This window comes from Puma concolor, chromosome E1 (genome assembly GCF_028749965.1).
Source record: "Puma concolor isolate L17-30 chromosome E1, mPumCon1.1.hap2, whole genome shotgun sequence".
In the NCBI taxonomy this organism is placed as follows: domain Eukaryota; kingdom Metazoa; phylum Chordata; class Mammalia; order Carnivora; family Felidae; genus Puma; species Puma concolor.
Window position 1 is genome coordinate 57,152,354 of NC_141680.1, and position 123,420 is coordinate 57,275,773.

Genomic DNA, 123,420 nt, shown 5'->3' on the forward strand with positions numbered 1-123,420 from the left:
TCTTGCTGATTGCCGAGTAATACTCCATTGTATATATATACCACATCTTTATCCGTTCATCCATCGATGGACATTTGGGCTCTTTCCATACTTTGGCTATTGCTGATAGGGCTGCTATAAACATGGGGGTGCATGCGTCCCTTCCAAACAGCACACCTGTATCCCTTGGATAAATGCCTAGTAGTGCAATGCTGGGTTGTAGGGTAGGTCTATTTTTAGTTTTTTGAGGAACCTCCATACTGTTTTCCAGAGTGGCTGCACCAGCTTGCATTCCCACAGAAATCTGCTTTTTAAACGAACAGTGCAGCACAAGGTTGGAGAAAGTCTAAGAACCAGCCTCACCACTGTTTTTGTAAGATGCTCTCTCCCTACGCGATCGGGGAGTGGAAGGAGATGAGCCTGGGGCCAGAACGTCCCAAATCATGGGCATTCCAGCCAAGGGCTCTCTCGGATGTGTGGTTTAGCATAATCTTTACAGCAATCCCATGGGGCAGGGATGACCACCCCATGTCACAGGTGAGCAAGTTCTGTGCTCTCTGGACAACTCTGCTGCTCTTTCTAGTTCTAAAAGTACAGTTTCATGACAGGAGGTCAAATGCCACACATAAGCCTTCTGTCCCTCACCACGTGACCTTGGGTGGGCTGTGTTCCTATCCTGGCCTCCAGTTTCCACAAGAGGATAATAAAGCCGGCCCCATCATCTCCGGGGGCTTCTACAGGGGCTATCGAGACACAGGTTAATCACAGGGGGCTTAACTTTGTTGTAACTGGGTTTGATTATGACTCTAACCTTCTGTCACCCAAACTCACTCTTCATACTTTTTTGCTTACATTGCAGAATCAAATCCCGCAGTGTTGATTTTAAAAGAAAAGAAAAAAGGAAGGAAACAGGCTCTCGGAGGGATTCCACGACTGGTTTTCATCGCGAGGGACTGCGTCCGACAGCCCGAGCAGGGGGTTGATGCGGCAGGGTGGGTATGAGGCCGGTTGTAAAAGTGAACAAGCCGGGCCACGGTCTGGATGACTGATCGCGAAAACACAGGCCGTTGCATCAGCGGGCTGGAGTACGGCGGTTTATGGCCAGGGCCCACTTTAGCACAACCACAGCTGCTCTTAAGACCCTCAAATGCACCATCAGTGGTTCTGAACTTGGCATAATGACCGAACTCTGCCTTATCATCAGAGGGGAGGAGAAGAACAGTGTGGAAACCAAAGGGGCTGAAATTTCAGCTGCTGCCAGGCGGCCCGGAGCCCCATCACACTCCCAGAATAGCCGGGCTGGGTTCCCGGCAGCCTCCGGCCGCACCGCAGCGGGGCTTCCGGCAAGGGAGACAGAGTCAAGGCCCCAGCAGCGCGGGGCAGATCAGCGGGGACTGGACGCTGCCCAGAAGCCAGCTTGGCTGGAGCGCCATCCGTGGTGAGTGCGGCGTGTGTGACGCTCCCGTGGCACCCTGGCTTTCTCCCTCACCTCCGGGTCCTGGCTCAGGGTGCCCTCAAATCCCAGGCGGGTGGTGGGGGGGATGGAGGGGGTTTGGGGGCTGCGACTGGGTCTTTTGAATGCCATTGAATGAATTGTGTTGGTGGCTGGCGGGGGCTGGTGAAGGGCTGAGTGGCTCCGAAGGCAGGCTGCCCTGTGTGCAGAGGGGATGTGAGTGACTGTAGGGGCCAGCAGCCACCCGGAGAACAGGGTTGGAGAAGGAAGAAAGGCCTCAAGAGAGAGACACGTGGCCCTGCCATAGGCCAGGCAACTGCTCAGCACAGCATTGCCATGAGGCTGGCTTCTGAAGCGAAGGGACTGTCCCGAGAAGAAAGGGTAGCTGAGAAGAGGCTGGCCGTGCGCTCGATGCCAGGTGCTCTGTGGCCAGTGTCCTTCTCCTGTGCAGGCCTGTCCAGATCCTTCATCTATTTATTCCCTCCCAAAGATTTATTGAAGCTCTACTATGGGCAAGGCACCAAGGGAACAGAGATGGGTCAGATACCCATCTTTCCTTCAAAGAGCTTCTACTTGTAAGATGCGTTCATTACTAAGGCAGAAGAGGGAAGAGCCGTATGAGAGGTGACAAAGGCGCTCTGCAGCATGGCCTGGAGACGGGCAATCCAGTGGCGTTCCAACAAATGGGTTTTAATCCAGGGTTTGGCCTCAGTCTTTAAATCTGTAAAATGGGGGTAATGATATCAGCTCTATTGAACTCATCAAGCTGTAAGGATCAAATATAGAGAGAAGACACTTAAAAGTGGTACAGTGTTCTACAGGAGCAAGCAATTACGAGTACTGCGATATCAGACCACCTAGCTTTTCTCTGAACTTCCTGGCCTGGATTCCTGGCCCAGAGGGAGGCGGGGATCTGAGTACATGGTTCACAACAGCGGCAAGGCCAAGGCTAAACCCTGAGCCTGACCTCTCTCTTCAAGAAGGCAGCCTCACTGAGTTGCTGGCCAGTCAATCCAATATTCTGCTGATATTTACTGCCTTTTTGAATTGTGTGTATAAAGCACTATCCTGGAGCTTTGAATGAAATCAGAAGCCATTCCCCATCATGCCTATCGAGGGTTAGAGAGGCAAGATGTTTATGCAGAAGATATAATGAACAACGCAGAGCAGTGCCAGATTAGCAAATTCAAGTTCGATGGGGAGCTCTAGGGGAGCCATGGGGTGGGGTCACCAGCAAAACATTCTGCGAGGAGCACAGGACTTTGAAGGGGGACTGGTTCAGAGAGACCCAGAGGGGGCATCCCGGACAGACAATGGGGGGCAGCCTGAGTAAAGCCACAGGAAGGCAAGTCCGGAGCTGACCGGACTTGGGAGCTGACCTCTCAGGCCGGAGTGGCCATTTCCTATGGGGGAAAGGAAGGGGATGAGGCTGGCGTCTGGGTTGAGTGCAGGTTGCAGAGGCCTTGAATGCCGAGCGAGCAAGTTTAGTCTTTCACTTCAAGGCAGTGGGAACCAGGGAAGGTGTCAGCAGAGTGCCGGGATGAAGGCAGGGAATGTCCCCCAAAGGACAGGGGTTTGCAGGGTGACTGGAGATGTTGGGGAGTGGTAGGAAGGCTGCAAGTGAGGTCACCAGTTTGGGGCCATTTAGCTGCTAGTAGGTGAAGGATATCCTGTCCCTGAAACGTTCTCAGAGGTGGGGGGCGGGAGACCCTTCCTGAAGGTAAGAGGGAGCTAGATGGGGCACTGCGTATACGTTTCTTTTTTGGTTTCGGAAGGGATTAGTGGGCTGAGGGGCCTGAATCCTTGGGCCTTCTGCTTTGACCCTGGTTCCTGGAGATACTGCCTGTTGACAGCTACTGTCCAGACCTGGGCACTCAGAAAATCCAGTTCTCTTCTCCACTGGGAGTTGGTTAGTGGCCACTGAGCCATGGCTGGAAGGGGGGGGGGGGGTGGCGGTTGGCAGAAGCAGATTTGTGGCCAATGTGGATGGGCCTGGCGTCAGGTGACATTCCAGCAGGCTCTGCCCAAAGCCCACTTCCGGGTACAATTCCAGAGGGATCATCCACGGGCAGCCAGTTGTGGTGAATTAGTGTTTAACTTGCCTGCTCCCAGGACCCTGGCTTCCTACTTCTTAAGGTGCTACCTTGGTACCTGGGTCCTTAAAAACAAACAAACAAACAAACAAACAAACAAACAAAAAAACCCAGGGGGCACCTACTATTTCAAGCACCGTTCCTATAAGCCTAAGAGAAAAGGAGACTTGGCCAGACAGAGTAGCCTGGGCAGGAACCAGTTAATATGGAGCCTGGGAGCAAGGAGAAGTCAAACGCACAATCTGTTTATCAGCCAGCTGTGGGGCACCCAGCCGCCTGGCACAAGAATCCAGGTCCCTACCTGTCAGGGATCCAAGAACCCCACCCCCAGCTCAGTGAGAAACTGTTCTCGCTTCACTGGGGCCAGGCCACGAGACCAAGGGCACTCAACCCCCAGGGACGGGGAGGAGGAAATGACCGCCGAAAATGATTCCGCCAGCTGAAGCTGCATCCAGGACTTGTGCTACCCGTGCAAGCGGGTCTCTCTAGGAAGCACAGCTGACCTCTAGCCTCCCCTGACCACCCGGTGCCCCGAGCCAGGACATGGAATGTAGGGCATTGCTGGCCCCGGGGCGGGGGTGGGGGGGAGACGGACTTTTCCAGAAGGCACTGGGGCTTGCCTGCTTCCCAAGGCCTCCGGCTCTGGGCAGGGAAGGTGCACACTGTTTGCAAGGCCCCTGCTGTGAGGGGAAGGTCTGCAGGGAACCACCCTCCAGGGGCTGCGTCTCAACTCTTGCTGCTACTGTCCTGACCTTAAAACAATGGAGCCACCACCACGTGACAGACTCTGGGCCAGACCCTGGGGACCCAAGATGAGTGAGACATGCCTCCCTCTTGTGAAAGGCACAGTCTAGTGGGGGGGGTGGGGAGGGGGCGGGTGGACAACGGTTAACAAGCTTGATGAAGGTACACTAGGGTCATGATACATCAACGATGCATGATGGGCTGTGCGTAAAGGGGCAAGGCCCAAGGTTCTTTCTGGGGAAGGTGAAGAAAGCTTCACAGAGGGAGCCTGGAGCTGAGCTTTGAGGCAGGGTTGATTTTGTAAAAATTTTGGTCACAGGAAGGACAGGATGTTGGAGGAAGAAGGAAAAGCAGAGGTGAAGGCCCAGAGCATAAGGTTATTCTGATAACCGTAAAACAGAATTGAAAGGTCAGAGATGCAGCTTCTAGAAGAGTTTGGGCCCTCTTAGCGGACAGGACTAAGGTTCAGAGGGGGTGCATCAGGAAAGGAGAGGCTGACCTCTGGACACCTGTGAGAGGCAGGCTGTGCGAGGAACATTCTAGATTGGGCTTCATCTGGATGTTACAGCGAGATGTGGGGGAGGGGTTATCATGCCCATGGAGAGGAAAGTGCAGGCAGGGTGCCAGGGAGATATGGTGACTTGCCCAGGTCACACAGCTGGCAGGTGGCAAAGCTGCTTCTGACCCCCGGGCCTTGTCAGTCCCTCAGACAATTGCCGCCATGGATAAAAGTGGTTCTGATGGCCCAGCAGGAACTCAAGCACTGTATTAGGGGAGGCGGGGAGCTAGACACTCCCCCACAATCCATCAATCCCAGATCTCTTTGAACAGCGGGTGGGCAGTATCCACCAGGGATGGCTTCCCAAAGTGTTATTTTTTGGTGAACACCGGGAGTTCATAAAGGCTTAGATGCCTGTGGGTCATTAAACTGGGTGAAGGGCATATGGGGGGTGGGGTGCAGAGGACCCTGTACCTGGAGTCTTGGAAAGCAAAACTTCCCTTCTAGCCAATGCTGGCTGGTCCTGTCCAGAAGCACCCACCCCCGACCACGTGACTCACGGGGTGGGCAGTGACGGCGGTGGGGGCGGTACTCAAGATCTGGACCTCCCATCTAGCCACCCCACATCCAGCTAGGCCCTGCTCAAGGGACTCAAGCCGAGGGCCCCAGGGATCCTAGAGGCTGAAAGGGCCAGGTCATCTGCCCCAAGGGCCTTGCCTTGTTTTGAAGGCAGATCCTGTTCCAGAGTGAGATGGGGTGAAAAGGGACCCAGCAAACCGCTCTCAGAAAACTGCGATACATTTCCACGACTATCCACTGCTCAAGGCTGGCAGGCCTCTTCCCAAACTCCCATCGGGTGGCCAGGCACCCCATACCCCAACCTTACCCCTGCCTGGGCAGGGAATGAGGTGGGGGTAGACTTGCCTCTTGGGAGAAGCCTCCGTCCCGGAAGGAGTTCCAGAAGCTTGAAAGCAAACTGAGATGTTGGGTTGGATCCACAGCTCACCGGCTTCCAGCCCATTTCCCCAGCCCCGCCCCCCGACTCGCGCTCAGAATTGGCTTTTCACATATGCTAATGAGCAACCCTCCCAGCAAACTGATTTGGGCATTAGCTGTCCTGTTAATGAAAGCTACTGGTCAGAGGCCAGAAGAACTTGCTGGGTCACTCTGGGCTCGTCCTCAGACACTGGAGGGTCGGGGAGACGTGGGGCAGGGGTGGAGTCACGGGAGGGAGACACGGAGTAGTGTACAACTGTGCAGCCGAACGCGCTCTTCCTCTTAATATTTAAAAGGAACGGAAACAATTCAGTGATCACCACACTCCCCAGACCTGCAAGCGAGGGCAAGGCACAGGGACGGAGGCAGGTTCTAGAAAACCAGGGCCCCACCGCCAGCCCCGGCCGCTAAGCAAACATTCCCTCCTGGAGTCGGAAAAGCCGGTGCGCGAGGGGAGGGGCAGGCCTGAGGTTTATCGCTCGGGCAGCTCCCGGTGATTCATGGAGTTTGACTCCTGCTGGTCGTAGATTGAGGCACCCAAACAGCCCCAGAGGTACCCCCTCACCTTTCCCCGCGTCCTACCCCCCCACCTGGCCACCGCCGGACACCCGCTGCCTCCCCTCCCCCCCGCTACCCCTCCTCCCGGGCGCTCCAGGCTGTGCAAACACACCCTGCCGCCCGCCCCGCCACCGGCTGGCTCCGACCGCGCGCTGCTGGCGATCCCCCAGGCAACTCGGCGTCACGAGAACAGCACCCCGGAGACCCGGCGCCCTGCCCTCCCTCCGCGTCCCCTGGGCCCTAGCCAGGCCCAACAACCTCTCCCTTCCCGGTGCGCCGCGGCCCCTCCGGGCCTTCCATGCCGGCTAACTAGGCCCCTCTGGGCGCCCGCGGAGCCCGCAGCCCCAGGGGAAGGCGGCCGGAAAATCTCCTCTTGTTTACTGGGCCAGGGACGTCCCAGACTGGCTTCGCTTCCCCATTTCTGCAGTTCCCTTTCTGCTGATTCCTGGGGCCGGAGGGGAAAGGGTGGCAACCCGCCGATCCACCCCGAGGCAGGGAGTGGGGGGTGGGGCGCGGAGAGGGGCGGAGGGTATTTGAACTCGTGGAAAAGTCCCGAGGGGTGGACTCGGAGTCAGGGCCGATGTGTCCCGGAGCGCAGGGACCGCGGGGGCCGGGTTAAACACTGTACCTCGGGGAACACGACCGTGAAGGCTAATTAGGACAAGTCGGAACAGGGAACGGGGACGCGGGGAGGGGAGCGCGCACTCAGAGTTGGACTGAGTCTGGGGCGATCGCAGGAAATCCAGGCGCAGGGGAGTCGGGCCCAGGGCGACGTTTGCTCACTGTCCCGAGTGGACCTGGGCCCGGCCCACGCAGCAGGGACGCTCGCGGTTGGCCCTCCCACGCACATTTGGTGACCCCGGGGCCGGGGAAGGGCCGCGCGTGGAGGAGGCGGACAGTGGGTGTGTGGTGTGTCCACGTGTTCAAGCTCGGGGAGGGGAGGGGGCGCAGAAGGCGTGACAAAGACGGACTTTGTGTCTGAGTGTGCGCCTCGCTCCAGCCGCGAGCAGCGCGCTGTGCCCGGCGCGTGTGCCTCTCGGGCGAGCCAGGACGAAGGTGACGGAGGCTAGGTGAGACGCACCGAGGTGGCCCCCGCGCCTGGCCGTGTGTGCGCGCTGGGACATGCGGGGCGGGAGAGCCCGCCTGCGAGGTGTGCTGGGCTGCCCCCCAAACCGCTTTCCGGACGGAGAGCCGAGCCCGGAAAGTGAGTGCGCGTGAGTGCGCGCGCCCGCGGGCGGGGGCGTGGCAGTAAACAGCAACAACACTCATTCCAGCTCCGCCAGAAACTCGGTGCTCCCTCCTCGGCCGGAAAGTGCGCCTCGCCGGAGCCTGGAGGTGAGTCGGCTGGGGGAGGGCCGGACGGGCTTTGTTGCTGTGCAAACGGATTGCACGTACCTGGAGCGCTGCGGCCGCCCGATAAGCGCTTGAATGGAGGTGATGTCACGGTGATGCCGGCGCCAGCCCACCCTCGCCCGGAGAAAGGAGCCGAGTGCGGGGAGAGGCCAGCGCTAGAAGGAGACACCGAGCGCGGCCAGCTCAGCCCAGGTCCCGGGGAGAGGCAGGCCCTGCGCCCCGAGCCCCGAGCCCCCCGCCCGGGCCCCGCCACCCCAGGCCAGGACTGCGCCTGGCTCCGCGCCCCACGCCGAGTCCCTCTCCCCCCGCCCGCGCCCGGCTTGGCGCCGGAGGTGGCAGAGTCGGGCGGGCGGTGCGTCCCAGGTAAGGACTCCTGCCTTCCCGCTCCGCCCTCCCCTCCGCCGCCTAGGTCGGGCTGGCTGGCGGTGGGTGCGGGCAGAAGCCCGAGGGCGGAGGACCGGGGGCGGAGGACAGCGCCAACTCCGTTCGGTCGCAGAAACTTTCCAAACCGGAGCCGGCTGGGGGACGGGGGTGGGGGGAAGCCCGGCGCTGTCCCGAACCCCACAATCGGTGCCCCCTCCACTCCGGCCGCCTCTCTGCGTGAGTCCACCGTCAGCAGTGACTTATGGGCCGGCGCCCTCTCCGGTGCCCGTGGATGGGGAGGGCAGGTTTCTGTGGCCAGAGGGAGTCGGTGAGAGAGGCTGGGTCCCTGCTCATTCTGTTCCGAAGGCCGGGGGAGCGCCGGTGTAGACCCCAGGAAGCGGGGAGGGAAATTCTCCGAATCTTCCTGTAGGAAGTTTGCAATCAGACCATCAAAGAGCCTCTACTGTCAGCTTGGCTTCTAGATCCCCGCTCCACTCCCCACCCCCATGGCTTTTCCAGGGCCTTTTGCAGCCGCAGGGGTTGGGTAGCGCCCCTCCATCCACCCGCCAACAGTTCTACACCCCGGAGAAGCCAGTCATCTCAAAGGTCGCGATCTTGATCCTAAAGCACAGGGACCAGAATGTGTCACAATAGGGTTTTGTGCTTCTGGAGGTCCCCACCTTGTGTCTTTCTATGTTTGGGGGGGGGGGGGAATGTTGGGAAGTAGGGCACATTCCAGAGTGGCATTCCAGAGCAGACCCTTGGATTGAAGACTTCCACGTTTCAGAATACTCAGGAAATTTTGTCCCAAAGGCCCACTTGATGGGGAGTCAAGGATGAGATTCCCAGAAGCAACCTCCCTCCCCAACCTGGAGACCCCTGGACCTGAGTAAGATGATATGGCCTAAGTACCTAAGTACCGGACTCCAGAAAGGGGGGAGGGGAGTGGGGAGAAGGGAAGGAGGTGGGAGCACTGTAGGTAGGTCCTAGCGTTTCTCCTGCTGGTCTTCTCAGTGCTGGCAGACGGGGAGGGGGAGTTAGGAGGATGTTCTGTAGTATCCCTGGGTGAGCTTAGGTGCCTTTGAGGGGGCTATCAAAGGTCATGGCATCCTTAAATGTAACCACTGGCTGTGTGTCTTTATCTTACTCTGTATCCTTGAGCCTAGGAGATTCAGACCGGGGCAGTGAGAAGCCCATGGTGCCCTCTTCAGGATGGTCTCCCAGGCCCTACGGGTTCTCAGATTCTGATGTGAATGGTAGGGGGTGAGGAAGGGGCTGTTCCAGAAAGGTGAGAGGGCCTGACCGCCTCTGATCAAGCCAGTCAGGGCCAGCTGGGCCTCTGAACCCACCGGTGCCTTGGAGGCCTCTCTGCTTCCCCCTGGAGAGGGAAAGAGGGAGGAAGGGGATTCTGGAACTGGATTGGGCTGACTCAGACCAGAGCTGGGGGCTGAGTAGCTCAGCTGGGGAAAGGCCGATTTCAGAGGTGATTAAAAATATTTGTATGACTGATTCCAGGGAGGTGAAGCAAAAGGGCCCCTTTGTCCAGAAAATAATCTGAGACTGGGCTATGCTACAGCGGTGGTGTAGGAGAAATTCATGGGGCAGAAAGAAGTCCCCCTCCCCCTCCCGTCCTTGGTCCCACTGAGAATCTTGAAGCAAGGAGATGTGACTCCAGAGTGAAGAAGGCAGGGGAGAAATGGGCACCGAGTCTGTTCAGCGAATGTTTTTTAAATGCCTCCTGTGTTCAAGGCACAGCGCCAGGTGTTGCAAGGAGGCTAAGATAAACAGGTCTTGTCCAGTGCCCTCCCAAACCTTCCAGCCTCGTAGGGGAGACATACACACAGAATTTTAACCATCAAGTCTCAGAAGACAGCCGGGAAGTGCAGGGCTCAGGGACCTGGTGGAGGGAGAGTCTCTAGGCAAAGCTGGGTCCATTTCTAAAAAGTCCTTCCCCCTTCTCCACCATCTAAAAGATGGCATGGGTTGACTGGCTAAATCTGCACTCCTGGAGGTCAAAGGACCAGTGCTGAACTCTTTTGAGCTTCCTGCTCTAAATCTGCTGGCTTCCAGGGATCGCTGCCCTAGGCCTGAGTTGCTGTATTCCTATGTCTACCCTCACCCTTGAATTTCCAGGGGAATCAGAGAAATGGATTGTATCAGGGTGGGAATGGTTTGTTTCATCTGGGGCTGGTAAGTTTCAGGGCACCTGGGCAGTTTGGCCCCAGGATGGGGAGGAGGAGAGGAAACAAGTTCCTGTTTCCTTCTTTGGAAGTTCCCACACTGGCAGTGCTGAGAAGCTAGGAGGCTGCTGGATGCCATCAGGGTAAAGGCATGTACTCCAAAAGCAAGATGGACCCAGAAGAATAAGTGACAGAGGGGTTGCAGAGCTAAATGGGACCGGGCTTGGGGTTTTTTTTTGTAATGATATGGCTGTTATCAGATATGAACTTGTAGCGAATTGGTATCCTTTCCCCTCACCTCCAACCAGTCCTTAGATGTTATTTTGGAAACGATCTCCCAGACCTGTCCATTATGGCTTGTTACCTTTGGCCTTGATCTTTCAACAGGGGTGAACGTGTCCTCAACAAATCGATTGCCTGTGCTTTTTGCCGGATTGAAATTGTAAAGCCCAGCCCTGGTTATGCCTCCTTGGTGCAAAAAAACAACCTTCCGTGGCTCCTCATTGCCTTCAGAAAAATGCCCCAAACTCCTTCCCTGTAGCAGTTCTAGTCTGTCGCTAGCCACCTGCAGTCTCCCTTTACAAACTCAGTTCATACCTGAAGTTGATTAAATACTGAATAAAACACTGTTGAAAGATCTTCTCCATTCTGTCTTTTCTGACCCCTCAGTGCAAGGCTTCCTCCTCTGTGCCTTGTGGCACACCTTTTTCTCCCCAGAGGCAAATTCTGTTGTGGGGCACTTATTTTCTCACACCTTATTATGGCTCATATTTTCTCATACCTTATCTCTCATACTGGATTTTAAAAACCATCAAGTCAGGGACTGTATTTGTTCATCTTCGTAGTTTCCAGAGCTTGGGCTTTGTTCCCCTTCCCTCCCCTGGCCCCTCCCCCCTCAGATGCACAGTAAATATTTTCTGATTTGGAATAATCACCTACCTGTTCTAAATGGGGACCCAGCGCAAGGTGCTGGAGGGGGGAGAAGTGCTTGAAGATGTGCAAATACCTGGGGGCCAAATCGGAGTGGCTTTTCTCAGGGCTCACTTCCACATCTCCAACTTTACCACAAGTTCTGGCTGCTTTGCTGTGAGCTCCAAACGCCCAAGATGGGGTTAAATGCTTAGGAACCCATAGCATGTAATCTGCAAATTATATCCCCTGGAGTGGTTCACTGTTCCTCCTTACCCATGAATCCTCTGCTCTTTCTTTCCGGCACTTGTAAATATGGTTTATGCGTTATTGATTTACGATTACACAAAGTCTCCTACAAAAGCTTATTTAAATGTCGATGCAGGGGAAGGCACGGTGCTTTTGCGTTACAAGTTAAGAGAAACTGAGCTCTGTGACCCTGCAGTTTTTTAGGAACGCAGTAAAGATGTTAGTTTATGAAGAGTTAACGATAGGTGGTATCTGGGGGAAGGAAATAGCAAGTTTAACTGAAAAATGAAGTAGCTCAGAAGGTCGAGATATGGACGGTATTTTCTTTTTTTTTTTTTTTTTTTTTAAAATTTTTTTTTTCAACATTTATTTATTTTTGGGACAGAGAGAGACAGAGCATGAACGGGGGAGGGGCAGAGAGAGAGGGAGACACAGAATTGGAAACAGGCTCCAGGCTCTGAGCCATCAGCCCAGAGCCCGACGCGGGGCTCGAACTCACAGAGCGTGAGATCGCGACCTGGCTGAAGTCGGACGCTTAACCGACTGCGCCACCCAGGCGCCCCATGGACGGTATTTTCAAGGGGCTTGTAGGATATGTATTAAAGGACTTGGAAAATAGATGCGCTTTTATTATGTCAATTTCACTTTATCCATGAGTTTCTGTTTTCGCTGATCCAGTAACAATACTCTTCCACTTCTCAATTAAGGAGAGACGACGTTTCTACTGACTGGGATACAGGACTTTTGTTCACCTGTTAGAAATTGGGTAACAGGGTGGGGGGGGGGCACCTGGCTGCTCAGTTGGTTAAGCATCTGACTCTTGGTTTTGGCTCGGGTCATGGTCTCATGGTTCATGGGATCGAACCACGTCGGACTCTGCTGACAGTGCACAGCCGGCTTGGATATTCTCTCTCCTGCTCTCTCTGACCCTTCCCTGCTCGCTCGCCCACTCTCTAAATAAATAAATAAATAAATAAAAGAGAGGTCAGGTTAACCAGGGATGGTGAAAACATACGGGGGTAGGTATCACCACCCCCAAAGGAGGAAGAAAGGAAGTGGGAAGAGGTGGATCATGCCATTCCCCCACGAGTCACTAGCAGTCATCAGTCATTGTCAGCCCAGGAAAGCTTGGTTGCTGTCTTTCTGGAGGGTTCTATAGGACCCCAGAAGTGAGAGAGGAAGAGGCAGGGTTACAACTAGTTACTTGAACATAACGGGTGATATGATGTGCAGTACCTACGTTTCATAGTATTTTTGAACTTGGCTTTTTTTTTTTTTTTAAGTTTATTTATTTTGAGAGAGAGAGGGAGAGAGAGAGAATCCCAAGCAGGCTCAGCGGTGTCAGTGTGGAGTCTGATGCGGGGCTCGATCCCACGGACCGCGAGATCATGACCTGAGCTGAAATCAAGAGTCAGAGGCTTAACTGACCAAGCCACCCAGGCCCTTGAACTTGGCTTTTTAGAACATTTAGATTCTGTGTTCTCCAGGTAAATGTAAAGTCTCTCTTTGGACAGCTCACTGATTGGATGTTTCTTTTTTTTTTTTTTTAAATTTTTTTTTTTTTTCAACGTTTATTTATTTTTGGGACAGAGAGAGACAGAGCATGAACGGGGGAGGGGCAGAGAGAGAGGGAGACACAGAATCGGAAACAGGCTCCAGGCTCTGAGCCATCAGCCCAGAGCCTGACGCGGGGCTCGAACTCCCGGACCGCGAGATCGTGACCTGGCTGAAGTCGGACGCTTAACCGACTGCGCCACCCAGGCGCCCCTGATTGGATGTTTCATTTCTCAAGAACCTGCCACGTTCTTGACCTCCACTTCACACAGGGAACATCAGCTGTTCTTGAGAGCGGGGGTTTCATTTTCTTTGCTGCTTAGCACTTGGTAGAGCCGCTGTTGGGACTGGTCCGATGCGGAGTACGTAGAGTAATCAGTTACCTTCCTGGTATGAATGAAAGATCTCTTTTTTGCCTTCTAGCTACTGCGCCTTAAAGTCTTCCATGATAGATGAGTTCTTGCATTGCCCTTGTCTGGTTCTTGCTTTTAAAATGTTAATGCCTCGGGGCGTCTGGGTGGCGCAGTCGGTTAAGCGTCCGACTTCAGCCAGGTCACGATCTCGCGGTCCGTGAGTTCGAGCCCCGCGTCAGGCTCTGGGCTGATGGCTCAGAGCCTGGAGCCTGTTTCCGATTCTGTGTCTTCCTTTTTCTCTGCGCCTCCCCCGTTCATGCTCTGTCTCTCTCTGTCCCAAAAATAAATAAACGTTGAAAAAAAAAAATTTAAAAAAATAAAAAAATAAAAAAAAATAAAATGTTAATGCCTCATAGGAGGATTTTTGCATGAAGTCATTAAGTCCCTAGCTGAGAAATTCGTTTATTTTATCCTTGACTCCAGCAAGTGAGCTAGACAAAGAAGTTTGGATTCTGAAGAGGAGAGCTTGCCTGAAAAGTGGGCAGATGAAGGGCAGAAAAGGGAGGTGACAGGGAGGAATCCAAGGGAACTGTCTTCTTCATCTTTTCTGGCCGCAGGCTGCACCCTGTCACGGGTGCTCGTTAAGTACGCGTTGCGTGAATGAGTGCGTGGCAGATTGGCCACGGACGTGGGCGTCACAGGGGCAGAGTTGAGGGGCACGGCATCGGGCCTGTTGAACTCTGGGAGTCTCAGGGCAGAGACAAACTGCTAAATGGGTGGTATGCTTGGTTTTGAACTTGCTCACAAACCCTCACACCAGCTACCAGAGCTCAGGGAATATCCGGATGCTGGATAGGCTAAGGGAACAGGGAACCTGAAAATTCAGTGACACTTTCCTCCTTTTCCATGACGAGGGACAGAGATGACAAATGGGCTTCATCTCACTTGCCTCTCTGGTCAGTCGATATGCCTCCCGGGAGTTCCGTGTCAAGAAGGATTCTGAAGCTCAGGGGACAGTCTCGTCATCAGCTTGCACTGGCTGCCCTGGTTCAGGAGAGGGGAAAGCAAGAGACCTGTGTGTCCGAATCTGGCCGGCCTTGGAGGACTGATTTTACCTTTTCTTGCTCTATCTCTAGGGACCCAGCTGGAGCCTGGCCTGGGAGCCAGGATGGCCATCCCCAAAGCCTTGCTGACATGCCTGGGGCTGCCCCTCTTCCTATGCTCAGGGGCCCAGGCCCAGAATCATGTGCCTCCCGGCTGCAGCCCGGACCTCAATCCCCTGTACTACAACCTGTGTGACCGCTCTGGGGCTTGGGGCATTGTCTTGGAGGCAGTGGCTGGGGCGGGCGTCGTTACCACTTTTGTCCTCACCATCATCCTTGTGGCCAGCCTCCCCTTTGTGCAGGACACCAAGAAGCGGAGCCTCCTGGGGACCCAGGTATTCTTTCTGCTGGGGACCCTGGGCCTCTTCGGCCTCGTCTTTGCCTGCGTGGTGAAGCCGGACTTCTCCACCTGTGCCTCTCGCCGGTTCCTCTTTGGAGTTCTGTTCGCCATCTGCTTCTCCTGCCTAGTGGCTCACGTCTTTGCCCTCAACTTCCTGGCCCGGAAGAACCATGGGCCCCGGGGCTGGGTGATCTTCACCGTGGCCGTGCTGCTGACCCTCGTGGAGGTCATCATCAACACCGAGTGGCTGATTATCACGCTGGTCCGGGGCGGTGGCGAGGGCGGCCCTCCGGGCAACGGCAGCGCTGCCTGGACCACGGCCTCCCCGTGTGCCATCGCCAACATGGACTTTGTCATGGCGCTCATCTACGTCATGCTGTTGCTGCTGTGCGCCTTCACGGGGGCCTGGCCAGCCCTGTGTGGCCGCTTCAAGCGCTGGCGCAAGCACGGGGTTTTCGTGCTGCTCACCACGGCCACCTCCATCGCCATCTGGGTGGTGTGGATTGTCATGTACACTTACGGCAACAAGCAGCACAACAGTCCCACCTGGGACGATCCCACGCTGGCCATTGCTCTTGCCGCCAATGCCTGGGCCTTTGTCCTCTTCTACATCATCCCTGAGGTCTCCCAGGTGACCAAGGCCAGCCCAGAGCAAAGCTACCAGGGGGACATGTACCCGACCCGGGGCGTAGGCTACGAGACCATCCTGAAGGAGCAGAAGGGCCAGAGCATGTTTGTGGAGAACAAGGCCTTTTCCATGGACGAGCCAGCCTCAGGTAAGTGGAGGAATCCCCTCCCCACCTGCCCGTCTTTCCTTCTGCACTGTTTGTGGCAGGACACGGGGCTGGTCTCCTGGGCAGAATGGAAGGTTCTCGGGTTTATCTGTAATTTCCTGCCTGAAACTCCCTGAATTCCAGATTTGAAAAGTTTTTTTTTTTTTTTTTTTTTTCCTGTACTCCTGTAGTTCATGAATGTATTTTCACTCTAAAATTGCAAACACCACGGATAAAACTCCCCTCCCCCACCCAGCTGTCTTCCCAGTTCTACTCCATTCTTTCCTGTTCCGTCTTTAGAACGATAACCACTGATCGTGTACCTCCACAGGCCTCAGTTTCCCCACTTGCAAAATGGGGCTGATAATGGTTCCTGTTAAATAGGATTCTTGCGAGGAGTAAATTCATGCATGTGCTCGGCACTAGGAAAGTACTCTAGAAGTATTAGCTATTAGCTGTGTGTATTGCCGTTAATTTACTATTGTTAGTACCCTTCCAGGACTTGTTTTTCTCTTAGGTATACATTCACAGTCTTGGTTTCTGTTAAAAGTCTTCCCAGCTAAGATTTTCTTCTTCTTTTTTTTTTAATCTTTATTTATTTTTGAGAGAGGGAGAGAGAGACAGAGCGTGAGCAGGGGAGGGGCAGAGACAGAGGGAGACACAGAATCTGAAGCAGGCTCCAGGCTCTGAGCTGTCAACACAGAGCCTGATGCGGGTCTCGAACTCACGGACCGCGAGATCATGACCTGAACTGAAGTCGGATGCTCAACTGACTGAGCCACCCAGATGCCCCTCTTCTTTTTTTTTTTAATGTTTATTTATTTTGAGAGAGAGAGAAAGAGAGAGATATCCAGCAGGGGAGGGGCTGAGAGAGAAAGAGAGAGAAACCCAAGCAGACTCCAAGCTGACATCATCGAGCTGGACGCGGGGCTGGAACTCACAAATCGTGAGATCATGACCTGCGCCAAAATCAGGAGTCGGACGCTTAACTGCTTGAGCCACCACCCAGGCACCCCAGGATTCTGTTCATTTTAATAAAAGCTCTGTGCCACGTACCAATCTAAGCAGTACCCGCTATCCAGCTGGCTTGTCCCCAGGCTCCTGTCACGGCTCTTTGTTAATGGGATGGGGCTGTCCTGTTGGAGCCCAGCACTAGGGGTGCCGGCCAGCCATACAGCCTTGGAGGGGTCGGGCTGAGGGGGTTCTGGAATTGGAAGAGGCAGGGGTGGGTGAGGTTTCTGCAGCCTGTGCCAAGCCCCCTCTGGAGTAGCTGGAGAAGCAGGCAGTGGGGGTGGGGTGGGGGATGATTCTCTGGGACCCTTGGCCAGTTGCGTTTCTAGTTTCCCAAGGGAAGAGTATTTCTCTGGCATTTGTTGGTCTAGCCTTTACTGAGCACCTACTGTGTGCCACGAGCCGCGCCTTTCCTGATGAGTCCTGTGGCGTGCGGTCTCGCGTGATTTCTTAGCCAGCTGGCTACAGCCCCTTCACCCGACATGACCAGGAACTGGAGGTACAGAGCCCTGACCCCCAAGCCCAGACTGGGCTGATTAAGATGTTTGGGGGCTTAAGGCTTTAATGCCTGACTGTCAGTCACCAGCTCTGGGGTCTCTGCTAGAGGTGCGAGCCAGAGGCAGGGAATGCTCTAGAATCAGAACTCCCTGCGCCTTTACAAACTGAGATGCCCATAATCTCGATCTGGGGGAAAGGAGTGATCCTTGTCCTGCCTGGCACTTGATCTTTGATCTGCCCACTGGGGTGGCCCCGGGCACAGGTGCACATACCCGAGCAGGACCGATTGAGTGCTTTGCGGGGGAGGGGGATGGGGCAGGGGGCAATTGGGAGGCTGGTGGGGGGGGGGGCGGGGCTTGTGTGCACACTTGGGCAGGACCTTCCCTGCTCACCTCTGCTGCCTGGCCTGGAGGCCCGAGCAGTACTCAGCCTTTGTCCTCTCAAGGCAAACACTTCTGGGGCTGTGAGGGTTTTTCTTTTTCTTTCTTTTTTTTTTTTTTTTTTTTTCTAAATGGAAAAATCAATGGAGCCGGCCCAGCACTTAGGAAGCCAGCCTTGTATAGTTGTGGTCCCTCAGAGCCGCGGGCCATCAGTCTGCAGGAGACAGACAGCCGCCCGCCTCTCCTTGAGGCACAGCCTGCTCTCGGGCCCCAGGGGTTGGTCAGCAGCTTTCCTCCGACACCCTGGGAACCCCAGCAGGGGAGAACAGATCAGGATGCCAGCCGGCCGAGGCCCGGGGAGGTATTCCTGGAACTGAAAATCATTCTGGAAACTTGCCAGCGTGCCACAGGACAGGAGGTACACTCAGTCCTCCTGGTGGGGCTCTGGGCCGTGGGGTCCTGGAGGGTCAGCATCCAGTTCTGCTTTGTGACGACGTGAGGAGTCTCAGGCTGTGGGGTCTCTGCTGTGCCTACCCTAGTGTCTAGCAGCTGGCCTTCAGTGATAGAGGCCAGCGCTGGAGCCTGGCCATCTTGGAAGGCGGCCGAACGAAGGCCCATGTGCCCCTCTTGGCCTCTGGCCCCGCAGGGCGGATGGGGATGTGGAGGTTGCTGACAGGAGCAGTTTTCTTTGCTCAAGTGGGGGGAGGGGGTGGTCCTCACACGGCAGGGAAGCCTGAGGGGAAGGCAGGCAACATCCTGCTTGCCTTGATTCCCGACAGAGGCATGCTGGGCTCTTGAGGGGCCCCCACACCTGCAGCCTTACCTCCAAGCTGGCCAACCCCGGCCAGGCTTCCCCCCTGGGTTCGATGTCATCCCTGGGCAGGTGAGACCCCCCTCTTCCCTCTGTGTGCTCCCCTTGGGGAGCCCTGCCTGAGAGTCCAGCCTCCAAACGGCTCCTGTGTTTCTTTGCAGCTAAGAGACCGGTGTCCCCATACAGCGGGTACAACGGGCAGCTGCTGACCAGTGTGTACCAGCCCACCGAGATGGCCCTGATGCACAAAGGCCCGGTGAGTGGGGTCCCAGGGTCTCTGTGACCCTGCTGGGGTCATGGAGCCCAGCCTGAGCGGGCAGGTGCAGAGGCTGTGTGGCCAGCGCAGGGTGGGGGTGGGGTATGGATGGAGAAGGCTGGCTTCTCCCTCTGATGCATCAGGCTCAGGGAACCAAGCGGGGCCCCTGATGCCCTTTTTCCGGAGTTGTATACACCGCCCTCAGCTTCACCGCAGTGGGACCTGCCCCGTGTCATGGAGCGTCGCACGGTGACTGAGGTCCCTTGCTGCGGAGAATGCAGAATAGACCCTCTTTGAGCTGGTGGAGGTGCCAGCTTTACCCTAAGCAGCTTAGGGAAGGACAGAGGAAGGTCTCAGCCAGGTAGGTAGGTAGGTGTCATTCTTTGGTGCCCCCAAAGGCACAGAGGACCCCAAAGCAGATCCAGGTTAGTATTAACTCCTCAACCACAGCTGTCCCAAGAGGGCCCAGGCTCCCTTCCCCCCACAGGCAGGAGGAGGCAGCTCTCAACCTCACCCCCCCACCCCCCAACAGTGGGTTCTGGAAACCAGATGCTCCATTAGCCAGTGGGGGGTGGGAACAGGAAGACAGGGGTTTAGATTCTCACTCACTCCATATATGTTCCTTCTCCCGGGCTGGCAGTCACTGTGGGGAGAGGTCAGTGACCCGCCTTGGCAGGATGCTGGGAACCGGAAACGAGGGAGGTCAGTGGGGTGGTGTTCTCATCCCGCCCCCCTTCCCTGCCGTGAGCCCCTGGGGTGGGGGGCAGGGTGCAGTGAGCATCTGAAACTTACAGTCCCAGACCCTTCCTACTCCCGAAGCTGAACATGCAGCCGGGCGCTGGGAGGGGCAGGGAGTCTCTGAAGGACACCGAGTCTGCTGGTTACAGCCTCCGAGGCTGTGGAACCCCTCCCTCTCCCCCACCCCTGGATCCTTCCTTCAGCGGATGCCCCAACCTTGCCACCCTTCACTCACCTGTGCACCTGAGTCCTGCTTCCCTGAGTTGGGGGTAGGATCTGGACGGACAGGGATATTTTCTCTGATGTGGTGATTCTCAAAACGTGGTCTCCAGATTCCTCAACCCCCACCCCCCCCACCCCCAGCATTACCATCACCGGGGAACTTGCTATAAATGCAAACTGGATGGGGCTGGTGGTTAGCATCTCTTCAGTGGTATCATCTTGATAACTTGGAATCTGCCACATGGGGAGTACCCGCCCACAGAAATCAGTGGAAGGTTCCCTCCCTCCTCACCCCAGGTAAACATTTACCAGCCCACCACTGGGTTGGATCCTGACTAGGTGTCGGCTGTGGCTTAAACTGCCCAGGTGATTCTGTTGCACACCCAGGTTGGAGAACCACCCATCTAGATGTCCCTGGAGCTAGATGTCCCCCTAGGGCAGCTGGGGGTTGCAAACCAGTGGGAGGAGCACCCAGGGCCCGAACCTGGGTGCAAACGAGTGGAAGGACCAGCCGGGTCTGATGAGACAGAAGGCGGCTTGGGACCCTGAAGCGGCAGGGGTTTCGTGGCGGGTCTTTCTGTAGCGATAAGGCAGGTGGGGCAAGGGGTTCACCTTCCTTCCAGGGTGAGAGCTGGGCCGGGTGCCTCTGGGCCCTTCTCACCCAACAGTTGTCTCCCCCCCCACAGGAATAGGGCCATCACAGCTCTAGCCAGATTCCGGGCAGAGAATTTGGTGTGTGTGTGTGTGTGTGTGTGTGGTTTTTTGTTTTTGTTGTTTTGCTTTTTTGTTCTTCAGTTTATTTTGAGAAAGAAAGAGAGATGTGGGAGGTGCAGAGAGAGGGAGAGAATCCCAAGCAGGCTCTGTGCCAACAGTGCAGAGCCCGATGTGGGCCTTGAACTCACGAATCCAGAGATCCTGAAGATCCTGATCTGAGCTGAAACCCAGAGTCAGATGCTTTCACCGACTGAGCCTCCCAGGCGCCCCGAGAATTTGTGTTTTAAGTCTCCACATCTGACTAGCCGGCCCAGGCTTCAAGATGAGAACCGTGGGCTAACCGAAGGCCGTCCTCGGCCAGGCAGACAGCAGCTGTGAGACTGCCGGGCGGTGTAGTGCCATTTGGAGGCCTCCGGGAAGAGTCTGGGGAGACGGGGCGCCTGGGAGCGTTACCAGGCAGGCAGTTGCACTCAGTATGTGGTTCACCCTCCACTGGGCCCCAGGATTTCCCTAAGGCATTGGGAGCAGGAGGGAGGGGGCTTGAGCAAAGGGTCCTTCGGAGAATAGTGAAGCCCCAGGACCGTCTGAGGTGACAGGCGCCTCCTCTGTGTCTAGAGGCCTGGAGCTCTGCAGGGTGAGGCTTGAGGTCAGAGGCCAGCCCCTCCGCTTCCAGAAGTGGGGACACTGCTGGGGGAGGCGGTGGGGGGAGCAGGGAGGGGGCAGCTGGCAGGCACGGCCCCGCCGGAAGCAGAGTGTTTGTGCGTCCGCCCTGGCGGAACCTGGCTGTGAGACCTCCTGTCCTTCCTTCCAGTCTGAAGGAGCTTACGACGTCATCCTCCCACGAGCCACCGCCAACAGCCAGGTGATGGGCAGTGCCAATTCCACCCTGAGGGCCGAAGACATGTATGCGGCCCAGAGCCACCAGGCAGCCACATCGCCGAAAGACGGCAAGAACTCCCAGGTCTTTAGAAACCCCTACGTGTGGGACTGAGTCGGCGGCCAGAAGGCAGGCAGATTTGGGGAGGGCCCTGCGGGGACCTGGCCCCGGAGAAGAGCCCACTGCTCTCCTACTTCCCTGACCCCTCAGTGGCTCCAGGCGACTGTGCCCCAGAGCCAGGAAAGCCCTCCCTGTCTGTCAGTGTTTGGGCGGGTGCAGGGGGGGTGTCCCAGGGCCCCCCCACTCCCCCCCGACTCCTCGGTGTTTGTGGAGTTGAGAAGCTCACCTTAGCTTCATGCTCCAGCCAGATAGTGTTCTTCTTGGGGGTGGTGGCCAGTCAGTGCCAACACTTTCTGGAATCTTCCAAGAGATTCCTGCAACCTCGAGAGGTTTCTCAGGAGCGTCTGTCCTGGGTCTTGCTCCTCTGTGAGGAGCAAGGGTGCCTAATAAACACATTTTTGCTTTATTAGCCCTTCCTCTGGGAATGTCGTTTCTGACCTGGGCTCTTGGTCACCGAATGGGCCTCCTCCTTTACGGGCTGTGGGTGGTTCCTCTTTCTCCCTCCAAATCCAGTTCGTGTGAAAGCTGCTGCCGATGTTTCCTTCCATGCAAGCAAGTAGCTGACGCCTGTACCCAGGGAAGGAGTCTGCAGCTGAGCCTGGGTAACCCTGTCGCGTGCAATTAGAACGAATTCGGGGCCCAGCTCCTGTGTGGGGTCTAGTCCAGCATCTGGGTTTATCTGAAATCAGGCAGTTTTCCTCCGGGACCCCCTCCACCTGCCATACGTGAGGCCAGAGCAGGGAAGGCAGGGGCCCGCCATCAGGCAGCTCTGTGGGTAAGGTGTGGGTAAGGGAAGCTAGGCCGACTTCAGACCCTCTTCGGGGCAATGGCCGTCAAGGTCCTTTAGGGGACCAGGTGGAGAATCACCGCCCCGTGCCATTAGAGCACACTGTGCACTGGGACTTGTTTACAAAGTGGGTTTCCAAAGGTGGAAAGGGTCGGCCGGTTCTGGTTGGTTTCATCCCTGGGCAGTTATTAACACGTTCACTTGCTCAGTCCTTTACTGTAAACACCGCCTTTCCACATCAGCTAATTTTATTTTTTATTTAAAGAAAAATGGTTTTTAGCGTTTATTCATTTTTGAGAGACAGAGAGAGACAGAGCGCGAGCTGGGGAGGGGGAGAAAGGGAGGGAGACACAGAATCCCAAGCAGGCTCCAGGCTCCGAGCTGTCAGCACAGAGCCCGATGGGGGGCTCGAACCCACGAACCGCGAGATCTTGACCTGAGCCGAAGTCGGACGCTTAACCGACTGAGCCACCCAGGCGCCCCCACATCAGGTCATTTTAAACCTCGTAGCTGTCCAGAAAGATGGACAGGACAGTATTCTGTCCTCTTTGTGGAGTCAGCATCCCAGAATCATGCCATTGTAGGGTTGGACAGGGCCTTAGAGGCAAGTTAGGGGTTTCGCGGGCCTGGGCCCTCTCACAGGTAAACAGACTGAGCCAGAGAGGCCACACAGCCTCTAGAAGTGGCCACCCCAAGACCGGCCAGGTTGTCTTTGAGGCCCATCTTCCTAGGCCTACCCTGGGATGGCCAGTGGGCCCCAGTGGCCGGGGCCTGGATGAGCGCAGTGCTTTGACCCTTGAACACCGGCTCAGGGCTGCCAAACCCGCCCCTCCCAAGCTTGGGAATGTTTCTCCCCAGCTGGTCAGAAGCTATTTTCTGACACCGGTTGCAGGGAAAAAACAAATGTCTCTATTGGAAGGGAGAGAAAGGTTGCCGGAAGAAAAACAAACTTCTCCCAGAGTTTCCCTTCTATGTCAGATTGCACCAGCCCCCCCGGGGCCTCAGACACTTTTTTTAGTAAAAGTCAGTGCTTGGGCCCCGAGCGGTAGGGGGGTCCCCTTTGACTCTTGTTCTTTCTGGTTGCTTTAGGCTCAGTCCCCGCAAAATAAAACAAGATGGTAGAAGCCCTCCTCCCTGAACCACACGCCGTCCTGATGTCCTCAGGCCTCTGTCCAGGCTGGGCAGGGCCCAGCACCTCTCCCGCCCTTGTCATTGGAGCTGGGAGGGACCGGAGGCCACCACCCTGAAGCAGTGGACTGAGTGGGTACCTGTGAAGCCCCGAGGTGTGTGGCTGGGGCCCCAGGGCCAGCCCAGCCTTTCCTGGTCCCCAAGTGACTGAGGCCACAAGGATCTGCAGAACTGCCAGGCCTGCCTCCGTCCCCCGTCAACGCCCTTCCCCCCCCCAGTCACAGCCCGTGTGTCCCCATGCTGTGGTTCTCCAGATGGCCACCCTCAGATGCCCCGTCTTCACGCCCTGGGCCTTCCGGCTGTTTTGGTGTCCAACATCAGCTTGCCCCGCCTGCGCCTGGGTGAATCTCCTCCGTGAGTGTTGGGAGCAGAGCCCTGGTGGAACTTGGCTCCCGTCTTTCTCATCAGGGCCTCCTGCCGCCACCTGGACCGTGGAAGGCCCCTGAGCTGGGACAGAGCTCAGCCCGAGGCCTACGCAGACACGGCTCCTCTTCGCAGCTTGTGGGTGCTGGGTCTCAGCCCCTTTGGTGCTTCCCTCACGTGCCCCTTTACGCCACAGCCCCATGCCTTCCCCACCTGCAACCGACCGGGGTGCATCGAGACACAAGGTGGGGTCTGGGGCCACATTCTCAGGGGCCAGTTGAGAGTCCCAGGCCACGTGGGTTGGGGTCTCAGCTGCTCACAGAACTGGGACTTGGCTGAGGTACAGATCTCTGCTGGCAGTGTTCTCTCCCATGACATGCTCCAGAGGGTCCTGATGGCCACGGAGGGAATGGAGGGGGGGGCATCCTTTAGGACCTGATGACGGTGGCACCGAGGACGGAGATGTGTACAGCTGGAGACTCGTGGGGACAAGGTCTTCTGACTTGGTCCTGCCCCTCAGGCAAGAGTTGCCTCTCGGGGGGCCCAGGGTGAGGGCTAGAACCAGAGCAGGACCCGACCTTGCCCTGTAGTCCTCCCACAGCTCTCCAGCGCCACCCTCCTGCCCCTAAGCAGGCTGTGCCTTTGTTAACTGGAATATTTTTCTGGAGCTAAATTGGGCTAACAGGTCCTGCAGAGAGAGTAGGGCCATAGACTGTGTGTGACAACACGCGCCCCCCCCCCCCATTACCGATCCTTGTACTGGGTTACTTACCTCCATGAATGGAGCATTACGTCCCTCTGATGGAGGGGAAGGGGGAGCTCTGCACCTCAGGCTTCTCTTGATCTAGGTTAGCGGCCCCAAGATCCCTCACAGTGAATAAAGGCACTGTCTTTGCTTTTCAAAGTGATAGTCTCCTGTGAGTCCTGGCCCCGCCAGGCAGTCCCGAAGAGCAGCCTGCGGCGAATGTGGGTTTGTTCGTAGCCTGAGTCCTCCAGGGATCCATGCATAGGCTTGGGAAGATGGGCTCCTGAAAGATACAGGCCACCCTGGCTTAGTTAGGGACACCCAGTGGCCCTGCTCCCTCCAGTCCTTGGCCAAGTGGAGACAATAGGTGTGTTTTTAGGAGAAAGGTGCCTTCCCCCAAGTGGTCCAGCTACATCACAAACGAGTCTGGAATGGAAAAAAACTAGAAGAGTCTAGAACCTGTTGCCGGTGACATCAGACCTTGGTAAATTTCACACCGACCAGCCAGTCAGCTGGAAGCAGAGTAGTTTGGACCCTCACTGCTCAGAATCAGATGACCTCATCCTCTGTGAGGAATTATAACCACAGAAACCCTGTGTGTTTATTGAGATTTTTTTCTGGGATTTCCTAATACATATTTGTAACCTAGTCTCTTTGCCTTCTAGACCAATTGAGGCTGTTTGATTCCAACGAACTTTTTCCTGGCTAGGGATTTATTCTAAGGGAGGAAACTGAGCCTCCCAAAACAGCCAAAATGCATGGCCCCGCCCGCACCCCCACAAGGTCTGGGAATGTAGGGATGGGGCGACAGAGGAGGACAGCCCCTCTCATAGTCCTGCGGCAGCCTGGTATGCTGGAGGCCATCACTGAAATACAAGAGCTCCTGGGAAGGCAGACAGGGCCAGGGGATGATCAGTACCTCCCCTGAGAACCTGCCAAGGGCCGTGCCCGGCACATTGCAGTTTTGGTTCCCTGTAATTGTTTACACCTCACATAAGAGAGCAAGAAACAAACAGGCGAAGTGACTTGCCTGGGGTCATGTCCTCCAACCCGTTCTCACCAAACCTAGCCCTTTTCTCTAGCTCCATGGGGTCTGCAGAGATCAGACTCAAGTTCAAGTGACCAGATTTTGTTTCCGGTCTGCTGGGCCTCCTGGGCCCTCCCGGAAGCTGCAGCCCCCGCCTCACAGCAGCCACATGAATTATTTAGTACCTGCGCCTGGCAGGGTAATGCTCTGACCTCACCCTCACCCTTGGGTTGAGGGCGCGGCTCGGACCTTCCTCTCACTGAAAAAGGGATACTAACGGGTGGAGGCTGGGGTGGTGGACCCCTCTGTGGGGTGCGGGTGAATGAGAGAGGTCCAGGGAAGGAAATGAGGACCAGAAACCAACTGCCCTGTCAGCCGGAAGCAGTTCCGCAAAGAGAGCGTGACCCAAGTATCAGACAGCTATGGGTTTCGGATCCCATTGCTTGCTTAACTAGCTGTGTGACCTTGGGCAGCTCCGTTTGCTCACGGGTAAAACGGAAGTACTAATACCCCGAGTTGGTTTTTAGTGTTCTAGCTCCTCAAGTTCATTCTGTGAAAGTCACAGCCAAGGCAGAGCTTCCAGGAGCTAGCCGTCTAGTGTTTTCTGCTTAGACACAACGGTTTCTAGGCCAGATTTCGCTGAATGCTGTCCTCCAGAGGGTCCACCTTCCCTTTTCTCTGCTGTCCCCCAAAGGTCCCAGGGAGGTTGGGATAGCGGGTTGCTTGGATTGGAGGGGGATGCTAAGGAGACGACAGACCTCCCCCAGCAGCGGTTGTCAATCCAGGTTTTCAGAGGGTCACCTGGGGCCCCGGAAGTCAAGAAACCACGCTGAAGAGGGGGGATTGAACTGCTTTCAGTCCACAGCAAATGTTTACCGAGCTCCAACTCTGGGGACTCACAGCCTAACTCCTCCTTTGCCAAGTCAGACGCGAGGGCTGAAGTGGACGTGGTGGCAGCGGGGTCCCTCCTGGATCCGTACCGGTCGGTCGGCCTTAGGCAGGTGGATCACGCTTCCACCAGCGGCCGCTCCCCGCCCCCCAACACGGCTCCACGCTCCTCAGGTGGGACCTGGTTCTTACTGGCTCCTCTGACTCTGCCTCACTTTCCTCATCTGTAAAATGGACCCCGGGCCTCCAGCTCTGCTTAAGCCGTGGAGGTGAGGCCCCCGGCAGTTTGAGAGGTGACCCCAAAGCACACGCTGTGCTGAGGGCGCGCCCTCGCGTCCTCAAGGTCTGGCGCAGAACTGGGAGCACGCAGGGCTGTTCCTGGAACAGAGATGCGGGGGTCCGAATCCCAGTGGCTTTCCGCTCGGTCCCCAGGCCCCTCCAAGCCACGGCCGGGGGCGCCCGATTCTGACCCGGCCGCCCAGAGCGAGCACGAAGGCTTCAGCATCCGACGGCGCCGGGGGGGCCGGGGGCCCGCGAAGGTTTTAGGGAGCCGTTAGCCGAGCGCTCCCGCCGCGGCCCTGCCCTCCGGGGCTCCAGGCGGAAGGCGCCGGCTCCTGAACGCAGTCGGCCGCCGCCGCCACCGCACCCAACCCACCTGGCGAGCTGGGACGTGGGGGTGGGGACCGACTCGGGGCTCTGACGTCACTCTCGCGGGGGCCGCCCCCAGCCAACCCCAGGCCGCCTCCCGCGCCCCGCCCCGACCTCCCTGCAACCCGATCCCCCTCCGCCGGGACGAGCCGGCCCCGACCGGCTGGCTCCGCTTCCACCGCCAGCGGGGAGTGGGCGGTAGCGTGGCCCCTCCCCAGCCCCGGGGCCTGGCCCAGACCCTCTGCTTCCGCTCAGCCTCCCCTCCCTTGATTGCAGTCCTTTGTGAACTTTTTTCCTGTGCCCTCCCGGTCTTTTCGGCCCCAGACGCAGGCCAATACCTGTCGCGGTCATCCCGGTGTCTCTGGGCCCTGAACGAAGCCGGGGCCCAGGCAAGTAGGTCTTTGTCCCCACGAGGCGGAATCCCTTCCGGGAGGAGCGCTAGGCTCATTACCTTTGCATTGCGGGGTGCGATGGGGCCCCGCGCACTGGGAGCACCATCGCGGCCTCGGGGCTGCCTCCAAAACAGAGTTTCTGAGCCTCAAACCACTGACATTGGGCCCGGATCGTTCTTTGTGGTGGGTGCTGCCCTGTGCATTGTAGGATGCTAGCATCCCTGGCCTCCACCTGCCAGATACTCAGTATCATCACCATCCCCCCAGTTGTGACAACCAAAAATATCCCCAGACATAGCCCAGTGTCACCTGGGGGCACACTGGCTTGGGTTGAGAAACACTCCCCTGGGGTATTACAGTGGCCATGGAACCTGCTGCCCGCAGAGCAGGGGGTCCTGAGCCGGGACTTCTGCCAGCGGGGACTCTGGGACAGCATTCCTGGATCCCCTTCTCCAGAGGGTTTACAGATGCCTGTGGCCAACCTAGGGACTGTGACCGCTGGCCTGACAGCATTTGGGCAGCATGGTGACCAGCCTGCTCCTCTCGCTGTGCAAACACCTTCTGGCCCCTGCCCTGATGTGAGTGCTGGCGGAGACCAGGGACAGAGAAACTCGGTGAACTCGGGTGTTCCTCTGTAGCAGCCGGTAGTTGGGCACCAGAAAGAGACAGGGTGTGTCTGTGTCAGTCAGGCAGCCTCAGGGGTGGAGAGGAGGTGGGGGAGGGGACGCAGTGGGCTGAGGCCACCAATTGAGCCCAGGGGCTGTCAGGTCTGAGGGTTAGGGGAGCATCCTGGTCAGCTGGGGTTCAGATGTGGACTCTTGGGGGCCGACCAGATGTGGCAGGGCTCAGTCTCTCTTTCCACAGGGGAGGCAAAAACCAGGCACTCTCTCTCTCTCTCTCTCTCTCTCTCTCTCTCTCACACACACACACACACACACACACACAAGCATACATGTGCACACACATGGAGGTTGGGGGGCCAGGTAAGGGAGCAGGGTTTTAAAGGACAGAAATAAATCAGTCCCAGCTGGAGAAGATTCGTTCTGTTCCTTAACCAGGGCTGTTTGGGGGTGGTCATCAAGTTGGCCTCAACATCAAGATGTTGGCATCAGATTCCAGCAGCATCTGCCCCCCACCCCCCACGCAAAGTAGAGTTTCCAAAAGAATCCAATCCCATACTTAGAGGGGAAGGTTTTAGCAGTGGCCCCTCCTCATAGATACTCCTATCTACCTGTATTTGCACAAAGAGTCAGGGGAGCCTGGGTGGCTCAGTCGGTTAAGAGTCCGACTCTTGGTTTCAGCTGACAGCGCGGAGCCTGCTTGGGATTCTGTCTCTCTGCCCCTCTCTCTGTCCCTCCCGTGCTCATGCTGTCTCTCAAAATAAATAAATAAACTTTAAAAACAAAACAGAGAGTCACAAGTCCCCATACCAGTGTAAGGTGGAGGGGGTGGGTCACCGGGGCCAGGCTCGTTAAAGGTCAGGAGAACTTTTGACTGTTTTCTTGCTCCCTCCTTCTATCCCTCCCTCCTTCCCCTTCCTCTTTCCTTCTCCATGAAAATAAATTGTGTATTTTTTTAAAAACTGATCTGAGAAAAGAAAAGGAACCTCAAGGTGAGCTCACCTTGTAGCATTCCCCCCTCCCCGGACGGGACCCCACCCACTGGTATTGTCAGTGCTCACCCTTCACAACCGCCAGACCTCAGTGGTCCTTGGCCAGACCTCAGCGGTCCTTGGCCGCACCTCTCACGCCCCGCCCTCCGAGAGAAATAGGCAGCTTTCACCCTGCCTCTGTTTTTTTTTCTTTTTTTTTTCTCCAGAGCATTCTCCCCTTGGGAGGGCTTTTGAGGAGGTTGTAGATGGAGGGCCCGGTAAGGCAGAGTGTGTTCATGGCATGTAGGTGCATGGGACCCCCCCCTCCACGCCCACTCCCCACCCCAACCTTGCTCAGTAGCTGCAGTTCTGAGGACACTGAGTTAGATTTGCAGAGAATACAGACGTGGGAATGACTTCTGACTCATTCATTCGCTCATCAGTCCTTCCTCAATATTTATTAAAGGCTGCTCCCTGCCATCACGCTCATGAACGTCAGGTCCCACCTTGAACTCCGGCACACAATTCTCCCTCCTCCTCAGGGATCCGTGAACCCCACCTCCCGGGGCACTTCAGCCACACGCCTGCCCCGGGGATCTCTGGGAGGGGTGTCCACCCTCTGCGTGAATTCTGCAGCTACTTTACTATCTCATCAGGTGCTGTCTTGTTCTCAGGCTGCGAGGACAAAGCCACACCCTGTGTGTGCAAGTATCTGTGTACCCATGTTGGGAGATGGGGGCTCACGTGGGAGAGGCTGTGTCTCAGATCCCAGGGTGGAGCGGATGAGCATCTCTCCCTTGGTCAGGGTCATGGAAGTTAGGAGGGGGGGTCTGAGTCATCAGAAGTTCCCTTCCCCTTAGGGACCAGTGGGCAGGGAACCTGGTGTATCTGTGTGGGCCATCTAACAAGGCATCACAGACCCAGTGGTTTACACAACAGAAATGTGTTCTGTCCTCTCGGTTCTGGAGTCCGGAGGTCCGAAATCAAGGTGTCAGCAGAGTTGGCTCCTTCCGAGGCCCCCCAAATGAAGGAAGGGTTCATCCCGGCGTCTTTCCTGAGCTTGCAGATGGCCATCTTGTCCCTGTGGCTCTTCACGTTATCTTTCCTCTATGTGTGTCTCCGTGTCCAAATGTCCCCTTTTTATAAGGACACCAGTCATACTGGATTAAGTCCTGCCCTAATGACCTCACTGTGCCTTATTCCTGTAAAGACCCCCATCTCCAAATCAGGTCCCATTCTGAGGTACTAGGACTTCACCATAGGGAACGGGGTTGGGAGGGAATTCGGCCCCTAACAGCCAGGGGTTCTTGGGCGAGGTGGGAAGGGGGTGGGCCTGTCGGCACAGACAGTAACCAAGGCCACTTGAGGAATGCAGAGGGCCCTGGGGAGAGGCCGTGGAGCGTATCATTCACAAACGCAGTCTTGGTTCTCTTGGGCGGATGATGGGGCACCCCCACACGGGGGCTGAGTCTCCCTGGCACCAGGTTGAGATTCTTCCCCACCCCTAGGAAAGCAGATGGCATTAATAAGCAGCGACAACTATCTGTTGTCCATGGGCCAAGAACATTGAGATCCGTGTGCCCCCTTCCCAGATATGGGCTACAGATCTGGGTCAAGGGTGGGCGGGCAAGGAGCAAACGGGGAGAGTGAAGTCCCTCTGTTTAGACAGTGTGCTTTCTTGTCTTTAATGTTTCAATAAAAGCATCTGTCCCCCAGCATCCCAGATGAGGCAACAGAGCTGTGATTGGATGTCACCATGGGCCCACAGTCGTCCCCTAGGGAAGCCATAAAAGCCATGGGCACCTGCCCACCTCAGGGCACAGAGACACCGCTGCCTCAGCCACCCCCAGGAGTGAGCACCACCAGCCCGTCTGGGCCCAAGACCACCTGGGAGGAGGTTGGAGAATCCCGTCTTCCTAGGACACACGAGCCGGAGGTAACACCCAAATGCAGTGTCGTGTTCCCACTGGAGGGCAAGAGGGACAGCTAGTCCTCCTGACTGGTTTCTGGCTCATCGGGGTCCTCAAGGAAGTTCAGCCTTGCAGGGTGGGAGGGAGGTCCCCCACCCCGGCATTCCCGGGTACTGGACGCCAAGGAAATGCCTTTTCCGGTGGCCATCCTGCCTCGGCTGTCCCAACTATGACCAGGGAAGGTTTTCTGACCACCCTTTGGCCGGCCAGGAGCGGGGGACCTGGGGACAGAGTCAGGGCTTCTTGGAAGAATCTTGACACTAATCCTAGAAGTTCTGCGTTTTATCTTTGTTGTTGTTGTTTCTTCCCTGTGTTTTATCTTTCTGAGGGTCATTCCTTTAGGACCTTCCTCCGCGTGCAGATTTTAAATCTTGAAATCCTTAGAGAGGCCTTAACCTCGTCATCTCCGCCTTCTCTCCTGGGCTTTACTTCTCCTTCACTGGGGTCTCCCAGTCCCTCCTCCCAACGCACAGTCAGAGACAGGGGGAACTGCCAGGCTGTAAACCAGGATCCTGCTGGCCACAACCTCATCCGTGACACAAAGGTGGCCTGAGCCATCCCATCCTGTGCTGGAACTATTCTTTTTTTCTTCTTTTAATTTTTAAAAAAAAGTTTAAAAAATTAATTGGTTTTGAAAGAGAGAGAGAGAGAAAGCGCATGTGAGTGGGGGAGGGGCAGAGAGAGAGAGAGGGAGAGTGAGAATCTCAAGCAGGCTCCATGCTGCCAGCCCAGAGCCCAAGGTGGGGGTGGGGGGGAGGGAGCTCAAAGTCAAGAAACTACAAGATCATGACCTGAGCCAAAACCAAGAGTTGGAAGCTGAACTGAGTCATTCAGACACCCCTTCCTTCCTTCCTTCCTTCCTTCCTTCCTTCCTTCCTTCCTTCCTTCCTTCCTTCCTTCCTTCCTTCCTTCTCTCTCTTCCTTCTTCCCTCCCTCCCCTCCCTCCCTCTTTCTTTCTTTCTTTCTTTCTTTCTTTCTTTCTTTCTTTCTTTCTTTCTTTCTTCTTTCTTTCTTTCCTTCTTTCTCTCCTTCTTTAAAAATTTTCCCTGAACTATTTGTAACACAGCTTTGAAAGGATCTGGACTGCCACAACCATTAGATACTTTTCTGTTGCTCACACGATGCTTTAACAAATACTTCTGATGCTCAAGGATGTAGAGGCACAGTGAGTGCAGCAGGGAACTCTTCACCAGGACTCCAAGGCCCTCTTTCTGGATGGGACATGTCCCCGACCTCTTCCGGGAGCCAAGGGAAATCCAGAGGCTGTCTGGGGGAAGCTGTAGGGCTTCCTGTCTCTGTACCCTGCACACGTTCATGCCAGAGAGCTCTTTAAGTCCACTTGCACTGGCTTATGTCATTCAGCAAATATTATGGAGTTGGCTGGGAAGTGCAAGGCACAGTCCTGTCCTGTCCTGTCCTGTCCTAATCTAGCTTAGCCTATCCCCCGCCTCTGAGCACAAGTAGAATCCCAAGCATCCCCAATTCTGCATGGTAGAGCTTCCTAATCTTGTTTGATTGTAGGTATCATCTTGGGCAGCTTGTTGAAATGACAGATTCCCAGTCCCAGCCTTGGAGAATCTGGATGCAGGAGGTCTGAGATGAGCCCCAGAAATCTGTATTCCTAAGTGGGACCCCAGTGGCTGTGACAGTTAATCAAGCCTGGGGCCCTGTGGTGGAAACCCAGATAAGCTATATACTGTCCCCACTCCTTACTCCCCCGAGGGTCCTGTGAAGGCTGCTTGGGAGCGTTGGGACAGCTGGGTGACTGGCCCACAGTGTGGGGAAACTTGCAATCACCTGGTGGGGACTGCCTTGGGGGGCAGGGTGTGTGAGGTAGAAAGGGGAAGAGCCAGATGACCTAAGGTCTGTCGTCCCATGGACTGAGGCTCTCTTTGGGGCCAGGCTGGACATCCTTCTGGAATTTTCAAGGACTCTTCATCCTTCTCCCAGAATTCTTGGAGGACAGAAATCAAACGGGACTGACTGATGTGGGCAGGGTCACAGAGCTGGGATCCAGGACCCCCAGGCCACTTCTCTGCACTGTTTCTTGTGTCTGATAGAAGGGAGAGGAGAGGCCCTTTCCCACCCTGGCCACTGGGATTTTTGCCTTGACTTGAGTATCACTTCTACCTCTTAAGGCAATTCTTTGTTTTCCTGTCTTTTTTTATGTGCTACCCACCAAACTCTGAACTCCCCAGAAAGGAGAATTATCATGGTTTTATCTTCTTGTCCCTATTTTCGGGGGACCAGCGGTTTGCACAATGTAAGTAGTCCTTAAATAGCTGTCAAATAAACCAATAAACTGGGCATAGAGTGCCCTCTGGTGGATTCAGAACCATGGCGGTGTCTCAGATTTTGGCTGGAACAGTCAACCTGAAGGGACATGTCCTAGCCTTCTGTAGAAGAGTGAGGACCAGGAAGGCTGTTCTGTTGGCTTTGGATATTAAGGAAGAGGCACAGGCTGAGGCTCACTTCACTCCCCCCCGCCCCCCTCCCCAACACAGCAGGATGATGGTGATGTGATAAAGCCAGTGTAGACAGCAACCTCAAAACTTTATGGAGCGTGGACACTGGGGAGTAGTGCCATCATTGTCCCCGTCTTACATACAGGTGGACAAGCTGAGGCTCAGAGAGGTTAATAACTCAGCCAAGATCACACAGCTTGTCAGTGGCAGGACTGAGAGTCAAAGTCAGGCCGTGAGACCCAGAGTCCCTGCTCGTCGTCACTGTCGGTCAGCATCCATTTACTTTCAGAGCCAACTCTGTGGGTCTGATCTTGCGGAAGGGTTGGGGCTGGGACACCAGATCCCACAGCCTTGGGGCTTTGTTGTTATGTCAAGTTCCCTTGTGCAAACGCCCTGTCTGTGGAGAGAGTTTTGGTGATCCAGGGGTTAGAGAGTGGCTCCCTGAAATCAAATGCTCAGCTGATTTCTGTGTTACAACTCTGCTCCTGGGTGCGTCCAGGGTTTGTCTTAAACTTCTTGCTCTGTCCTGCAGCATCCCACCTCCCGCACCCTCCCTCTTCCTCAGCGCCTGTGGGCAGTCCCAGGGCTCCGCTCAAATCAACTGAGTCAGAACCTCAAGGTGCACCTGGGTGGGGAAAAGGGGAAGGAGATTGGAAAGGTGGCCCGGGCATGGGTATTTTTTTAAAAAGCTCCCCAGGCGAGTCTGATGTTCATCCACGGTTGAGAACCCCAGCTTTTGCATAAACCAATGCGGTCCGTAGGGCTGGAAAGCTGTCTCAGCATTACACCTCTTTCTGCTTCACTGATGGGCTCCCCAAGCACTGTTTCTTGCACATCCCATCCCCTCCCTGCACAGACAGGCTCATGTACTCGGACCCCTGAAGCCACCCACCGCAAAAGCCAAGCTTCCTATTTTCTGGAGCTGGAAACTCCGCAGCACTGAAGGTCTCATCTTGGGTCTCTTCCTCAACTGTGGCCAAAACACACATTCAGAAGGGAGTTCCTGTCAGCAGGGAGCCTTAGGGTACGTGGGCCTTGACCCCAGAGCTTTACGGTAGAGGGCAGGGAGGTTGATGCATTCCGGCCTCTGCCTTCTCAGTCCCAGAGGTGAGGCTGCTGCCCTCCGCCACCTGCAGCCTCAGCCCTGCCCCTCTTCTATAACCAGCCTACTCAACCTAACAGGCAGCTGGGAAGTCCCAGGTGAGCCTCAGCTGACCGTCTGGTTGGGCATCTGAGCGTCCCCTGGGTCTCACTGGCTGGGAACCAGGCACCCAAGAGACCCCAGAGCCTGAGTTCCAGCATCTGCCAGCTCTCCTGTGCGGCCTGGTCTGAGAGCTGGGCTCCCTGTCTGTTCCCTTCTCCATACTTCTCCCCCTCCTCCCTTCCCCTGTCCCTCCTCCACCACAGAGGGACCCCCCGCTTCTCAGAAGCCCCCACACTTTCTTTCCAAAGGGCTGGAGCCTTCCCCTCGCTCCTGGTCTATTGGCTGAAGGATCTGGAAGGATCAATGCCACACGCCTGGATGTGTGTACGGAAACCTCTCCACTTCCTGGTTTGCAGAGATAGGAACAACGTTACCGTCCAAGAAAGCCGGCAGTTCCGACCACCACCCCTGGGTGGCGATAAGGGCTGCCCGGCCGGTCAGTTCTGAATTTACCTGGGTTCTAGGGAGAGCAACTTCTCTATTGAAGCAGATTGCACTGCCTCTGGCCTGCTGGGACCCGCTGCCTGATTTGTGTTCCCTAGTTCCAGCCACCTTGGGAATTAGGACCAGGACTGTTTGACTTCCCTGGTCCAGCAGCCTGCCTGCTCTAAGGCCAGGTTTGGCCATTGGACCTACTCCAGCCTGTGCTCACTCCCTGCCCCACTACCTCATTCTCTAGGGCCCTCATGTGTCCCCAGGGGCCAACCAGAGATAGAACAGACAGGCAGGGCCAGACTGGGATAGAGCCAAGGTGCAGCCAGTGGTGGGGGGGTGGGGAGGTGGGTGCAGTCAGGAGTGGAAGCATGGAAGGTGTTGGGATTCAGGGTGCAATGGAGCCGGATAGGAATGAGTTGGGCATACCAGAGGCCAGGCCAGGGCAGCGGATCTTGCCTTCAGCACTGCTGACAAGCAGCCCGGCCACTACTCCACGTGGTTCCTTGCTTCCTTGGGAGAGATAGAGACACCCACTCCCTCTTCTGGAAGTTTTTAGCTACTTTGGTACTTGATTCGTTAACAGCCTTCCCTGTTTCCTTTCACTTTACAGGAAGGAGGGAACCAGCTCTTTGAAATGCTAACATCTGATCAGCGCCAGGAAGGATCTGAGGGAGATTGGGGCAGATGAGGGAATAAAAAATCAAGAAGGACATACACAGGTCAAGATGGGGGTGGGGAGGTGGTGGACAGAAGGCCTGTGGGCTCATAGCCACAACGGGCTTTAAATTTGTTTTTTAAAAATTTAGGTGTCATGCTGTAACATTTACTCATTTTATATGTGTGCTTCAATAATTATTAGTAAATTTACAGTTGTACGACCATTACCAGAACCCAATTTTGTTAGAGCATTTCTTCAAACTTAGGATTGACATTATTCCTTTTTTTTTTTAATAGGAAATTTATTGTCAAATTGGTTTCCATACAACACCCAGTGTTCATCCCAACAGGTGCCCTCCTCAATACCCATCACCCACCCACCCCTCCCTCCCAACCCCCATCAACCCTCAGTTTATTCTCAGTTTTTAAGACTCCTCCTGGTTTGCCTCCTTCCCGCTCTATAATTTTTCCCCCTTCCCCTCCCCCATGGTCTTCTGCTAAGTTTCTCAGGATCCACGTAAGAGTGAAAACATATGGTATCTGTCTTTCTCTGTATGGCTTATTTCACTTAGCAGAACACTCTCCAGTTCCATCCACATTGCTATAAAAGGCCAGATTTCATTCTTTCTCATTGCCAAGTAGTATTCCATTGTGTATATAAACCACAATTTCTTTATCCATTCATCAGTTGATGGACATTTAGGCTCTTTCCATAATTGGGCTATTGTTGAAAGTGCTGCTATAAACATTGGAGTACAAGTGCCCCTGTGCATCAGCACTCCTGTATCCCTTGGGTAAATTCCTAGCAGTGCTATTGCTGGGTCATAGGTTAGATCTATTTTAATTTTTTGAGGAACTTCCACACTGTTTTCCAGAGCAGCTGCACCAGTTTGCATTCCCACCAACAGTGCGAGAGGGTTCCCGTTTCTCCACATCCTCTCCAGCATCTATAGTCTCCTGATTTGTTCATTTTAGCCACTCTGACTGGTGTGAGGTGATATCTGAGTGTGGTTTTGATTTGTATTTCCCTGATGAGGAGCGATGTTGAGCATCTTTTCATGTGCCTGTTGGCCATCTGGATAGGATTGACATTATTCCTAAGTGAGTTGGTTCCTTTCAAAAAATTTTTTAAACGGTTATTCATTTTTGAGAGAGAGAGAGAGAGAGAGTATGTGTGAGTAAGAAAGGGGCAGAAAGAGAGGGAGACAGAGAATCCGAGGCAGGCTTCATGCTTTTAGTATGAAGACCCACACGGGGCTTAAACCCACACACCGTGGGATCATGACCTGAGCCGAAGTTGGACACTCAACTGACTGAGCCACCCAGGAGCCCCGAAGTTCTATATGGTCAATTCTTCTTCTTCTTCTTCTTCTTCTTCTTCTTCTTCTTCTTTTTTTGAGAAAGAGAGGGCACAAGTGAGCAAGGAGCAGAGAAACAGAGGGAGAGGGAGAGAAGTGGGGTTCACCTGAAGCGGGGCTCAAGCTAAGTGAGTTGGTTCTTAAAGTCACAGTTTATGGGACATCCCCTGCTGGGAAGGAGAGAAGGTATCTTTCCCATTGCTCTGCACCTGGGTCCCACCGCCAGCCCACACTGTGAGTTAATATTTTTATAAACCTCATAATTGAGGAACAGTTCAATTTCTTGCCGTGTGTGTGTGCGCATGTGTGTGCGCGTGTGCATGTGCGTGTGCTGCATGTCAAAAGCCTAGAATTGTTAAATGTCTAATTTTCTTTAATCCTCTTTTGGACTCTCTTCATTTTGTAATATACTAAGTGACTCAGAAAATGGAAACGGCCAGACCTCTCTGGCTCTCAGGGAGGCACAGAAAACCTGAAAGAAATTAAAAAGAACACACGAGATGCAGGCAAGTTGAGGCAACACATTTGGCTTCACCTCTGCGGACGGGCGGCGCGTGTAACACTCACCTGCTGTGTCAGAACAGGCGTGGCCGTGTCTATAGCTCGCGCTCACCCACGGCAAGGTGCCATGAGCTCTGGGCTGGCCTGAGGTGGCCCTTTGAAACACACACATTCTGCCAGCTTCCAGAAATGCCTGTGGGAAGGCTGCTGTGTGACGGACAGATGAGCTGGGCGGCAGTGGTGGGGTGGGGGGAGTGGAGCGGTCAAGGTGGTTACAGGGGTGTGTGTGCATGTGTTTGAGGAAGCGTCTGACCTTCCTGAGTTGGGGTTATTCCCAGAGTGTCAGACACTCAGATATTCAAGCTCGAGGCCAAATGTGCCCCCTCCCAAGCCAATTTTAGAAATTTCTGAATGGATGGTTTGCAGGTTCATCCCACCCCCCACCCACCCCCTGTCAGTGCAGGGGCAAGAGCCCCCAGAGACTGTTTTAGGTTCGCCTGGTGTCATTCCACATGGAAAGAGGCCTGGGGCTGCTCTTGGGAGAGGAAGGAGGAAGAAGCAGAAGGTGGTGATGGGTAGGGGGGAAGCCGGGGGAGTGAGGACTCAGGGGCCCAACATCCTCTTCCCCATTACACTCCTGGGTCAGCAGTTTGGTGCCCTCCACTGCCTTCTAGAACTCACTCTCCCCCTGCCCCGAGCAGTTACCCACTCGACAGGCGTAGTACGGCCCACAGAGCTTGGGGTTGTTGCACCCACCTCCCAGGTTATCAGCTGTGATTCAGGAGACACACGAGGCCGGTGCTGGGGGAGGCTGCCCCCACCCACCCACCAGCTTTGTGTGTCCCTGGGGGGGTTGGCAGAGGACGGTCACAGAGCCCTGGATGCTGCCCCTGTCTTCCCTGCCCGGTGTGCAGGCTGCTGGCCTCTGCTTGCACCTAGTTTCTGTTGAGCAGTAGTTTAGGGTAAGGGCACAAGTCTTAAGTGCTCAGTTGGATGGATGATCACATGCTCACACCGTTTTAAGCTCTAGCCCTTTCTTCTTCCTGAGGATGGAGTTTGGCAAAAGGACGAGAGGGGCCCTGGTGCCCTGGCCTCCCTGTTATCTGTCCCCAGATCTGGTTTCCCTTCCCTGGGCAACATGGTGGGCACATGAACCTGGGGCTGCGAGGGCCCTGCTTCCATGGAGTCTTACCATGAGAAGGGAGGCATTCAGTGTCACCCCAGCGTGGGTGAGCAAACCCAGAACCAGACTTTGCAGGGGCCGGGGATGCAGGAGGGGGCTCAGAGGGGCCTGGAGGAGGCAGGGATGTCTTCTGAGGGGATGGCTTGACTGCAGCCTGGAACGATGGAGGAGGTCGAAGATGAAGGAATGACCCGTGTCCCCTCCCGCAGCTGCTGATCCCGTCCCTACGACTGGGACTTTGCGGAGCCCCAGGGCTGCCCTCGGGGCAGAGCCAGGAGCAGGCCCCAGGTAGATGCTCCCGCTGAGCTCTGCAAAACCCTAGGTTGCAGGTGCTGACATTCTCTACAGGTCCAGGCACCTTCTCTACAGAGGACCCTCATGGAGCAGGGACTCTGTGGCCAGGAAGCCCTCTGGGGGACAGAGAACACTCTCAGGCCTCTGGCCAGCACTGACACTCCTCTGCTCGCCCACAGTTTCCGCTCAGTCTAGACCACAGCATGCCCGGGGCCAAGCAAGAGAGCGTGTTACAGGCCATGACCAGCTGGTGATGGACCGCGAGCCTGGGACTGTGGAATGCGCTGGAATATAGGTTGGTCAAGCTGCCTGGGACCCTGGAGGGTCCAGCCATGCTGGAGTAGCTTCCCCTGAGATGGGCAGGAGGAGGCTGGGGTGCGGGCAGTCTCGGGGAGTCCAGCGGAGAAACAGTCCGGGCCAGATTGGGCAACCAGATGTTTCCTTTGCTTCATCCTCCTTCCTGGCCGCCCCACCCCCACTGCCTCTCATGCACCGTGGTCTGTTTGCCTCGGGGATCCCGAAGACATTGACCCCCTGGAGACAAAGCACTTGTCCCATAAGTAGGTGCTGGTTTCTTCTCCCCTCTCATTCCAGGCTCGCCCAACTGTCAGCTCCCCTCCTACCACCAGCCAGTCATGTGGCCACTAACTGCTGTGTGGCCCTTGGTGCCCAGCCCCTTGGCCTGTTGGCCACCCTTGAGGGGTACCCACAGTGGGCGAGGTGCTCCCAGAGACCCCCGTGGGCCTTGAGCTCTGGAGACGAAGAGGCAGACTGATGGGAGCCACCGACTGCCCAAGGGAGAGGGCGGCTCTGAGATTGTGCCCCCTTAGAAAGGGAAGTTCTCCCGAATGGCCCCACAGCTAAACCACCCCCAAATCTTTCCTGGGACCCCTACCGTTCATAGGACTCAGTGCGGAGGCTGCTGCCACTGTGTCTGCCCAGAGAGTGTCCGCCCCTGTCCCCGCTGGCCTCCGAGCGCATGTGTCCATGCTGGGAAGAGGCTCCGAAGCTGATGAGAGGTTCTGCAGCTGCAGGACCCTGCCTGGGAAGGTGGGGGCTCAGGCCTGCGGCTCTCAGCCTTGGTCTTCCCCTAAATCATGTCTGCTAGTGGTTATCGGTGGTGGGGAAGGCGTCATTTCCCTCATTTTCTAACATCACGTGGCAATTTTGCATCATTCGTTTCTTCCCTAGCGTTTGCGGACAGGTTGGGGCCAGCGAGGTGGATGTGGCGGGGATCGAGGCCCCTGCCCTTCCTCTTTCAGTAGTCTCGATGTTTCTCTGTGCCCCTCAGAAGAATTACACTCCATAGCTCACAGCCTATTCATGACGCATACATCTCTCTATTGAATCCTATCTTCCTACTGCCTTTCTTTAAAATGTTTTTATGTATTTTTGAGAGAGAGAGAGAGAGAGAGAGAGAGGGAGACAGTGAGTGTCAGTGGGGGAGGGGCAGAGAGAGAGGGAGACACAGAATCCGAAGCAGGTTCCAGGCTCTGAGCTGTCAGCACAGAGCCCGATGCGGGGCTCAAACCCACAAACCATGAGATCATGACCTGAGGTTAATAAGATGCTTCATCAACCGATCCACCCAGGAGACCCCCCCCCCTTTCTTTAGGGTAAAGATGTATTCCCTTGGGAAAAAAACCTGACCTAAGGACATTATTACCTCATTTTTAAGTATTTTTGTAATTATTATGCTGTTCATCCCCACAGATTGGCCGTGATCATTGACATTTTGCAGGAGACACAGATTTTTACCAACGGTTGTACCAGCGCTAAGCAGACAAGCCACGGGAGATCCTGGCCTCCTGCTTCTCAGTCTGGTGCGTCCCCCTCTGAACCTTGACATTCAAGACTGTAGCAGTGTCTTTTGGTGGTTGAATTGGAAAATACGCATTTCTGGAGAAACTTTGTGGTTATTAGACCAAGGCAACCACCAAGTATACCTCTCCTACATTTTCATGTTCAGTTCAAGACCTTGATCTTGAATCCTCATGAGCTTTAGCTAGTCTATGACTGCATTGCCATAGACATTCTTCTGATGCCCACCAAACTCTGTGCTTGGAAGCTTCCAGAGGAGAATGGACAAGTTTCCTTGGTTCCTTGTAGCTTCCCGGGGAAGGTGCTCCTGTGGCCAGAAGGGAGGAGGAAAGTGAAAATCCCCAAAGAAGGGCATTCTTGGGACTCCAGAGATGGCACAGGGCTCCCTGTGGGTGGCACTCAGTGCAGGCTATCGGATGACACGTCACACATTAGGATTGGCTTCCTATGTGCGTGTGGCCATTCTGTGTAAGCTGAGGGCACTTGTCACAGGGTATACAGGTGTGTGTGCGTGTGTGTATTTAGAGTCTGAATTCCACGTGGATCAGGGAAGGAGGGGTCCCCGAAAGCTTGCTAAGTGCCCACTCTGTGCCCAGCCCTGAGCTGGGACCAGCAGGGGCTGCACAGGAAGGAAGGTCACAGCCCGAGGAGACGTTTCTAAGACTGAGAGCCATTCAGAGACTCTGAGGTCACTGTGCCAGCTTAGGGGTCTGGGCCTTGAGCTGCAGGCTCACAGAAGGGGAGCTCCCTGGGGTAGCCTCATCAGGGCTGGAGAAGGATGCTGGCCCTGATTCCTCCCCACTGGGTGCTCGCCTGGACCTGCAAGGAGTTTGTGAGCCCAGCTGGCCTTGTGCTTTTGGGGGTGTGATGGGAGGGGTGGCTCAGGTCTGGGGCGCTGTGGGCGAGTAGGGGTCTCACCCCTGGAAGTATCTGTGGCATCTGTGGCACATCTGGGATGGGTAGAAGGGTGCATGGTTCTGGTGGGGGGGAGCGGGTCTCAGCCGGTCCCCGTCCCCGGTGGCTGTGCTCCCTCTGTGCCCTTCATTTTCTGACCAGCCCTAGGAGCAGAACCTAAAGAAACCGAACAAGGAAGCAGCAGGCGCAAAGAAAAGCAGAAGTGGAAACCTTGGAGACTTGACCCTCCTCCTTGAAGGGGCCTGAAGCCGCCTGGCACTGCCATGGGTGATGTCTGTGCGGAGAAGATGAGGTGGCCGGACCAGGCCATGTGGCTGCCGTTGGCTCTGCTGCTTCTCTGGGTCCCAGGTGAGGGGCTGCCCGAGGAGGGGGAGGCTCAGCGGTGAGGGAGGCTGTGGGGGACAGGGGAGCACAGGAAGGGGCACTGGGAGAGGGGCACCCTGTGTCCACCACGTAAGGTGGATCGTACCCTGGAAACGTGAGACAGGGCATTCACCTGACCTTCCATGAGCCACATTGGGACGCCCAGAAGGGGCTTTGAGGGCAGTTTCGGATGGATTATTCCAGGAAGAAGGAGGGGCGACCAGGTGGCAGCAGAGCGGGTGGGAGAGCGGCTGAGGCTGAGCACACCGAAGGGAGGGGGGTGTGTTTTGTGCAGGTGTGGAGGAGGGGTGACGACTGGTGGGAACACCACCCTCTGGGGTGTACTGAGGTGTGTGTAGCCAGGGCAGCGCGAGGGGCTCAGCGTCCTCAAGGCAGAGAGATGGGGACACAGGGGAGGGGACGGTGGTGGGGAGGAAGGGGAGGGCAGAGAAGTCACAGGGAGGAGAGCTTCTCCAGGGAGCCGAGGACTTCCCGTTTCCAGGGATCCGGCTTCCATGCCTCTCCGGAGCTCTCTGCACACAGGCACCCACCGCCTAGACAGGTCTGTCCCTGGGGTGCCTAAAATCCTTTTGGTCGTTTTGATTACAAATTGCATGTTTTCTTTGACTCCGTTTGCTAACTGGTTGGCCACGGGGAAGCTCTTCCCTTTGTGTATTAATTTGGCAACGGGTCACCCTCCCACGGCTACTCTGTCCATCACCCTCTGGGGCGTCCTTGTGTTTTCATGGAATCTGCCTGCAGTGGGAGCTCGTGGCTCCTTTTGGATATCCATTTGTCCCGTTTGTTTCTCTCATCGGCCACAGGCTGGTCCAGCCAGAATGATGCAGTGACCATCCTTGACTTGTCTCTGACGAGGGCAGGTGTCACTGTTTCCCATTAAGTGTGAAGAAGGCGTCTGCTTGTGTCTCGTTACAAAGTGTTTTTTTTTAATTTTTTTTTTTAACGTTTATTTATTCTTGAGACAGAGAGAGATAGAGCATAAATGAGGGAGGGTCAGAGAGAGAGGGAGACACAGAATCTGAAACAGGCTCCAGGCTCTGAGCTGTCAGCACAGAGCCCGACGTGGGGCTCAAACCCACTAACTGCGAGATCGTGACCTGAGCTGAAGTCAGACGCTTAACCGACTGAGCCACCCAGGCGCCCCACAAAGTGTTTTTAAAAACAGAAGCAACAGGGGCACCTGGGTGGCTCAGTCGGTTAAGCATCTGACTTTGGCTCAGGCCATGATCCTGGGGTGCATGAGTTCAAGCCCTGAGTTGGGCTGTGTGCTGACAGCTCAGAGCCTGGATCCTGCTTCGGATTCTGTGTCTCCCTCTCTCTCTGCCCTTCCCCCACTCATGCTCTGTCTCTCTCTCTCAGAAATAAATAAACATTGAAAAAAAGAAATACATTCCAGCCAATATTTTCCAAAACATAGGAAATCATTCGTTTTATCTAAGTTTACAGACTTGTTTGTAGAGGCTTGTAAATTACCCTGGTTATTTTTCTTATGACTTGTGTATGTGCATCTCCTATTTTTCTTGACTTGGCTATCACTAGAATGTTGGTATCTTGCATACAAAAAATCAAGTTTCCAACGTATACGCTAACTCCACTGTGTTCCTGTTTCTCAATTCGCTGATTTCTGCTCTGACTTTACTCTTTCTTTCCTCCTGGGTGGGGTGTATATGCGTGTGTTCCTCTCCTGACCTCCGGAGTTGGGGGATTCACTTGTTTATCTGGGGTTCTCAGGGATAGGACTTGGTGATCATGAGCAGCCAGAAGGGAGGCTGGGGTCTGGAAGAAGGGGCTGCTGTGATAAAAATCTTGGGGGTGACAGAAAAGTAGAGGAAGGGAAGGTTCTGGCTGACGGGGGGTGGCCAATGTGAGATGGGGCAAATTTGGGGGTGACTCCCAGGGCACCCCTGACCCAGGCCCATCTGGTGAGGGGCCCACACTCGGCTGTGTTTTCCAGACTGTTCCTCTATAAGTGGCCCCACCTCCATGACGGGCACCTTGGGGAGTTCCCTGATCGTGCAGTGTTCATATGAAGAGCAATTAAGAACACATTTCAAATACTGGTGCAAAAAGCCATGTTTTTGGAAAACTGTGGAGACCAAACAGTCAAGCAAAGAAGTGAGGAAGGGCCGCGTATCCATCAGGGACCATCCTGCAAACCTCACCTTCATAGTGACCTTGGAGAACCTCACAGAGGATGATGCAGGAACATACCGATGTGGGATCGATACGTCCTGGTTAGGAGGATATTTGCAAGACCCCGCCGTCCACATTGTGGTGTCTGTGATCCCGGGTGAGTTGTACGCACCCCTCCCCCAGCACCAGCACCAGGGCCCCTGAAGGGTCTCAGGCGGGAATAGTCGAGGCAGGAAGCAGATCAGAGGCTTGGAGCAAACTGTGTGTGTGTGTGTGTGTGTGTGTGTGTGTGTGTGTGTGTGTGTATGAGGTGGGTAGTAGGTGGAGAAAGAGAGTCAGGGTGGCTTCCTGGAAAAGCTGGCCCCTCTGCTCAGTCTTGGGAAGGGGCAGCTGAGAAGGCAGAGTGTGCAAAGGAGAGAGGGAGCCATGCTACAGGACGGTGGGAGCTGAATGGAGAGGCAGGTGGGGCCAAACAGCGAAGGTGAAGGTGCTGGGCATAGCGGGGCCTCCAGCCAGACTTGCAGTCAGACTTGGAGTTTAGACAGAGATCCCAGGCGGGCAGCGTCTGGCTATGGCTAGAGGAGGATGAATCTGGAGCACAGGGGTGACCCAAGGGCTCTCCGGAGGGCCCTGACCCTCCTCCACAGGATGGGATCAGGGCTGTTGGGGGCGCACAGTACCCCAGGCCCCAGGCCCCAGGGAGGCTGTGGCCCCGGGGGGTCCTCGGTCCTGCCTCCACCCTGAGTGAGCATTTTGTGTGAAATCAAACCAAAAAGGTATTGGCAAGTAGCAGGAGAGTCCGATAGCGCTATCCCGGGTCTCGTTTGTGTTTCCGCACCAGCAACAACGTCCGCCCCACCCGCAAACATCACTGTAACCCAGATCTCAACAATCACAGCTGGAATCACGACCATGCCGTCCTCATCCTCACCCACTGTCCCCATCACCATGGGAGCCACCCACAGTGCAAGCAGCCAAGAGGAGTTCCAGCAAAGCCAGGGCGTGGGGTGAGGTCCTCTGTCCCCTGTCCCTTGTCCTGGAGGTAGGCCCTCGCCTCAGGAGTTGCTCAGGGCCAGGGGAAGCCTCGAGGTGGGGATGGCAGGAAAGGAACTTCTAATGAGGGCTGATGCTCCTACCAGGGATGTGCTAAATGCCCTACACGTCACTAGGGCCCTGGGCCGTCACCGCCCTCATGTTACGTAGGTGCAGACGGCTCAGGGAGGTTAAGTGATCTGCCAGGTCACGTAGCTGCGGGAGGCGGGGGGCGGGGGGGCTTCCACCCAGGTTTACGTGACTCCAGAGTCTTGGTTCCTCCTTCTAAACCTGTGATTCTCTTTTTTTTTAAACTTTATTTCTTTATTTTGAATGGGAAGAGGGGCAGAGAGAGAGAGAGAGAGTTTCAAGCAGGCTTTGCATGTCAGCACAGAGCCCGACATTGGGCTCAAACCCACAAACCGTGAGATCACGACCTGAGCCGAGATCAAGAGTCGGGCGCTCAACTGACTGAATCACCCAAGCACCCCTAAACTTGTGATTCTTGGTCTTTTGGGGTCACAAGCCCCCAGGAGAATCCGACAATGCTCACAGACTCCTTAGAAAAGCGCGTGTAGTTGTAAACCACTTCTGAGGATCTCAGACTCCCTCACCAGGCTCCACCCTGCGTCCTGCCATTCAATGCCAGCGCTCACCACCTGGAGTTAGCACAGACCCCGTGGGTTGAGGGCTCAGTTCCATAAGACTGCCTGACTTCAGATGCCAGAGCAGTTTGGGGATCCCCAGGCCATCACGTTTCTGGCCAACTGGCTATGAATTTGGGGGTTCCCATGACCCTTTTGGGTTTGATAATTGGTTAGATAGCTCACAGAATGCACGAAAGCCCAGTGCTTACGAGTATGGTTTTATCATAAAGGAAAAAGGCCAGAAGCAGCCAATGAAGAGACACATGGGGTGAGATCTGGGAGGGTCCTAGGCACAGAACTTCCCTGCTGACTCCTAGGAGGGTCAGGGCACGTCGGGGCACATGCCATTATCTAGGCACGATTGGTTGAATCACTGGCCACATGATTGAACTCCATCCCCAGACCCCCTCTACTTCCTGAGTTTCAGGCTGGCTCAGAGCCCCAAGTCTCCATAATCATGGGGGTGGGCCTTCTGGTGACCAGCCCCAGTCTTGACCCATTCATCTCTTAGCATAAACTCGGGTGTGATCCGAGGGGTCCTTCAATAACAGAGGCTAGCCTACTATTGGGGAAATCCTTAGGATTTAGAGTCTCCCTTCCACAAGCTAGGGGCAAAGGCCATTCAGATTCTTCTTATTTTTTTTTTTTTAAGTAATCTCTATACCCCAATGGGGCTCGAACTCACAAACAAGAGTCACATGCTCTACCGACTGAGTTAGCCAGGTGCCCCCATTCAGATACCTTATTCTATGACCCCCCAAAACCCTTCCACAGGCCTTCCATCAACCCAAGTGACTATCTTAACATCAGGCAAGGTGAAATTCAGGTCCTAAACACACCACTTCCAGAACTGACTGCAGATACACACACAGGAGGCAGAACTAGGTTTTGTAAGGCCTAGAGCCTATGCAGTTTGGTGTGTGTGGGGGGACTTACGTCTTTAAGAAAAAGACATGGGGTGCCTGGGTGGCTCAGTCCGTTGAGTGTCCAGCTTCGGCTCAGGTCACGATTTCACCGCTCATGGGTTCGAGCCCTGAGTCAGGCTCTGTGCTGACAGCTCATGGGTTCGAGCCCCGAGTCCGGCTCTGTGCTGACAGCTCGGAGCCTGGAGCCTGCTTCCGATCCTGTGTCTCCCTCTCTCTCTGCCCCTCCCCTGCTCACACACTGTCTCTCTCTCCTTCAAAAGTAAATACACATTTTTTTTTAAAAAAGAAAAAGACTAGAACATTATGAATGCAAGCTAGACAGGAAAGAAGAGGCTGGCAAGCGAGGGACCTGAAGTCAGCTTCCCACGACCTCTGCTGTGGCTTGTTCGTATGTGAAATGGCAGAGCCACGAGGCGACTTTTTTTTTTGTGGCAATGTTTGTGACTGCAAAAGGCTGGGGGACATGCCAGTCAGAAGCAAGACTTGAATAAATTATGGTCTGTCCATGCAGTGGAATACTATGCAGTGGTGGAGAAGAGCGAGGGTCTTCTTTATTCACAGACGTGGAGAGATGTTGAAGACGTGTTGCTAAGTAACAAAAATAGTGTTGGATCACACCTCCTTTGTGTGAAAGAAGGGGGAAAATAATGTATGTTTCTATTTTCTTGTATCTGAATAAAGAGCTTCTGGAAGGTTCTTTTTTTTTTTTTTTTAAATAAACGTTTATTCATTTTTGAGGGGGGCACAGAGAGAGAGGGGGGACAGAGGGTCCGAAGCAGGCTCTGCACTGACAGCAGTGAGCCGATGTGGGGCTCGAACGCAGGAACCGTGAGGTCATGACCTGAGCACAAGTCAGATACTCCACCAACTGAGCCACCCAAGTGCCCCTGGAACGTTCTTAAGTACACTGATATACTGTCTACTTAAAAAAAATTTTTTTTAATGTTTATTTATTTATCTTTGAGAGAGAGAGAGAGAGAGAGCACAAGCAGGGGAGGAGCAGAGAGAGAGGGAGACACAGAACCCAAAACAGGCTCCAAGCTGTCGGCACAGAGCCCGATGCGGGGCTCGAACTCACAAACTGTGAGATCATGACCTAAGCCAAAGTCGGACACTCAACCGATTGAGCCACCCAGGCGCCCCCTCTCCTTTTTTTTTTTAATGTGACCTTTTCTATCGATTGCAAATAAGTGGGGGTGGGGGGGGAGTGCAAGCTCCCACCTGCTCAACACTGCCGTGTCCTCCCCAGGCTCCAAGTACTCCTTTCCTTGTTGGCGCTTCTGCTGCTTCTGCTGGGGGGAAGCTTGTTCCTGGCCTGGAGGATAGTTCGTAAGCGGGTCAAAGGTGAGTCAGCCCCCTGCTGGGTGGGGGGTGGGTGGGCAGGCCCCAAGCACCTCCCTCTCATTTTTGAGGCTCTGTGTCCTTGTTCCCCAGAATGGGCATCAGGGGTGTATCCTTGGACCACATGTCCTGGGTGACCCTCGAGGCCAGGCCCCAGAGGAGGTGTCCTTGGTATGGCGGAGACAGGCCGTGGAGGGGGCTCCCTGGAAGCTTGTCCGTGAAGCGGTCACCCTCTTCTGTCTGATACCCTTCTGGAACCTCCCATACTCTTGAGGGTGTTGTCCCGCCCAGCCCCTGGCCATCCTCACACTCTTGAAGACAGCTGTTCCCAACTTCCTGTAACATGGTGGGAACGGTAACATCAGTGGGTGCTTCTGCATTTGCTCTGGGCCCCGGGGGCACCTCTTCTCTCTACCCTCTTTCCCTGGCTTGCTCCTGGTGGGCTTTGGGGCTCTCAGACTCCCTTTCCTCTGGGACCTTCTCCTGGCTCCCCAAAAGCAGCTTGGGGGCCCCTCCTGGCTGCACCTGTGTGCACGCACCCTCATACCCTTTTCACACCAGACTCTCCCCGCCTGCTTTCTCGCCTGTCTCCCGCCGGCCTGTGCTTCTCCTTCAAGATCAGGGACTGGAACTCAAGAAGGCACCCGGTCAGTTTTTGTTGAATTAATGTATTGTTTAGTATCTCGAGCCATGAGGGCACCTCAGATGCTTTGGGCATCCTGGGGCCCACTTGCTCTCCTCTGGGCTTAGACACAAAGAGAACACATGTGGCACCCCCAGCACCCTGTCTGGCACTCAGGAAGTAGGTGCTCAGTTGACTCTAAACGAGCGAATTCAATAAAAAGAGCAGAAGGATGCAGATGTGACCATGTTGCTGGCTGGAGGCCCAGCTGTCACCCACGGGGCGCAGGTCTCTGCCCGAGTTGCAGGGTGAGCCTTCTTTGCTCTAAAACTTCTGGACTCCATGAGCAGCTGCCTCGAAGGGGAATCCTTGCCCGGCCTTATGGGAGGAGGGGTGCATGCCCCACAACTGGCGGTGGGTGCTCCCGGAGCCCGTGCATCCTGGGGATCGGGGCGGGGGCCCACCGTGGGGGTCAGGCCTTTGGTCAGGCCTTTAGAAGAGGAGTCGACCTCAGCACGTGTGTGCCTGATGCAGGGAAGGAAAACCACTTCCCCTTCCCCCTCTGCTTCCCCCACATCACTTCTGAGTGCCCTCCTCCTCACCCCAGGCCAGGCCTCCCTCTGGGATTTTCTCAGCCTCAGGCCCGTGGGTCCCAGCGCTCTCTGCCCTTTCACCTAGAAAGTTTCCCTTTTTTTTTTTAATGTTTATTAATTTTGAGAGACAGAGAGAATGTGAGCAAGTGCACACGCCCTCTCACAATCAGCGGAGGGGTGGAGAGAGGGGGGCAGAAGATCCGAGCGGGCTCTGTGCTGACAGCAGAGAACCCGATGCGGGGCTGAAACTCACGAACTGTGAGATCGTGACCTGAGCCGTAGTCGGATGCTTAACCAACTGAGCCACCCAGGCGCCCCAAGAACCTCCCTTCTGAAAAATGGGGATATAAGGTTGTGGGAGAACAGGGGCGCCTGGGTGGCTCAGTTCGTTAAGTGTCCGACTTCGGCTCAGGTCACGATCTCACAGTTCGTGAGTTCAAGCCCCGCATCGGGCTGTGTGCTGACAGCTCGGAGCCTGGAGCCTGCTTTGGATTCTGTGTCCCCCTCTCTCTCTCCCCCTCCCCTGCTCGCATGTGCTCTTTCTCTCTTTCTCAAAAATAAATAAATAAACATTAAAAAAAATTTTTTTTAAAGATTATGGTAGAACATTTAAAAAATAAGCAAAAGCACAAAGAAAGAAATAAACTGTCCATAATAATATAATAAGAAAGAAAACTCCCAGCACCTGGAGAAAACCAAGCACTGATGTTTGGGGCATGTCCTTCTCGTGCTTCTCAATGTTTATTTATGCAGATATGATTTCTTACTTATGGCTTGCTTCTACCACAATCCCTCTTACACACACACACACACACACACACACACACACAATGCACACACACACATATTTGCACTTAACCTACCATTATCATTTTCCCTGCTGTGCAATGTTTTAGAAGTCTCTTACTGCAGAGTTTAACGATGTGTGGGGGATTGCACCTTGCTTCGTGGACCCTCTGTCACAGGAGAAAGGCCTTTGTGTTCAAAGATGCGGACACTCCCTCCCCATCCCTGCAAGTCTCAGCTCCTGTCCCCACACTGTCCTTGGCTGCTCTGCTGCAGCCTGGTGCCTGCCTGTCACACACAGCCTATCTTCCCCTCCGCCCACTCATGATGAGTTCATTCATTCCCTTGCTCACACACACAGCACAGCCGTCCGGAGCACCTACCGTGGCACCGGGCCCTGTGCTGGGCTCTGGGGGACACAGTCGTGACCAGGAGAGACTGGGTTCCACCTTCCTGTGCAGCTGGCTCTGGCCGAACTTTCTCACTGCCACATTCCTTCCCCAGCAATGTCCACCCATCTCTTCTCCACCAGCCACCAGGTCACCCACAGAGAGAGACGGTGACAGGAGCCTGCACACAGTATTTGGAACAGAATGTGTTTGCTCCTCAGAGCACCCAGTTGGTGTTCCATTAAGCCAACCGAGAGCACTCAGCTAGCACTTCCCTCCTGTGTGTCTCCTGAATGTCGGTGTCTCACCTTTGACTCTGGGGCTCTATGAGGGGTGTGCAATGTCTGTCCCTGGTGCATCTAGTGCGGGGGGCCCTGGGGTTGCCTGGCCGTGCAGCTACACTAAAGGCATTCCGGCTGTGTGCACAATGCCCACTGCCGGCCCGCTCCTGGGTCTCCGGGTTCCAGCGGCCAGGGGTGCACAGAGCCATGTTCAGAGGCAGGTCTCCTGCAGAGCGACGCTGAAGACGCCACAGGCCAGAGGTCGTGTGCCCTGAACCGTGGTTCCCTGGAGCCACAGGGCCTCCTGTGTGAGAGGGACAGACCCCCAAGCCAGGGGAATCAGAGCAGATGACCCCGGTGACCTCTCATGGTTTGATGCAGTACTAAGGTCTCCATAAGGACGGTTCCTTTTTTATTTTTAATTAAAAAAAATTTTTAGGGCTCCTTAAAACACAGATTGCTGAACCCATCCCCAGAAGTTCTGGTTCCACACGTCTAGGGGAGGGCCTGTGGATCTGCGATTTGTTTATTTGGGTAAAAAGCACGTATCGTAAAATTTGCCATCTTGGCCATTCTTTTTTTTCATTAATTTTTTTTTTTAATTTTTTTTTTCAACGTTTATTTATTTTTGGGACAGAGAGAGACAGAGCATGAACGGGGGAGGGGCAGAGAGAGAGGGAGACACAGAATCGGAAACAGGCTCCAGGCTCTGAGCCATCAGCCCAGAGCCCGACGCGGGGCTCGAACTCACGGACCGCGAGATCGTGACCTGGCTGAAGTCGGACGCTTAACCGACTGCGCCACCCAGGCGCCCCTCATTAATTTTTTTTAACGTTTGTTTGTTTTTGAGAGAGAGAGAGCAGGGAGGGGCAGAGAGAGGGGGAGACACAGAATCCAAAGCAGGCTCCAGGCTCTGAGCTGTCAACAGAGAGCCCGATGCGGGGCTCAAACTCACGAACTGTGAGATTATGACCCGAGCTGAAGTCGGACGCCGAACCCACTGAGCCACCCAGATGCCCAGCCATCTTAACCATTCTTAAGTTTACAGTTTGGTGACGCTGTGAAAGAAATCTCTGGAACTGTTTCATCCTGCAGATAGGTCCTTGTAAACAGGTGTCCTTCTCCAGTCTACTCCCACTTGAGAGCATTCTTTATGAGTGACTGTTTCGAGACCTAGCTTTGTGTGGCCACTCTCCCCAAGCCTGTGCCTTCCCGCTGGTTCATTTATTCTCTCCTCCACTCACGCATTCATTTTTCATTTCCTTCTTCACCCACTCACTCTCTCTGCAATTCCTACCCTGAAGTGACAGGTCCCCAGCATCAAAGTCTCTAGGGAAAGTCCTTCCTCCAGCTGGATCATAGGGGATCCTTATCCCTGTTTTGTTCTTGGGTTCAGACTCCTAACTCTTCTCTCTTTAGCTGGTGAGAATCCAAAGCCACTCCGGACCCATAGTCAGGTAAGACACAGGCAGAAGGTGTGCCGGGGTGGCTGGCGGAGAGAAAAGAGGACGTTGGGGGCTTCAACAGTCCCACTGGCCAGTGGAGGTCTGAGTGCATTGTTGATGGATGGAGTTGGGTGCTTGCCCAAGAGCAGGGAGAATGATCTCTGGGACATCTGGTGGTTGGGTCTCTGGCCAATTAGCTCTGGTTAATCTGTCCCCACCCCCATCCCCCATAGAAAGTGGAATGATGGAGGGTCCGTCCATGCTGACTTGGGGGGGGCATTCAAATACTGCCCAGAGGGGACCAGAGTGGGGGATGGGGGAGGCACGGTGGGGAGACTGGGGCTGGGGCACCCAGAACATTGAGAGACGGGGTAGATGTCCGCAGGCAGGCAGGAACAGAGGTCCCTCTGAGCTGGACTATGGAGGGGCTCCGTGGACACCTGCTAAATCTCCACACCTTCTGCCCACCCAGAATACTCTGCAAGGTGAGCTCTATTATGCGAATCTGGAGCTGCAGGCAAGGACGCTTCAGGGAGAGCCCACACAGCCGAGACAGGAAGAGGTAGAATACAGCACTGTGGTGAGTGTGAGGGCCTGGCGGCTGGCGGGAGGTGGGGGAGGGGAGGGCCTGGGCTCTGTGAGAGGCACCGCCCTGGGGGGTGGCAGCAGGCAGAGAGGGAAAGGAGGGGCTGACTTGGTGACCTTGTGCCCCACCAACACAGGGCCACACAGAACCTAGGTCAAGTGTACACCTTGCCAGAGCTTGGTGCCGTTGTGGCTGGGGGCTGGGGCAGAGACGAAGGGGCTGTTGGGGTGGCCAGTGATGGTCAACAGTCAGTGAAGCAGAACATTTATTATGCACCTACTATATACCACACACCGATGTTAAAGCCTGTGATTTCCCACTGTTTTGGTACCATTATCTCTTTGGCATCAACTCTATATTTCAGGTTTTTAATCAATGACCCCCCTGCAAGCCAACCCTTAGGCACAGTGACTGTAAAGTGCAGCGTGGAAGAGGCTTCTCCAGCAGGGGTCAAGACCCACCCATTAGCGGAAGAGTTCGGGGAGAGGTTGGGGACCCTGTTGTTGGAGAAGATGAAGGGAGAAAAGCATCAGACATGTGGCCCTGGGACTAGCAGCACCTTGTTTTTCTAACTTCGTGATTAATGATCTCAAAGTCGATCCAGGCACCCCACCCCCCCCCCGCCCCGTCTTCAGGTCTCATGCCTGGGACTTTGTGCTGTGTTTGAACAGGTGGGGTGAAGCAAGGGTGGGGCAGGACAGTGGGGAAGCCTGGACCCACCGCCGTGGAGCCCCTCAGGGTCCCCTCAGGTGTCCCTTGTCTCCATCCTGAGCTGGGGACCAGTGCTTCCCCTGCCTCTCCCTGAGCCTCCAGTCTCTCTCTCTGCAGAAGAAGCCTTCTCTGGAAGAACTTCACTACTCTTTGGTGGCATTTGACCCCGAGAGTCAGGATTCTAAGGCCAACAGGATTCCCTCCCGGAGGACCCTGGAACAGGAAACAGAGTACAGCGTGATTAAGAAGACCTAAGCCTGTGTCTCTGGCCCCACCATCTGGAGGTCTCTGTGGGCCACAGGCCCCCTGAACCCTCACCCATGTCCCCCTCAGCCTGCTCCTCTCAACGGTCACCAGCAAGGCAACTGGGCCCCCCGCAGACTGTTGCTTTTGTGCCATCAGCCTGGCCGGCTTGATTGGGGAGGAGCAGGACCTGTAGAGAACCCTCCACCCCCCTACCCAGCTCCTGGCACATCCTTCCTCTTTGTTTCATTCCAGCTGTGTGTGGAGCACAGAGGCTCAGTCCTGTGTGGCTCCAGGAAAAGATGTGACCCATGTAGGATGGTACCTCTGAATACCTTTATAAATCACAGCTCTGTGGAAGTGTGTGGGATTGCCACGGCATGGGGAGCATTGGCAGAGAGACTGGGAGAAGGCAAAGGCCCTGATGATCGAGTCTCCCTGGTTTCAGAGACAAGGACCCTGAGGCCCAGAGAGAGCAGAAGCTTGCCCATGGCTCCAGAGCCAGTGGCACATTTCTCTGGACTCTTGGATGACTTTATTTTTAATATTAAGACATATCAATAAAGTGCAAAATCTCTTGAGAGAGAAGAAAAAAGTTATTTAAGCAATGCGTGCTATGTGTCTGCAATCCTCTATTAAAGAAAGCTCCTTCCTTTTGAAGGCTGAATAGTATTCCACTGTGAGTGTATATTGCACTCTGCTTATTTTTTTATCCACTGATGGACACTTAGTTTGTTTCTGTGTTTTAGCTATTGTGAGTATGTTGCTAGGAATGTAGTGTATAAATATCTCTTTGAAACTCGTTTTTTGTTTTGGTTCTTTTTCTTTTCTTTTCTTTTTTTTTTTTTTTTTTTTTGGTTAGTTTGTTTTAATTGTGAATGTTTTATTTATTTTTGAGAGAGAGGGAGAGAGACAGTGCAAGTGGGGGAGGGGCAGAGAGGGAGGGAGACACAGAATCCGAAGCAGGCTCCAGGCTCCGAGCTGTCTGCACAGAGCCCGATGCGGGGCTCGAACCCACAAACCATGAGATCATGACCTGAGCTGAAGTCGGACACTTAACTGACTGAGCCACCCAGGTGCCCCTGTTTGTTTTGATAGCAGCATCCTAATGGTGGTGAGGTGGTATCTCACTGTAATTTTGATTTATGTTTCCCCAGCGATTCGTGATGCTGAGCAACTTGCCACATGCTTGGTGGCCATTTGTATATCTTCTTTGGTGAAATGTCTATTCAACTCCTTTACCCATTTTTGAATTGGGTTTTTTGGTAGAATGTTAGTTGTCTATATATTCTGGATATTAATCCCTTATCAGATATATAATTTGCAAATATTTTCTCTCATTCTGTATGTTGCCTTTTTACTCTGTTGGTAGTGTCTTTGATGCACAAAACTTTAAAATTTTCATCATGTCCTATCATGAATTGAATGCTGAATTGAATGTTGTGAAGCTTTTGACCTGTGTTTCTTTCTAAGAATTTTTTTTACAGATTTCGTTCCTATATTTAGACCTGTGATCCATTTTGAGTTTGTTTTTGTATATGTTGCTAAAGGACCAACTTAATTCTTTTCCACGTGGATATCCTGTTTTTTCCAGCACTGTTGGTTGAAAAGACTGTCCTTTCCCCATTGAATGGCCTTCACTCTCTTGTTGAAAAGCATTTGACCACACATGTGAGGGTTTATTTCTGACTCTTTTTTACTCCATTGGTATCTATGCCTGACTTCATGTCAGCATCACTGTCTTTTAATTACTGTGGCTTTGTAGCAAGTTTTGGAGCCAGAAACGTGGGTCCTCCAGATCCTCTTTTTCAAGATTGTTTTGTCTATTCCCTCGAGATCCCACAAGATTCAGTATAAATTGTAAGATGGGTTTTTCTATTTCTGCAAAAAAATGTCATTGGAATTTTGATAGGGATGTATCTTAATGATATCAAGCCTTCCAATCCATGAACATGGGATGTCTTTTCATTTGTGTCTTCTTTAATTTCTTTCAGCAATGTTTTGTAGTTGTCATTGTACAAGCCTTACACCTCTTGGTCAAATTAATTCCTATGTATTTTAGTCTTTTTTGTTTGTTTTTTTTCTTCCAAATTTTTATTTAAATTCTAGTTAGTTAACATATGGTGTAATATTGGTTTCAGGAAGTATTTTACTCCTTTCGATTTTCTTGTCAGTGGAATTGTTTTCATAATTTTCTTTTCAGATTGTTCATTGTTAACGTATAGAAATGTGACTTATTTTTTGTGTGTTGTCTTTGTATCTTCCTACATTGCTGAATTCATTTATTAGTTCTAACTTTTTGTTTTTGGTAGAGTCTTTAGGGTTTTCTACATGTAAGATCATATCATCTGCAAACAGAGATAATTTTAATTCTTCCTTTCCTTTTCTTTTTTCTTTTTTTTTTTTTTTACTTCTTCATTTCCAATTTTGATGCCTTTTATTTATTATTCTTGGCTAATTGCTAAGCTAGAACTTCCCATATTATGTTGAATAGAAGAAGCACAAGTAGGCAGCCTTGCCTTGTTTGCAATCTTAGAGGAAAAGCTTTCAGTCTTTCACAGTTGAATATGATGTTCACTGTGGATTTTTCATACATGGCTTTTATCATGTTGAGATAGTTTGCTTCTATTCTTAGTTGAGTATTTTGATAATGAGAAGGTGTTGGATTTAGCCAAATGTTTTTCCTGCATCCATTGAAATGATCATGTTTTTTTTTTTTCTTTCTTCATTCTGGTAATATGGTGTGTTGCATTGATCAATTTTTATGTTGAACCATCTTTACATTCCAAAAATAAGTCCCACTTGGTCATGGTGCATAACCCTTTTAATATTTTGTTGAATTCAGTTGATAGTATTTTGTTGAGGATTTTGGCATCAATGTTCACAGGAATATTGGGCTTTAGTTTTGTTTTCTTGCAGTATCTTTTCCAGCTTTGCTATCAGGATGATTCTGGGCTCATACAATGAGTCTGGAAATGTTGCTTCTTTTTCTGGTTTTTAGAAGAGTATAGGAGGGATTGGTATTTGTTTTTCTTTAAATGTTTAATAGAATTAATCTGAGAAGCCATCTGGTTCTGGGCTTTCTCTTCAGAATATATTTTTTTTAAGTATTTCATTTTCTCTCTGTCTGTCTCTGTCTCTCTCTCTCTAAGTTTATTTATTTATTTTGAGAGGGGGACAGACATAGGAGAGCAAGAATCCCAAGCAGGCTCCACACTGTCAGCACAGAGCCTGATGTGGGGCTCAAACTCACAAACCTTGAGATCATGACCTGGGCTGAAGTCAAGAATCAGATGCTTAACCGACTGAGCCACCCAGGTGCCCCTTGTCAGGATATTTTTGATTACTGATTCAGTCTCCTTATTTGTTATTGCTCTGTTCAGTCTTTCTCTTTGTTCATTTTTTTCTTTAAATGTATCTTTATTTTGAGAGAGAGAGAGAGACAGTGCAAGCAAGGGAGGGCCAGAGAGAGAGGGAGAGAGAGAATCTTAAGGAAGCTCCACACTGTCAGTGCAGAGCCTGACACAGGGCTCGATCCCATGAACTGTGAGATCATGACTTGAAGTCAAGAGTCAGACGCTTAACCCACTGAGCCACCCAGGTGCTCCTCCATAGTCTTTATTCTTGATTCAGTCTTGCTAGGGTCTAGGAATTTGCCCATTTCACCTAGGTTATCCATTTTGTTGGTGTACAGTTGAACAACTGTAGCAATCTCATGAATCTTTTTGTTCCTGTGAAGTCAGTAGCAATGCTTCCACTTTCACTTCTGATTTTGGTAATTTCAGTTTTCTGGGTTTTTTTTTTTTTTGTTGTTGTTGTTTTGTTTGTTTGTTTGTTTTTAAGTCCATCTAGGTAAAGTTTTGTCAATTTTGTTGATCTTTTGAAGAAACAAGTTTGGCTTCATTGATTTTTCTCTATTTTTTTTTTTGTATTCTCTATTTTGTTTATCTACGCTCTAATCTTCATTATTTCCAACCTTCTGGTAGATTTTGGTTTATTTTGTTCTATTTTTTTCTTTAGTTGTCTAAGTTGTAAAGTTAGGGTTTTTTTTTGAGATCTTTCTCATTTAAAAAAATTTTTTTGTAAGTTTACGTATTTATTTTGAGAGAGAGAGGGAGGGAGGGAGAGAGGGAGAGAGGGAGAGGCAGAGAAAGAGGGAGACAGAGAATCCCAAGCAGGCTTCACATTTTCAGGGCAAAGCCCGATGCAGGGCTTGGACCCACAACTTTGAGATCACTACTTGAGCTGAAATCAAGAGTCGGAAGCCCAACCGACTGAGCCATCCAGGCGCTCCAGAGATCTTTCTCATCTTTTAACATAAGCCCTTCCGGCTATAAATCCGCCCCCCCACCCCTTAGCACTGCTTTTGCTACATTCCACATTTGGTGTGTTGTGTTTTTTTTTTTTTTTTTTTAATTTTTTTTTTTAACATTTATTTATTTTTGAGACAGAGAGAGACAGAGCATGAACGGGGGGAGGGCCAGAGAGAGAGGGAGGCATAGAATCTGAAGCAGGCTCCAGGCTCTGAGCTGTCAGCACAGAGCCTGATGCGGGGCTCGAACTCACGGACCGTGAGATCGTGACCTGAGCGAAGTCGGACGCTCAACAGACTGAGCCACCCAGGCGCCCCTGGTGTGTTGTGTTTTTATTGTCATTCATCTTTGAGTATTTTGTAATTCCTCCTTTGATCCATTGGTTGTGTGAGACTGTTTTGTTTAGTTTCCCACAAATTTGTGAATTTTCTAGTTTTACTTCTGTTATTGATTTCTAGCTTTACCCTGTTGTGGTTAGAGAAAATACTTCGTATGATATCTATTTTTTTTTAATCTACCAAGATTTAGGGGCACCTGGATGGCTCAGTCGGTTGAGCATCTGACTTCAGCTCAGGTCATGATCTCGGGGTTTGTGAGTTCGAGCCCTGCGTCAGGCTCTGTGCTGACGGTTCGGAGCCTGGAGCCTGCTTGGGATTCTCTCTCTCCCTTTCTCTCTGCCCCTCCCCTGCTCATGCTCTCTCTCTCTCAAAATAAATAAATAAATAAATAAATAAATAAATATTAAAAAAAAAAAAAGGAAGTCTGAATCTTGCATCCAGGGCTCCTGGATTCTTAGTGTTTTAAAACCCTCTATTTCAGGGGCGCCTGGGTGGCGCAGTCGGTTAAGCGTCCGACTTCAGCCAGGTCATGATCTCGCGGTCCGTGAGTTCGAGCCCCGCGTCAGGCTCTGGGCTGATGGCTCAGAGCCTGGAGCCTGTTTCCGATTCTGTGTCTCCCTCTCTCTCTGCCCCTCCCCCGTTCATGCTCTGTCTCTCTCTGTCCCCAAAATAAATAAACGTTGAAAAAAAAAATTAAAAAAAAAATAAAACCCTCTATTTTGAAATAATTTCAAAAAACATGTGAAAGCAGTACCCAAAAGTCCCATATATCCTTTACCCAGATTCACTTATTTTTTGAAAACATTTTGCCACATTTGGTTTCTCAATATGTTAATATCTGTACATATTTTTTTCTAGAATCTTCAGTGAGTAGGCTGCTTACATGGCTTCCATTGGAGTAAGCCTGGGACACCCAGGTTCTGTCCTGCTGTGTGTCCAGGGGTGCTGGATGGCGCCCTCTCCCCATGGTGCCCGGCCCTTGTTCTGCAGTTCAGATTCCCCTCCACAGACTGCCAGCCTGATAAACATTTGCAGGATGAAAAACATTAGGTTAGGTATCCGTATATTCATAGCTGGTCCAAGGAGGTGGAAGGTATTTCTACATTAGCCCGAGTCCTTTCGAAAGATGACCCAGGGCTTACTTACCCGGGCTTAGAAAATGATTTCAAGACTATGTTTGTTTGTTTTTAAACCTTACAGCCCAACAAGTCAGCTGTTTGGGTGAACCCCATAGTGCAGCTGGCCTTGGAGATAGACAGAGGGATTGGACAACTGTATGTCTCCACCTTGTGGCTGCGTCTGGAATCACACATCTTGGATTCCAAGCGGGCGTGTTTGCTCCAGCTGGTAGGCCGGTGGAGGGAATTCTGGGTTTTCCAGGTCAGTGCGGCTGAGCAGGGGAAGGGCCTGAAACAGGGTAAGGACGGGAAGACTCCTGCTTGCTTTGCAGTTCCCCTAACCATCCACCCCGTGGATGTCATTGTGCTGAAGATTCCATTCCTCCTCAAACTTGAGCTCCCTTATTTAGCACCCAATTGCCTCTTCTCAATTCCTGAATTCTTCCCACCCTGACCTCAGCATGTCAGAGGGAAGGGCAGTCGCCCCACCTGTAGCCGGTGTGGCAGATTTGGGGTCAGACAGAACAGGTGTTAAATCTCACATCCGCCCTTACCAGCTCCACATTCTGGGGTTGGCATTCAAGGCCACCCCAGTCTGTTGGCTCAACCATAACCAAGGATGGCCTAGTTCCCCTCTGGTGCTTTTCTCCCTCGCCAGGCTGGTCAGAAGCAAGCTCTTTATAAAGGCTCTCGCCACTCCCCCACCACACCCCCACCCCAATCCTCTGTGCTGTTTTTTGCCTCTGAGACTTTCCAGACATCCCCTCCTGGATTCTCACTGCTGAGACTTCTTTGTTGCCATTCCTTTGATTTATGGCTTGCTAGTCCTCAGCAACTTTCAACTTGACCCTTTGGACTCCCCTTTGCCTTACATGCAAATCTGAGCCACCAGGGGCAAATGAACCACAACACATCCTAACACCCAAGCCAAGGGCAAATCCTGGGCTCCATGTGTCTGGGAAGGAAAGCGGAAAAGGGCTGACAGTGTCTACTTTCAGGATTGTTGACAGAGTCCGTGATGCACCAAGCAGAGGCCTTGAACCAAAACCTGCTCTCCAGGTGTGTGAATTCCTCCCTTCTTCTCCCTCTTTCTCTTTTTCCTTCCTTCCTTCCTTCCTTCCTTCCTTCCTTCCTTCCTTCCTTCCTTCTTCTTTATAGTAATTGTTAAGTAAGTCTATAAGACCCATGTGACACCTGCATGAGTGGGGGAGGGGCAGAGACAGAGATTGAGACAGAGAATGCAAAGCAGGCTGTCAGCACAAAGCCCCATCTGGGGCCTGAAACCCAGGAGCTGTGAGATCATGACCTGAGCTTTAGTGACACTTAACTGACTGAGCCACCCAGGCGCCCCGACCTTGTGACCTTTGTTTTAATAAATTATAAGAGGGAGCCTAACTTGTCCCTCTCCACCAATAGAGCCCAGCAGAGCACATTGGTTGTTTGCAGAGTGATGGTGTGACGGGGTCAACCTCAGCTGCCTTATGCAAGTTGCAACAGCCAGTGTCTTATAGTAGCATATTAGAACAAATCATAAGGATGGTGGCCAGGTTCCAGCCAGACACATAGCTGTTTAATGAGTATGCTTTAGCATATCCCATTGCTACCGAGAATGGTACTTAAAAAAATTATTTAAACAAACTTTTGCCAATTTGAGAGAAATGAGATCTCATTGCTTTTTTTTTTTTTTAAATGTTTATTTATTTTTGAGAGAAAGAGAGAGAGGGGAAGGGGCAGAGAGAGAAGGAGACACAGAATCTGAAGCAGGCTCCAGGCTCTGAACTGTCTGCAAAGAGCCCCCTGTGGGGCTTGAGCTCATGAACTGTGAGATCACGACCTAAGCTGAAGTCAGACGCTTAACCGACTGAGCCACCCAGGTGCCTCTTGAGATCTCATTGCTTTTAATTAAAATATCATTAATTCAGAAAAGACCATATAATTTTATACTCAGATAATGTCTCTGAACATAAAAATACAGAAGGAAAGGAAAAAGAAAGGTGAAGTAAAAGAAAAAAGTCCATAGAGTGCTCAGAAAATTCTAACACTGCAAGAAAGTATATAATGAAAAGTTCTCTTTGTCCTTCCCAGGCTCCAGTATACTAATCTTCCATGAAAGTAACTCTTGTTTTCTATTTATTACATAGCCTTCAGTAAATTTATTATTATGTCAAAAGTATTTCTTTCTGAAAAGATCACTATTTTCACTGCATATATGTGGGTGACCTTTCCACACTAGCATGTATAAATCTACCTCATTCTGTTTCTTTTTTTTAACTTTTAAAAATTTTTTTAATTTATTTTTGAAGGAGAGAGAGAGAGACAGAGCATGAGCCAGGGAGGAGCAGAGAGAGAGGAAGACACGGAATTCGAAGCAGGCTCTAGGCTCTGAGCTGTCAGCACAGAGCCTGACTCAGGGCTCGAACTCACAAACTGTGAGATCATGACCTAAGCCGAAGTCAGACGCTCAACCAACTGAGCCACGCAAGTGCCCCTCATTCTTTTTTGTTTTTACTTTTTATTTATTTGTTTTTTGAGAGACAGCAAGCATGGGAGAGGCAGGAAGAAAGAAAGAAAGAAAGAAAGAAAGAAAGAAAGAAAGAAAGAAGAAAGAAAGAAAGAAAGAAAGAAAGAAAGAAAGAAAGAAAGAAAGAAAGAAAATCCCAAGCAGGCTCTGCACTGTCAGCACAGAGCCTGACTCGGGCCTTGATCTCATGAACCATGAGATCATGACCTGAGCTGAAATCAGGAGTTGGATGCTTAACCAAATGAGCCACCCGGGTGCCCCTACCTCATTCTTTTATATACGGTTGCATTGTTTTCATTCATTTAATAAATATTTATTGAATACCTATTATGTGCAGGGGTGGAGGGCATCCTGTATTTCGCACCAGAGAGAAAGCAGTGAAGAAGATACATGCTGTCCCTTCCTTCTCTACCTTCTTCCCTAGTAGGGGGTGGACAGATAATAAAAATCACAGCCCGGTCAATCATTGGAGAGGCCTGGCCAGGTGTCTGGAAACAGGTATCCTGTCCTCACTCAGACTCATGAGAAGTGTGGCTGGAAGGGATGGAGGGGGTCAGACGTCACCCATTCCACAGATGTGAAAACTGAGGTCTGGGGAAGTGAAGGGGCGCACCCTAGTCTACACTGTATGGAGCCTGGATTCAGGACCAGGCTCCAAATAGGCCTGAGTCACCTTCTTCAAGCTGACTTCCTTCACCAGCCAAGTGGGTTTGAGACTAGCCTTACCCACCAGCTACAGCTGCGGGAGGGACAGTGGGATGGGCATTGATTGAGGCGTGCCAGCTGTCAACGCGGTGCGTGTGCTCACATTACCCAATGTTAGTGGCGACCTGTGATGTCACTTCCCCTCCCTCCCCGGACCACCTGTCCATGGATTCTTTCTGAATCCTTCTTGTAGGCACTTCTCCTTCCTTGTGAATTTCAGGCACAGCACGGCCATTTAACATGCAGGGGGGACACAGCGGTGGGAGGAAAGGAGAATGTGTGTGAGTAGCATGAGGGCTTGGAGTCCTTAACAGTCTTTTCCAGAAACATCACTCTGGTGAATTTGCCCGAGTCTGGTCCTCAGGCTTGCAAATCTAGAACCCAGACTCCGTCCAGGCAAGTGGAAAGGCTCAGCTTTATGATACTCAACCCAAGGGACTAATCTGGGGAGCATTCCTTCCCAGGGATCTGAATGCCTTCATGCCCTTCCCCATTTTTCTGATGTCAGCTCACTGGCAGGTCGCCTGAGTGGGCAGAAGGTAGCTCGGGAACGTGGGTGAGAGCAGGTGTCCCTGCACTGGGGGCTCCCCTTCCACAGCCAGGCTGGCTTCCAATGGCCCCCTTGGTCTCTCCCTTCCTCTGGGTCCCATCACCAGATAACCTACTATTGGCTTCCCATTTTTGTCTAGATTAGAGTCTCTCAAACTTGGCACTATTCAATGTTGTTGAGTGATTGCTTTTGAAGATCCAGTTCACATTCTATAAATTCACCCTTTGAAAGTATACAAATCAGTGGTTCTCAGCATACATACAAAGTTGTACAACCACTACCACTATCTAATTTCAGAACATTTTTTTATTCCCAAACAAACAAACAAACAAACTTTGTACCATTAACCCCACTTTTCCTTCCCTCATCCCTGGTAGCCACTAATTTACCTTCTGTCTTTATAGACTGACCTGCTCTGGACACTGCATACAAATGGAGTATGTCCCCTAGGGGGCAAAATCGTCCCTGGTTGACAGCCTCTGGTTTAGAGGGTTGGTTTGGCTTATCAAGGTTAAGTCAAATCATGACACTCGTCCGTCGGTCCTGGAAAACAGTCTATGTGTCCTTCTAAACTTCCTCTCTCAGTCTCCCCAGCGCTGAGATATAATTTAAATTACCTTGCCCTTCTCACCAGGAAATAGACTTTTTTTTTAATGTTTATTTTTGAGAGCGAGCATGAGTGGGAGAGGAGCAGAGAGGGGAACAGAGTGTCTGAAGTGGGGTCTGTACTAACAGCAGACAGCCTGGTGTGGGGCTCGAACTTACGAACGGGGAGATCATGACCTGAGCCAAAGTCAGACACTTAACTGAGTCACCCAGGTGTCCCCCAAAACCAGACTCTTAATTATAGAGAAGGAACTGGAGGGTACCAGAGAGGAGGTGGGTGGTGAGTGGGTGGAACAGGCAATGGGGATTAAGGAGCTCACTCGCGATGAGCACCAGGTGATGTACGAAAGTGGTGAATCACGTGAAACTAATACGACACTGCATGTTAACTAACTGGAATTTATTTATTTATTTAAAAAAAAATTTTTTTTTTTACATTTATTTATTTTTGAGAAACAGAGTGAGACAAAGCATGAGCAGGGGAGGGGCAGAGAGAGGAGGAGACACAGACACCAAAGCAGGCTCCAGGCTCTGAGCTGTCAGCACAGAGTCCGACGCGGCGCTCGAACCCACGAACCGCGAGATCATAACCTGAGCTGAAGTCGATGCTCAACCGACTGAGCCACCCAGGCACCCCAACTAACTGGAGTTTAACGTTTTTTTTTTTTTTTATTTTATTTTTGGGACAGAGAGAGACAGAGCATGAACGGAGGAGGGGCAGAGAGAGAGGGAGACACAGAATCGGAAACAGGCTCCAGGCTCTGAGCCATCAGCCCAGAGCCTGACGCGGGGCTCGAACTCACGGACCGCGAGATCGTGACCTGGCTGAAGTCGGACGCTTAACCGACTGCGCCACCCAGGCGCCCCCCAACTAACTGGAGTTTAAATAAAAGCTTAATAAATTACCTCGTCCTTCTCAGAGTCAGACCGCCCTCGTACAAACAGGCACCCCATTTTCTGTCATTTCCCCATTCCCTTGTCCTTATTTAGCATCTATTTACTAACTGTTTTAGGTGCCAGGGGCTGCCCGCACCCAGGGAATGTGGAAGAAACCGAAACAAACAAAGTTCCTGATTCATAGCTTTCCTCTTCCTCCTTCCACTCATTGCTACCAATAACAAACATTTGTTGGTGCCTGATGTGCAGAAAGAGGGATCAGGAGTTCTAGAAATTTAAGATGAAAAGTCTGTCAGAAGCCATCACATCTATGCCCTCGCTGTACATGGGACATTGGGAGGAAAGGAGGAGGGCGATCAAGGACACGGTCACATCAGCACAAGGACCAGGATCCACATGTGCTGACCTCACTATAGCGCTCTTTGGCTCCCATTACCAGGACTGGGGGTGTCTGTCTCGATATGATCACCACCCCCCAGGCTTTCTCAGGGTGCTTGATGAACTCAGCCTTATTAACTGATGTGCAATCCAAGGCAGAGTTATTTGTTCCTTTTTTTTTTTTTTTTAATTTTTTTTTCAACGTTTATTTATTTTGGGGACAGAGAGAGACAGAGCATGAACGGGGGAGGGGCAGAGAGAGAGGGAGACACAGAATCGGAAACAGGCTCCAGGCTCTGAGCCATCAGCCCAGAGCCTGACGCGGGGCTCGAACCCACGGACCGTGAGATCGTGACCTGGCTGAAGTCGGACGCTTAACCGACTGCGCCACCCAGGCGCCCCATGTTCCTTTTTAAAAATTTATTATTTTAAAAATTAGTATTTAAATTATTATTCTTTTTGAGTCTAATGGCATTCAAGAGATTTACCCAGAGAGGAAAAACTAGAAAATCTGTACAGTACCCATCCTGATTTTATTCTCAGATCATCATCTTTTTAGCGGGATGAACTCTGACCCAAACCTGTCCCTCTAGCCTCATGTCCCCTCCTCCTGCCATCAAGAAGCACCCCCTTCCCCGGATAATTCCCCAAGAAGTGCTGGGGAAGGCTCAGAATCCTTCCTCTCCAGCTCCTGCTTCTCCTGATGTATAAAAGGCAGCAAATCCCAACCTCATGTGGATCTTACCCCCAGCAATGTCCAGTAGAACTCTAATGGGAGCTACATGTGTAATTTTAAATTTCCTAGGAGCCATGTTAAAAAAACTTTTTAAAAAGGTGAAATTAATTTCAGTAGTACATTTGATTTAACCTAGTACACTCAAAATATTATCATTTGATGATATGGAGATACTAAAAATTGGTTTTTCATAATAAATCTTCAACACCAGGTGTATATTTGATGCTTACGGTGCATCTCAGTGCCCACTGGCCACACCGTCACATGCTCAGTAGCCACATGAGGCTTGGGGCTACCATATTGGTCTGGTTGCTAATTACCCAGCTCCCAGCCCAGATCCCTTTCCATCTACCTTCTCCTTCCACCCCTCCAGCTGCGTCTTAATTTCATGTATTAAAAAAGGTAACGGTGCCAGAAATGTACAGAGCTGGGTCGAGTTTTGGAAACGTGGCCGTGAACTTTGTCTTGGTGACTTAATAAGGAGAATGCATTGGACATTCTACGTGTGGCAAGCTTCTTTATTGCACTACCACTTCTGCCTGTGGCCAGCCACCCTTCCTCTCCAAGGCTGTCATTTTCTCTCTTTGTGCCCTAAATAAAAGTCTCAAAGACAACCATTCTGCCCCTGTTTCCTGTTTGAAAATTAGGTTCTGGTTAGCGAGGGATTTTTTTCCCCTTCCCATATTTGCTTTATCAGGATCAGTTTCACTGGTATTCATCTTATCTTTGGAACATGATATCAAATGGTGGGTGGTGGAGACCCATATGATTCTGCGGTAGCCTCTGTGTTACCAACATGGGGAGGGACTGTCAGTTCTTTATAATCCTGGTAATATAATCTACGTTTGTTTGTTTTTTCCCAAGGTTGGTTGGAGCGGTGAGCAAATCACAGTACACCAAGGGCTCACAGCAGGTGCACATCACCAAATGAGACATCGGAAGACACATGCAAAAGTCCTCCACTTCCTGTATAAACAAGGGCCAGATGTCAGATGACATCTTGTGCCGTCTCTGGCTGCTCTGTCTGAAGGGATGATTACCAGTAGCTGAACAGGGATGTCACTGAGGCTCAATTAGGTGTCTCTGGCAAAGGATCAGACTAAACTCTACCACCATATACTGGGGACCTCCCAACTGGGGACTCTGGTTTGTGCCTCGTAGAATTTCGGATTCTTCCTGCTCCCAGGCCCACACCAGCGATGCCCCATCTTTCTTCTGCTGATGTCAGGTGAGGATGCCCTGAGGACATACCCTTCCTGGGAACAGGGAGGAGAGCTGAGCTAGCTTAAAGGGCCTTAGCACTGGAAGGGCAGTTGTTCCCTCAGAAATCTGGAAAAATTTCAGAGAGAAATTAGCAGCTGAATAAAGTATTAATAGTTGTTGTTACCAGGGCCACATCACCTGGGTTTATCCTTAAAAGTGGGAAAGAGAGGGGGCGCCTGGGTGACTCAGGCGGTTAAGCGTCCGACTTTGGCTCAGGTCATGATCTTGTGGCCCCTGAGTTCAAGTTCCACATCGGGCTCTGTGCTGACAGCTCAGAACCTGGAGCTTGCTTTGGATTCTGTGTTCCCCCTCTCTCTGCCTCTCCCCCACTCATGCTCTGTCTCGCTCTGTCTCTCAAAAATAAATAAATGTTTAAAAAAAAAAGCAGGAAAGAGAGGATGGCTAAGGCAAGACTTGAGCTGTGAGAAGCCTGTGCCCTCGAGGAGCCTTCTGTTTGCAAAAAAGGGGAGTTGCTATTGCCCAGGGGGAAACTGATTTGGGAAACCCAGGAGAGGAGGAAAGAGTCACATTCCCAAAGCTCAGCTCACAGAGAGCCCGAGGCCTTGAGAGGTGGGTGTGAGAGCAGGGAGTTTGTCTTGTTTACATAAACCAAGGCACAGGGATCCAAGAAGATACCAGATGGGCCAGAGAATAGAGTGGGTTCTAGGAAGGTTTCTGTGGCAGACATCTGGATGGCCTCCTACACAACTTCTGTTCCCCCAAGATGGAGCCACCATCTTGTCTGGCTGTCCCCCCGCTTCCCCATGTGAATGAGTGATCGGTTCAAGGTGTCACCTTTGTCTCAACCAGCCAATGAGATGTCATGGGAGAGCTGGTGGTCAGGGCTCCCAGAGCGGTCACCCGATTTTCTTTCCCAGAAGCCCTGAGTCTGGGTGTGATCACTGTTCACTTCACACTCTCTGGGGGAGAACCAGCCACACCATGAAGGCAATGCTGAGACCATGATGCAAAGAGTAGGAAGCAACTTGCATTAGCCAACTCCAAGGGCATCCCCAAAGGCCACACAAAGCAACTAAAACTCCAAAATGAATAGTTACCAGTGAAACCAGAGAGGAAGCTGTGGCTACTCCGGCCAAGTGCTCTTACAGGGAGGTCAGTGTTCTGGAATGAACTCAGAGTCTGGGGCACAGTAGACTCAGGCCACTGAAAGGGAGGAGCTGTACTTAAGACACCATTTAAGACCAGAATCCCTAAAGGGTCTGCGTTCTCAGGAAAATAGTAGATTAGGAATTACCTGCTTGTGAACAAAGGGAAATGATTCAAACAGTAATAGTAATAATAATTAATGATAACTATAACCTGCTTTTATTGCAGCTTCAAGGAGAAAACGGTATGAACAATCATGATAATATGAATAGCATCCTTTGAGAATTGTAAGCATGAGGCTGGGATTCAAATTTACCCTTCCCACATGTAGGGAAACCCAAAGCAGGAAAACTTAAATTAAAATGATACCCAGCAGAAGCAAACATAAATACTTCCCGGAGGGAAGCCATTCTCAATCCACATTTGGCCACATTAAATTTAGCCAAATGCAAGCTCCCACTATAATATTATTGAGCACAGAAGGAAACAAGCCACCATAAAAGTCAGTAGAACCAACTATAGGTTTAATTCTCTGGAGACTTCTGTTGTTGAGATGATCTGATGAAGAATATAAAGTCTGTTGGATGGGCTTAACAAAAGAAAACATTAAAGGGACGCCTGGGTGGTTCAGTCGGTTGAGTGTCCAACTTCAGTTCAGGTCATGATCTCACGGTCTGTGAGTTTGAGCCCCGCGTCAGGCTCTGTGTTGACAGCTCAGAGCCTGGAGCCTGCTTCAGATTTTCTGTCTCCCTCTCTCTCTGCCTCTCCCCTGCTTGTGTTCTGTCTCTCAAAAATGAATAAATGTCAAAAAAAATTTAAAAAAAACATACTGGGGGTGCCTGGGTGGCTCAGTCGGTTAGGCATCTGACTTTGTCTCAGGTCATGATCTCAGGGCTTGTGTGTTCGAGCCCCATGTGGAGCTCTGTGCTGACAGTTCAGAGCCTGGAGCCTGCTTCGGATTCTGTGTCCCTCTCGCTCAGTCCCTCACCCGCTCATGCTCTGTCTGTCTCTCTCTAAGAATAAGTAAAACATTAAAAAATAAATTAATTAATTAAAAAAAACCCCATAACGATCATGCTGAACAGCAGATTTGTGACCGAAGGGGACATTGTGATCTGGACAGGTCCCCCAGAAGGCAGGCAGAGACCAGCAGATGACACACAAGTGAGGCTATGAGGTAGAGAAGCCAGAACAGAAGATCTACTATGCGCCTGCTCCAGTGGTTCTCCACCGGGAGGATTTTGCCCTCGGAGAACATTTGACAATGTTGGGAGGCAATTTTTTTTTTTATTGCTTATTTCTTTTTGAGGGGGGGGGAGAGAGAGAATATGAGCAGGGGAGGGGCAGAGAGAAGAAGACAGAGAACCCCAAGCAGGCTCCTCATGGCAGCGCAGATCCTGATGGAGGGCTCGAACTCACGGACTTCGAGATCATGACCTGAGCTGAGATCAAGAGTTGGACACTTAACCAACTGAGCCACCCAGGTGCTTCCATTTGAGAACTTTTTATAAAAAGCTTCATTGACGTGTAACTTATATTAAATTAAAATCCCTAACTGTAAGTACACAGTTGGACAAGTTTTAGTAAATGGATATAACTGTGAAACTACTACCACACTCATAAGGTGGAAATCTTCCATCACTCTGGAAAGTTCCCTCGTGCCCTTTTGCAGTCAGTCCACACCCCAACTTCAGTCTCTGGCAACCACTGAGCTGCTTTAAAAAATTATAGATTTTTTTGTCTTTTTTTATGTGGGATTCACCTAAAATGTGAATTTTATTTTATTTCTTTATTTTTTAATTAGTTAATTATTTAATTTACACCCAAGTTAGCATATAGTGCATCAATGATTTCAGGAGTAGATTCCTTAATATCCCTTACGCATTTAGCCCATCCCCCCTCCCAAAACTCCTCCAGCAACCCTCTGTTTGGTCTCTATATTTAAGAGTCTCTTCTGGGGGCGCCTGGGTGGCGCAGTCGGTTAAGCGTCCGACTTCAGCCAGGTCACGATCTCGCGGTCTGTGAGTTCGAGCCCCGCATCAGGCTCTGGGCTGATGGCTCAGAGCCTGGAGCCTGTTTCCGATTCTGTGTCTCCCTCTCTCTCTGCCCCTCCCCCGTTCATGCTCTGTCTCTCTCTGTCCCAAAAATAAATAAACGTTGAAAAAAAAAAAATAAGAGTCTCTTCTGTTTGTTCCCCTCCTTGTTTTTATATTATTTTTGCTTCCCTTCCCTTATGTTCATCTGTCTTGTATCTTAAATTCTTCATATGAGTGAAGTCATATATTTGTCTTTCACTGACTGACTAATTTCACTTAGCATAATACCCTCCAGTTCCATCCACATAGTTGTAAATGGCAAGATTTCATTTTGATTGCTGAGTAATACTCCATTGTATATATATATATATATATATATATATATATATATATATAACCACATCTTCTTTATTCATTCATCCATTGATGGACATTTGGGCTCTTTCTGTTCTTTGGCTATTGTTGATAGTGCTGCTATAAACATGGGGGTGCATGTGTCCCTTTGAAACAGCACACCTGAATCCCGTGGATAAATGCCTAATAGTGCAATTGCTGGGTCGTAGGGTAGTTCTATTTTTAGTTTTTTGAGGAACCTCCATACTGTTTTCCAGAGGGGCTATACCAGTTTGCATTCCCACCAGCAGGGCAAAAGAGATCCTCTTTCTCCACATCCTCGCCAACGTCCGTTGTTGCCTGAGTTGTTAATGTTAGCCATTCTGACAGGTGTGAGGTGGTATCTCATTGTGGTTTTGATTTGTATTTCCCTGATGATGAGTGATGTTGAGCATTGTTTCATGTGTCGGTTGGCCATCTGGATGTCTTCTTTGGAGAAGTGTCTATTCATGTCTTTTGCCCCTTTCTTCACTGGATTATTTGATTTTTGGGTGTTGAGTTTGATAAGTTCTTTATAGATTTTGGAGACTAACCTTTTATCTGATATGTCATTTGCAAATATCGTCTCACATTCTGTTGGTTGCCTTTTAGTTTTGCTGATTGTTTCCTTCGCTGTGTAGAAGAGTTTTATTTTGATGAGGTTCCAATAGTTCAGTTTTGCTTTTGTTTCCCTTGACTCTGGAGATGTGTTGAATAAGAAGTTGCTGTGGCTGAGGTCAAAGAGGTTTTTGCCTGCTTTCTCCTCTAGGATTTTGATGGCTTCCTGCCTTACATTAGGTCTTTCATCCATTTTGGGTTAATTTTGTGGACAGTGTAAGAAAGTGGCCCAGGTTCATTTTTCTGCATGTTGCCGTCCAGTTTTCCCAGCACCATTTGCTGAAGAGACTGTCTTCATTCCATTGGATATTCTTTCCTGTTTTGTCAAAGATCAGTTGACCATACATTTGTGGGTCAATTTCTGGGTTCTGTAATCTGTTCCATTGATCTGAGTGTTTTTGTGCCAGTACCATACTGTCTTGATGATTACAGCTTTGTAATACAGCTTGAAGTCCGGGATTGCGATGCCTCCTGCTTTGGTTTTCTTTTTCAAGATGGCTTTGGCTATGCGGTGTCTTTTCTGGTTCTGAATTTTATTTTATTTTTTTAAATGTTTATTTATTCATTTTGAGAGATAGAGATAGAGATTGCACAATGTCATGCAATCACCACATTGATTTTGCTCCAAAATACTTTCATCACGGCAAAAGAAACCCCATACAATGGTCACTCCCCATCCCCCTGTACCCCAGCCCTGGGGAACCACCAGTCTACTTTCTGTCTCTATTATTGCTTCTTTTTTGGCCCTCCCAGAATTGTATCTGAAGGGAATCATGTAGACTTTGTCTTTTGCACCTGGCTTCTCTCACTTAGCATGACCCATCCCTGCTCTAGAGCATCTGGTAGGTTGTTTCTTTAAAAACATGTTTTTAACATTTATTTATTTTTGAGAAACATAGAGAGAAAGAGCTGGGGAGGGGCAGAGAGAGAAGGGAGAGAGGATCCCAAGCAGGCTGTGGGATGTGAGTGCAGAGCCCGATGCAGGGCTTGAACTCAGGAACCATGAGATCATGACCCGAGCCGAAATCAAGAGTTGCTTAACCAACTGAGCCACTCTGGTGCCCCAGTTGTGGTTTTTTTTCATTGCTGAGCAAGACTTGTTTATCCTCTCGCCAGGTGAGAGGTGTGTGGCCAGGTTTCCTTGGGATCTGTTTCCTCTGGAGTCCCCCACGGTGTCCCCTGCAGTGTCTCTTGCCTGCTTAGTGCACAATACCGGTGTGCAGAGTGTCTGAATGAGATGGAGAGAGTCCAAATGTGCCAGAAGAGAGATGGTACACAAGAGGACTGGTGACTGCATGTGGCTTCCGGGTCACCCTCCACCAGGCTCTGACTGGGACGACGTCGGGGCCAGGACCAAGGGATGGACCAGAAGTTGGCTGAGGGGCCCAGGCCCAGCTTCCCAGGAGGGATGCCAGCAGTGGCTCAGGGAGCTTCCCTTATGTGCAGCATCTATCACATCACTCTGGGTTGATGGTGGGGCAAGTCTGGATTTGCCCCAGGGGCTAGGTTTCTTGTTCTGTTCTTTTTAATTTATTTTTTATTTTATTTCATTTCATTTTTAATTATTTTTAAATGTTTATTTATTTTTGAGAGAGAGAGAGACAGACAGACAGAGTGTGAGCAGGGGAGGGGCAGAGAGAGAGGGAGACACAGAATCCAAAGCAGGCTCCAGGCTCCGAGCTGTGAGCACGGAGCCTGATGCGGGGCTCGAACCCATGAACTGTAAGATCATAACCTGAGCTAAAGTCGGACGCTGAACCGACTGAGCCACCCAGGCGCCCCTCTTGTCCCCTTCTTGTTGCTACCTGCAGAGGCGGATTACATAAAATTCAAGTTCCCAGTTCTGGGTGTGAACTCAGGTGGCTCACTCTGGGCTGGCACCACTGTGCACTTCCACCTGAGGGATCTAGGAGCTTGTCTTTCACTTCGGCTCTGTTGCCACCCAGCTGTGTCTAGTGAGTCATCCAAACCGTTAATTCCTTCTTAAAAAGGAAGTGGCTCTTTCAGTAAAACCCAGGTTTAAACCACATAGTGAATTCCCAGGAGTTCAGCTTTATCTTGGGGACCAACTTAGCACAGAAGAATTTATTTAATTTTATGTTTTTCAGAAGAATTTTTTTTAGTTTTATATTTTATTTTTTAAAATTTACATCCAAGTGGGGCGCCTGGGTGGCTCAGTTGGTTAAGCGTCCAACTTCAGCTCAGGTCACGATCTCACAGTTTGTGAGTTCGAGCCCCGCGTCGGGCTCTGAACTGATGGCTCAGAGCCTGGAGCCTGCTTCCGATTCTGTGTCTCCCTCTCTCTCTGCCCCTCCCCTGTTCGTGCTCTGTCTCTCTCTGTCCCCAAAATAAATAAAAAATAAAAAAAATAAATTAAAAAAAATTAAAAAAAAATTTACATCCAAGTTAGTTAGCATATGGTGCAACAATGATTTCAGGAGTAGATTCCTTAATGCCCCTTACCCATTTAGCCCTTCCCCCCTCCCACAACCCCTCCAGCAACCTTCAGTTTGTTCTCCATATTTATGAGTCTCTTCTGTTTTGTCCCCCTCCCTGTTCTTATATTATTTTTGTTTCCCTTCCCTTATGTTCATCTGTTCTGTCTCTTAAAGTCCTCATAGGAGTGAAGTCATATGATTTTTGTCTTTCTCTGACTAATTTCACTTAGCATAATACCCTTCAGTTCCATCCATGTAGTTGCAAATGGAAATATTTCATTCTTTTTGATTGCCGAGTAATACTCCATTGTGTGTGTGTATGTGTGTGTGTGTGTATATACCACATCTTCTTTATCTATTCATCCCTTGATGGACATTTGGGCCCTTTCCATACTTTCGTTATTGATAGTGCTGCCATCAACATGGGGGTGCATGTGTCCCTCTGAAACAGCACACTGTATCCCATGGATAAAGGCCTAGTAGTGCAATTGCTGGGTCGTAGGGTAGTTCTATTTTTAGTTTTTTGAAGAACATCCATACTGTTTTCCAGAGTGGCTGCACCAGCTTGCATTCCCAAGAAGAATTTTTTTTTAATGTACTTTGTTTTACCTGTCAAACCAGATAAACTCTTTTCTGAGACCCTTTCCAGGTCCTTTCTGGTCTGCTTTCAGGTAATTTAGTGTTACTTTGTGTCCTCTGTGAGGAGCTAGTGTCCTGAGGGAGCTGTCCCATCGCCCAGAACTTCTGGGTCTCCTCTCTCATCTGCCTGGAAAGATGTCTCAAAGAGCCTGAGTGGTCCTGGTTTCTCACTGACTTCCCCAAGCACTTCCAAGAGTGGACTGAGAGCTCTGAGCTAACACTTGGCCTGCAGGGTGTTCTTTAATCCCCGTGGTCATGATTGCTTTGTGAGACAGGATCTGTGCTCATCCCCATTTTCTAGGTGAGGAAATTGATGGTTAGTGAGAGCAAAAGGTCCGAGATGGCAGGCAAGGAAACAACAGAGCTGGGGCGTGAACTCAGGTCTGTCCAGTTTCAGATGCCATCATGTTAACCATCACCCTATGGTGTCTCCCTCCCAACTTCCGGTCTTCAGGTATCTGTTATTCATTGTGCCTGAATTAGAGTTGTCTTCCTTCCCTCTTATCCTGGTTGACATTTCTTGGTAACTTGTTAAAACCTGTTGGTAAGCTTCTGGTTCATTCTAAATGCAGCCTCCTCTAGCTTCTTATTTTCTTGTTGTAAGTGGCAGACACTGTGAGAGGGTATACCAGATGATTGGCTGACGACGCGGATAGTGTTTCTGGTATCCTAGATGATGTGCTGAGGGTTCCAGTGACAGAAGCTTTGGGAATCAGATGCGGTCTGTGTCACCCCTCAGAGCTCCTCACAAAGGTGGAGGGAGACCCAGGAGCCTGGGGGCAAGTGAGGCTAGGTCCCACTCCAGAGGAGGGTCAGGGTCAGCCAGAAGAAGGAGGGGTGGCCTCCATAGTTGCTTTAGAATTTGGGACTTACTGGGGCTCCTGGGTTTGACTCTCAGTTTCGGTTCAGGTCATGATCTCACAGTTTCGAGGGTTCGAGCCCCATGTCAGGCTCTGTGCTGGCAGCACAGAGCCTGCTTGGGACCCTCTCTTTCTCCCTCTCTCTGCCCCTCCCCCACTCATGCTGTCTCTGTCTCTCTCAAAGTAAATAAATAAACAAAAATATTGAAAACAAAAGAGAATAAAACTGCTATAAAAATCCATGTGCATTCCCGCCAGCAATGAACGAGGGTTACTATAGCTCCACACCATCACCAGCATTTAGTGTTGTGGATGTTTTGGATTTTGGCTATTCTAGTAGGTGGGTAGTAGTATCTCATTACTGTTTGAATCCCAAGCTGTGCTTTCTAAATTATCTCCAATGGTGGCTGCCAGAGGAGAACCCATGATTTACCTTGTCACCTGAAACCTTTCTATTCAGTGATAAAAGGGGGGCAATTGATATGAGGTCAGGTTCTTGCATTTCAAGCCAAATGTACAGGAGGAGACATCTGGGGGGCTCCCTTCATTCATACAATAGTCAATGTGCCCTGAAAATGGTGCCTGGAGTCAGTAGGTAATTTAGTTGCATTTGTTGAATGTATGAATGAATGAATGAATGAATGAGTGGATGAATAAATGAGGGTGTGAGGATCAGACCTGGCTCCAGACCCATGTTTTCAGTGGGAACAGTAGCCTTGGCCCTCATTCCCCCAAAGTCATCTTTGCAGCTCCCCACTGCACGGTGGTCCCATCTCTCGGGGACTGAGGCTGACCTCTACCCTCAGGACACCTTCTGTCCTGGCCATGATGAGTTGGCCCCAGTCTTGGGGCTGCAAAGATTCAAGGGTGATTCATGAACTCTGTTGGAGCTGGCAGAGCAGGACGTGGGCAGGGAGCTGTAGGTCTGATGTTCCTAAGCTAAGAAAAGATTTGAAGAAAAATGACCAGCAAATTAAGACCTGGGGTGGAGGAATTCAGTGTCCCCTTCCAGCAAGATGAGATGAGACAGTGGTGCCCAGAGGAAGCCCAGCCCCCGGGCCTCTTCGCTGTTAGCCTCCACGGCATGGGTTTAGGAGGAGCCCAGGAGAGCTGTTGGGGCTGAATCTGGACCCCATTCTGGGTGGAGACTTGACTCCCAGACAGCCGGACTGGGGCGCAAGGGGCACATAAGGAGACCAGTCATGAGGATCTGGAAGCCCAAGGCAGGTGGAACAAGCCAGACCGGTGAGCTGTAGGGAGAGATGCTTCAGAGGCCAGGCAGGGAAAGTGCTAGAAACTTCATCCTTTAGCCTCATTGGTTAAGAAAATATCATTCAGGGGGCACCTGGGTGGCTCGGTCAGCTAAGCATCTGACTTTGATTCAGGTCATGATCTCATGGTTCGTGAGTGCGAGCACGTCAGGCTCTGTGCTGACAGCTCAGAGCTTGGAGCCTGTTTTAGATTCTCTGTCTCCCTCTCTCTCTGTCCCTCCCCTGCTTGTGCAATGTCTCTCTCTCTCTCTCTCTCTCTCTCTCTCTCTCTCTCTCTCTCAAAAATAAATAAGCATTGAAAAATACTGGGAAAAAAAGGAAGAAAAGGAAACTCCATTCAAGACATATCTGGCATCAAACAGAACAAACCCAATGCCCCAGGTGCTGGCAGGGCCCTTCCCACTGTGGTGTCCTTTCTGGGTGGGGCTGCCACAGCTTCTCCTGCTCTGACCAGCTTCACCCTGCTCTTGGTGAACTTCCTCTGTGGTTGCAAAGCTTCTCAGAAGTACAGACCCTCCAGAGAGAGAGAGAAAAAAAAAAGAAGTAAGGATCCACGAGGAGACTCATGGGGAAGGAGAAGTTGTGTTTCTTTCTTTTTTTTCTAACATACTTTTAAAATATAGATACATATATTGTTTTTTTTAATTTTGTTAAAGTTTATTTATTTTTGAGAGGCAGAGAGAGAATGAGACACAGAATCCGAAGCAGCCTTCAGGCGCTGAGCTGTTAGCACAGAGCCTCACACGGGGTTCGAACTCACGATTCCCAAGATCATGACCCGAGCCAAAGTCAGATGCCTAACCAGACTGAGCCACCCAGGTGCCTCAAAATATATACATTGTTAAGTTTATTTTCTATTCTGAGAGAGAGAGGGAGAGGGAGAGGCAGAGAGAGAGAGAGAGAGAGAGAGAGAGAGAGAATCCCAAGCAGCTCCACAATGCCAGCAGAGACTGATGCAGGGCTCAAACCCACAAACCATGAGATCATGACCTGAGCCAAAATCAAGAGTCAGGCTCTGAACTGTCTGAGCCCCCCAGGTGTCCCAGCAGCGTTTCCTTCTTAGAAGAGCAATGTGTCCCTGTGCTCTCCACTTCTCTGTCTCCGCTAACTCTGGGTTACAACATGTGCTAAAGTGAACACATGAGGAACTGTGCCAGTCTAGAGCTGTTTAAAGGCATGGGGGCTTTGGCACCCGGCTCCTAGTGGAAACACATTTGCTGGAAAATGCTCCCCGGCCCCAGTACCTAATTTATAATTTCTGTCTTTCTCTGTACCCTGGACAGTGGGTGTAAGAGACAAGTTTTGCTTGACAGTTTTCATGGGAACCAAAGGGGTTCCCAGAAATGTGTGTGTGTGTGTGTGTGTGTGTGTGTGTGTGTGTGGTGGGGGGGAGGTGTTCAGGACAGACGACAGACGTCTACTCCAATGCATTCTCTTGGATGAAGTCCTGAGAGTAGCAATCCAACCACAGAAACTTCACAAAGACATAGAGGTTGTTGAATATCAACAGTAAGACACTATGGGAAAACCTGGCATCAGGGCAGCAACTGTCAGTAGCCTTGTACCCTTTTGGGCCAGCTGGCCTTGCCCCCCAAGAGCTGGTTGTCACCTGAATCTGGTTGCACCTTGAGGAGGCTGGATCCAGGGAAGTTTTCACAAAGGTGGACCTTTGGAGCTGGTGGACTGTGGACCTTGGTCCCCAAAAGAGTGACTCAATGGGTCTTAGTCTGACTCAAAGTCTGTCTTCTCTGGGCACAGTGGAGTTTCAGGCCAGCCACTGACCAGAGCTCCAAACCAAGCATCAAATGGGAGAAGGTTTTTCATTGGCTGAAGGGCAAAGGGAAGGCACTATAGCTTCCCAGTGGGTGGGGGTTTTTCCCAGCTTCCAGGCTGGGCACAGGAATTTGCTTCTCCTTTACCCACTGGTGAGGCATCTTCCCGTGGCCTCCTGAGGCTGAGAACCAGGACCTACTTATTAGGACAAAGGGCAGGGTGGACAAGTCCCCTAGGTGTTCAGAGAGAAATATTCCTCATAGAACCAAGAGCTGGGGCATGGGGAAAATGGTGAGATGTTGCTCAGAGGGCACAAACTTTTAGTTTTAAGATAAATTCTGGGCTCTAATGTATAGTATGAAGACTATAGTTAATAATACTGTGCTGTATATTTGAAATTTGCTGATGGTGGATATATTTTTTTGTTTATTTATTTATTTTGAGAGAGAGAGTGCATGGGTAAAGCAGAGAGAGAGAGAGAGAGAGAGAATCCCAACCAGGCTCCGCACTGTCAGCACAGAGCCTGACGTGAGGCTCAGACTCACAAACTGTGAGATCATGACCTGAACTGAAACCAAGAGTCAGATGCTTAACCAACTGAGCTACCCAGGCTCCCCTTCACCATTTTATTTTTAAGTAATCTCTACAACCAGCATGGGGCTTGAACTCACAACCCTGAGATCAAGAGTTGCACACTCCACTGACTGAGCCAGCCAGGCACCCTATCTTAGACATTTGTAATCATTAAGATTATTTAAACAAATTAATTATTAAGATTATTTATACATCATCATTTAGGAGAGGCAACATCACTTCCCTCAGACAGTTTTCCTGAATGCCCTCCCCAACCTTGAGGTAGTTTCTGAGGCCCAGCAGCCCTGAGGAACAGAGGCAGCACCCAGGAAGCCCCAGGCCTGGAGGGGTGAGGGGCAGGGAGACCTGGGGAGCCAGGACAGAGGAGGAAGACGGGGGGTGGAGGTGGAGGAAGGCCGGCACTGGAGCTAGGCCCAGAGAGACTCCTGGTCCCTCTTCTGCTTGGCTGTCAGAGTGGTGTCCTCCCAGGGCAGAGGGGCGATGCCCCAGAACCAGGAGCCCACCATCTGTGTGTGTGTGTGTGTGTGTGCGCACACACGGGCATCTGTCAGGGTTCTCATGGGCACAAGTCATCCGAACCCAACCTGACTTAAGAAACAACCCTATAAACCAGAAGTCTGGACATAAAGTGTGCTGAGCTGGTGTCAGGGAGGACAGGGCTTGGGCTCCAGGCCAGCAGCTCTGACCATGAGCCCCGTGGGGCAGGGGCATTTGCTGCCTGCAGGAATGGAACAGGTGCTGGCTCTCTGGCACCCCCTGACTCCCCAGGAGGGCCCTGAGCTCTGTCCCTGAGCTGTGCCAAGCAAGGAGGGTGCCCGGGCTTCACCTTAGCACCCCGAGCCTCAGTCACCGTGTCCTAAGGACTCAGAGGCATTTCTTCCACAGCCCACGTCTCCTCTGGAAATGGGGTCCAGGGGTCAGAAGGTTCTGTTCATCCGTCTTTCTGAGCTGCTGTGTCTTTGGTGAGAAGATCAAGGACAAGTTCATGTAGACAGACTGTCGTTACTGAGGCCCTTCAACCAAAGGACAACACCAACCAGTATGAGCAAGATGGGCACCTTCACGAACACCAGAAGGATGTAGCGGTTCCTGCAAGAGGGGACAGAGCCGTCAGGCCCCAGGCACCCCAGGCGCTGTCACGCTTGCTTCCCTGACACAGTGGGCACTAGCCAGCCTGGCCAAGCCTGTGACCCTACTCTGGCCAAGCCCCGCATCCCTACTCTGAAGGCCGCCATGAACCTTAATGGCCCAACCACAAGGGCATCTCAGAAGTAACTTCAACTTTTTGGTTTTTCTTTGTTCTGGGTCCACCTTCCTTTCTTTTTTCTTTATTAAAAATTTTTTTTAACATTTATTTTTTGAGAGAGAGACACACAGAGCTAGAGCAGGGAAGGGCAGAGAGAAGAGGGAAACAGAATGTGAAGCAGGCTCCAAGCTCTGAGCTGTCAGCACACAAACCGCGAGATCATGATCTGAGCCAAAGTCCGATGCTTAACTGACTGAGCCACCCAGGTGCCCCAGGGGCTCGTGTTCCTTTCTAATCGCCCCTTCTGTGGCTCCCCTTTTCCAGAGTGCCTCTTGGCACAGTAGGGTCCCTCACAACAGGCTGTGTGCCTGCTTCTGTGACTTCGCTATGTAGTGGCACGCACTAGGTCATCAGGCTTTTTTTGTTGACAACTAAATGGGCAGATGATGTTTATAGAGAAAAAGATTCTACAGAGTGGCTTCCTGGGGAGGGCTGGCATGGGGAGACAGGGGTGAGGAGTGAGATGGGCAGGAGCAATGGAGGGGGGCACTTTGGGCCTTGACCTTGGCTGTGGCGGCTCTGGCATCATGTGAGGGCACAGAAGCAGAGTAGGAGAGGCCCCAAGTAGGGGTGGGTAAGGACGGCAGCCACTCACCTGCTGTAGGAGACAGACGATACCCCTGCACGGCCATTGGTGGTTCTCCTGGATAGCATGCTCGCCAAGGTGGTCAAAAGTGTTCCCTCTAGACACGGGCAGAGTCAGTCACAAGTTATGGGCACAGACAGGGCACTCGTGCGCGGCTAGTGCCCTGCTAGCCCTCCCCGGGAGGTGCCCTGCCCCTGCACTGGGCATTGCGTCTCTGGATACAGTCCCCATGCTTCTCCCTTGCTGCTGAGTCTTCAGAATTGCAGCATAGTTGCTTTCCATCACTTTAAAGTGTGACAAGAAGAAATAAAAATGAAATAAGAAGAAGCACTGTACTTGCTTGGGGGGAGAGAGATAAATCTTTCCACCTTCTCTCCGCTTATCCGTCTTAGGTGGGACTCTTGGCTGGGGGCAAGTCCCTGGTCTTTTCTCTCAAGTGGTGCCTGAGCTGGGCTCGAGGACAGGTGGTTCCGGAAGTGAGGTGCCCCAGTTATTTGGGTGGTGAGGAGGAGGAGGACTTTGGAGGACTGGTGAACCAGGGGGCACATTCTGGTTCAATCGTGAGCAATGGTTGTGATAAGTTAAACATCTTCATGAGGCACTATGAAGACGATTTATGGTGGCCTACTTGGTCATGGATTCCTGAGTCACCATGACCTGTTTTTTTAGTTGAGTCCCAGGCCTGAGGAGACCCCAGGACTGCCAGAGGGGTCCCGTGACATTAGCTTAATGGTCAAAGCCTTCCTTTTGCCTTAAAGCATCCACTGTTACACCAGCCCCTTTCTGGGTCCCTCTAACTCCCTGCTCCCTCTTATGCAGCCAGGAAAAAATAGAGAAGAGAGTGACTGGGGTCCCACAGCCACTATGGATTGGCCAAGCTCCTGGGGTTCAGTGCTGGGGCCCTCTGGGCTTCCCCAGGTGTCTCCCCTTCTCCTCTCTGTGTAATGGCGGGTCTGGAGTGTGACTGTCAGAGAGTGACCACTTCCTAGAGTAATGTCTGTGGGCGTCCAAGGTCAAGCCAGAACTCTGATGGGAGAATGTGGGACTGCCAGGGCTTTCCGGTCCACAGGAAAGCAGGCCTGGGCTGTGGGCATCGAAGGCGGGGTCCACGTCCCCACCCCCACCCCAATGCTGGCCATCCCTGCCCTGCATCAGCTGGATGCCTCAGGGAACCTCAGATGGTGATGGAGACGCTGTTCTCAGGCACCCAACTATTTTCCTTCTGCCCTCGGGCAGGAGGAACCTCAATCTTTCTGTCCTGAGCACGAGGGCCTCACTGTGTACATGAGAAAGTTCTCACCTGGCTCAATGGTCACTCTGATAGGTGCCCCGAGGTCAGGTCCACTCTTGCTGATCCCGCACCAGTAAGTGTCTGTGTCATCTTGCCTGACTTTCTCCATGGTCACTGTGAGGAAGTGGTGACTCTGGTTGTCCCCAATGGACACACGGTCTCCCTTCACTTCTACCTGTGATCCTGTGGTTTGAACGAGGGTCCTGCACAACTCCCAGTATGCTCCACGACACCACCACTTCCTATAGGTCGCCCATCTTGGTTTATAGTCACACCGCACAGTCACAGATCCGCCCTCTAAGCCCCTCACGGACTCTGGGCCTTGGATGGAGAGGCAACCTAGAAGACAGAATCCCAAGATACATCTTCTGCTACCTGAGCCCCATGGGCTCAAGTGGCCCCAGGCTGGTGTCCAAGGACTGATCCAGGGTCCTCGCCTTCTGGGCCACGCCCTGGCTCACCCTGAACATCCACCTCCTCCATCCAGCTTACCTGTCAGCTCTCTTGGTGACAATGTCCCAGCCTCTTGGGTCCCTCATCTCATGGGCCCTGTTCACAGCAACAAAACTCCCAAACCTCTGACACTGTCTTTCCTGGTCTTCTCAACTCAGCCCTCATTTAACCTCTTTCTTCTCTGACTGCTCATCTCAGAGGCCTCTGCTGATTTCTCTTCTTCCCTCTTTAAATCTTGGTGCAGACAGTGGTGTGTTGGTAAATAAATACTTAACAACTAGGCCTCTGGGGGAGAAAAATCTCCGTCTGTAGCATTTTTCCAATTTCTGTAGTGTAACTATTCCCACCCTGGCTGGTTTCAGACAATCGAGGCAATGTCACTGGCCACACAGCTCGAAAGAGAGGCCCCAAGTCAGTTGTTGTGAGTCAGTGTGATCCAGTCTGAGAACACCTCGGTAGTAGCCCAGGGTCCCCTCTCCAGGTCTCATGTTGTCCCACTTTATTACACCCCCATGGAGGGATTCTCCATTTCTATGATTTCAGTTACTGTCAATATGCTGATGGTCCCCCAAATCCCATGTTTGTGGCCCAAATTCTCCCCTTAGCTCCAGTCTACCATTTCCAGATACACACTATACATCTCTACCCCAAAATCAATAGTTACAGAACTAAATCCACCTGGAACTTGGTCTTCTTCAGTATTTCTTTTTTCTAGTGGAGGGCTCACATAGCATGCTAGCATAGGTCAACTGGGAGTGGGACGGGTTAAGGACAAGCACAAGTGCAAAGGGTATTCTTCTGCTCTGGGGACTGAGCCAGCTAAGCTGACCATATGTGGCTGGACAGACACTCTTTGTCCTTGGCAATGATCACTTGTGCCTTGGTCACATGGACGTGAACAATCACAGAGAAGCAGAGGAACACAATGGAAGCCTCTCCTGACTGTCTTAGATGGAGAGCCTCAGGGCCAGGCCAGGGAGGTGGGGGCGTCTGCATGGGGCAGAGGGAGTCAGGTCTGTGGTACCAGGAAGGTGAACCTCTTCACACCTCGAACCTTCTCCCTGATGCTATTTTAGGTCACTTGAGGTTTGCATTTGTGGTTGGCAGAATTATGCCCCACCAAAGACATTGATGTCCTAATCCTAAGAATGTGTGAATATGTCACCTTACAGGGCCAAAGGGAATTTGCAGATGTGATTAAGTTATCAGCCTTGAGGTAGGGCGATTATCCTGCATTATTCAGTTGGGTCTGAGGTCGTCACCAAGGTCCTTATAAGATGAAAACGAGGGTGTCAGAGTCAGGGGGAGATTGGAAGATGCTACATTGCCGGCTTTGAGGGAAGACAAAAGGATCATAAGCCAAAGAATGTAGGCAGCCTCTCAAAGCTGAACAAGGTGAGAAAGAGGATTCTTCTCCAGGGCCTCTGGAGGGAATCCAGCTTTGCCTACAACTTGATTTCAGCCAGTCAGACTATTTTGGACTTCTGACTTTCAGAACTGCAAGATAGTAAATGTTGTCATTTCAAGCCACTAAGTTTGTGGTAATTTGTTACAGCAGCCTTTGGAAATAAAAGTAGTATTCCATCAGTAGAATGAGCTCTATCTATGCTTTTCCAACCAACTGTGTTTCAGGGAGCCTTGGTGGCTCAGTTGGTTAAGTGTCCGACTTTGGTTTGGGTCATGATCTCATGGTTCGTGAGTTCCAGCCCCACACTGGGTTCTGTGCTGACAGCTCAGAGCCAGGAACCTGCTTCAGATTCTGTGTCTCCCTCTCTCTCTGCCCCCCCACCCCACTCATACTTTGCTTCTCTCTCCCTTTCAAAAATAAACATTAAAAAATTAAAAAAAAAACCAATTGTGCCACTAACGCACTTGAAGGAGATCTTGGCATCTTCATTAGTCCTGTCCTTCCCTTTTCCCTCTACAACTGGTTGGTAAACAAGTTAGTCAACTCTGCCTCAAAAATGTTTCTCAAAAAGATTCTCTTCTTTCCTCCCCTCCATTCGTGATGACAGCATGACACGGCAGAAAGAGAGTGAATGTGGACACAGAAAGACACGTCTACTGCACGCTACTTGAGAAATCTTGGGCAAGCTACTTAACTTCCCTGGGTATTGCTTCTTGGTTTGCAAAATGGCTGTGCTACTTTCCATTCTGCAGGTTGTTGTAACACTCGGGTACATGTCAAACCGCAGACCATCTTTCGGAGGTTGCCTCACCAGTGAGAGACTGTCACTAGGTCAGGAGCTCATCTGGTGCCTAGATCATGGCTGTGGCATCCAGCAAGATTTCTCCACTGCACCCCCTTCTCCAGTGCCTTCTGCATATCACTGCTGGAGTCATGTGCTAAAACTGTCCCCATCCCGTCCTCAGCAGCACTTGTCATGAGCAGATCTCATGATCTCTTCTGCAACCACTTGCCACTGTCTCAGGATGATTTAAAGCTCTTTAGTTGGGCATTCAATTTTTTTCTTTCTTCCATGTAGATCCAAGTTCTCTGTCCACCACTGTTTCCTACCCCTCCCTGCCTCCACTGGACCTTATAGCCTGATGCCCCCAATTGTCTCTTCTCTGACCCCCTCTCAGGGGCCATGTCACTGCTCACATCCTTCCTTCCATCTGGAAACCCTTCTCCAAGCCCAGCCTGCCTACTGGTCACCTTGTTCCCTTTCCCAACCAGAACTGCTTCGTCCCGTGGCTCCCATGCCTTTATAGGAACCTGGGTGCTGCACTGGTATTTTGTTACCATTACCAGCCTCTCTCACTGTCTCCCTCACTAGGACACTGAGGAGCAGAGATTTTGAGAGAGAGGGACACAGACAGACTCAATGTACATCTACATCTATATCTATGTAGATGGGAGAGACAGAGACAGAGACAGAGTGTGAGCAGGGGAGGGGCAGAGAGAGAGAGAGAGGGAGACACAGAATCCGAAGCAGGCTCCAGACTCTGAGCTGTCAGTACAGAGCGTAATGTGGGGCTTGAACCCACGAATGGTGAGATCATGACCTGAGCTGAAGTTGGATGCTCAACTGACTGAGCCACCCAAGTGTCCCAAGTTTATGATTGTTTTTACAAAGAACCTGGACATCAAGATCTTTGGACAGAATCATTCGATTCTGGCATGCGTAGGAAAAAAAAACAGGACAGTTGTTGTAAACTTTTATCAGTGGTCAGTGCTGAAATTGGGGTGGAGGGCAGAATTTCACTTCCCTTTTTTTAAGTTTATTTATTTTTGAGAGAGAGAGAGAGAGAGAGAGAGAGACAGAATATGAGCAGGGGAGGGACACAGAGAGAGGGAGACACAGAACCCGAAGCAGGCTCCAGGCTCTGGGTTCTGTCAGCACAGAGCCTGATGCGGGGCTCGAACCCACAAACCATGAGATCATGACCTGAGCTGAAGTCGGACACTTAACCAACTGAGCCACCCAGGCGCCCCCAGAATGTCACTTTCTAAATCATACATTTCTATTACGTGAAAATGTTTACAACATCACTAACAAAACAACTGAGAAAAAATGGTAATAAGCAGAAGAACTCAATTAGGAAAAAGGTTGCTAAGGGACACCAATGATGTAAATTAAAATCAAATGCAAGAGTCAGCAGAAAGGGCACCTGGGTGGCTCAGTTGGTTAAGTGTCTGGTCATGATCTCATGGTTAGTGGGTTTGAGCCCCGCATCGGGCTCTGTGCTGACAGCTCAGAGCCTGAAGCCTGCTTCAGATTCTGTGTCTCCCTCTCTCTCTGCTCCTCCCTTGCTCATGCCCTCCCTCCCTCTCTCTCTCTCTCTCTCTCAAAAGTAAATACATATTAAAAAAAAAGAGTCAGCAGAAACGGTCAGACATCGACAATATAGCTACGATCCAAAGCCAAGACTCAGTGTAGATGGTATTTGCCAACAATCAAAGAAGAGAGATGGAAGAGTGGAAGAGAGATGCCACTCTTTCAAAACCGAAGTGTCATTGACCATAGCTTTGTTAATTTAATCTGGCAGTAAGGCATTCATAACGTGATTGGGCTTGTTTTAAAAAGAAATATGTGCAGCACGCCTGGGTGGCTCAGTCAGTTAAGCATCTGACTTGCGCTCAGGTCATGATCTCACCATTTGTGGGTTCGAGCCCTGCGTCGGTCTCTGTGCTGATGACTCAGAGCCTGGAGTCTGCTTTGGATTCTGTGTCTCCCTCTCTCTGTCCCTCCCCCTCTTGTGCTCTGTCTCTGTCTCTCAAAAGTAAATAAACATTAAAAAATTTTTAAAAACAAAATAAAATAAAAAGAAATATGTGGGAGGCTTTTATAAGCACAGCCCCCGATGGGCAGAACCACTCATCAAGTCTTTGTGTTTTGTCAAGAGTTGGTGTGAAGGAAGGACAGCAGTCAGCTCAGAGGAGGACTCGGGAGTGGGACCGATGCGTTTTCAAACCCTAAGCTGTTTGAATCTCCATTTTTCCTATCCCTGACTCTGAGATGGAAATTCTCTCCCTTCATGTCAATCCCTCAGGGAAGTTTGCCCCATATGCACAATCCTTGGTGAGTAGTCTTGTGTCAAAATCGAGAAAACAGTTGCTATCTGGGTTGATAGCAAGTGACAAATGACACAAAATGGGCCAAAGGCAGCCAAGGGCAGGGCTCAGAGCAGAGGGGCTCATGTGGGTGTGGGATGTGCAGAGGGGGTTGAGCCCACCTTGCCTTGCAATGATGGGGCAGGTGTCCCTGCTGGGGTCCCCTTGCAACTGCACCAGCTCGGGCTCCAAAGAGTAATTTCTGGGCTACAGGTCTGTGGTTCTCTGCTTCTACGTGCAGATGCTTACTGAGCACCCATCTGTGCCAGCACCCTGCCTTCTCCTCTAGGTTGCTGCAGGACCACAAAACTGAGCAGACAAGAATGTCCTATCGGAAGTTGGGTCATTCTGACCTCAGCCCATCCACATTCATTCTTTGTTTCACAGAAGTAACCCCAGAGTGTCTAATGGCCATTTGCTAGTGGGGTGGCTTTTCTTGCATCATTGACTACTTCACCCCCTTCCCTCATTAACTTGCAGAGTTGGAGGAGGATGAGGGACACCCTGTCTTGTCTCTGCAGCACCCGCCCTGCCCAAGTCAGAGCAGCCACTGTGCCTCTCAGCCTTCGTCTGGGGGAGAAGACAGTGTGTGTGGCTTATTGTATGTGAGCCTGTGTGTGCACGTGAGTGTGTGTCTAACTCTGTATGAGTGTGTGAGAGCACAGATGTGAATGGGGTGTGTGCATCTGACTCTACTGTGTGTGTGTGTTGTGTGTGGGAGCCCAGGCAGCTCACCCTTACCCTTGGCCTCCTGCTGAGCTGGATGTTGGGATTAAGAGAGGAGCAGATGGGGGTCTCTGAACTCAAATGCACAGGTAGAGTCCTGGGGGAGATGCAGGCATTCTGAATTGCTGTTCTTTGGGAATTCTGGGACATTTGGAGTCCCGCCTAAGGAGCGTAAAAGTCACAGAGAAGCTGCTGCCCTCCCCACCCATCTGCAGGCATTATCATGGGCTTCCTCATCACTGATAAAATCAACAATGTTGGCAATAATTCGAGAATGACCACAGCCCTCATCTATTTATATCTGATCTGAATAACAGGGTCCCACAATGTTACAGCTAGGAAGGGCTTCAGGGACTTTCATCCACACCAGAAATCCAGGTCTTAGAGCAACGAGGGACTTGCTCGTGTCACATGCCCCTGTCAGGACTGGAACTCCAGTCTCCCCACTCCCTAGCTATGCCCTTTTTGGGGGATCCCTGTGGACCAGTCTGTTTTGCCAGGTGGTCAGTCTCCTGGCCCAGAGAGAAGACTGTGTGACCCACACACGCAGCATCTGTTCTGCAAACCTCTGAACTGTCCCTAATGTCTTTTCGGTGTGCAGTGGCTTTCCAAGGAGGAAAAAATACACAACCCATCTCGCATCTCCCACCTGGGTTCCTGAGCAATTTTCTCTTTGAAAGGCTTGATTCCTAGGCCTGGCCTCCAAGGGCCTTCATAATCTTGTCTTGTGTGTTTCCAACCTCACGACCAACCAGTCACCCCATGGCCCCCTGCCCACTATGGGCCCCCTGCCCACTGTGGGCCCTCAGCCCACGAATGCCCCATCCTTTCTCAAGCCTCCATGTCTTGGCCAAGCACCTCCCCTCTCCCTGGAATGCTCTTCTCCCTTCTCTGCTTGAAGGGCTGATCCCTTTCTTCAAGGTTCATCAAATGGATGCTGTCTGTATGGTCCTCTTTTTAATTTTTTTTTAATGTTTATTTATTTTTGAGAGGGAGAGAGACAGAGCATGAGCAGGGGAGGGGCAGAAAGAGAGGGAGACACAGAACCAGAAGCAGCTCCAGGCTCTGAGCTGTCAGCACAGAGCCCGACGCGGGGCTCGAACTCATGAACCATGAGATCATGACCTGAGCCAAAGTCGGACGCTTAACCAACTGAGCCACCCAGGCATCCCATGGGGTCCTCTTTTTAATGGCCAGCCCTGTTTCCCTTTTCCCTTCACTTCCTCAGGGCCTGGTGTATGCCTGACACAGAGTAAGACCCCAGTATGCTTTTGCTGAATAAATGAAAAAGAGCCACTTCTCATTTCTCCAGATATGACACTTTCCCTTCAGCCTGGGGTCGCTATCCATCCCCTGCCCTGCCCTAATAGTACGAAGTCCCCAGGGCCCCAGCCGCGCTCACCTGGGAGGCTGAGAAGAAGAACTAGCGGCAGCGGCATGGTCCTGCCTCTCGGGCTCCTTGTCCCTCTGGACCCACAACCGGAGCTCACACTCGGATCCCAGCTGGACTCTCAGAGCTCTGCCGGAGCCCCAGCTTGCACTTTGTTTGACTGGACCGCCTTTGAGTTTCTTACCTATTCACTTCCCTTTATAGAGTATTTCCTGCTTTTAATTATTCAGCAAACTGGGTGCAATTTCTTAGAAGGGCCAGATCACAGGGCACGGAAGTCCCCACTACATAGGAAAGAGGAGACAGGGCTGTGCAGAGTGAGGAGGGGCAGGATGATGTGTTTCTGCAGAAGGGTCTCAGCAGGATGCACCGGACCTATTGAGCTTAGGGCCCAAGGTGTACAATAGCCTGCATGTCAGCTCCAGAAACATTTCTCTACCACAGCAGTGGGTCCCAGCAGCGGGGAGCAGAGCCTCCTTCCCACTCAGGTGTCAGGTGAGCAACCTTGGTGCACTTAGATATGCATTTGCTCAGGCGTTACAACCAAGGGCATAAAAGTGCAGGCTGTAGGATCAGACAGACCTGGGCTTTAACCCCAAGCACCGCTTACAAGCTGTGTGGTTACGGGCAACCTATTGAACCTTCCTGAGCCTCAGTTTTTGTATCTGTAAACTGGGCTCGTAAGAGTTGTTATAGGAATTAAGTGAGAAAAGGCATGCAGAGTTTTGAGGACACAATCCTGGGATGGGGCTAGCATTCTACATTATTATTAGTGCCCCGGGTGAAGCTTTAGATGCTAGATAGGCAGTCAGACATAATAAGCCTAGGGCAGGAGGCTGAGGGAAGGCTGGTGAACTGGGTTCTCTAATTAGTAATAAAGCAAATTCTAGCCTTAACCTGACCTAATTTAATTGGGATCCTGATTTATAACCCAGTAGCTAAAACTCTTAAAGAACAGCTTTGTTTTTTTTTTTTAATTTTTTTAAACGTTTGTTGTATTTTTTGCGAGACAGAGCACAAGAAAGGGAGGGGCAGAGAGAGAGGAAGACACAGAATCCAAAGCAGGCTCCAGGTTCTGAGCTGTCAGCACAGAGCCCGACATGGGGCTTGAACCCACAAACGTGAGATCGTCATCTGAGCTGAAGTCAGACACTCAACAAACTGAGCCACTGAGGCATCCCCTCCCTTTTTTTAAATTTTTAAACTTAAAAAAAATATTTTTTATGTTCATTTTATTTCTGAGACAGAGACACAGCGTGAGCAGGAGAGGGGGACACAGAATCTGAAGCAGGCTCCAGGCTCTGAGCTGTTGGCCCAGAGCCCAACATGGGGCTTGAACTCACAGACCGTGAGATCATGACATGAGCCAAGGTTGGATGCTTACTGACTGAGCCACCCAGGTGCCCCTTGAGGAACAACTTTGGGGAACAGATGAAGGTATTTCTTCCCAGGTGTCCAGAGCTAGCTGTGGAGAGAGGAGGTCTTCCTGGAAGTCCTGGGGTCTGGGGCACATTCGGAAGGGCTGAGAGAAGAAGAAGGCTCAGTCCTGTAGTGACACACAGCATATTACCAATCTACAGTAATCAAAACTGTATGGTACCAGCATAAAAACCTCTAGATCGGAATTGAAAGCCCACAAAACTCCCCACATGTAAAGTCAACTAACCTTTGACAAGGGAGCCAAGAGTGGCCAAGGGGGGAAGAAGAGTCTGCTCAAGAAATGGTGATGGAAAAACTGGAGAACCACATGCAGAACAACGGACTTGGACCCCTCACAAATGTTGACTCCAAATGGATTCAGACTTAAATGTAACACCTGAAACTGTAAAACTCTTAGGCAGAAACAGGGAAAAAAGCATCTTGACGTTGGTCTTGGCACAGAGTTTTGGAAATGACATCAAAATGACACCAAAAACACAAGCAACAAAAGCAAAAATTAATAATAAGTAGGACTGGGCTGCATATTAAAAACTTGCTTGTTTTTTAAATGTTTGTTTATTTATTTTGAGAGAGAGCACGTGTGAGTGGGGGAGGAGCAGAGAGAGAGAGAGAAACAGAATCCCAAGCAAGATCCACACTGTTAGCACAGAGCCTGACTTGGGGTTTGAACTCTTCAACTGTGAGATCAGGACCTGAGCTGAAACCAAGAGACTTATGACACCTGGCTGATTTCTAGACCACCAGGGTGGGGGTGGGGGGGTGATGGCGCTAAGGAATGGGGGTGTGTCTCTCTCGGTCCAGCGCCTTCGTTATTTACCAAGTCCACACCTAACTGTGAAGGTCCCACCAAGTGCCAGGCACTCTTCTGTGGATACAGCCCTGAGCCACTGAAACACAATCCTGCTCTGACAAAAGTGGGGGGATTCACATAAGGACTAGGTCAACACACTCATCAAGATAAGTGTGCATGCTCGTGATGAGTTAGATGCTTAACCAACTGAGCCACCCAGGCGCCCCTCATATTAGAGTCTTGTGCACAGCAAAAGAAACAATCAATAAAATGAAAAGATAGCCAAAAGAATGGGAGAAAATATTTGCAAGTCATATATCAGATAAAGGGTTAGTATACCAAATATATAAAGAGTTCATGCAACTCAATAACAACAATAAAAATAACAACTTCTATAATGTGATTTGGCTTTTTTGTTGTTGTTGTTGTTAATATGTTGGAGAGGCACCTGGGTGGTTCAGTTGGTTAAGCGCCTGACTCCTCGTTTCGACACATGTCATGATCTCACGGTTTGTGGGTCCAAGGCCTGCATCAGGCTCTGTGCTCATAGCTCAAAGTCTGGAGCCTCCTTCAGATTCTGTGTCTCCCTCTCTCTCTGACCCTCCCTCCCTCCCTCACATTCTGTCTCTCTAAAAAATAAATAAACATTAAAAAATATTTTAAAAAGAGTATGCACTTATTGGATACATTCTTTTGTGTCTATGATACATTGCAAGAAAAAAAGTTTACAGAGTATTCTTTTTTTTTTAGTTTAATTTAATTTAATTTTTTAAATTTACATCCAAATTAGTTGGCATATAGTGCAACAATGATTTCAGGAGTAGATTCCTTAGTGCCCTTTACCCATTTAGCCCCTCCCCTCCCCCACAATCCATAACCTTCAGTTTGTTCTCCATATTTATGAGTCTCTTGTTTTGTCCCCCTCCCTGTTTTTATATTATTTTTGTTTCCCTTCCCTTATGTCCATCTGTTTTGTCTCTTAAAGTCTTCATAAGAGTGAAGTCATATGATTTTTGTCTTTCTCTGACTAATTTTGCTTAGCATAATACCCTCTAGTCCCATCCACATAGTTGCAAAGGCAAGATTTCATTTTTTCTGATTGCCGAGTAATACTCCATTGTATATATATACCACATCTTTATCCATTCATCCATTGATGGACATTTGGGCTCTTTCCATACTTTGGCTATTGTTGATAGTGCTGCTATAAACATGGGGGTGCATGTGCTCTTCGAAACAGCACACTTGTATCCCGTGGATAAATGCCTAATAGTGCAATTGCTGGGTCGTAGGGTAGTTCTATTTTTAGTTTTTTGAGGAACCTCCATACTGTTTTCCAGAGTGGCTGCACCAGCTTGCATTCCCATACAGAGTATTCTGATAGAAATGTGGACAACAGTTGGATGTATTGGTCAGAAGGCCGTTCCCATCCATGAGAGGCGCTGTGTTCCCAGACAGATCATCAATGGGCAATAGGTGTTACTGGTCTTCATAATCAGGCTGACTCTGCCCGTCCCCCAGAGCCCCTCTGAGGTCTGGTCACCCAGAGGACCACACTGAGCATGCTTAGAAGCAGGGGCACCTCCAGGAAGACCAGGAGCAAGAAGTAGATGCTGCTGAGCAGGGACCTCTGGGGGACACAGTGACAGACAGTGAGCCACATCCTCAGGGAGAGTCCCTGGTACCCTCTGCTTTCCTTCTGTCCCTGTGCCCATGTCCTGAGGCCCCAACAACCCATGCGGAGATGAGTCCCAGGCGGGTCCATGGGCATGGCGGCCCCACACTAGAGACTGCTCCCGTACCCCTCAGGCTAACAGGTGGCCTTGAGACAGGACAGGGGACACGAAAAAGGGCCCGGCCCCTGGAGTGATGTGAGGGAGACCCCAGGGAGTGACGTGGGGCCTGGGCCAGGAAGAGGGTTCTACCTCAACCTTCTGCATTGGGGGTTACCCTGTCTGTGGACTAGAAATCAGTATCAGGGTTATTTGTCTGGTGTCTGCTCTCCCGTAAACAGTATCTCCCACGAGGGCTCGGAAATGTTAGCTTTATTCGCAATGAGCATCTGGCAACTGTGTGGCACCTGGTTCAGTGGCTGATGATAGAAGGGACAGATGACATGGCTCAGCTCTTGCCTCCCTCAGAGGCATGGTGTTCAACAGGATGCCACTCTGGCCAGGGCTTGGGGGGCGGGGAAGGAGGGGGCACAGGGCAGGGCCACCGGCCCCCAGAGCACCTGGCCTGGGCCAAGACCTGAAGGTGTCTTTTGTAAAACTCTTGATGCTTGCTCTTACCTCTCCCTGGAGCCCCATTTCTGCAGACACCTGAGTGGCGACTCCCTAAATCCTGCAGGTCCCCAGTGAAATGTCCTCTCCCTGGTGGTTGTGTATTAAATAGCGCGCACGTCCCCCTCCCACATGTGCCCTCCCCGACCCCTCTGACGGACTTTTTCCAAGCACTCATCATGAATACGCACTTATCATGATGAGCATGTTGACTTAGTCCTTGTGTGAATCTCACCCCCCACTTTTGTCAGAGCAGGATGTGTCTCAGTGGCTCAGGGCTGTATCCACAGAAGAGTGTCTGGCACTAGGTGGGACCCTCACAGTTAGGTGTGGACTTGGTAAATAATGAGGGTGCTGGGCTGAGAGAGACGCACCCTCATTCCTCAGCTCCCCATGTGGTCTAGAAATCAGTCAGGTGTCATAAGTCTCCCCCTGAAAGCCTCTTACCCGGGGTTGTCGGCTGGGACTGGGGGTCTCTTGTTGGATTGCAGTGCTCCCCGTGGGTGCTGACAGGGTCTTGTGAAGTCCTGGGGGGCTGGTGGACCTCATGATGCTGGGGGCTTCAGTGGAGCCTGAGAGGGAAGAACACATCAGGCCTGCCGCCCTCCCCCTGGGTCTCCCACTCAGTCAACTGTGTGGTTCTGACTCACAGAGTCCTGGTCACTCAGAGATTCCAGTGCATGGACAGAACACATGGCTTCAGGCTCAGCCACAGCCACACCATGTGCACCCCGGCAGAGGATGGGGTGAGGTTTACTCTGTAGAGATTGATCCAGAGCTTGGGGGAGCCAGGATCCTCAGGCAGGGCTGATGTCTGGGGTGAGGATCACGAAAGAGCACATTCAGCAGAGTCTGCGATGAGTGACGGAAACCCTGGCCCTCAGTGCACTCGGCCCCCAGAACTGTCAGCCGGGCCTACGAACCTTGGCGGCCCTTGCACAGTCCTCTCTGGGGGAGGGAATGACCAGAAAGAACGATCTAGGGAGACAGACACACACCCAGTGGACCCCATAGAAAGTGGCCTGTCTTAAAGCCAATGAGAAGAAGGTCTTTCCCTCAGGTCCCCAGGGACGCCTGTGGACACTCAGCTCCTCACTGTTGAGTAGAAACCAACAGAGGGCATGGGAGGGAAATGCCTCATGTATGAGAGACAAACTAAGACCCACAAGAATGACCTCAGAGTTCCCACAGAGGAACCAGGGACAACAGCAGAATAAGAACACGAGATAAAAATCCACAGACTTGGAGGGATGACCTTCATTTGGTTCTTTGGAAACAAAAACAGGGTTCTATTAAAGAAGACTTATTCGGTATATTTGGGACCATAAGACCTGAGAACGCATTTTCTCCTCCTTCTCCTTTGTCTGAGGGGAGCCATTTCAGGGGTTTCTCTGGGTTCCCTCGTGTGGGGACGAGGTGCCAGAAGAAGAGGGGGAGGGTCAAGTTGGAGGGTGGGGTGGTTCCCAAATGGTCACAGAAGCTCCAGATCAGGGTCTGGAGCTCATTCTTGGGCTGTCTTGAGGTTGCTGCAGACCTTGAAAATCACAGCTGTAAGGCTGGGGCCCCAGGAACCATCCATGACATAGTGATGTTCTCTAGGGCCCCAGGGTCATGGGCAGCCTATAAGGGTGAAGAAGCAATATCTGAGGGGTCATGTCTCCCATTGGGAGGATAGAGAGATTCCAGGAGGAGACTAGGGTCCCTTTAGAGTAGACAGGACTCTTGTCAGGGCAGGAAGGCAGCTGACCTCAGACTCGGGACCTCTCCCATCCCCCTTCCCGGGAGAGCTTTAGGCTTGACAGTGTGTCAGGGTGTGGCATACAGAGGCACCTACGACAGCCAGGGGTGTGCTTGTGTGAGTGTGCAGACAACACAACACATGCACACATGAATGCACATACATCTAGACACACACATGTGGACACGCCCACAAGAGCACATACATACACCTCCCCGGTGTCCCGCGTCACCAGCTCCATCCTCTCCCTGTTCTTCTAGCCTACATGTTACCACTTTCCTGAAGGTTCGGGGTGACCGGCCCCAGTCTCAGGGGCCCTAGTACTGGTGCTGGGGGAGGGGTGTGTACAGCTCACCTGGGGTCACAGACACCACAATGTGGACGGCGGGGTCTTGCAAGTATCCTCCTAACCATGATGTATCGATCCCACACCGATATATTCCTGCATCATCCACTGTGAGGTTCTCCAAGGTCACTGTGAAGGTGAGGCTTGCAGGATGGTCCCTGATGGACACGTGGCCATTCCGCACTTCTCTGTTTGACCCTTTGGTCTCCACAGTTTTCCAAAAACATGGCCTTTTGCACCAGTATTTGGAACCTTCTCTTAATTGCTCTTCATATGAACATTGCACGCTCAGGGATCCCCCCACAGTGCCCGTCACGGAAGTGGGGCCACTTATAGAGGAACAGCCTGGAAAACACAGCCAAGTGTGGGCCCCTCATCAGATGGGCCTGGGTCAGTGGGCTTTGGGGTCAAGGTGCCTCTTGGGTCCCTCAAGGGCCCTCAGGATCTGGAGGAGGCCTTGGCAGGAGACAGTCCTTTCCTGAGACCCAAGGGAGAGGATGTCACAGAGTGGACAAGGAGAGGCTGTTCACTGTGTGTGTGTGTGTGTGTGTGTGTGTGTGCCCGCATGTGCACATGATGCTCCAAGACATCACTTCTGACTGTGACAATGATGTTAATGGTGGACACAGATTCCCTCTCATCGGTGCTGCTCAGTCCAGGACAGTGGACAAGATTCACCTGCTTCATGCATTGAATCCTCCTGGTCACTGTGGAGGCAGTAGCTGGCCGCTCCTGGAATTTTCTCTGTTCTCCCTCCTCCCTCCCACATCCTCCTTCCTTCCCCTTGGGTCCCTCTCTCCCCACCTCCCCCTGCCCTCCCTCCCACCAAGGGCCGACTTCCCTGCCCAGGCTCAGCCCCACTCACCTGGGACCTGTAGAAGCAGTAGAGCTGTAGGCAGCCATGCCCTCCCATTCCCCAGGGTCATTTCTATGGCACAGACGTCACCCACAGCAATGTCAGGCTCCTGAGGGGGAACACTTTCAAGCCTCCTCACAGAAGGTCTGGTCTCCACGTCCCACTTCTGCTTTCCTAGGCCTCTTTGGTTCCTTGTTCAGTCTGTCTTTGGTCCCCACAGTCTTCTTCCATGGTCACTTGAACTGGTCAGGGTGGAGGAAGCTTGGGGACAGAAGAGCATGGGCTGGTGCAGAGCCCAGGACCTGGTGCCCTGCGTGCTTCTCAATCTGTGGACAGGTCCCGATCCGAGTCCAGGGCTGGCATGGGATTGCCATCCCTCTCCACAGCCCACAGCTGCTCCTCTCACTATCCACATTCACCCCCACACTAGGGAGACACATCAGAGCATTTCCTCCTCAGTGGGCCACCCACACCCTTGTGACACATCACTTCCTTGTGCTCAGGAGGCACCATCTCTGGGGTAAAGGCCAGAGCACCCATCAGTGGTGACCACAGTGGTGTTAGGACCCCCCCCAACCTGCAGCTCCAAGCACTCCCACAGTCCCCCATGGGACCCCTGCTCTCCTCTAGCCACACAGGTTGGCACTGTGACCTCACATTCCTTCAAAGGTCTCATTTTGGGGTGCCTGGGTGGCTCAGTTGGTTGAGCATCTGACTTTGGCTCAGGTCATAATCTTGAATCTTGCGGTTCAAGAGTTCAAGCCCTGCTTCGGGCTCTGTGCTGACAGCTCAGAGCCTGGAGCCTGCTTCAGATTCTGTGTCTCCCTCTCTCTCTGTTCCTCCTCTGCTCACACACTATCTCTCAAAAATAAATAAAAATTTTAAAAAAAGGTCTCGTTTTGACTCTGGGTTCCCAACCAGGGTACAAATCCCTCAGGCTGTGTTTCTCTGTTCTCCAGACATAGACATGGAGCAGCTGTCACCAACATGAGGACCTCACTTTTTACTTTCTTCTTTGGAAAGTCCACTCTGCTGTGACTTGCAGGGGAGAGTACTGAGAATGGACAAGAGGATGCAGGGATTGGAGGTACTGATGAGAAAATGGGGGCACGTGAAGCTGAGGCTGGGCCTGTCCTCTCCAGCCAGTGGCACAGAGGGGTGGTTGTGTAACAAGATGGTGGTCCGCCAAACACAAGTTGCTGCTGTCTCTTTTGGGTTCACAGTGGTGACTGGGGGTCTCTTCAAGGTGCAGGATGGGGGAAGGTCCTTGCCTGGAGGTGAGGAGGCAAATCTATCTTAACTCAGAGTGGCTCATTCTCATGACGTGATGGATTTGGGATGAGTTTACCTTGGAAATGGTAGTGAAGCAGGTCAAGGTTCAGGGCCCAACATCTTGCCTGGGTTATGCCAGCTTCTCAGCATTGTCATGCACAACCAGGTCTACACAACAAAATCTATCAACTTCCCCCTAAACACTCTCTCCCCAGATCTGGTCCTCTCCTACACTATCTTATCCTGATCAAAGACAACAATATTTCCAGTGTTATTGCAACCAGACCACGACACCAGGGATTCCTTTCTCTGTCACTCCACTTAATGTTTATTCTAGCACTTTCCATATTCCTATTTCCCCTCTTCCCCCTGACATTACAACTGTACTCTCTCTTCCCAGTGCGATGGTGACATCCCTGTTCTTCCTTGTCCCCCCAGTGCCTTGACCTTCCTCTTTCCCACTCATCAGCAAGAGAGTACTTCAACAAAAGTCAATAGTAGCTAGTACACTCTTTGTCCCATGCCCTTCAGATGAAATCTACTCTTCTTGGTTGGTCTACATAGCCCAAGAGGACTCAGCCACTGCTGGGTTCTGCAATTCCATCTTGCCCCCTTGCCCCAGTGTGCCCTGTGCTCCAGCCACAGTGCCCGTCCTGCCCCAGGGCTTTATCACTTGCTTGTTCCTTTCCTTGGATCCTTTGCCCACCTCTTCTCATTGCTTGTTCCTTCTTACCCTTTAGATTTCACCTTGGATGTCACCCCTTCAGAAAGCCTTCCCTGATCACCCTTCCTAGGGGTCACCCTGTTGTCTATATCACTGGTCTCTATTTCCTCCATAATTCACCAAACCTTGTTATTATGTTTTATTTTGGTGGTTTCTTTCCACTCCCCCACCCCACTAGGATATATCATAGCTTATATCATAGCAGCATTTGGGATCTGTTGTTTTCACCACGGAATAACCCGGTGCCCAACTGTAGTATGTGACAAATGGTCGGCTTATGATAAATATTTGCTATATGAGTGAATGAGTGATTGAGTAAGTAAACGAGAACTGAATTGGCTGCAGACACTGACCCCAGGCAAGTCCAACTAGCTTAGATATCTATTGCTGCATAATAAATTCCCCCAAAACTTAGCAGATAAAAATATCAAACAATTATTACCTCACACTTCACAAATCTGACAGAGTGGCAAATCGGAGAGTGGCTTATCTGGGTGGTTTGGGTTCAGGGCATCTCTTTCATGAAGTTGTGGTCAAGATGTTGGCCAAGGCTATACTCATCTGAAGGCTGGACTGGCCTAGAGGATCTGCTTCCAAGATGGCGCACTCACATAGCTGTTGGCAGGAGACCTCAGCTCCTTGTGCAAGAGAACTGCATGAGTGTTTTCATGATATGGAAACTAGCTTCTCCCACAGTGAGTGATCCCAGAAGGAGCAAGGCCCAAAACATTTATGATTGATCCTTGAAAGTCCTATACTATTGCTTCTGCCTGGGTGGCTCAGTTGGTTGAGCATCCGAATGGCTCAGGTCATAGTCCCACGGTTCATGGGTTTGAGCTCTGTGTTGGGCTTTGTGCTGATAGTGCAAAGCCTGCTTCGGGTTCCCTGTCTCCCTCTCTCTCTCTGCCCCTCCTCTGCTCTCTCTCTCTTAAAAAAAATTAAAAATTAAAAAAAACAAAAAAACCCCACAAAAAACCAAACCTTGAAATTATAGCTCTGAAACTTAGCTTGATTTTTTTTTGCGGGGGGGGGGGGCAGTTGTCATTTATTGGTCTTTCTTCATATAACAAAGAGTTTACATAATCTCTCCCCCTTCTAGCTACCTTGCCAACAGCTCAGAGAATCAATAAACTGACCAGAAGCATGTTATAAGGGTTGATGTCAGGATCCAAACCCATATTCCTCTGGCTCCACTGCTCAAGCGTCTTTCCCTCGTATCATAACTCTGGTGGGGAGAGGGTGGCCAAGAGACAGCAAGGGGGAGAGGCACAATCTTCAGACCCAGGAAGCAGAATGAGAGGATTTGTCAGGCAGCCAGTGGCCATTGTAACCCAAATTGAGAAAATTGACAGGGACTCACTGTTTCCTGAAACTTCTCCACCCACAACCATCTCTCTTCCTCTCTCACTTCCCAAGTGCTTCTTCTTTTTCTGAAAACACTTCAGCTTCTGTCAGCTCCTGATTGCCCTGAAAAGTTGGAAGGTCCACCGGGTGGGCAGGGCAAAAACAGCAGAAACTTGACTTTAGGTTTGAGTATGTGCTGTGACGGTTAATTTTATGTGTCAACTTAACTGGCTGTTCAGATGGAGCATTATGTCTGGATGTGTCTGTGAGGATGTTTCTGGATGAAATTAGCATTTGAATCTGCAGACTCAGTGAGGTAAGTTGCTCTCCCCTGGGTGGGTGGGCCTCACCCAATCTGTTGAGGATCTGAGTAGAATTCAATGACCAGCAGAGGAAGGAGGAATTTGCCCCTTGCTGCCTGATGGCTTCAGCTAGGGCATCCATTTTTTCCTGCCCTCTGCATTCCTGGCTCTCAGACCTTTGAACTTGGAATGAATTATACCATTGCTTTCTTGGGTACTCCTCATCTACCATAACCATGGGGGCCAATTCCTTATAATGAACTCTTCATAATTTTCCTATTTGTTCTGTTTCTCTGTTTCCCTGACTAACACAAGTGTTTTTGACCCAGTGGCGATTTACTTCTCCAACCCTCAAGCCTGCACATGAGGGAAGATCCATGTGAGGACTCAACACGGGAGGATCCAAAAACTCACCACCTCCTGTCACCTCCCACTACATCTTCCAGAGTTGATGGAACATTGGTGTTTTAAAGGCTGCTATAGAGAAATGCAGAGTAAAAGCCTAGGAGGTCAGCAGGCTGAGCATGAAATAGCATGGGAACCATCCACACAGTGAATTGGGTCTCTCTTTTGCAAGCAAAAAATAATGAAGCAAAGATCAAGTTAAAGGCAAATGTTATGCCTTTCCTTGGACTAGAATCAGAAGTATCTTTTTTATTCCTCTTTGGCTTCATGGTCCCCCTGAGGTCCAGAGAAGCCTGGGCCACTTTTATTTTGTGAAGCTCTCAGCATCTTAAGAAAAGAGATTCCAAAATAGGGTTACAAAAATTATGGTATATATATTTTTTTTTTAATTAAAAAAATTTTTAATGTTTATTTATTTTTGAGAGAGAGAGAGAGAGAGAGAGACAGAGTGTGAGCAAGGGAGGGCAGAGAGAGGGAGACACAGAATCTGAAGAAGGTTCCAGGCTCTGAGCTGTCAGCACAGAGCCTGAATGTGGGGCCTGAACCCACATACCATGAAATCATGACTTGAGCTGAAGTCAGATGCTTACCCAACTGAGCCACCAAGGCGCCCCCAAAATTACAGTGTATTTTAGAGTTGGAAGAGGTGGCAGCTTGGCTTGGCTCCCAATGCCAGCCTGTAGGATGCCGAGTCCCACTATCTGCCTGGACCGGGTGCCCCGAGTGTGGTGGCTCCGATGGCACAAGCTTGTCTTCAGGATGCCAGCAGGGGCCCCTGGGCTGTGGGCACTGGGGCTCGCAGAGGTGCTGACCACTCTGGGACTGAAGGGAGAGTGTGAGTACTCGGGGGACCAAAAAAAAATTTATGGCATATTTTAAATGTGTGAAGTTCATGAATCAACTTTTTAATACACAAATGGTCATAAGGTATAATTAATTGGGCTATAAAAATGATTCCTGAGTTACAGTGTTAATGTATGTGTGCTTTGGCAGAAATAAAACACATGTATAAGTACATAGGAGAGACAATTCAATGCAGCCCTGCGATTGTGTAAACAATTCAACATAGAGATAATGTTAAAGACCATTTTTGAGACTGTTCCTGGGATGCCAGGCCAGAGTCAAAGTACAGACATCTCTCCCCACGCTGCAAGGTAGACCCTCCCACCCCAGCCTCCAGCCCATGTCTGCCCATCTCTCTTGGTCCCAGCACCTCTGTCTCCTTGTTTCTCACCTCCTCAGATGCCTTTCCTCAGACCTTGCTGGCACCCATTGTATCTTTGAAAAAAGCTGCTTCCCTTGTTCATGGAGGGTGAGAGGAAGCATTGCCAGCTGTCACCACACCAAGTTCTAAGCCAGCTGGCCATGTTCAGTAGGGGGCACTGGGTCCTTCTATCTCTTCCAAGGGTAAGAAATCCAGAAGAGCCCTGCGGACGCTGCTTCTCAATAAAGCTGAAGCCCTGGGTAGAGTCAGAAGTGTCTTGTCTTTCTGCCTGGTTCTATTCCGTCCTCCAGGCACAGGGTATTAGGGCCCCGACTTATTCTAGTCTGAACTGCCCTTTGGGCTCCAGACCCCTGGTTGGATCTTGAGCTTTGGACCTGTGAATGTCTGGGTCCACCTCTGGTTGGTCCCAAAGGAGACAAAGTGACCCCACACGCATAGCTGATGATGTAAGACTCAGCCTGAAAAGGAAAGACCATGAGGATACAATGGGTTTGTTTCTAACACCCAGGGGTGGCCAGGATCAGGGTATTTGAATCACCCAGGAGGGACTCAGCCACTGAGAAGCAATCCTGTTAGAGTAGAATTATCATTATTATTAGTTTTTTAGTGTTTATTTATTTTTGACAGAGAGAGAGAGAGAGAGAGAGAGAGAGAGAAACACAGAGCATGAGCGGGGAAGGGAGAGAGAGAGAGAGAGAAAGAGAGAATCCAAAGCAGGCTCCAGGCTCCGAGCTGTCAGCCCAGAGCCTGACACAGGGCTCGAACTCACAGACTGCGAGATCATAACCTGAGCCGAAGGAGGATGTTCAACTGACTGAGCCACCCAGGCACCCCAGAGTAGAACTATTTTTAAGTCCTTGAACAGGGTCTCCAGAGAAGCTCTGCAAATGGCCACTATCACCATCTTGTGGTGGCTTGAAAAACTGCAACAAGTGTGCTCTGGCTGTTTCCTTCGTTCTCATCCATGAGGTTGGGAAATAGAAATGCCTTCTGTATTTGGGTATCAGGCCATGTTATGATCCTTCCAGATCCCTTCAGACAGAGAGCTGGGCCTCAGGGAAAATATCCATCCCCTTGGGAAAAAAAATTTGGTTTTCAGCAAAATAGGTTAGAACTCAGATTTGGGAGGGATTGGCATCTGTTTAAATTTTCTTTGATTTCTGTCATCAGCATTTTGTAATTTTTGGTGTAAGGATCTGCTACATATTTTGTTAAGTTTATACCTAAGCATTTCATTTCCTTTGGAGTTATTGTAAATGGAATTGAATTTTAAATTCTGGTTCATATATGTTCATTGTTGGTATATAGAAATGTGGTTGATTTTTGTGTGTTCATCTTGGATCCCATGACCTGATGAACTCACCTATTGGTTCTATGAGATTTTGTAGATCACTTGAGATTTTCTACATAGACAGCTATGTCATCGGCAAATAGGGACAGCTTTATTTCTTCTTTTCCATTCTCTATGGCTTTATTTCTTTTTCTAGCCTATTGCAAAGGCCAGAATTTCTGGATGAGTAACAGTGATGTTAGGATGAGTAACAATGGTGAGAGAGGACATCTCTGTCTTGCTCATGATCTTAGAGGGAGAGCATTTAGTTTGTCATCACTAAGTATGATGTTAGCCTTTCTTTTAGATGATATTCATCAGGTTGAGGAAATTCCCTCTATTCTTATTTTTATGAGGTTTTTTTTTTTTTTATCATGGGTGGGTATTGGAGTTTGTCATATGCTTTTTCAGTGTCAATTGATATGATCTTATGATTTTTCTTCTTTAGTTTGATATGGTGAATTACAATGAGTGATTTCTAAATATTGAGCCAGCCTTGCACACCTCGAATAAATCTCACTCCATCATGGTGTATAATTCTTTTTATGCATTGCTGGATTCCATTTGCTAATATTTTGTGGAGGATTTTTGTGTCCATGCTCATGAGACATACTGGTCTTTAGTTTTCTTTGTACTGTTTTTGTTAAGTTTGTTATCTGGATAGTACTAGCTTTTAAAATGAATTGGGAAGTTCTCACTCTTATTCTCTCTTCTGGGAGAGATTGTGCAAAAATGGTGTTAATTCATCTTTAAATGCTTACTAGAATTCTCTAGTGAATATGGACCTGGATGTTTCTTTTTTGATGTTTTTAAATTACATATTTCATCTCTTTAATGGTAATTGGACTTACTGAGGTTGTTTATTTCATTTTGGGTCAGTTTTGGTAATTTGTGGCTCTTAAGAAACTGGTCCATTTCCTTTAAGTTTGTTAAATTTGTGGATATAAAGTTGTTTGTAGCATTTCTTTATTATCCTTTAATGGCTTCAGGGTCTTAGTGACACCTCTGATATCATTTGTACATTGTGTTTTTGTTCTTTGTCAGTCTTGCTAGAAGTTCATTGTTTCTAAAAAAATTTTTTAATGTTTTATTTTATTTTTTTTTGAGAGAGAGAGCACATTTGTGCACTCTCTAGCAGGGGAGGGGCAGAGACAGACGGAGACACAGAATCCAAAGCAAGTTCCAGGCTCCGAGCTGTCAGCACAGAGCCCGACGCCGGGCTCAAACTCACAAACCGTGAGATCACGACCTGAGCAGAAACCAAGAGTCAAATGCTTAACCACTTGAGCCACCCAGGGGCCCCTGTTTTTCTGTTCTCAATTTCACTGATGCCTGATCTTATCTTTATTATTTTCCTCCTGCTTGCTTTAGGTTTATTTTGCTCTTTGTTTCTGGTTTCTTTTTTATTTTATTTTATTTCATTTTATTTTTTATAATTTACATCCAAATTGGTTAGCATATAGTGCATCAATGATTTCAGGAGTGGATTCCTTAGTGCCCCTTACCCATTTAGCCCATCCCCCCTCCCACAACCCCTCCCTTAACCCTCAGTTTGTTCTCCATATTTATGAGTCTCATGTTTTGTCCGCACCCCTGTTATTATATTATTTTTGTTTCCCTTCCCTTATGTTCATCTGTTCTGTGTCTTAAAGTCCTCATATGAGTGAAGTCATATGATATTTGTCTTTCTCTGGCTGACTAATTTCACTTAGCATAACACCTGCAGTTCCATCCACATAGTTGCAAGTGGCAAGATTTCATTCTTTTTGATTGCCAAGCAACACTCCATTGTATATATATATACCACATCTTCTTTATCCATTCATCCATTGATGGACATTTGGACTCTTCCCATACTTTGGCTATTGTTGATAGTGCTGCTGTAAATATGGGGGTGCATGTGTCCCTTTGAAATAGCACACTGTATCCCTTGGATAAATACTTAGTAGTGCAATTGCTGGGTAGTTGGGTAGTTCTATTTTTAGTTTTTTGAGGAACCTCCATACTGTTTTCCAGAGTGGCTAAACTCTTGAGGTAAGGGTTTACATGATTGATTTAAGACTTTTCCTTTTTTTTTTAGTATAGGAATTAGAGGCTATAAATTTCCCTCATAGCACTGCTCTAGCTGTCAGCACAGAGCCCAACATGGGGCTTGATCTCATGAACTGTGAGATCATAACATGAGCCAAAATCAAGAGTTGGACGTTTGGGGTGCCTGGGTTGCTCAGTCGGTTGGGCATCTGACTTTAACTCAGGTCATGATCTTGCAGTCCATGAGTTTGAGCCCTGCGTCGGACTCTGTGCTGACAGCTCAAAGCCTGGAGCCTGCTTCAGATTCTATGTCTCCCTCTCTCTCTGCTCCTCCCCCACTCATGCCCTGTCTCTCTCTCTCCTTCAAGAACAAATAAACATGTAAAAAAAATTTTAAAACAGAGTTGGATGGGGGCGCCTGGGTGGTGCAGTCGGTTAAGCGCCCGACTTCAGCCAGGTCACGATCTCGCGGTCCGTGAGTTCGAGCCCCGCGTCAGGCTCTGGGCTGATGGCTCAGAGCCTGGAGCCTGTTTCCGATTCTGTGTCTCCCTCTCTCTCTGACCCTCCCCCGTTCATGCTCTGTCTCTCTCTGTCCCAAAAATAAATAAACGTTGAAAAAAAAATTAAAAAAAAAACAGAGTTGGATGCTTAACCGACTGAGCCAACCAGGTGCCCCATTTTGATATATATTTTTTTAAGTTTTCATTCAGCCCAGTATAGTTTTTCCCTGCTGATATATATCTTCTCATATAGATACAAGAAAAAGAAAGGAAAATAGAAAAAATATTTTCTCCTTTTGATGAGAACTCTTAGGATTTACTCTCTTAACAACTTTTCTATATATCATAGAGCAGTGTTAGTTGTAGGCATCATGTTGTATAGCATATCCCTAGTACTTATTTACCTTATAACTGGAAATTTGTACCTTTTGACCACCTTCCTCCAGTTCCCCCCCACCACTTTTGCCTCTGGTAACTATGAATTTGGTTATTTTTTGTTTTCGTTTTTGTTTTAGATTCCACACATGAGATCACACAGTATTTGCCTTTCCTGACTTATTTCACTTGGCATAATGCCTTCAGGGTCCATCTTTATTTTTGCAAATGGTAGTATTTCCTAATTTTTTTATTCCAGAACAATATTCCACTGTAAATCTATACCATACCTTCTTTATCCATTGGACACTTAGATTTAAAAAAAAATTTTTTTTAATGTTTATTTTTGAGAGAGAGGGAGAGAGACAGACAGAGCATGAGTGGGGGAGGGGCAGGGAGAGAGAGGGAGACATAGAGTCTGAAGCAGACTCCAGGCTCTGAGCTGTCAGCACAGAGCCCGATGCGGGGCTCGAACCCTGCGAACTGTGAGATCATGACCTGAGCTGAAGTCAGATGCTCAACCGACTGAGCCACCCAGGCGCCCCTGGACACTTAGATTATTTCCATGTCTTGGCTATTGTAAACAGTGCTGCCATAAACATGGAGATGCAGATATCTTTTTGAGTTTGTATTTTCATTTCCTTTGGATATATTCCCAAAAGTGGAATTGCTGTATCATGTTGTATTTCTATTTTTAATTTTTTGAGGATAATCTGTGTTGTTTTTTGTAGTGGCTACACCAATTTATATGTCCATCAACCAGAAGGTTTCCTTTTTCTCTATATCCATTGGCAACATTGGTTATATCCTGTCTTTGTTATTTTGGCCACTCTAATAGGCATGAGGTGATATCTCATTGTGATTTTAATTTGCATTTCCGTAATGACTAGTGATGCTGAGGATCTTTTCATGTCTGTTGACCTTTCATATAGCTTCTTTGGAGAAGTGTCTCTTCGGGCTTTTTACCCATTTTTTAATTGGGTTGTTTTTTTGCTCTTGAGCTGTATGAATTCTTTATGTATTTTGGATATTAACCCTTTATCAGGTATATGGTTTACAAATATATTTTTCCCATTCCATAGGTTGTTTCTCACTTTGTTGATAGTTTCCCATCAGCTGTGCAGAAACTTTTTAGTTCGACATAGTCCCACTTGCTTCCTTTTTATTTTGCTGCTTGTGCTTTAGGTGTCATATCCAAAATATCATTACCAAAACCCATGTGAAGGAGCTTTATTCCCATGCTTTCTTCTAGGAGCTGCATGGTTCCAGACCTTACATTTAAATCTTTAATCCATTTTGAGTTAACTTTTGTGAGGGCTGTAAAAAAAAGAATCCAGTTTTATTCTTTTACATGTGAATATCTAATTATCCCAGCACCATTTGCTAAAGAGACTGCTTTTTCTCCGTTGCATATTCTTGGTTCCCTTGTCAAACATTAGTTGACCATATATGTTTGGGTTTATTTCTGGGCTCTCTGTTCTGTTCCATTGGTCTATTTGTCTGTCTATATGTCGGTACCATACTGTTTTGATGACTATAGCTTTATAATATAGCTTGAAATCAGGAAGTGTGATGCCTCCTGCTTTGTTCTTCTTTCTCAGGATTGCTTTGGCTACTCAGGGTCTATTGTGGCTCCACATAAGTTTTAGGAGTTTTTTTTTCCCTACTACTGTAAAAAATGCCATTAGAATCTTGATAGGGATTGCCTTGAATCTATAGACGGCTGGTTCTTGGCAAGGTGAATGATTTCTGTTAGATCCTGAACATTTTTGATATTATATTATGAGTCTCTTGACCCTATTTAATCTCTCTTCTTATCTTTTTATCTTATTTCTAGTTTTTAAACAAAGGAAAAATGTGGAGGGCCTTTATATGGCTATAGTGATTAGGACAATATGGTAATGAACACAGATAAGTAAGTAGCCCAATTAAACAGAATAGAGCACCCATAACCAGACCTGTTTTTACCTGGACACCTGATATAACTCAGGTAAATGGGGGAAGAAGGAAAACTGATAAATATGTTGGAATATGTGGTTATCCATATGGAGAAAAAGGAAAATGCTTCCAACTTCAAATCACAGAAGAAAAAAAAACCCTATCCCAGTTGGATCAAGGACTTAAAATGTGAACTGCAAAAATTTTAGACTGTTAAGAAAAAATATAGGAGGTTATTTTTATAACTTTGGGATAAGAAACGTTTCTAAATTATGGTACCAAAAGCACAAACCATAATAATTTTGATGAATTCAAATACACTAAAATTCAGAACTATATTTATGAAAAGACTCCCGAATGAAAAGACAAGCCACAAATTATGTGAGCACATATGAAAAATGTATAATTGATAAAATTTTACCAAACAAGAGTATGATTCCAACAAGTCCTATAATCCAGTAAGGAAAAGAGAGCTAACGTAAGAACAGTAGGCAAAACTTGAACAGAAGGGGAAATGCAATAGAAAGTGAAAAGGTTCTTGGGGCGCCTGGGTGGCGCAGTCGGTTGAGCGTCCAACTTCAGCCAGGTCACGATCTCGCGGTCCGTGGGTTCGAGCCCCGCATCGGGCTCTGGGCTGATGGCTCAGAGCCTGGAGCTTGTTTCCGATTCTGTGTCTCCCTCTCTCTCTGCCCCTCCCCCGTTCATGCTCTGTCTCTCTCTGTCCCAAAATAAATAAACGTTGAAAAAAAAAATTAAAAAAAAAAAAAAGAAAGTGAAAAGGTTCTCAACATGATGGCAGCCAGAGAAACTTAAATCAAAACCACAAGAAGGTTGGGCATGGCAGCCTCCTCCCTGACTTCTTCTTGCCCACAAAGAATGTGCCTGGAACACATCCTCACCGGGAGACAGGATCCCACACGGACTGTGCTGGGTTTATTGACTTTTGTGGGAATCCCTTTCAGGTTCACTGAATGCTACTTTGTTCTGCTTGAGTGCTAGAGTCAGTGACCCTCAGGTGCACCCCAGTTTCCTATACTTCAGACCTCACTGGGAAGGAGTCTGGATTCTTGTGCAAGACAACTGGGGTGCATGCGACCACACTGCCCATGCTGACTGTAGAGTGGACACACCAGCTGTAGGAACAGATGCACAGCCTGGCTCCCTCTCTCTCTCCTTGTGCTGTAAGTAAACCCTACTCCCCTTGAGCCTGGTGTGCATGTTGTCTGTTCTCAGTGACCTCGAATCCTGCACTGACCTCTTTCCTGGGTCACGCTTACCTGCCTTTTGACCTTGGCTGCACAGTCTGGCCATCCTGTAAATTGTGAAATGAAAACTATTTCAAAATGGCAAAACCCCAAAACTAAAAGGTCTGACCAACCAAGTACTCACAGAGAGGCAGAGCAATGGGGGTTCTCAGCCATTGCTGATGGGAGCATTAACTGGGGCAGTTAATGGGGTTGGAAAAATCATTTGGCATTATCTAGTGTGGTTGAGCATGCACAAACCCTAAAACCCAGCAATTCCATCCCTAAGCATCTACCTTAGTGAACTTATTTCACGTATATATTAGGTGACCTGTATAAAAATGTTCACAGTGGCACTGGCTGTGGAAAAGCCCCAAATGGGCAACAACCCAAAGCCATCAACAGAAAAATGGATAAATAAGATGTAATATATCTTATCTTCTTCTCTAATCTGAAGGGTTATATGTCTGGGCAGCATATCAAAAGGCATGAAGGACTGAAGCATCTCTTAGTTGGGGTCCCCACAAAGGGGGAGGATACCCTGAGGACAGCACTGAGCACGGTCAGGAGTGGAGGCACTTGCACAAAGACCAGGAACTCCAGAAAGTGGACGCTGCTAAACAGGGGCCTGCGGGGAACATGGTGACAGACGGTGAGCTGCCTCCTCAAGACGAGGCCCCAGGTCTCTCCTTTCTGCCCCCCCCAAGTCTCTCTGATCAAAGATCCCGTGGACCTAATAACCCACATTTGGGCTAGACTTGGATATCTGGATATACTCACCCCTAGCCTCTCAGCTCAACAGCTGACTTTGGGGGTTAGGTGGGTGATACTGAGAGGAGATAGAGGGTTGCCCCGGGGCAGGATCTGGCTTTCAGAAAGAGCTTCTTTACCCTAAGCCCCACCCCATCTCCTGCCATCAACACTCCCAGGAACCCAGCTCAGATTGGGGTTGTTTTTGGTGATTTCTCAGAGGTCAGAGATCATTTAGGAACCAATCCTCAAGTGAATGCCTTGGCATCTTCACATCTGATCCTGGAGCCTCCTCTGCTGAAATCCTTCAGTGGCTCCCCATCTCTCAGAAGACGCAGCCCACCCCCCCCCCCTCAAAGCTTGCCTGGACTGTCCACATCTACCTGACTCCCCAGCTTCCTGCCCCACTGGCCTCAGTCACGGTGCTCACCTGCCCTGAGCTTTGCTTTTGCTCAGCCCTTCCACTTTCCCTCCCTCACCTGCCTGAGGCTCTTACCCAAGAGGCTGTCCCTGTCCCCTGTCACCCCATCCTCTGAACTCTTACCCTTTCTTCTCCATGACACTTATTACAAACCAGTATTATTTATTTCTTTATTTTCTGAAACCAGCTATTAGAACACAAAGCTCGTGTTTTGTTGATTGCTCTATCCCCATAATCTAGAAATAAGTCTTCGCTATATAGGCTCTTGGTGAATATTTGGTGAGCGAGTGAAGAAAGGAAGGAATGTTGAGTTGAGAGGCTGCCTTGAGGGTTCTCAGCAGGGCGAGGTCACCCAAAAGTGGGCCCTCACTTTGGGATCCCTTGACCAACTAGTCTGTGCCTGGCACCAATTTCTGCTGGCAAGTTAGGGGTCCTGTGGAATGTTTCCCACGTGCTGCCCAGCCAATCACCAGGCACATCTACATTATACACACATTTTTGTATGTGCGATATATTTCATTACATGTTTTCAAGGTTTTTTGTTTTGTTTTGTTTTGTTTTGTTTCGTTTTGCTTTGCTTACAAGTTTTTGGCAATAATGTGAGAAGAGAAATAAAGTTTGGGGGCAGAAGTTCCTCCTTCTCTAGTCTGAACAGTGATGTCTCTGGACAGGATATCGATGGGCAAGGAGGGCTGTAGGCCGTCGTCATCAGGCTGACTGTGTTTCCCACAAATTGCCCACTGAGGCCTGTTCACCCAGAGGACGGCACTGAGCATAATCAGAAGCAGGGGCACCTTCAGGAATATGAGGAGCAGGAAGTGGACGCGGTCAGGCAGGGACCTGTAGGAGGAACACGGTGACTGGCAGGAGTTTCCTCCTCCACAGGAGGCCCAGGCTCTGCCTCTTCCCCACCTGCTATTGTGCTCAGGTCCCATTGCCTCAAAAGTCAGTATCAATGTCCAAGCTGGTTGGTATCAGGGCCGGACAGCCCCATGCTGAGGGCCACAGACTCCTGTCCTTCAGCTCAAGAGTTGACCTTGAGCGTCAGGACGCAGCAGACGCAAGAGGATGCAGTGGTGAAGAACGGAGAGGAAGGGAGACCCCCGGAAACAGCTTTCTGAGCCCACAGTCCTCAACACTCACAGGAACTCAGCTCCTGCTGGCCCCGACTTCAAGGATGAAATGCCCCCTTTGAGTGAATTCCTAGCTCAAATTCATCTTGACTCACCTTCAATACTGTCCATCATGGGAGCAGCTCTTCTGCCGAAACTGTTCAACAACATCAAGCCCCAGGAGTGACCCCCCCCCAAGTTCAGCTCATTGGCAATCCTCTCACACCCTGAGTCCCAGTACTTAACACCACCTCAGCTTCTCACAAATGTTGTGTCCCCTCCCCCACACTGGGCTTTTGTTTAAGCTCTTTACCTTCCCAACCCCTTGCCAGGCTCGCAGCCTGAAGGGTTGGCTGATGCCTGCCCCTCTCCACTGATGCACTGGGCCCCTCTTGCAAACCCTGTTGGCACCCTGGTTCATGTGCTCTTTGCCTGCTTGAGCTCTGGGCAGCTGTGGGTAGTCTTGGACACGCCAGTGGTTTCCCACCTCCAACTCGCTCATCTCTTTGCCTGAGGGCTCTCTCTAGCTATAGGAGTGTGTGGTTGCTGAGCAGAATAGGCCAGAAGTGCCACAGAATCCATGGTCCCAAGAGTGACCCTCTCTCTGCCTGCAATATTCTTTCTCCAGATTCTTGCTTGGTTGGCTTTCCTGCTTCCTTCAGGTCTCTGCTCAAATGTCTCTTCATTTGAGAGGCCTTCCTTCATTACTCTAAGAAAATAGCAAAGCCCGCCATCTTCCTCCACCATGAGAATAGATGTATGTGGATCACTACCTCAACTTCTTCACCACTTAGTGGGAGAGTTCTGAGGAATGTCTTATGTCCTATGTGGTATCTCCCAGGGCACCCAGTGGGACAGAGCCCAGTTACTAGTGTGATAGCTCCTTTTGTCAAAGTTACACTTTGCTGGCTTTTTCCACTTCCCAGCTCCCTCACTATACTTCCTGGGATCACCTCTCCATAAATGAATTGCACGTAAGTCCTTGTCTCAAGATCTGATTTTGAAGAAACTCAGACTGAAACAGTCTCTTGGTTATTTGTTTTCAATGAATCTTGATTCCTTTCATCATGTCCCATAATCTTCCCACATGCCCCATCACCCTATCCTTGACACCTGCTTAATTCTCCTCCGCAGGAATTATTATTAACGGACATCTTTCTTCCATCTATCTATCTATCTATCTTTCCATCCATCTGTCATCTATCCATCCATCCATCATCCATCCATCCATCAACTATCCGTATCATCTAATTGTCTGTCTTTCTATCCATTTACCCATTGTCTAAATCTACCCATTTGAATGGGATTTCCTAGCATTTACATCAGTTCCTGGCACATAACAAGCAAATTAAATGCTTGTTGAATAAGTGAATAGTTGAGGAAACTTGCATCTAGGAAGCCCCTCCCTAGGGAAGGAGCCAGGCAGTGGTAAAGGACACTGGGACACACGCATGTTACCTTGGTGTTGGCTGGATCTGTGCTCACTACCAGGGACGTTGGAGGTCCCAATGTCACAGAGCTCTTGCTGCTGGAGGCTATCGTGAAGGCTGATGGTGAAAAACAGAGGCCCAGTGCCCGGTGCATGATTCTCCCTAGCTAGGCACCTGTCACCTGCAGGGTTCTGAGTTCACAAAGCAGGGGGAACTCAGGGAAGGGACTGGGCTGGATGTTCCGGGACCACTGTCTCCCCTTTGCCAGACCCAGACCTGGCCAGAGTGTGGCATATCCCCACCCCACGCCATCCCAATCTGCTCTGCAGATGGACAGGTTATAAACCAGGACCAGAGAGCCATCGCCTTCCCCATGAAGCATTTCAGTGTCCCTCATCTCACTGGAAACAGGAGTGTTTGAAAGTTGGCACAAAAGTGAGACCTCAGGTGCCCCCTCTCCAGCCAGTGCAGCCATCCTGCCTGGTCCCCCTTGGCAGAACATCGGAGAGGTCGATTCAAGGAAGGTTGAAGGTGGAGACACGCAGTCTTGTGAGGACAGGAGGGCGGCAGGAGCCCCTTGGGCCTGATAGAAGCACATGTCACAGGACCCTCTGCAGCGACACCAGCCTCAGTCCTCAAGGCCCACAAATATTGTCAGGACCTGGGGCAACAGCAGGGGCTTTGGATGTCATACTCACACTGTCCCTCACACCCTCACTCGCACACACACTCTCTCACACATGCATGCACACACGTGTTCTTTCACACACACACACTCCCACCCACCCATATTTCCCACACACTCACACCCACACAGCGCGCCCACTGAGTCTCTAAGGCACAAACACTGGGGCTGGCTCTTTTCTCCCGAGCTGAGATTTCCTCAGGTGCTCTGCAGGCATTAATTAGCTCAGATCCCTTCTTCAGGGGCACCGGAGGAAAGTAGGGTCTTACCTGGGGGAAACAAACACTTGAACCTGGAAAAAGAGGTCGGGCAGGAAGCCATTGAGTCCTTCTTCTCGCAGTATTGTCGCGATCCCACATCTGTATTTCCCTGCATCATCTGTAGTGAGGTTCTCCAAGGTCACTGTGAAGGTGAGGTCTGCAGAATGGTCCATGATGGACACACGGCCACTCCGCACCTCTCCCTCAGACCCTCTGGTCTCCACCATCTGGTTCCAAAGTAGCAAGCATGGTTGTCAGCACCAGTATTTGGTAAATGCCTTGTATTTCTCCTCATACCGGCACTGCACGCTCAGGGATCCCCCCTCGGTGCCTGTCACAGTGCTGGGGCCCCTCAGAGATGAGAAGCCTGAAAAAGACCATCGGTGCTTTCTTCACCTGAAGAGCCTTGACTGGAGGGGCCTTGAGGGTCAGGTCCCCTGGAAACCCAGAGGTCACCCTAAGGCTCAAGGAGGGAGGGGTCAGGAACCGAGAGGTATGGGTTGTAGGTGGACACAAGGGGGAGACCTCTGAAGCTCCCTGGTGTGAGATTCTGAGACACAGAGAGCCTGTGTGGGCTCAGCTAACTTAGAAGTGGAGGGAGAGGAAGATTTTGGGTGACTTCAGATAGGTTCTGGGTCCCCAGACCTGTCAGTACCTAGAGAAAATGGCTGTGTCCATCAATTACCAAGAACTGAATGAAGCCACTGAGTATATTCTGAATAAACAGATGGATGGATGGTTGGATGGATGGATGGACAGATGGAATAGAAAACAGGAAGCAAGAATGGGAACAAAGGAAGTCCAGATGAAGCACAGTATTGAGAGCTAGAAGGAAGCCTTCAGCTTCTGGCTATGTCCCCTTCCCAAATGATCACCTGTAAGCCCCAAGCTTATAATCCCTGCTTGTATAGGTGGGACCTCCTGTTCATATGTCTGGGTCATGCTGGAGATGGGAGTCAGCCAGGGGTAGAAAGAGACCATCAGGAAGGGGTTCATTTGGGCTCTGATTCAAGGACATTCACACTCGATGTCCTTCCTGGGACAGAAACCTGTGGCAACACTTGCCATCACCTGACATCTTTAGGGACTCCCTGCTCCACACTGTTCCCTTCCCCACCCCTTGGCAGCCACCCACCAGCCTTGCCATGCCCTGGGCCTCATCTCTAGCTCTTCTGCCAAATCCAAGGTTTTGACATTGTCCTCCCTCCCCCAGTCACCCAGGAAGCTCCAGTATGAAGTGATTAGGACCCAGCCCCCTAAACCCTGTGCTTCCTGCCATGCCGGTCCCAGGCCCCCGAGGAGTCCTCATTACGCCAAGGAACAGCTATTGTCTGATCTGTTCTTTTTTTGTTATTAAAAAAATGTTTTTATGTTTATTTTCTTTTTGAGAAAGAGAGAGACAGAGCACAAGCAGGAGAGGGGCAGACGCAGAATCCGAAGCAGGCTCCAGGCTCTGAGCTGTCAGCACATAGCCCGACACGGGGCTCGAACCCACAAACCATGAGTTCATGACCTGAGCTGAAATCGACACTTAACCGACTGAGCCACCCAAGCACCCCATTGTCTCATGTGTTCTTAACAAGGAAGGAGGTTAACCCAGGGCAAAAGGACAGTGAGAAATTATTTGGGCAAAATACCCAACTAATTTTTGCTTCCTCATTTTAAATACCTTGCATTTTCTCACTGGATTTCCCAGCAAGCAAACTCAAGTGGCTCACTGACTGATATTCTACATCACAAGGCTGTCTGCCTCTCCCACCGATAATCTGCAAAGCAGTGGTTCTCAGCAAGGGGTGATACTGCTCCCCCAGGAGACATTTGGGAATGTTTGTAGACATTTTTGGTTGTTCACAACTGGAGGGGTGGGGAGTTGCTCCTGGCATCCAGTGGGCAGAGGCCAGGGATGCCGCTAAACATCCTGAAGCGCACAAGGCAGCCCCTCAACACAGAATGGTCCAGCCCCAATGCCAACAGTGGAGAGACTGAGGAACCTTGCTCAACGGGGCAAAATGCCCCAGTCTGAGGCCCTCCCGACGCAGGCTTCCGGCTGGGGGGACTGGGAGCCACAACACTGAACCGTGTGCAGTTGCTGCTGTCCCAGGCTCAGGCTGTGGGGGCGCTGTTCTCTGCGTTTCTGATGGGGTCGGGGACGCTTTAGGACTGGCTTTCCACCTTACCTACTCTTTCAGTTGCTTAAGTCCTAGCCTTCGAGATCTGGAGCTGCTTCCCCAGGTCTGGGTAAGAAAACATTGTTAGAGATGCTCTGTTACACCTAGACCCTGACCTTGACCCTGAGGCAGCCCGGCATCCCCTCCCCCACCCCCGCCCCCACAACCCTCCTTGTGGTTTTTCTTCCCCACCTTCTCCTTGCTGAAGCATGAGGGCTCTCTCCCCCGCTGTCTCAGCTATCTCTGGGGTGCTGCACTGCTCCTCCCCGGCCCGGGTTCTCTCTAAGATCCTACAGGACAGTGCATGCTCTGCACCCATCAAGCCCCAGAGGCTTCCTACAGCTCCAATTGTAAGTCGAAGCCTTTGGTAATCTTAAAAAGAAATAAATATAAAGTAAAAGAGACCTGCCTGTTAAGTGTAATGGCAAGTAACCGGGTAGACAGAGAGAGATTTATCTCCTTTAGAAGCAGGAGGATGGCGTAGCTTGAGGTCTCCACAGGCCCTCTTGTGTATGGCCATCCCGCTGGGCTTGTCTCTGTTGCTGGAAGGTCATTGTCTACAACCCTGGTGAGTGTGTTTTCCTTTTGTCTGGTCTTAGTCTTACTGGTCAACCAGCTCCTGTGCGGCCTCTTGCCATGGGGCAAGGACTTTTGGACTTGGGCTTACAGACCAATTGAATTATAACTCTTATTAAATACAGAAAGTGTCAGGGTCCCTAGGTGGCTCAGTCCATTGGGCATCTGACCTCGGCTCAGGTCATGATCTCATGGCATGTGAGTTCAAGCCCCCTGTGAGTTCAAGCCCCCTGTCAGTCTCTGTGCTAACAGCTTGGAGCCTGGAGCCTGCTTCGGATTCTGTGTCTCGCTGTCTCTCTCTGCCTCTCCCCTCTCTCTCTCTCTGTCTCAAAAATAAATAAAAACATTAAAAAAATTTTTAAATAAAATTTTTTTAATGTTTTTATTTATTTTTGAGACAGAGAGAAAGAGAGAGAGAGACAGAGCATGAGCAGGGGAGGTGCAGAGAGAGAGGGAGACACAGAATCTGAAGCAGAAGCAAGTTCCAGGCTCTGAGCTGTCAGCACAGAGCCCGACGTGGGGCTTGAATTCACAGACTGTGAGATCATGACCTGAGCTGAAGTCGGACACTTAACTGACTGAGCCACCCAGGCGCCCCCATTAAAAAAATTTTTTTAAACAAAAATAAATAAATACAGAAAATCTCCTAAGTATTATTGAAATAAGTAGGAAAAGAGAACCTTGAATTTCTGGAGGCCACCCTTGAGACTTTAGTTTGGCTTATCAGAATTCAAGAATGAGGCTTTTTTCCCTGAACTCTTCATAATCTAAATGCCAGAGTGATAAACCAAAATGATCCTAATCAGTATGTACTAGTTGAGACTCAGCATAATTTTTTTTCACCTGGCTGATCACATCAATAAAGGGGGAGGGGTGGGACTGTGTCTTTTCATGCCTGAGGATCACAGGGTCACTATGCAGGACACACATGCTTGATACAGGCCATTTCAGATTTATCTTAGTAAATGTAACAAATTACTTTTAGATCCTGAAATTTGTAATAAAATTACTTTATCTTGATTACCAAAACTGGATGTTTAGAATGTGCATTAGTTTTTAAATTTATTATTATTATCATTATTATTATTTTAAAGTTTATTTATTGAGAGAGAGACCAAGCAGGGGAAGGGCAGAAAGAGAGAGGGGGGGGAGAGGGAGAGAAAGAGAATCCCTAGCAGGTTTTGAGCTTTCAACACGGAGCCCAACATGGGGGCTTGAACCCATGAACTGTGAGATCATGACCTGAGCCGAAATCAAGAGTCTGTCACTTAACTGACTGAACCACCCAGGTGCCCCTAAATTTTTTAAATTAAATAATCTCTGTAAAGCAATATTATTTAAAAGTTGGTCAAGTTTTAAAAGTCTAAAGTGCGTTTTTCTGTTCAGCTTTATCACGCAGAGTATCTTTATGTTCTGAGTTTTAGTGTCCTATTTTGGGAGTGATATTTATATTAAGGGTCTTTTTTGTTGTTTATTTATTTTGAGAGACAGGGAAAGAGCACGAGTGGGGGAGGGGGGAGAGAGAGAGAGAGAGAGAGAGAGAGAGAGAATACCAAGCAGGCTCCATGCTATCAGCACAGAGCCTGACTCAGGGCTCAATCTCATGGGAGTGATATTTTTAAGGGTTTTGGTGCACCTTGATTAATACAGCTAGAGGTGGGGAAATGGGATTAATGAAATAAAGATTTTTCCTCCTTGGGCTCTGACGGTTAGCACTGACATTGGATTACTCTGATTTCTAATTGCTACATTTGTGTTTCCACAGGATCAGAGCAAACTGGTGAGTTGTCTTGATTCTTTCCCCTTTTATAACAAAATAGTGTCCTTCGTGTTTAAAAACAAAAAAGAGAGAAACATCATTTATGGAAACTCTCAGACAAGGATGGACAAGTTTCCAGCAGTGTCACCATCCAGCAGCTCACAGTGCAGGGCCCCTGGGGCCAGCCCAGACCTGTTGGAGGCACAGAACCCCCCATGGGGGGTGCATCAGCACCTGGGATACATGAACAGCTATTCACAAGGAGGCTTATGTAGTAAGTGACCATTGTATTATTTTTAAAAAGTGATGACCTTGACTATAATTGTTATAAGAAGAGCAGTGATCTTGGCAATAAACGTATTCTCTTTGAACTTTGGTTGCCTTGCATGAATTGGTCTAGGGTAAATTATTTGCCTGTCTCTGCATCATGGTCTCCTGTTTTCATAGGATTGCAATAAAAATTGGATTAGATTATGGGGAAAACTGGGTGAACACATCGATTAGCCCAATTAGTATTAGCTCTCTGCTCCCCTCGCCCTGGCCTGGTGCATAAGACATTATTCCTGGGGTGTCTGGATGGTTCAGTCTGTTGAGCGTCCAACTCTTGATCTCAGCTCAGGTCTTAATCTCAGAGTTGTAAATTCAAACCTCACGCCCAACGTGGAGCCTACTTAAAAAAAAAAGACGGGGTGCCTGGGTGGCTCAGTTGGTGAAGTGTCCAGCTTTTTATTTTGGCTCAGGTCATGATCTCACGGTTTGTGGGTTCGAGCCCCATGTCAGGTCCTGCGCTGGCAGCACGAAGCCTGTTTGGGATTCTGTCTCCCTCTCTCTCTGCCTTTCCTCCACGTCTGTTCTCTCTCTCTCTCTCTCTCTCTCAAAAATAAATAAATAAATAAACATTTTTTTTAAAAAACAGCCTTCTTGATTTTCAAAATGGTGGTCATCAGGATTAAAATAGCCAATATCTTTAGGGCTCAGTACGTGCTCACCTGTGGGAAGCATCAGCTTACCATCAACTCCTCTTCCTCTTCGTTTGGGTGAGGTTTTTCCGAGCTCACCCCTTCCTCTCTTTGCTTGTGTCCTCATCTCTTCCCTTCCCCATCACCAACCTTTCCCCACACCGTTGTCACCCAGACCTGCGCCCAGCCCCGCTCACCTGGGACAGAGAGCAGCAGCAAAGCCGATGGCAGCCACATGGCCCCGTCCCTCTGGGTGTCTCTCTTGCTGCAGCTGGAACCCCTCCCCCAGGGGCCGCTCACCACATCCCCCTCTTCTGTATTTCTTAGCACTTCTCTGCTTCCTTCTTCAGCCTCTTGGTTCTGTTCTCAGGACTGGTCAGAAAATGGGGGAAGCGAGGGGCTCAGGGCATCACGTGGCCAGTCGATTACTTGCTAAAATTTTCCTCAGAGACATTTGAATGCACGGTTCTGGTTTCTGCTTCCTGTGAGGATAACACCCTTACCATGACTCCACCACAGCCAACACACCCGCCTGCCACAGCAGGGAAGGGCCCACCTGACTTCCTTCTAGATTTTCCGAGCAAGCCCTTCCCTCTATGAATAGCAAATGTCCTGTGGCTGGCGTGGCTGGCGGGTACAGGCATGACGAAGCCTCCTCTGGACAAGACCAGCCGTTTGCAGGGCCCAGTGCAAAATGAAAATACCTTTGTCCTAGAATCACCAACCATTTCGAGCCGGCAGGACAACAGAGCATTAAATCAAGCCCTTCTCAGTGGGGCACAGTGTGACCACAGAGGGGCCCCACGTGAAGCTCGCCTCGTCTCCTGCTCTTGGTGGAGTGGAGTGTGAGGCTGGGGCCACCTTTGGTGTGGGCTCTCCTGTTGCCAGTCCCCAACTCTTGGTCTGGCCTCACCAGACCCCAGAGGCCTTGAATGGGCTCCTGCCTTGATCACATGCTCCTGACCAGCCCCCTTCACTCTGGCACCGAGCCATCCTCAAGCCTCCCCTTTAACCTGGTTAAATGAGCCGCCAAGCTTCCCACAGACAGAAAAGTTTTCAGTATCTCAAACGGCAACTCGGGTGCACCTGGCCGGCATTATGCCCCATGACAGGAAACAGCCAGAGAGGACTTAGCAAGGCAGATGCCGATTTGGAATGTCTTATCCACGAACCCAGACTCACGTAAATGGAAAAGTCTAAAATTCTGGGATCCTGTTGTCAAGCATCTCTTAACTGGCTGTTTCAGTAAATAAAGAAACAGCCTGCTGGTTCGTTTCTTGCTGCAGAGGGAGATCTCATGTATTCCGAGGTTTTGTGCGTGTGCGTGCACGGATGCGTGTGTGTGTGTGTGTGTGTGTGTGTGTGTGTGTGCGCGGGCGCGCACCTCCCCCTCCCGACGTGTTCAACGATGACACAGAACAGACAGAGCTAGGGAGGGAGGAGTTTGCTAGAAGAAGAAGAATTTTCAATTTGTGAACTTCCATTTACTTGGGCTCCGCGGCTCCCGCTCAGACCCTTGGGGGTGGGGGTGGGGTGGCTACGTGACCTCCTGTGTCCTTTCCTTTGCTAGGAGGGCAAAACTCTCCTCCCGGAGAGAAGAACATGGTTGTTGTCATTGCATGCCTCCTGTCCTTCGTCACCTCAATGGGGGGGGGGGGGTCAACCAAAAGCCACCCTGACTTTGGACACACCATAAAAAGACCATTCCTTTCCTCACTAGTCCTTGTGACATTTTGTCTGCAAGTTTTCATTTTCTTTCCAACATGCCCTTAAAGAAAATTGTTCCTCCTCAGGTGGGATTTGTGAAAGGCCCTGGAAAGTTCCGTGTTGCTATTTATTCACTGTGCAACCTTAGGCGAGCCACATGATTGCTCTCAGCCCAGGATTCAAACTCACCCCCTCCTTCCCAGCTCACACAGCCTGGATGCAGCTGGCAGCAGGGAGGCATGTGTGTGCAAATGTGTGCATCTCTCTTTTGGCCTCCGGAAGTGGCTCTGTCTGCAATTGGTCTGGGCCATTCAGACAGGCTGCTTAGGGACAGGCCTGTCCTTTCTGTGACTGTCATCTGCCTGTGAGAGGCCAGTCTTCCTCCACTGCCCTCTTGACACCAGCGGCCCTTTAACGGCAGAGCCTCGGAGCCTCTCACGGCTCTGGGAACTAAGGGAAGAGTCGCCTGCTCTTTAGTCTCCCTGCAAGAGCCCCGGTGGGGTGAGGCAGACTCAGGGGGCACTGCTTACCACTTTTCCCTTGGGAGGCAGTGCCTGAGTCTGTGAAGGGGACAGTTCAGAGCTACAGACTTTCCCAGAAAGGCACACTTGGTATCCTCATCCTGGACAAGCTACCTGCTGTGCACAGGACTGTATCAGTTAGCTTTTTCTAGGTGATGCTGCTGTAACAAAACTCCCGAATCTCAGAATACTGGAGCCATGAAGGCCATTCTCTCACTCATCTTACATGTCCGCAGTGGGCCCCATTTGCTTGGGGACCCAGCCTGAAGGAGCAGCCCTTGTCTGTGACAGGAAGAGGGAAGCAATAGAGTGGCTCCTAGAGGAGCCACTCAGAGAGGTACATGCCTCTTAGGCTCCTCCTTCATGGACCACAGCACGTCACATGGCCATGCTTGATGTCAACGGGACGGAGTCGCATAATCCCGTCCAGGGAGAGGAGGCAGGAATAGCAAACCTACTACCAGAGGCTTCTATGAGCCGGCAGTTCATCCCTGGCACACAGGCTTCATGGCTCCCTGCTGGTCTCAGGTCAAAGCAGGAAGAGGCTGCAGGGTGCACTCAGCCACCCTGTGTGTTTCTTTCTTCAGCTACGGACAGGACACTTGGCCATATGCAAAGGACACGGCAGTGCACAGGAACTGGCTTTCACCCAGAAGCCCAGCGGACCCTCCAGAAAGCCTCGGTGACAGCACCAAGGAGGGGCTTGCCAGGGAGAATTGACAGTCACTCTGACAGTAGAAGCCCAGTTTTAACCTCACACATTCAATGCCTGCATCGTCCTCATGGTAACTGTGAAGGTTGGGTCCCAAAGATGGTCGTAGATGGACACTTGGTCTCTGGTTGCCACCGCCTCTGGCCCCAAAGTCTTCACAATCTTCCTTGGCCGATGACATGGTTCTTGGCATCAGTATTGGTTAAAATGTGTTGGATTCCTCGTCATGCCTACAGGGCACACTTAGAGATTCTCCCACCATGGTGCCCATCACGTGTGAGGACTGCTCATGGGCCAGCAATCTGAAGAAGGAGAAAGACTAGGTCCCAGCTCCCCACAGAGGCAGGTCTGGGGTGACAGCAGGGGTGCAGGTCCCCTCAAAGCCCCTGAAGAGCCATTCCCTTGTGGCTGGAGGAGGCGGCAGCTGGAAAGACAAGGGTCACTCAGGGCTGGGGTCAGGACACAAGAGTCAGGAGCAGGCCTGTCGTGTTTGAGGAATCACATGGAGGCATGTGAAGCTGCTGAGGAGCATATGGAGGTCAGAAAACTGGAAGGCCAGTTAGTCTGCAAATGTTCCGTGCATCGATGGTGACAGGCACTCACTTAAGAATAGTGGGCAGAACAGTGGGCAGGTGGAGGCATGGTTAGATTCTGGACATTGATATTTTGAAGAAAGAGCAGCAGGATAGCTTAAAACTTTTTTGATGTTTATTTATGTTTTGAGAGAGAGAGAGAGAGAGAGAGAGGGGGGGACAGGGTGAGAGCAGGGGAGGGGCAGACGGAGAAGGAGACACAGACCCGAAGCAGACTCCAGGCTCCCAGCTGTCAGCACACAGACCAACGCGGGGCTCAAACTCAGGCAACATGAGATCATGACCTGAGCCAAAGTCAGATGCCCAACCAACTGAGCCATCCAGGCGCCCCAGAGCAGCAGGATATCTTAACAGATTAGATATGAGCAAGAGAGGAATCAGGGGCCACTCCTAAGTTCAAGGTTGAGCACCTGGGGGTTTGGGAATGCAATGAACCAAAATGGGCAAAGCTGGGCTTGCAGGAAGAACAGATTCTGGTTTGGAATTGAAGGTGTCTGTTAGTCAC

At 50.6% G+C, this 123,420-nt stretch overlaps 5 protein-coding genes and 1 long non-coding RNA gene across 19 annotated transcripts; 2 read left to right on the top strand and 4 right to left on the bottom strand.

Annotated features, from left to right (window-relative positions):
* Positions 1 to 1,264: 1,264 nt before the first annotated feature.
* GPRC5C (G protein-coupled receptor class C group 5 member C) lies at positions 1,265 to 30,569 on the top strand. Of its 7 annotated transcripts, XR_015244280.1 has the most exons (6): positions 7,691 to 8,038; positions 14,420 to 15,502; positions 18,361 to 18,455; positions 20,941 to 21,090; positions 21,640 to 21,728; positions 23,003 to 24,857. XR_015244280.1 is itself a non-coding variant. In XM_086687949.1 (5 exons), exons 2-5 carry the CDS (start codon positions 14,452 to 14,454, stop codon positions 23,033 to 23,035), a joined length of 1,329 nt encoding a protein of 442 aa, XP_086544075.1. In that variant the 5' UTR covers positions 1,265 to 1,417; positions 14,420 to 14,451; the 3' UTR covers positions 23,036 to 24,857. The 7 variants fall into 7 exon arrangements, 6 of the variants coding, with proteins under 6 accessions (XP_086544075.1, XP_086544073.1, XP_086544071.1 ...); XM_086687949.1 differs by lacking the exons at positions 7,691 to 8,038; positions 21,640 to 21,728 and adding an exon at positions 1,265 to 1,417; XM_086687947.1 differs by lacking the exons at positions 7,691 to 8,038; positions 21,640 to 21,728 and adding an exon at positions 6,856 to 7,657.
* Positions 30,570 to 34,630: 4,061 nt separating this feature from the next.
* Positions 34,631 to 39,854, bottom strand: LOC147574521 (uncharacterized). Its single transcript, XR_015244283.1, has 3 exons — positions 39,718 to 39,854; positions 37,412 to 38,682; positions 34,631 to 37,316 (listed from the first exon to the last, which is right to left on the bottom strand). It is a non-coding gene; the product is annotated as an uncharacterized LOC147574521 (long non-coding RNA).
* Positions 39,855 to 41,768: 1,914 nt separating this feature from the next.
* On the top strand, positions 41,769 to 67,225 carry CD300A (CD300a molecule). Of its 7 annotated transcripts, none has more exons than XR_015244282.1 (8): positions 41,769 to 41,906; positions 43,897 to 44,232; positions 44,917 to 45,082; positions 47,930 to 48,024; positions 52,112 to 52,149; positions 52,610 to 52,717; positions 53,088 to 53,285; positions 53,537 to 53,667. XR_015244282.1 is itself a non-coding variant. In XM_086687952.1 (8 exons), exons 1-7 carry the CDS (start codon positions 41,822 to 41,824, stop codon positions 53,687 to 53,689), a joined length of 966 nt encoding a protein of 321 aa, XP_086544078.1. In that variant the 5' UTR covers positions 41,769 to 41,821; the 3' UTR covers positions 53,690 to 53,718; positions 53,933 to 54,067. The 7 variants fall into 7 exon arrangements, 6 of the variants coding, with proteins under 6 accessions (XP_086544078.1, XP_086544079.1, XP_086544076.1 ...); XM_086687952.1 differs by lacking the exon at positions 53,088 to 53,285 and adding an exon at positions 53,933 to 54,067 and having other exon boundaries at positions 53,552 to 53,718; XM_086687953.1 differs by lacking the exons at positions 53,088 to 53,285; positions 53,537 to 53,667 and adding an exon at positions 66,704 to 67,225.
* A 12,358-nt stretch (positions 67,226 to 79,583) lies between these two features.
* On the bottom strand, positions 79,584 to 89,318 carry LOC112864547 (CMRF35-like molecule 7). 2 transcript variants are annotated; one of them, XM_025927569.2, is made up of 4 exons: positions 89,133 to 89,317; positions 82,003 to 82,332; positions 80,712 to 80,799; positions 79,584 to 79,899 (listed from the first exon to the last, which is right to left on the bottom strand). In XM_025927569.2, the coding sequence occupies exons 1-4, from the start codon at positions 89,167 to 89,169 to the stop codon at positions 79,794 to 79,796; spliced, it is 561 nt and encodes a 186-aa protein (XP_025783354.1). In that variant the 5' UTR covers positions 89,170 to 89,317; the 3' UTR covers positions 79,584 to 79,793. The 2 variants fall into 2 exon arrangements, 1 of the variants encoding a protein (XP_025783354.1); XR_015244285.1 differs by having other exon boundaries at positions 79,840 to 79,899; positions 80,712 to 80,986; positions 89,133 to 89,318.
* Positions 89,319 to 92,112: 2,794 nt separating this feature from the next.
* Positions 92,113 to 97,018, bottom strand: LOC112864601 (CMRF35-like molecule 6). Its single transcript, XM_086686451.1, has 5 exons — positions 96,582 to 97,018; positions 95,726 to 96,061; positions 94,073 to 94,204; positions 93,642 to 93,661; positions 92,113 to 93,133 (listed from the first exon to the last, which is right to left on the bottom strand). The coding sequence occupies exons 1-5, from the start codon at positions 96,640 to 96,642 to the stop codon at positions 92,846 to 92,848; spliced, it is 837 nt and encodes a 278-aa protein (XP_086542577.1). The 5' UTR covers positions 96,643 to 97,018; the 3' UTR covers positions 92,113 to 92,845.
* A 14,117-nt stretch (positions 97,019 to 111,135) lies between these two features.
* LOC112864486 (protein CD300H-like) lies at positions 111,136 to 119,798 on the bottom strand. Its single transcript, XM_086687980.1, is given in 4 exon segments — positions 111,136 to 111,273; positions 113,004 to 113,092; positions 113,930 to 114,287; positions 119,580 to 119,798. Coding segments are annotated over 4 exon segments (531 nt in total). The 5' UTR covers positions 119,620 to 119,798; the 3' UTR covers positions 111,136 to 111,229.
* Between the last annotated feature and the right edge of the window lie 3,622 nt (positions 119,799 to 123,420).

Bases quoted from the DNA above. Each gene is read 5' to 3' on its own strand.
- GPRC5C (XM_086687944.1), top strand. From the start codon at position 7,771: ATGCCGGCGCCAGCCCACCCTCGCCCGGAGAAAGGAGCCGAGTGCGGG. The intron at 8,039-14,419 runs GTAAGGACTCCT...CTCTATCTCTAG, and splicing joins GGGCGGGCGGTGCGTCCCAG to GGACCCAGCTGGAGCCTGGC. The intron at 15,503-18,360 runs GTAAGTGGAGGA...GTTTCTTTGCAG, and splicing joins CATGGACGAGCCAGCCTCAG to CTAAGAGACCGGTGTCCCCA.
- CD300A (XM_086687950.1), top strand. From the start codon at position 41,822: ATGGGTGATGTCTGTGCGGAGAAGATGAGGTGGCCGGACCAGGCCATG. The intron at 48,025-52,111 runs GTGAGTCAGCCC...TTCTCTCTTTAG, and splicing joins AGTTCGTAAGCGGGTCAAAG to CTGGTGAGAATCCAAAGCCA. The intron at 52,718-53,932 runs GTGAGTGTGAGG...GTTTCATTCCAG, and splicing joins AGGTAGAATACAGCACTGTG to CTGTGTGTGGAGCACAGAGG.
- LOC112864547 (XM_025927569.2), bottom strand. From the start codon at position 89,169: ATGCCGCTGCCGCTAGTTCTTCTTCTCAGCCTCCCAG. The intron at 82,333-89,132 runs GTGAGCGCGGCT...TCTGTCTTCTAG, and splicing joins TCTTCTTCTCAGCCTCCCAG to GTTGCCTCTCCATCCAAGGC. The intron at 80,800-82,002 runs GTGAGAACTTTC...GCCCGTGTCTAG, and splicing joins CAGAGTGACCATTGAGCCAG to AGGGAACACTTTTGACCACC.
- LOC112864601 (XM_086686451.1), bottom strand. From the start codon at position 96,642: ATGACCCTGGGGAATGGGAGGGCATGGCTGCCTACAGCTCTACTGCTT. The intron at 96,062-96,581 runs GTGAGTGGGGCT...TGTGTTTTCCAG, and splicing joins ACTGCTTCTACAGGTCCCAG to GCTGTTCCTCTATAAGTGGC. The intron at 93,134-93,641 runs GTAAGAGCAAGC...AGCAGTCTCTAG, and splicing joins AAATGGGGCTCCAGGGAGAG to TGTGGGGCCGCCATGCCCAT.